The sequence below is a fragment of the Mesoplodon densirostris genome, chromosome 5, assembly GCF_025265405.1.
Source record: "Mesoplodon densirostris isolate mMesDen1 chromosome 5, mMesDen1 primary haplotype, whole genome shotgun sequence".
In the NCBI taxonomy this organism is placed as follows: domain Eukaryota; kingdom Metazoa; phylum Chordata; class Mammalia; order Artiodactyla; family Ziphiidae; genus Mesoplodon; species Mesoplodon densirostris.
The window spans coordinates 49,693,256-49,837,434 of record NC_082665.1 but is presented as its reverse complement, the minus strand read 5'-3'; the positions used below and the strand labels follow the sequence as shown (position 1 = coordinate 49,837,434).

General features: G+C 40.8%; 4 protein-coding genes and 1 long non-coding RNA gene across 9 annotated transcripts in view; 1 reads left to right on the top strand and 4 right to left on the bottom strand.

Moving 5' to 3' along the window:
* NFKBIZ (NFKB inhibitor zeta) overlaps positions 1–2,432 on the bottom strand; it is an 11,648-nt gene extending 9,216 nt beyond the window's left edge. The window contains exon 1 of the mRNA XM_060098736.1: positions 1,945–2,432. Within this exon, the coding sequence (XP_059954719.1) occupies positions 1,945–2,233 (289 nt within the window). The 5' untranslated portion in view covers positions 2,234–2,432. The remainder of the gene's footprint in view (positions 1–1,944) is intronic.
* A 24,215-nt stretch (positions 2,433–26,647) lies between these two features.
* On the bottom strand, positions 26,648–80,867 carry NXPE3 (neurexophilin and PC-esterase domain family member 3). Of its 3 annotated transcripts, XM_060098730.1 has the most exons (8): positions 80,761–80,867; positions 76,895–77,084; positions 75,906–76,017; positions 73,913–74,201; positions 51,612–52,366; positions 47,447–47,520; positions 31,248–31,454; positions 26,648–28,100 (listed from the first exon to the last, which is right to left on the bottom strand). In XM_060098730.1, exons 4-8 carry the CDS (start codon positions 74,003–74,005, stop codon positions 27,550–27,552), a joined length of 1,680 nt encoding a protein of 559 aa, XP_059954713.1. In that variant the 5' UTR covers positions 74,006–74,201; positions 75,906–76,017; positions 76,895–77,084; positions 80,761–80,867; the 3' UTR covers positions 26,648–27,549. The 3 variants fall into 3 exon arrangements, with proteins under 3 accessions (XP_059954713.1, XP_059954715.1, XP_059954714.1); XM_060098732.1 differs by lacking the exon at positions 31,248–31,454; XM_060098731.1 differs by lacking the exon at positions 75,906–76,017.
* RPL24 (ribosomal protein L24) lies at positions 43,072–143,569 on the top strand. 3 transcript variants are annotated; one of them, XM_060098734.1, is made up of 6 exons: positions 43,072–43,076; positions 138,866–138,941; positions 139,482–139,592; positions 141,944–142,080; positions 142,496–142,559; positions 143,450–143,569. In XM_060098734.1, exons 1-6 carry the CDS (start codon positions 43,072–43,074, stop codon positions 143,528–143,530), a joined length of 474 nt encoding a protein of 157 aa, XP_059954717.1. In that variant the 3' UTR covers positions 143,531–143,569. The 3 variants fall into 3 exon arrangements, with proteins under 3 accessions (XP_059954717.1, XP_059954718.1, XP_059954716.1); XM_060098735.1 differs by lacking the exon at positions 43,072–43,076 and adding an exon at positions 54,338–54,343; XM_060098733.1 differs by lacking the exon at positions 43,072–43,076 and adding an exon at positions 138,627–138,734.
* Positions 92,046–121,143, bottom strand: CEP97 (centrosomal protein 97). Its single transcript, XM_060098728.1, has 11 exons — positions 121,048–121,143; positions 118,439–118,581; positions 117,528–117,686; positions 116,522–116,623; positions 113,950–114,063; positions 113,232–113,398; positions 106,536–106,700; positions 102,898–103,031; positions 101,689–102,463; positions 97,893–97,968; positions 92,046–96,405 (listed from the first exon to the last, which is right to left on the bottom strand). The coding sequence occupies exons 1-11, from the start codon at positions 121,088–121,090 to the stop codon at positions 95,713–95,715; spliced, it is 2,571 nt and encodes an 856-aa protein (XP_059954711.1). The 5' UTR covers positions 121,091–121,143; the 3' UTR covers positions 92,046–95,712.
* Positions 132,472–138,534, bottom strand: LOC132490377 (uncharacterized). Its single transcript, XR_009532565.1, has 3 exons — positions 138,424–138,534; positions 134,347–134,450; positions 132,472–132,630 (listed from the first exon to the last, which is right to left on the bottom strand). It is a non-coding gene; the product is annotated as an uncharacterized LOC132490377 (long non-coding RNA).
* Positions 143,570–144,179: the final 610 nt, after the last annotated feature.

Here is a 144,179-nt window from a genome sequence, read left to right as displayed (position 1 = left end):
AAACTTCTTCCAAAGATCTCAATGTACCAAAGCCTAACATTTAACAATGTCTCAGTTTATTATTTCCCTCAGTTCAGCTACGCCAAGAAAGCTACATAAATTCACTGAGCTTAAACGCATTTCCACACATGCACACAGGATTTCCCCTCACCAACTGTTTTTGGATTGTTCACATAGGCCTTCTAAGTAAAAAGGAAATAATCTCATTTCATATTTAAGCTTTAAAATACACTTTAAAATGCAGTACATGAGGGCTTCCCTGGTGTCGCAGTGGTTGAGAGTCCGCCTGCCGATGCAGGGGACACGGGTTTGTGCCCCGGTCCGGGAGGATCCCACATGCCACGGAGCGGCTGGGCCCGTGAGCCATGGCCGCTGAGCCTGCGCGTCTGGAGTCTGTGCTCCGCAACGGGAAGAGGCCGCAACAGTGAGAGGCCCGCGTACCGCAAAAAAAAAAAAAAAAAAAAAAAAAAAAAATGCAGTACATGAGTACAGCATTCTCCTCTGACCACTACTATGTCACAACCTCTTGGGATGAGTTGAACACAAAGTAAACACACAAAGAGTCAGGAAATGAATAATTCAGCAACTCCACTGAGAGTGGAAAAAAATAAGATGGGACAAAAAACAAGGCATAATTTTAAATATATAGATATATACACACACACACATATATATATAATCAAATACATAAGAGAAACAACTCAACGATAGAGCAAACTAAACACTAGTTAGTTTTATGCTTAACTCTAAGAATATCTTGCCAGAATCTAACACGGCATTTCTCTGGAATGACAGTAGTTAATAACTCAGCGTCACAGGGAGAAAAATTCAGTTTCAGAAATCCCCTATGGTAAACCAAACAACTAACAAAATAGTTTCAGCCAGATGAAGGCCAAATGTGGAGAAAAAAACGGGTCTAAATACACACACAATTTTGGCATTTGCTACACACTTAACATACAGGGAGCATGTTATACAACCGAGTGGTTTAAATCACTTTTTTAAATAAAAATGACAAATCACATTTTAAACTAAAACACAAGCAAAACAGGAGTGGCCAGCCATGGGGAATACCTGAAAGAGAACACTCTTTAAAATCATGCTGATTCGATTTTCCAAAATTTGAGATTATCTAGACGTTCTTTGGTTCACCTACAGCGGCATCCTGTTTTCCTCCAAATTATGCAACTCCGTTCATTAAGAAAAGAAACTAACAATTCACAGCCGCAGAACGGAAACGTTACGCCTTTCTCTGCTACAGATGGCTCAACCATTCTAAAGCACACAAAACAAAGACCGAAGAAATTCTGGGCAGACTTCGGAAAATCACAGACTCAAGGTATAAACTGGTTTTCAGTCCAGCTTCACCTTACATCTTAATAATATCGGTTTCTTTTCTTTATAAAGTCCTTTTACTTAAAATTTCCACAAATACGTACTTAGGAAGAAATAAATCACAACCTTCAACCCAGTACCCAAACCCTTATCGCCGGCTACAGCCTTTCACTAAAACAGCCACAAGAAAAAGGTACACCTACATCAGATCCAAAACCTCGCCATAGCATGTGAATTATAGCTTAATAAAAGTGTTTTTTTAAAAAAAAAAAAAAGAGAGAGAGAGAGAAAACCCAACGTGGTCCATTCCCCCAACCCGAAGTCAGAGCTGTGTGTTTCAAGCTACCAGGCCAGCTAGACGGCGCCCAGATTTCACAGACGGTCAAAGGGCATGGAGTGATATTCAACGCCCAGCACGGGGCAAGGCATCCAGTAGTGGCCTAATAATGATGGCCACTGTGATTATATACCGCCGCTAAAGCAGGCGCCGAGGCCACCTAACACCTGGCCGAGGTACTTCGCTTCTGGGCGGCCCAGAGCCCCCCTCCCCGCGGGTGGGCCGCCCGCAAACGGGGGTCCTGGGGCCGCCCCGCCGGGGCCAGTGGGTACCTTGCAGCCGCTCGGCACGGGCGCCGCCTCTCGGCCGGGACTCTACCGCCCCGCAGGAGGACACGGACGAGGCGGAAGAGAAGTCGGAGGAGTCGGAGCCAGGCGAGCCGGGCGCCGAGGGCCCAGACGACGAGAAGCCGGCGTCGCAGGCGCCGGGGGCGGCGGCGGGCGGCGACGCGCCGTAGAAGTAGGCCAGGTTGAGCGGGCTGGTCATGAGGCCGCAGTCGCCGGCCGCGTCCAGCAGCCCCTCTCCGCCGCGGCTGTCGTCCAGCAACTTGTCCACGATCATGCTCCCGGGCTCGGCTCTCGGGGACCCCAGACACCTGCGCCACCGGTTCGCTGCGCGCGACTGCCTTCCGACTGCGGCTGTGGCTGTGATGGGTTCCGGGACCTATCGGCTGGAGGACGGCGCGGGCACGGGCGTGGTCCGGAGGTGCCCGACTATTTAACCGGCCTTCGAGGCCAGGGGCGGAGAGAAGAGGCCACCGCCTCGCCGGCCTCCCCCGCGCCCGGCCGGGCCATTGGCGGCGTCGGGGTAGCCTCCCGGCCACTCCTCCGGATGCGCCCCGTTTCCAGTAAAATGTACAGGATGAGGCAATGTGCCCTCCGCCCTCGCTCCGCCCTCGCTCCGCCCTCCCGGCCCCGCCCAGACCGACCGGTTGTTTTCCTGCCCTTCACCTAGAAACCCCGATGGAACGCGGCCTCCTGGCCCTGGGACCCCCGCCCTGGCCGCCCGACGACGGATGTCGGGGCCGGCGCTGCCTCGGCGCGCTCCCAACCTGGCCTAGGCACCCGGGAAGAGGGTGCGTGGCGTGGGCCTCGCCCGCATTGTGCGGCGAGGAGGCAGGAGGCGGCGGTGGGAACAGGTTGGCCTGGTTCCGTGGCGTAGGAAAGTGCTGGAAGGTGTGCGCCGCGCAGCCCTCCCGCCGCCCTGCGCCGAGCTTCTCGCCAACCCCAGCCAAGACGTCTCCCAGGCAAGGAGTCTCCGGGAGGTTCTTAAGGGCCCGTCTCCTCTCAGTTTAGTAAGCGTCTGCCAACGTACCTTTTGGCCAAATCCCAAACTGAAAGAGATGTTGAGGCCATTTTTTTCTGTCCTCAAATTATAATCCGGTCAACAATTTTTTTTTTTTGGGGGGTGCAACCCAGGAATAAAAAGCGGTGTCCTGTAAACTTCCATACTGAAACAAATACGTCTTAGCAAAATGACAAGTTTACATACATGTATGTGTCTGTATTTACATATATGTAATTTCTTTATGCTGCATAACTGTCCATTGTGTCGGATAAGCACAGGAATTTTGCTCTTTCCTATCTTAAATACTTTAATGGAGTTACACAATTTTTGTAGTGAAGTCCAATTACTTGCTAAAACCGTGGCTAGGAGATAGCAGGAACTGAAGATGAATGATTATGTCTGTGCTTTCAAGTACATTATAATCTTTTAAGAATGATAAGGTAAGTACACACATGCTATATTAAAAGAAACCGATTATGATTAAATATCATGAGGGATACAAAGTTCAGCGAGTGTCCTAAAAAGAACATCTAGTGAAGGGCAAGATGAGGTCATGAGGAAAATCTTTGCAAAGAAGGTGACATCTGAGATAGGCCCCAAAGAATGGGTGAGGTTTCAACCCACAGCATTTATAGGAAGAGGGAACAACATGAGCAAAGAATTAAAGAAAAGGTGTCAGATAAAAGCTTACAGTCCCTTCTAGGATAGTCAAGGGAAGACCATAACATTAAATGTAAAAGGTAACTTGGTGTTTTTGGGTGGAGCACCTCCAGTAACAGGCTGACACACTGGGTCTTTAATAAACATTGAGTGACCATGAAAGAATTTGGGGTGGGCAAAATTAATCCAGAAGCAACTCAAAGGAGGAGAGAAACCACTGTAATGGCCCAGGAGAGAACTGACCTGACCCTGGGGCAGAGGCAGTGGGAAAGAAGAAAGTAAACAGAAATAAAACAGGCCTGGGCAGCATTGCTAGCAGAATGCGCAGGTCGCACCGGGTTGGAGGTGGGCAGCAATGAAGGGGTCCCCAACCAGGCTATGGTTTGGGGCTGGATGACCATGTGAATAGGGATGCCAACTTCAGATCACAGGGAAATCAGGGAAAGTAGACTGTTAGGGTCCCAAGAGGAAAAATGAGGGAGGCAGGGGAGAAGAGAGACAAAGAGCTTGAATTGTTGTTCAGTATTGATAGGTGGTACAAGACCCTGGTGCGGGTGCTAAAGTAAATATTTCCTTGTTTCTCACAAATGTTGTATTGCCCCAGGAACTTCTTGCTGCCTTTCCCTCCTGCCAGTTTTTGAGTTTTGGTAAATTTTTTTAAAAATTAAAAGAAAACAGCTCCCTTGATGTATCTGCAGAAAACAAGGCTCCAGTAATTGCAGTTCCTCAGAAACCAAAATCACTTAAAACATGCTCCAAATGAGATATTAGGCTTTCTCAATAAAATCTATTTGGATTTTTTTTCCTTCCCACTAACATTTTATGTATAATAAAGGCCTTAAATGGCCATCCAAATAAATTCACGGCCAATATTTTTTTTTACAAAATTAATTCTCCTCCTAAAATTATTTCCGGTTTCACTTGGTATATAAAAATTCAAACTTCAAAATCATGGCTTCTGGAGAACTTAATATAGATAAATACGGTCAGTAGACTAATGTTTCAAAATAAAGTTTTCTACGAAATGTCAAAGCAATCATACTGTTTTAAAAGACCACAACCCCCAACACACAGTCAAGAATGGTTATTTGTTAATATCACTACAAAAATTAACTTTAAATGCTCATTTAAATGTTGAAATATAAACACAGTGTGGTCTATTAGGTTGAGTGATATGACACTGCCACAGTTCTAATCAAACATAGTGTACCATTCACTCTGGGGAGATAGCTAACCATGTTATGAGGACTCTCTGGAAAAGTCCACTGAGGCCAACAGCTAGCACTAACTTGCTAGCCATGTGAGTGAGCCATTCCAAAAGCAGGTCCTCCAGCTCCACATCTGGCCTTCAGATGGCTGCAGCACTGACCAGCATCTTGAAGGTAGTCGTATGAGTAACCTTGAGTTAGAAACCCATCTTTCAAAGCCACTCCCAGATTCCTGACCACAGAAACATTATTTGAAAAATGAGCCTTTGAGAATTTACACAGTTTACACTGCTCATCATAGGTGGAGAAGAGATTAAAATCCTTATCTGTCTGAGTCTGGAGCCCAATCTTTTGCTTTAGAAAGGGAGATCAGAAGACTCATTTCCTCAAGGCTCAGATGCGCGGCCTACATCTAAAGATATAGAAAAAGATGAAAATAACAGATCAGAGAGTTCCCTGACTCATGAAAGGAAGAAAACTGTTCCAAAGCAATTGGAAGGAACTGTAAGTATAAAATAAAAATATGACAATGCTATCTTTTCCTTGGTTTTATAGATGTTAATAATTTACCTTATTGTGTCTTACGCAATAGAACATTTCTGCATAGTAATATGATGCCAGTTAAGTTGTAACACCATTTTGAGACCAGTCATTCAGAGTTTTTAAAAAGGAACTGACATTTTAAATGAAGATGTAATGAACTTTTGAGAAGCCAAAAATTATTTAGTGCAGCTTTTCAAACCTGAGGAGAAAAACCCAGTGAAGTATCTTACAGCATAACTGGCTGAAGAAGTGAACATCATAGGTGAGAGAACAGTAAAGCCTGGCAGAGTTTATCTTGCTGAACGCCTTCTAGAGGAAAAGTCAGCAAAAGAAACCATGGCACTGCCACTTTTCAATGTTATAGTAACTCATCAAATTAAAGATTTGACTGCAAACTTTAAAAGTGATCTTTTCTGCAGAACTGCACTTTTGCCTTAGAAATGGATAGATCTGCTGACTGTCTGGACTTGCTATTTTGGGTGTATTCATCAGGTACCAGCACCAACTAATTATCAAAGATCTTTCATATGAATGCTTGACAACAAACATAGAGGTGCTGAATCGGGGCTTCCCTGGTGGCGCAGTGGTTAGGGATCCGCCTGCCGATGCAGGGGACACGGGTTCGTGCCCTGGTCCGGGAAGATCCCACATGCCGCGGAGCATCTAAGCCCGTGTGTCACAACTACTGAGCCTATGCTCTAGAGCCCGCAAGCCACAACTACTGAAGCCTGTGCACCTAGAGCCCGTGCTCCGCAATGAGAAGCCACTGCAATGAGAAGCCCAAGCACCACAACAAAGAGTAGACCCCCGCTCACTGCAACTAGAGAAAGCCCACGCGCAGCAATGAAGACCCAACGCAGCCAAAAATAAATAAAATAAAATAAAATTTTAAAAAGGTGCTGAATCATTTGAAGTATACAATAATTTTTTTTGAATTTCATCATTTATCCTGGAACAGTTGTGTTGACATTTGCTCTGATGGTACTAAAACAATGGTGGGTAAAATTGCTGGTGCCTTACAAGTGAAGGCAATGGCAACAAAATGAACTAGTCATCATTGTATTCTTTACCACTATCCATTTGCAGAAAAAAGGAAAAAAAAATAGAAGCCAGTTTCACTTAAGAAAGTCATAGATGAAACAGTAATAATTACTAACTTTATTAAGACTTGACCCTTGAAATATATATATCTTTAATATTTTATGACAATTGTCGGGAAAGGCATTTGGTCTACTAGGTTGAATGATATGATATGACATTGCCATTTGTTCTAATCAAATACTGTTTGAGTTGTGAGCTGAACTAGTCTCTATTTTTTATGGAACACCAATTTTACTTGACTGACAAACTGGTTATTCAGATTTGGGTATTTGTCAGTTTTGGGTTTTTTTTTTTTTTTTATGAACAAAGCAAGCCTGTCAAGAAACAACTGACAGTATTTATTCCCAATGATAAAATTCAGGCCTTCAAATGAAAATTAGAATTTGGGAAACTTCTGACACCCTAAGCTTGAGAGCTTCCCAATATTGGAAGACATTTTTGACGTGGTTAATTGTGATATGTTATCAACAAATATGATTTTTTCTGTATTATATAATGAAAGGAGGCAACATTACAAAATTTGCGTAACTCAGTAGAGTAATATTCTCCAAATGAACAATGCAAGACCTTAAAAAATCACATGTGAGTAAAAGATCCATTCAAGGTGCAAGAGAGACCAATGGATATTAATGTATCAGAGTACAAAAGGTTCACTGATATGGTTTCAGATTCCACAGTGCATTTGTCCCTTAAGGAATTACCACTTATTTTGGTATAATATTAAAAAAGAATATCCACAATTATCTGAAATGACTATTAAAACAGTTCTTCTTTTTCCAACTACATAGCTGTATGAGGACATATTTTCTTTATATACTTCAACCAAAACATATTGCAACAAATTAAATGCAGAAAAAGATACACTCTGTCTTCTATAAAGCCAGACCTTAAGAGATTTGCAAAAATGTAAAACAATACTGCTCTTCTCACTATTTTTTCTAGTTTAGAAATTACAGTTTTTTAAATAACTTAGTAAGTAAAGATTTTTTTATTTTATTGGTAGGATGTAGACAATATATCATTCAAACTAATAGTTCCATATTGGACCAACAATTGTTGAACACCTGACTCCAGAACCTTCCTCTCTTCTCCATTTCTATTTAAATTGTCCAAGACAGGACTTCATCTCTCACCTGAGCCAAATGATTGCCCATCTAGCGTTGTCCACCTCCAGACTGCCATCAGCATGCCATATATACACCCAAATCTAAAAACTCCTCAACTCTACTTAAAGATCCTTCAAATGGCTCCAATCATCTTTAGCATCGAGTTCAACCTTCGTAGGATGGCAGGTATCCAAGCCCTGCCTTCCTCACAAGCCTCATCTTCCTCATTACTTGCAGTATTACCAAACTGAATATAGTTGCTCACATATCGGGGACTTCGCTTCCACTGTTCCTTCTGCACAAAGTGCTGTACCCTTCCTCACCTGGCCAATTCACACTCATCTTTCCCAAGACTCAGATTAATATCCAACACCCCTGGAGCCTTCCCTGACCCTCCCTCCTCCCCACACTCACTCTCACCCCCAGACTGGCATAAGGGCCCCTATTCTGCATCCCCACACAGACTTCCATCATAGCTCTTAAGCTGTGCTGAAATTATCCATTTGGGTGAGTCTGTCTCTTCTGTTCCACTATAAATTCCCAGGACATGTATCCCTTGTAAGTAGCCAACAACCTTTATGTAGTACACATTTAATTGACTGGTAGAAACAAATGTAAATGCTTCCAAAATTACTTATGTGCAACACCACAGACATCAAAATAGACACTTTGGCCCCTGAATTAGAATCCCTTCATTCTCAGCACCTGGATACTATAAAACTATTTCCTATATCTTACAAATATAAAAAGCTCAGCTGTCTTTGCCCAGGATTCTTTGGTTCATATCAACTTTTTAAAGAATGTAAAATGCTTTCAGGAGCTTTCAAAACAGATATATTATGTAATATATTGATTTTTTGATGCTTTCTCTGAAAAATAATAATGTATTATCTCCATAGTAAAGTAAAACACTTTTGAACATCTCAGGAAACATTTAAACTTCTGGGTATTCAATAGATTTTTAATGCAGAGGAACAAATTAGACTATATATATATATATATATATTTTTTTTTTTTTTTTTTTTTTTTTTTTTTGCGGTACGCGGGCCTCTCACTGTTGTGGCCTCTCCCGTTGCGGAGCACAGGCTCCGGATGTGCAGGCTCAGCGGCCATGGCTCACGGACCCAGCCGCTCCGTGGTATCTGGGATCCTCCCAGACCAGGGCACAAACCCATGTCCCCTGCATCGGCAGGCAGACTCTCAACCATTGTGCCACCAGGGAAGCCCTAGACCATATATTTTTAAATTTCATTTATTCTTCAATATGATAGTGCCCTCTAAATGGCACTCTTCCTTTGTATAAAATATTGGCTCATGTGCATCTGCAAAGGCGTGAAGCTATGAATCTTCCCAGCATTATTCCACTTTCCCTTAGGTAATGACTTAAACCTTCTCTTTTCCCAGAAAAAAGGTTAAATTTGAAAGGTGGGTTAATTTGAGCTTAATGCCTTGTTAATCTAGAAATAGGATACCATGCTTCTAAATGCTCAGTACACAGTTGTTTAATAAACATGTTGATTGCACAGATTTATATGTTGACTTATCTTTTTCAAAATTTTCAGTCATAATCTTCTTTTCCTTTCCTTTTAAACACAGGTCAAATTAGATTAGGGCCTTATATGAAGAAAAATTTTATCAAGAAGAATTTTTCTTCTAGAACTTTTAATTCAGAATTTAAAACTTGAAGTTTGGGGGCTTTTATGGGGGGAGGAGTTGGGGGGGCTTGGTTTTTTCACATAAGTCTACAGGGATTTATTTTGAATTTCTATAAACAAGGACAGTAGTATGTACCAAATAGAAAGACTAATTATAAAAATGTTTAAGAGCTGAGAAAGAGACATTAACCTAGACCATGTACGGGAGAGACATCATTACCCCCCAAAATAAAAAATAGTTATAGGGCTTCCCTGGTGGCGCAGTGGTTGAGAGTCCGCCTGCCGATGCAGGGGACACGGGTTCGTGCCCCGATCCCGGAAGATCCCACATGCCGTGGAGTGGCTGGGCCCGTGAGCCATGGCCGCGGAGCCTGTGTGTCCGGAGCCTGTGCTCCGCAACGGGAGAGGCCACAGCAGTGAGAGGCCCGCGTACAGCAAAAAAAAAAAAAAAAAAAAAAAAAATAGTTATAGACCCACAACATAATAATACTTTCATTTACTTATAAGGTTAATAGTAACTACACCATGTACTGAATACTATGTTAGGTATTTATATATACTTTATCTCTTATGTAGTTAATGCCTGGGAGAATGGCCAAAGATTAAGGTGAAATACGCAGTTATGAAATTTTCCCAACCACCATCCACATTAGCAGACAAAATATAACAAACATGGATTGCTGTGAATTGAAAGGATAATTTAACATTGGAATTCATTAATGAGGAAATCTGAACCCTCAGTTACTAAAAGACTATGCAAATTCCATATAACATTAATGACAATTATTCATTCAAACAATCACCTCACCTCCCCCAAAATTGATTTTGCTTACTACTATGGCCTGCAGGCCAAATCTGGTCTATTGCACAGCCTGTCTCTTAAGAATGGTTTCTACATTTTTTAAAAGTTACATTTTAAATGGTTTTATAAGTGCTTACATAATATCCTCTATCTTGTCTCTTAGTCCACAAAACCTAAAATATTTACTATTTGGCTCATTACAGAAAAAGTTTACGAATGCTTGCTTTAAGCAAAAGTTCTCAGAAGCACTGCAATGTCATGGCTTTGAAGCCTGCAAACTCAGCTCTAGCACTGACCAGCTATGTGTTTTGGGGCAAGTCCTTCATCTCTGAGCCTCAGTTTACTCACATATAAAGTGGACTATTAGTATCTAAATCAAATTGCTAAGACCACATGAGGTAATGTACAACGTGTGTAAAGTATCTGACACATCCTAGACACTTCATGTTAGTTCCCTTCCAGTTCCCATAAATTATTATGACCATTGAGTGAATCTCCAACCTACTTGTATGTGTGTGGCTGAGAGAAGCAGGGAGAATAGATTACATATTGAACAAAAACTTTTCATACCTTTTGTCTGCATAGCATTTCCCCCCCAAGTACTTTCCCACTTGTGCAATCCAACTGTTAGGAAGAAACTCAATGTACTTTTTTTAAATCATAACTGTAGAAGTTGTAGATCAGGAAACTATTATAATGAACAAAGATGCATTAAATTAGACATGAGGTTCAGTAGACAGATTCTCCTGTTAACATCCTTCCATTTTTCTCTATTTCCAACAAGCATGCTCAAATTTCATCTCTTAACCTCATTCTGGATTACATGTTGCCCTGCAGAGTTTCCTCTTCCCATCAGCCTACATCATCCTATACAGTTTAAACGTTCCATAAATGCTAGCAAACAGGGTCTGGGGGACCAAAAGACCAACCTGTGATAAAGAGTAGAGGATAGATAGAAACAAAGTCATCTTTTAGTTTCATGTGCTCTGTTCTAAGTCTCAGAATCTTTGACCAGTGATTCTCAACCCCTTTCTTCCCCCAGCACATCTGACAGGTAGGATACACTCCCACCAGTAAGGTTTTCTCTGGCCACTACAGTCTTCAAAATGGGGTTGTATGGCCCTTGAAAACACCTCCCCAGTGATTGTGACAGACCATTAAGGAGGAATTCCAGATCTGTTGGACAATTATTGCTTTAAATTACTTTACCCAATAATTCTAGTGCCATAGAACACTCTATGACATAAATCACAGCAGGATCATTTTTGACCCACCTTCTAGAAAAATGGAAATAAAAACAAACAAATGGGACCTAATGAAACTTCAAAGCTTTTGCACAGCAAAGGAAACCATAAACAAGACGAAAAGACAACCCTCAGATTGGGAGAAAATATTTGCCAATGAATCAATGAACAGAGGATTAATCTCCAAAATTTACAAGCAGCTCGTGCAGCTCAATATCAATAAAATAAGCAACCCAATCCAAAAATGGGCAGAAGACCTAAATAGACATTTCTCCAAAGAAGATATACAGATTGCCAACAAACACATGAAAGAATGCTCAACAACATTAATCATTAGAGAAATGTAAAACAAAACTACAATGAGATGTCATCTCACACCGGTCAGAATGGCCATCATCAAAAAATCTACAAACAATAAATGCTGGAGAGGGTGTGGAGAAAAGGGAACCCTCTTGCACTGTTGGTGGAAATGTAAACTGATACAGCCACTATGAAGAACACTAGGGAAGTTCCTTAAAAAACTAAAAATACAACTACCATATGACCCAGCAATCCCACTACCGGGCATATACCCTGAGAAAACCATAATTCAAAAAGAGTCATGTACCGCAATGTTCATTGCAGCTCTATTTACAATAGCCAGGACATGGAAGCAACCTAAGCGTCCATCAACAGATGAATGGATAAAGAAGATGTGGCACATATATACAATGGAATATTACTCAGCTATAAAATGAAACAAAATTGAGTTATTTGTAGTGAGGTCGATGGACTTAGAGTCTGTGATACAGAGTGAAGTAAGTCAGAAAGAGAAAAACAAAAACCATCTGCTAACACATATATATGGAATCTAAAAAAAAAAAAATGTCATGAAGAACCTGGGGTAAGATGGGAATAAAGACGCAGACCTACTAGAGAATGGACTTGAGGATACGGGGAGGGGGAAGGGTAAGCTGGGACAAAGTGAGAGAGTGGCATGGACATATATACACTGCCAAATGTAAAACAGATAGCTAGTGGGAAGCAGCCACATAGCACAGGGAGATCAGCTTGGTGGTTTGTGACCACCTAGAGGGGTGGGATAAGGAGGGTGGGAGGGAGGGAGTCGCAAGAGGGAAGAGGTATGGGGATATATGTATATGTATAACTGATTCACTTTGTTATGAAGCAGAAACTAACACACCATTGTAAAGCAATTATACTCCAATAAAGATGTTAAAAAAAAATTCTAGTGCCATTTATACCACTCAGACTACCTGAAAAATAGGGAATAGATTTAACAAGAGTCTTCACCTGTATGAAATACAAGCAGATTCAGGTTTACCTTTGATTATGATTCCTTAGAAAACAGAAGGAGGGTGGATTTGGTTTCAATGCCTAGCCTACCTATAGTTGTATTTTATGAGACACCATACCATAACCAGCAGCCCTCCTGGAGAAAATTATAGAGAAAGGCGATAGGCTTATGTTTGAATGGACTGTTAGCACCCACATAGGTACAATGAGAGGTGAATTTTTAAATACAGGTGTGATGAGGAAAAGGAAGGGAGATCTGACAGAAACCAAGGACTCGACAAGTAACCTTAATGAAAATTACAACAAAAAGAGTAGATGCAAACAGATAATCTGATGAGAGTAACCAGATTGCTAAAACACGGGGATTTTTAAAGAAAGTCACACCTACTTTCTCATAATGAGATTCTACTGCAGAGAAGGGACTATGGGATCATGATTTGGGGAAAGCAGAATTTAAGGAAAAACAGAAACAAAACTAAGTTTTTAGCCTGTATATTTCAAGAGTCTCAAATACATGCGTCTGTGTGTTCATTTATCTAAAGATACTTGTTAAGGAAAAAAATTTTATTTAAAGAGAAGATAAAAATGCAATATCCAGCAATCTATCATCAGTTTAAATTCTATTGGACAGGGCTTCCCTGGTGGCACAGTGGTTAAGAATCTGCCTGCAAATGCAGGGGACACGGGTTTGAGCCCTGTTCCGAGAAGAACCCACATGCCACGGTGCAACTAAGCCCATGTGCCACAACTACTGAACAAAAACAGTCTATGCCATCATGGAGCTTACATTCTACTGGGAAAGACAGACAGTAATAAAATAGCTATACAAATATAAAGGGGAATTCCCTGGTGGTCCAGTGGTTAGGAACTAAGGCTCTTAGGGAACTAAGATCCCGCAAGCCACATGGCATGGCCAAAAACAAAAAAAAAAGAGAAAGAAAAAGAACATTTAAAATTTAAAAATATATATATAAAGCCAGGTTGTGATAATGTGCTGTGAAGAAAAACAAAGCAAGGCAAAGGGAGACAGCCAGAGATTCTATTTTAGCCAAAGAGGTCCTGGAAAACTTCTGTATTATCTTCCAAACCTATGTGATGGCAAAGCAGTTTGAGACCTGAGAGTTCTTGTCTCCTGTCTGTTTTGAACTCTGAACAAGCTTCCCCACTCCCACAGGTTCAACTCTGACCTGTATTAAAAACTTCAGATTCCTATCTCCAGCTCTGACCTTTTCTCTGAGTTCTAATTCCATGATGCCAAGAGTATAATCGGCAGAACTAAAACCAAACTAGCTTCCCCTTGGCTCCTTTACCCCCCACCAAAAGACTATTATCATTTTTCTAGAACTGTCTAGAGAACTTAATGTTTTGTCTCTTTCTGCTCCTTTATTCCACTGTAAAAAAAAAAAAAGTACTAAAAGTTCCTTCTCCAAAATGCTTCCCACATATCCTGTAGTCCTCATTGTCAAAAGCATCACATTTAAGAGCAGCTGGAAGTTTGTTTGGGAAAGCCCTGCTCGACCACAATTGGACCCTATGACCTCCCATATCAAAACTAAATCCCTATGCCTCTTTTTCATACCCTTCAAAATCCAGCTGCCTCAGATCTGTTATGGACTGAATTGTGTACCCCCAAAATTCATATGTTGAAGCTCTGGTCCCCAGTATCTCAGAGTGTGATTGTATTTGGAGATAAGGGCCTTTAAAGAAATAATTAAGTTAAAATGAGGCCATTAGGATGTGCCCTAATCCAATCTGACTTATGTCCTTATTAAAAGAGAGACACCACGGACCTATGTGCAGAGGAAAGGCCATATGTGCACACGTGAGAAGGCAGCCATCTGCCAGCTAAGGAGAGAGGCTTCAGGAGAAACCTGCTGGCCCTTTGATCTTGGACTTCCAGCCTCCAGAACTGTGAGAAAACAAATTTCTGTTATTTAAGCCGCCCAGTCTGTAATATTGTCATGGCAGCCCTAGCAGACTAATGCACTATCCCTTCATAGTTCTATCTACTAGTCAACATGCAGTCTTACAAATGATCCTGGAAAACACTACACTAATTCTTGTCCCAAACTTTTATCCAAGCTAGTATTCTTGCCTGTAATATTCTTCATCCCTTCTTAAAAGCACAGGGTTTTGAAGTCAAGCAAACCTAGATTCAAATCCCAGCTTCATTCACTTAACAGCCATGTAGCTTTAACTAACTTCTCTAAGACTCTGTTTTCTCAGCCATAAAATGGGTACATCACTAAATTCAGTCAGTATGTAGGTTAAATGAGGTAGTGTACATGACATGCCCAACACAGCACCTGGTACACAGCATACATTCAATGGTGATAGTTGTAGTTGATATTCATTTCTCAAAGCTCCATTTAATACCAGATTGTTAAGCATTCTGGCCTCTTTGGACCACCAGCCCAACCTGAAGAGAATATAGAAGAGGAGAATCATGGAGTCAAGCTTGGAGCCCTACCCTACAGGGCCTGATGCCACCTGAGAACATTGGAGTTAATGTGATAAGCCACGGGGAGCCAGTCAGGGTTTTTGAAACGAGGAAAAGCATGATCAAAGCCATGCTTTAGGAAGGATAAAGTGACAGCTGCGTGTAGATGATCAGGACAGACACCATGCAATACTAGAGGTGACAGGTCATAAAGAACTAAACTTGAGTGGTGCTTATAGGAACGGAAAGAGGGGAGAATTGTTTAGAGAAATATTTCAGACATGTAGTCTACAAGACTGAACACTGAAAGGGAAGACAGAGTCAGAGGTCACCCCAAGGAAGGCCTTGAGATTGCTAGAGTGCTAGCACCATGAACAGAAACATGGAGGCTGGGTGAAGATGCAGGAGCACAGGGGAGGCATCAAGCTTGATTTTAACCCTCACATTTCATTCCCTGTGCTGCTCCTGCCACTGCATCTCACCCCATATCTGCAATCTGATCAGGTGCCCTTCTCTTCCAGTAAAACTGCAAGAAGGGATTTCAAAATTAATTTACACAAAGATATAAACGGTAACCTTTCTTAAGGGCTAATCTTCATTTTAAGAAAGCCCCCGCTCCAAAGATGAACAACAAGAAACGTGGATAATTGACAAACATAAGTGAGGTATGGGATGGAGACAGCATGTCCTTTAGCAAATATTATCATTACACATTCCACCTCCTGCTGCTACGAACACTTTGGCTGCAATCTGGGGCCACCCCTAGATTTTGACATTAGTGTTGTGTTTAAGAACCACTTTCTTATCTTAATGCTGGATGCTGTTCAACACTGCAAAAAAAACAAAATTGTTTTCGTTGGCTGTTTAAAAGCTGAGAAACATCAGCACAGAACAGCAGGGCTGGGAAGGTCCATGATACATCAGCATCCGCCATCCTTCAGATAGTTCCAGTTCCTCTACCCTGACACTAGAGATGCCAAGGGTAAATTCGGCAGCCTTGCCCAGTGCTCGTTTTCCATCTCTCCAAACCTTGTCTTCCACTGCTAATTAAACCCACCTCCTTTACCCTGGACAGAGGTATAAAATAGAAAGTCCTTACAGTCTTCAGAATAGCTGTTCACAGATTAGAAAACAAACAATTCTTTCACTCTTTTTTCCACTCTGGGTTATTTATTCAACCAAAATTCATGGACATGACCATACACTGCAGAGGTGAGGGAAGGAGATGGAGGAAAGAAAAGGAGGGTGAAAATCCAAACTCCTGCAATTCCTACCCTCAACACGTTCTCGGTTCGGTTAATCTTCATTCACATCTGTGGATCACCTTTGTAGCTCTGACCCCTTTAAATCTCCCACAAGCCTTTCTAGGTTTCTTTTAAATGTGGGATTCCATGGTAAATAGTCCACATTTTCAAAAGGATCTGACCCATATTTTCTAAATTCCCAGCCATGCACCTGTTTGAAAAGTGCATACATTGTAATATGTGGGCACGCAAGGGTGAGTGTGTAGGGAGAGGTTGATTAAATAGTCATGGTGCTGAATCATTCAGCAGATTATTTACCCTGAACTTCATATCACTTTCTGTCATATATTCACTGCACTCGGCCAAACACTGCACAAAATGTATTAAAAAGAAATCAACCTGGTACTGCTGCTAGAGAAAATGGTAATATTAAACATCAAATTACCATATGATCTAACTCCACTTCTGGGTATACACCCAAAAGAAGTGAAAGCAGAGACTAAAAACAAATGATTTATACACCTATGTCCACTGCAGCATTATTCACAGTAGCCAAAAGGTGGAAGCAACCCAAGTGTCCATCGAGGGAAGAATGGATACACAAAACAGGGTATGTACATAAAATGGAACATCATTCAGCCTTAGAAGGAATTTCTGACACATGCTACAACTTGGATGAAACTTGAGGATATTATGCTAAGTGAAATTAGCAAACCACAAAAGGACAAATATTGTATGATTCCACTTATATAAAGTACCTAGAGCTGTCAACTTCATAGAGACAGAAAATAGAACAGTGGTTGCCAAGAGCCGGGGAAGGGATGAATGGGGAGTCATTGTTCGATGGATGTGAAGTTTCAGTTTAAGAAGATGAAAAATTTCTAAAGATGAATAGTAATGATGATTGCACAACAATGTGAATGTACTTAATGCCATTGAACTGTATACTTAAAAATGGTTAAGATGGTAAATTTTATGTAATATATACTTTATCACAATTTCTTAAAATATTAAAAACATTTAAGGATATAATAGAAGAAAATGTTCCTGAAATAAAGAAATATGAAAAAAAAGGAATCATCCCTCTTCTAGAAGCAGGTGCTTTAAAAATCCATGGCAATGATGCAGACACAAAGCAAAACACAAAGAGACAACAGGCCAGGGGAAAATCTCTTTGACCTCAATTGAATAAGTATGTGTAAGAGCATTTACAGCTGTGTGTTTCAACCTTTCTTTCATTATCATACCCACTAAGGAAGTTTGTAGATATTTTTTCCCTAATTGTCTCCTGATGAAAGTTTAAAACCACAGATAGGGACTTCCCTGGTGGCGCAGTCCTTAAGGATCCACCTGCCAATGCAGGGGACACGGGTTCGATCCCTGGTCCAGGAAGATCCCACATGCCACGGAGTAACTAAGCCCGTGCGCCACAACTACTGAGCCTGCACTCTAGAGCCTGTGAGCCACAGCTACTGAGCCTGCGTGCTCCAACTACTGAAGCCCATGCCCCTAGAGCCCGTGCTCCACAGCAAGAGAAGCCACTGCAATGAGAAGCCCGTGCACCACAACCAAGAGTAGCCCCCACTCACAGCAACTAGAGAAAGCCCACGCGCAGCAACGAAGACACAACACAGCCAACTAAATAAATAAATAAAACCACAGATACACTATATATCCGTTTATGTACAATGGTCCTTTAGAGGTCACAAACCATTGTGATATCTGAGATATTGCCCCCCCCAAGAACCAATTTTGCCCTCTTGTATGCAGTATCACCCTCTTTGAGAAGGCATGATTTGCAGTATTAGCGACTCCAAAAACTGGGTGCCATGACAAATAGCAAATCTGACTGAAATAATCAGAGGGCTGGGAATGCACATATACTAACCAACACTAAAATGTGTCCAAAAGTCTAGCGCCAATATTAAAAGTATCTGCACACTACTAAACACCTGAACAAAAAGTGAGAAATTCATTTTTAGTGTCTCCAAGTATCCAGAAATTGCCATTGTAGAGATGGTATAACATCTAATTGATTAACAGGTTTTTGAGAAGTTTAATTCAGATATTTGGTATCATGTATAGAGAATGTAGCATTACCATTGTAATGGTAACATAACCATGACATAGTTTATTTTTCTACCTGGTAAAATGACATATGCAGATCTTATAGAAAAACTCCATAATTTTTCTTATTACCTGGAATTTAAGGAGCCTTATAATTTTGCTACTCAGAGTGTGGACCTTGCAACATCAGCATCACATGGAAGTTTATTAAAAATGCAGAATTACAAGCTCCACCCCAGACTGACTGAAACAGAATCTGTAGTTCAGTGAGATCACCAGGTAATTCTTATGCACATTAAAGTTTGAGAAACACTGCCTTAAAAGACAAATACCATCCAAGTAGATTTATTTACTACTCCACTCATCCTATACTATGGAGCCTATAGGAAATGCAAACTGGAAAAGAATCATGCAAAATTTTTTTAAAAATCACCAGATACAAAACATGCAAATTTCTATCCTGGGGCCTACCCCCTCAAAGAAGTTAGTTCAGGAGTTAACTCACTCTGCAATAGCAGGAATGGTTGAGAGCAGGTGAACGGGTTTGCCAGATGCCCGCAGCTCCTCTCTTCAGAAGCAGCAGCAGAGGGCCCTTCACCAGAGGTGTGATTAGGAATGCTCTTCCAAGCCTTAGCTTTTCAGCATGGAAGAAAACATCCTGAGAGGAGCCATGTGAGCAAGCAGCAGGATTCCCCTTTCTTTATTTTTATTTTTTTACAACTTTATTGGAGTATAATTGCTTCACAATGGTGTATTTGTTTCTGCTTTATAACAAAGTGAATCAGTTATACATATACATCTGTTCCCATATCCCTTCCCTCTTGCGTCTCCCTCCCTCCCACCCTGCCTATCCCACCCCTCCAGGCGGTCACAAAGCACCGAGCTGATCTCCCTGTGCTATGCGGCTGCGGCCCCTTTCTTTATAATCCCAGCTGTTGTGTCCAAAAATGACTCAATAACTAAGAGGCTGCCTCTCCCCAAACATTAGCCCAACCACTCCCATTAATTCCACCATATAGCTTCACTCTTTGAGGTCTGAAAGATTTTCCCTGTGGTCTTCTTACAATATGAATGGTTATGGTGGTTATCAACTACCCTAACTACCTACCAGTTAAAACTGAACAGGGAGTAGATGGTAGCCAGGTGTGAGCTAGGGAAAAGGAAGGACCCTAGGGAAATCAGAGCCCTGGAAAGAGGCTGACCTCTCCCCATTGTACCTCCGCTAATATCCCAGTGGCCTGGTGGCAAGGGCACTGGCTATGGGGACACGGCCCCTCAGATGCAAATCCAAGCTCTGCCACTTACGATCTGGGGGATCTTGAACCAACTATCAATCCCTCTGAGCCTCAATTTCCTCACCTATAAAATAAGACTAATTATGCCTTCCTCAGATGCCCCTATGAGGGCTGAATGAGATCTTGCTGGTCAACTCCCAAAACGAGTGTTTAATAAATGTTAATTCCCTATCCACTAACTCCCCCAAAAAGCAGTAGCGTATTTTCATCCACTTAGTTTGGAAGGAAAGCGCTTTACCTCACAGACAGTCCCAAATTAAAGGAACAGGAAGTGCTTTAATCAGAAACCACGTATGCAAGCTTTAATGACGGGCTTCACCAAAACTGTAGGGGGCATGATGCACTCTGAGCCTGTTAGAGATTACATAACCCCGAAACTGCCAGTCAGCAGAGAGCTGAATTCCCCTCTTAGATGTATGCATGCGTCCTCTTCTCATGGAAAATAGTGGAAATTCAAAATGGTTAAAAAGATGCTAAACCATCAAAAAAATCTTAGTTCACAAGAAATCACAGTAAAATGCCTATAAAGTTCATAGTAACTTTGAGGCAACTTCAAAAATGGATTAAGAGATCCAAGAACCATAGAAGTTTTAGGAACATCCCACTGCCCACTTTGACTACATCAGTCAAGGCCCAGGTAACATCTGGAATTAGGAATATCCACCTTTCTCACCATCAGGAGTTCAGCGTCAGGCCAAGAAAGCCAAAAGGTGAAGTCAGCCTCCTGATCTTCCTATTAACCTGGGGGGAAAAATCAAGAGGCCACCAGATGAATGTCAGCTAAGAGCCAAAAGTAAATGGTTCTCTCAGGAGCAGTTCACTGTGCATCTCAGAATAATTAGAAAATCTTCCCTCTCAGTAGTGCTCTCCGCAGCTCTTTAACTTCTGAGAGGGTTTCCTTTGGTTCCAGACTTCTTTCAGGACAAAGTAGAATGAGAGAGGTTTGCCTCAACTTCCTCAATGAGGAAAAGTCTGTAGCTGGACAACTAAATTATACTGAGCGTGGTCATCACCTCCATGATGGGAAGGACAGTGCTAAACGTTTAACATGAGGTTTGTTGTGCGCCCACTTTTTTTTTTTTTTTTGGCCACGCCGCATGCCTTGCCGGATCTCAGTTCCCCGACCAGGGATTGAACCCAGACCCCAGCATTAAAAGCCTGGAATCCTGGGCTTCCCTGGTGGCGCAGTAGTTGAGAGTCCGCCAGCTGATGCCGGGAACGCGGGTTCGTGCCCCGGTCCGGGAAGATCCCACATGCCGCGGAGCTGCTGGGCCCGTGAGCCATGGCCGCTGAGCCTGCGCATCCAGAGCCTGTGCTCCGCAACGGGAGAGGCCACAACAGTGAGAGGCCCGCATACCGCAAAAAAAAAAAAAAAAAAAAAAAGCCTGGAATCCTAACCACTAGGCCACCAGGGGACTCCCATGCACCCAGCTCTTGTGCTAACTCTTCCCAGACTGTCTCTCCTATAGCCTCTGTACCCTACCCAACTGTGTCTTTAGCCAAAGCAAATTGACGTTATAATGAAGAGAGGTGGTAGATCATACATTGAAGCCAAATAAAAAGACTTTAGGGTTATCTGAATGTTTAGATGATCTGTGTGGTTGATCTCCTCCTCTATCAGGGATTGTTGAGGGGAATGAATAAGGCTTTGAAAATTTTCTCTTCTTTTATTGTCTAAACAACCTACTGACAGGAGAGGCAAAAAAAAAAAAATATATTCCACCTGATCAATAATGTATTTCTTTAGATGCCAGATTTAAAGTGAGGGAATATATATTACAAAGTGCTTAAAATTTACATAATAAATGTCATCCTCTGAGACACCGCCACCCCATATGGCCAGTTCACTAATCCTCCTGGAGACAATCTCAATCCATCCTACCTAGAAATGCACTTTTATTCACACAAAATCCCAGACTGTAATAGATCTGGGGGTTCAGCCAAGTCATCAAAGTTCAAGATTTCCTTTGTTCATACAATGGTCTTGTAATACATGTCTTTCATTTTACAAAGGTAATATAAGAACTACATGCTATACAACATTTTGATCTACTCAGATATATTTTTCCATAAAGATATAGTTCTATGCAGTTCAATGCCTACCCTTGGTGAGAAAGTATACCTCTAAGCCCACACCCAAACTTCCTGGGAGATTTCTACTTAGGAGTATCAAAGCCTACTTCACTGGCTAAATAAAAGTTTTTACATTAGATTTATGATACTTTCATCACCCATGCTACCAACCTCTTCCATCAGCATCTTAGTCTTTCCTGGACCTTCAAGGTGAACAGACACAATTCACAGTCATTACCAAACTATAAAAACATCCCAAATTTTCCTTCCCCAAAATACTGCCCCCTAATATTTTGCCCCAAAACAAGTATGATCACCCAAATATCAGAAAGTGACTCCAAAGAATCTGAATATGGGAAAAGAAAAAAAAAAAAGCATTTAAGATACTTTTTCATACTAAATATCAAATAATAAAAATATACCTTTGTGTTTGAAGAGTCAAGTCATACAGATACGTAAAGGCAAATCAACTGTTTCCAGCTGTAATCAGCGATAATAACCCAAGTACGTGAGAGCATGAGAAAGATGATCAGTTTCCTTTTGAGGTTACATGATAAGCAGCAGCGACAGTTAAGCAGCCTTTTTCTCTAAGAACTCGCCGGCGTCTGACCTCTTGGCAAGAGAAGGCCAGGCCCTCTCCCTGGCCCCCTTTATAGCGTTCGCTTGCTGCTCCCCGCTCTAGAAAGGGAGGGGGGCGGGGGACGCTAAGGACCTGTTTCCTAAAATACAGAATACGGTCCAACTCTCATTCGAAAGGGTATGCGTGGGCACAGAGGAGGGGCAGAGGAGGCGGGAAGGGAGCAGCAAGGACTTAGTTCGTGGACTTTTTTTTCTGCACCCTGGAAATTCCCAGGCCAGAAAGGTACCGACCCTAGTCCCGGACATTCCCCTCAAGGGTCGGCTCCAAGACCTGGACTGGAACCGCGCAGAGGAATCAGAAGCAAATCTGTAAACAAAACGGTTTTTTTTAGGGATGCCTTTTTTAAACATCTCAGTGAACTTACTGCCTGCATTGGCCTTGCCCCCTCCTTAGATTCACCTTCTCTGCTTCTTTCGCTTTTTCTGTACAGCCTTTAAGTGCGGAGGCTGAGGAGGGGGATGCTTTCTACAGCGCGGCTTTTCAAATATGGCAATCAGAAAGTAGTGTCCCCATCGTGTGCCCTCACTGACAAACTAAAGAACAAGGAATCTGCGATGTAAATAAAGCAGTGGTCCCGTAACATGAAGATTACATGATTTTCATGTGGGGTGAATTTCAACAGAGAATGAACCATTGCGCAACAGTGAAAGGATATCTTCTACGACATTAGGTTTCACTGTGGCTTCTTTTTCTTTTGGGACACTTTCGACTGTCATCTCTGTACTGCTTCCCCCGCCCCCTTCCCCCCAAGGCAGTCTTACAATCCAGCTTTAGAATTAGACAGGAAATGTCTGCTTCTCCAGTAGGAATGGGCATCTAGACCTAAACACCAGAAGATCCTTAAAACTTTAAGACAGCAGACCGTTCTTCTTAAAAGAAGCCTGACTTCCTCTCATTTCACGCAGAATATTGAAAAGCAAAATGTAACACACTTAAGTTCACACGCTTTCTAAAAAGTTAAGCTGTAAGTGCACTTCGGAGACAAAGTGAACCTGAAGTGCATTTTGTGCCCTTCTTCCTCCTGCGTCCTATAAACTGATGCCCTCAACAACCCTCTGATTTTCCACCCTCACCCCCGTCCTCCCCCAGGATTCCTAGGCGCCCCTAGCACTCTGGGACTGTGGCCTCACTTTCAAAGAGGAAAAGAGCACTTTCCAGACCTTATTTCTTTATTGCACACTGAGGAGTCAGGCAAATGCACTCCACTGTAGACATAAACCCTGGAGAGAATAATGTTTAACACAAGAGAATGAATACACTTGGATTTCTGGCATGAGCGACTAGCTAATCTTTAAAAGCTGAATTTACCCAGATCTACAAAGATAATGCTGAGCAGCTTTTTTTTTGGGGGGGGGGGGGCGGGAAGGGAGGGGGTGGGAACGGAGCGGGGAGGTCTTATTTCTTTTGTTTCCCTTGGAGGTTTATTTCCTAGTACTTTCTGGGTAACTGCTATTTCCTTTAATAGGGCCCAGAAGCAGACTCACCTCTGGCTTGCAACTCACGGATTTAAAGGCTTACCATACACATTCTTGGCAAGCGCCCAGACGAATCAATCTGAAACTTAATACCTGAAGCTGGGAAGTATCAGTCAGTTGGTATTTAACAAAATGATAGTTGTTCAGAAAGGTAAAATGGATCATATTGGAACAACAAACTTATATTTGCTAAAGAAAAGTTACTCTTAACTTTTATAAAATATAATTTTCATAGAAGAGCCTTATTATGGATTCTCCCTTTCACAAGTAGCATCAAATCAATCATTTGAGTTCTAGAATATGAGGAGATCCACTAAATGAAGTTAATGCTGTCATTCCAAAATAAAAATTGATATTTTAACCCAATGAAGTTATATATTAATCACCATTTTAATATTTTCTTATAAATCTAAATGGCCAACCTATGTAAATAATGATATCATTTAGCTAAACTGTTAGGCAGACTTTTATAATTAAGTCATAAAAACATAGAAAAATATTTGTATGTTAAATTAAAAAACACAGATAAAAATTACATGTTCTCTGTGATTACAGCTATGTGATTTAAAAAACCTAGAAGAAAATAAACCAAACTGCTAATGCTCATTGCAGATGATAGAATTATGGATTCTATCCATAGATTTTCTTTTTCTAGATTTTACAATATGTTTATTTAATATCCTTTACATTTACAGTGGAAAATATATTTAAAATAAACTATATTATTTGGCTGGCAAGCTAACAGTCACAACTCTGTGGTATTGGCTTAAAATAAACTTTTCAGAAGAAATTAAAATATTGTGTCTAGGGGCTTGCCTGGTGGTGCAGTGGTTGGGAGTCCGCCTGCCGATGCAGGGGACACGGGTTCGTGCCCCGGTCCGGGAAGATCCCACATGCCGCGGAGCGGCTGGGCCCGTGAGCCATGGCCGCTGAGCCTGCACGTCCGGAGCCTGTGCTCCGCAAAGGGAGAGGCCACAACAGTGAGAGGCCCATGTACCACAAAAAAATATATATATATATATATAGTATCTAATTGTTCTGAGAATGATTTAGGTAATATTCCAAACTCTACACTTAGGCATTTTTTTTTACTTCCACATGAGCATAGAAAGACACATTAGAAGGACAGAGTGAATGAGAATACTTTAAGAAACTGTGTCATCAGATCTTTAGGACATGTCACTAAATCAAAAATTAATGGGATGAGATCACAAGAAATCATTTGCACAAACAAGTAGTACCACTCCAAAGCTCTGGAGAGGCAGTGGAAATTGAAATTCTCCTGGGAAGACATGACTCAGCCTCCTCCAGTGATCCTTGAGTAAATGCTTAAAAGTTCTTTCATAAAAAATAAAACCTCGGGCTTCCCTGGTGGCACGGTGGTTGAGAGTCCGCCTGCCGATGCAGGGGACACGGGTTCGTGCCCCGGTCCGGGGGGATCCCACGTGCCGCGGAGCGGCTGGGCCCATGAGCCATGGCCGCTGAGCCTGCACGTCCGGAGCCTGTGCTCCACAGCGGGAGAGGCCACAACAGTGAGAGGCCCGCGTACCGCAAAAAAAAAAAAAAAAACCTCTTTACAAAGTCCAAAAAGTTCTAGTTGAAAAGGGCTATGGACTCTCACATACCTTAGTTCAAATCTACACTCAAGTTCCTCATCTATAAAATGGAGCTATTATCTGCACTATTAGACCATGATCAGAATTAAATGTTATGGGAAAAGCTCCTAAAATAATAGACAAAAAAATATTATTTCCTTAGTTCTATCTTCCCTCTGTGTTTCTCAAAATGTAGAATACCACCATTGCATCAGAACTCCTGGGCACTTGTCACTAAGGTTGATTCCACAATTCCCAGAGGCGTAGCCCCTAATTCTGCATTTTTATCAAATGTTCCACGTGAGGGACTTCCCTAGTGGCACAGTGGTTAAGAATCCGCCTGCCAGTGCAGGGGACACGGGTTCGAGCCCTGGTCCAGGAAGATCCCATGTGTCACAGAGCAACTAAGCCCATGCGCCACAACTACAGAGCCTGTGGTCTAGAGCCCACAAGCCACAACTACTGAGCCTATGTGCCACAACTAATGAATCCCACACGCCCAGAGCCTACGCTGAGCAACAAGAGAAGCCACCACAGTGAGAAGCCCACGCACCGCAACAAAGAGTAGCCACCGCTCACCGCAACAAGAGAAAACTCGCACGCAGCAATGAAGGCCCTATGCAGCCAAAAAAAATTAATTAATTTTATTTAAAAAAATTCCAAGTGATCCTTAGACACTCTAAAGTCCATTAAAATTAAGCCATCTTAATATATTTAACTACCTGTTCCACTTCAGACTCAGAAAATAATTTAAAATCATATTTATTTATTTTATAAACTTGAAGGTGGCCCTCAAGGCTAGGAAAGAAAGATCTTAAACTCTCTGTTTTAAGTTAAAAACCCAGATTCTTTGACCCATTCTTCTAAGGGTGTATTTTTTCATGATTTAGGCATCTGTCTTCATCTCTAAAGCCTCCCCAGTTTCTTCACATGTTCATTTAGGGATAAACAAAACTATATTGTAGCTCAAAAAGAAAAGAGCACCTACTAAAATGGCACAAATTAATTTAAACTTATTTAAAATTAAAAAGGTAAAGACAATCAAGTAAAATTGATAATTCAATTATTTTAAGAGAGCCAATAGGAACAGCACCTTTTACTTCCAAGCATGACAGAATGTGTGTACCTTATGCCCAAATCAACCCGTCACAGATTTCAATATCTAAATTTAATTTTTAATTAGATTTTAATTTCTAATTTGGGTATGCAATTCAAAATAACAACCAAAAAAGAAATACTCAAAATTGATGAAATAATTTCCACAACTTTATAACAAACAATAGCAATCTTTACATAAAAGTCAATTCTTAAAACCCTCAAACTTCAGAACACAAAAATAAATTTTCCTTTATAGATTTTCCCCTTCCAGATCCAAAAGTGGTTATTTTAGAATAAGTATTCATCCTGTAAAATTTAGCTGAATCAGATAAGTAGCAATTACCCAATGCAAATATCAATTCAATGCACAGATTTTATATATACTGCTTTCATATTTCCCTTTTGCTTCTTTTCTAGATAAAAGCCGGACACTGTAAATATTCTCATTAGAAAGTTCTGACCAAGGACACTGGCCTTTTCAAATAATCCAGAAAAAACTGGATCATCAAGATAAACTTCTAAGACACAGCAGTCTTCAGTATGTTACAGGAGCCACTGACTACAAGCCTTGGGGTTAATTCACTTCCCACTGAAGATGTACCAATTACGCTTTTCATGTAGATGTGCTCAATTTCCTTTACCAGACAAGATACAAACACTCCACTGCCAACCAAACTTGTCCCTTCCACTTAGGTCACAACATTTTTCACACTTTTTAGCACAGTATCCCCTCCCCTCCCAGGAGAAGCTAGTTCAAACACACTCATTAGTATCTTTGGTTACAAGGCCAATATAGTGTGTAAATGCTGTTAATAATCGTTCCCCCATGGATAAGTCAAGATGGGAAAAAATCCTATAGGTAGATATAAACGTAATCTGCATTTTCTAAGCTCCTTACAAGTCATTATATAAAGTCCAGCTCTTTTTCAAAATTTTAAATACATATCAATGGCAGCCATCTCTCCATAGGGCCACCCATAAACTTTCCGTAGTGCAGGTGATAGAGAAGGTCACTGAATGTGATTCCTCCAGTCCCCTGCAGGGCAGACTAGCTCTCCAAGGGGCACACAAAGGACAAGAACATGTCCAGTTGGTTCTTCACAATAACTTCATCTGGATGTAGCTTGTGGGGCAGATAATGGGCCAGGGTCATCTCCCAGGCATCAACAAGATATACCCCAACTCCTGAGAACATCTTCCGAAGGATGGTGTCCAGCTGAAAGTTATACCAGTCGCTGTTGAAAAGGCTCACTTCAGGTCCCAGTTCTTGGGCGTTGGCTGTCCGGATGACTACCACAGTCTTAGGGCTTCGATCCAAGAGCTGGACCACGGCTCGACGGATGTTCCTGAGCCGCCGGATATACACTTCCAAGGGGAACGTGCTGAAATGAGACCACACAGCTATGGCAACCACTGTGTTCTTCCCTCCCACGATGCCATTCAGCTCATTCGCCACATAACGGAGGTCATTGCTAAAGACGGTCGTGAAGCGGATCGGTGGACCGTGGCAGCGGTATTTGAGCAGGATGTTGTGTTTCTGGTCCACCGCGAGGAAGGGACCCACATTCTTGGGGCTACCCAAGTTAAACTCCACTAAGTCTGAAACAAGTAAAACTCAAATTCATAAGAATGTTTAAACCAAGCGATATATTTTGATTATTCTTTACTTAGTGGCTTCAAAGAACAATTTTTTAAAATAAAACAACAAAAAGGTACAAAACAAATGTAAAGGAAACACACCTATTTCACTTCACCTTGGCCCCCTTGGCTTCAATGGACCTTTATATTTTAACATATTTATTACTTAAATAACTCCATAAGCATGACATTACAAGTAATACCATCAGCAATTGATTCTAGACATGAGAAGCAAAATAACCTGTTTACCTCTAATTATTAGGCCAAGAAATCTTCCTGTTTGCACTGACTGTTGAATATCTAAACATTGATTTGGCATTTACACATTACTGTTCTAACAGACCAATATTATTTCTTCCAGGTCAAGAACTATATAACTTCTGCTTTTTTACAAACACATAATAGTAACCAAATAGCTCTTTTTGAAATAAGCAAAAGAAAGAAGCAACCATGCTTCTTTTGACTTTCAATTTCACCCTATGGATGGAAAATCCTGTTTATGTCTTAGAAAACTTCTCTCTCTCTGTCATAACAAACACAGCAGCACAAGTTAGAATTCCCTTCTCTCCCTCTACTTTATCTAAGTTGTGTTTCCAAGTCCTGCTCCTCTGAAGGTCCCAGGAATCAATGATTATTCTCCCTTATTACTCCTCAAAAAGGCTGTACAATTCATCACTGAACATTCACCCCATGAGGAAAGAGGGTCTGTCTCATATCCCTAAATATTCCTGTAAGTGCATTACACAGACCAGATTAAGTAACCCTTGGCAGCCAAACTGAATTCACATTTCCTAAGCACCTATTCCGTGCCAGCACTATTGTGCTATAAGCCAGCAATGCAGGACTTCGCTGGCAGTCCAGTGGTTAAGACTCCACACTTCCACTGCAGGGGGCATGGGTTCAATCCCTGGTCAGGGAATTAAGATCCCTCATGGCACGGCCAAAAAGAAAAAAAAAAAAAAAAATCAAATAAAAAAATAATAAAATAAATTAGAATAGTTTCCCAGCTTAAAAAAAAAAAAGCCAGCAATGCTCAGATGGGTAAGTCACAGTCCTTGCCCTCAAGGAGTTTACAGTCAATTCTGAAGAAGTACCATCAAACTATAATTGTCCCACATTATTTACTCTTAAGGGTTAAAGTCAAGGTTTCACTTTTTTCTCCATGAGTTCCCAGGCTCCTCTTCTAGATTCTCATACCTAATTCATTACTACTTAGCATGTGGCCCCACTTAAATTGAATAAAAGCTCAATTAACCATTCTTTCTTTTGATTAAGATCAAGCCCAACACAAGGCTTTATCGGGTAAAAATCTGTCTGCAAAGGGTGGGGTGGAAAATGCCCAAGACACGCAATGTGATCATTGCTATGAAAGGAAATACCAAGCTACGTCATTAGAACTTAAGAATCAAGCAACTGGGGCTTCCCTGGTGGCACAGTGGTTAGGAATCCGCCTACCAATGCAGGGGACACGGGTTCGAGCCCTGGTCTGGGAAGATCCCACATGCCGCAGAGCAACTAAGCCTGTGCACCACAACTACTGAGTCTGTGCTATAGAGCCCATGAGCACAACTACCGAAGCCCGTGTGCCACGACGACTGAAGCCCGTGTGCCTAGAGCCTGTGCTCTGCAACAAGAGAAGCCACCACAATGAGAAGCCCTCACACTTCAACAAAGAGTTGTCCCCACTCACCGCAACTAGAGGAAGCCCACGCGCAGGAACGGAAGACACAACGCACCCAAAAATAAATAAAATAAATCTATTCAAAAAAAAAGAAAAGAATCAAGCAACTACAGGCTCCTGGAGGGCCCTGGCTGGTCAACACTGAACTGTGCCTAGCATCATGCCATACAAATGATTTCCATTCTCCTGCTTTTTAACTTACGCTTCATCAACTAGAACTCTGCTGTGTCTGTTTCAATAAAAAAGCAAGCAAATCAAAAATGGAATTAACTTTCTATTTTGGGGGGTCATATCTACTTCCTCCTTTCCTTCCTTCTAAAAATTAAATTTGAAACTAAGTTGATATAGTAAATAAAAGAGAAAAAAGAAAAACATCACACACAACCACTCCCAACTGTGGGAATTTGCTTTATGAAAAGTCCTGTCCATAAACAGCCATCAAAAACAGTTCCCTCTGCTCAATGTGATGTGGCAGCCTGGATGGAAAGGGAGTTTGGGGGAGAATGGATACACGTATATGTATGGCAGGGTCACTTTGCGGTACACCTGAAACTATCACAACATTGTTCATCGGCTATATTCCAAACATAAAAAGTTTAAAAAAAAAATTAAAAGCACACAAACAAACAAAAAAAACCCAGTTCCCACAGAACTGTTCATCAGCTCTCTAAACTCTAAGCAGGGCCTTTAGTCCCGCTGCCCCGAATCCATCCCTCCTCGCTCCATCCACACCACTTCCAGGAAGAGGAAAAGGCCCACTGTGAATAAGGGATGGCCCTCCCATGAGTGGGGTTTTATTCCAAGTCTGGAGAGCTGCCCCAGAGCCCAGCAGGGAGACCAAGAAGCTAAGAAGACTGGGACTGACCAGAATCTCCCTTGCTGGGAGGCAGCTCCACCTCAGAGTCACACCAATGGACGGCCCAAGGGGTGAGCAGGGATGGCTCTGCCGCATGGATGCATTAAAATGCACGACAGTTTCGCTGCCTCCTTCCACTTAAAGCTGTGATAAACTTGGAGTTGGACCAAACAGAACTAGAAGAGAAACAACTGGAAATGTTCACTTCTATCTCACAGCCCAGAATGCTAGAAGTGAAAGACACTTGGGAGGTGACAGTGTCCTGATGCCGCAGCTCACACTTGGAGAAGTGAAGCCCTGAGAAGTAGATGACTCGTCCAGGGTCACACAGCTCATGAGTGGTATGAACTTCAACAAGCAGCCAGTGCTTTCATCGATGCGTCACAGCCCCACCATTGATCAGAAACTATCAGTCATCTCTCCAAGGTTAGGACACCTCTTCAGTCCTACAGAGAAATAACTGCTTCCTCACCTGATGCCTTTCTTCAGGCACCAGACTGGGTCTGCTTATTTCAAAGCTGAATGTTGTATGTGTGGGAAAGAGTTATGAAACAAAAAGCAAAGTACCAACCTGGAACAAATGAAGTGAGGTATTCAAACCATTGCCTGATTGTCGAGTCACCAAATAAATACACCACTTTTCTCTGTAAGCATTCTGTAATGTTGTCAGGGTCATTAAACTGGCGCATCTTAAACTTTCTGGGCCTCCACTGATTTTTGTAATAATAGCCAGAAGGAAAAGTTCCTAAGCCTTGAGATAGTTCTAGGTTGTTGGTTTCTGGAAAAAAAAAAAAAAAAAAAAAAAAGATATTCTGAAATTCTCCTCCAAAAAACCATACCTAAAAAATGTTCCAAGAAACACAATTATGCCCCTATGTTTGTTAGCTTGCTGGCTACGGATAACATTTCCTGCCATCACATCTCAAAGAAATCCCAGACTTTCCCCCTCCTACAAAAAGTTCTCCTTTGCACAAAAATAGGAAGATCTGAAGCGGGTGTGAGGGTGTTTGTGGACACCCTCAAAAGGGAAAGGGGACGTTGATCATTCCCTCTGATTATGCATGTTTTTCTCAAAGCCAAAAATAAAGGCAGGCCAAAACCAAGGAAATGTGTAGATCTAAGCATTGTCCAGCATTATCCCAGAACAGGAGAAGAACTTCTCATCCAAATGCCTGTGAGGCAAGTAAAAATTTAAATTCATATTTTACATATGCATAATAATATTAGTCCACACTGTTTCTCAGTCCATTAAAAAGAAAAGTTTCAATCCATGGGTCCTACAATCAAATATTAACTCGGAAAACCACCACTGAATACAGAAAACAAACCAATGACACACATTCTAAAGATTTACTGCCCACAACACAAAAGTTTCAGAAGTCTTTATGCACAATGAACAATATTAAAATTGCATCAGCAGTGTGTACTCATGGTTGTAGCCTAGCTACACGTGATAACACAAGTGCCGGGATACCTTTCACAGAGAAAGTCAACACCTTTCTGCCACTGCAAAAATGGCACGCTTTACATGCTTCAACGGGGATGCCTAATATTTCTTGCAGGTTTACTCTGCACCAGGCACTGTTCTGAGCAATTAAATTTATTATCTCATGGGATTCTCACAATAACCCTTTAAGGTAGGTCCTATTATCCCTACCTTTCAAAACATTTAAGCAACTTGATCCAGAGCTAGTATGTAGCAAAGCCAGGATCTAATCCAAGCCGGTGAGCCCCCAAGCCCATGCTCTTAACCACTGTGTTACATCGCCTCTCAAAAAGAGATGCTAATAGATATATTTCTTTTCGGCTTTTTCCCTGAAAGAGTACATTTATTCGTTTCTAACACTTATTATTCAAACCTGCAATCTTCAAAAAACCACCAATCATTTTATATCACTCCCTTACACAGCCCAAAGTTGAAATCTTGATCATAATCCAGTAATTTTATAGTCTCACCTGTTAAACCACAATTTAAAATCCAAATGCTCAGAAATTTAAATTTAAATTTAAATTTAAATGAGTCTCCTATTTGTGACTATTTTCAGCTTTGACTTCTTGATATTTTCTCTATACTAAAAATTATTTTGGAAGGAGACCTTCAAGATGGCGGAGGAGTAAGATGCGGAGATCACCTTCCTCCCCACAAATACATCAGAAATACATCTACACGTGGAACAACTCCTACAGAACACCTACTGAACGCTAGCAGAAGACCTCAGACCTCCCAAAAGGGAAGAAACTCCCCACGTACCTGGGTAAGGCAAAAGAAAAAAGAAAAAACAGAGGCAAAAGAACAGGGACGGGACCTGCACCAGTGGGAGGGAGCTGTGAAGGAGGAAAGGTTTCCACACACTAGGAAGCCCCTTCGCGGGCGGAAACTGCGGGTGGCGGAGGGGGGAAAGCTTCGGAGCCGCGGAGGAGAGCGCAGCAACAGGGGTGCGGAGGGCAAAGCGGAGAGATTCCTGCACAGAGGATCGGTGCCGACCAGCACTCACCAGCCCGAGAGGCTTCTCTGCTCACCCGCGGGGGCGGGCGGGGGCTGGGAGCTGAGGCTCGGGCTTCAGAGGTTGGATCCCAGGGAGAGGACTGGGCTTGGCTGCCTGAACACAGCCTGAAGCGGGCTAGTGCACCACGGCTAGCCAGAAGGGAGTCCAGGAAAAAGTCTAGAACTGCCTAAGAGGCAAGAGACCATTGTTTGGGGTGCACGAGGAGAGGGGATTCAGAGCACCACCTAAACAAGCTCCAGAGACGGTCGTGAGCCATGGCTATCACCGCGGACCCCAGAGATGGGCATGAAACACTAAGACTGCTGCCGCTGCCACCAAGAAGCCTATTTGCAAGCACAGGTCACTATCTACACCTCCCCTCCTGGGAGCCTGTGCAGCCCATCACTGCCAGGGTCCCGTGACCCAGGGACAACTTCCCCAGGAGAACACACGACACACCTCAGGCTGGTGCAATGTCACGCCAGCCTCTACCGCCTCAGGCTTGCCCCGCATTCTGTAACCCTCCCTCCCCCAGGCCTGAGTGAGCCAGAGCCCCCTAATCAGCTGCTCCTTTAACCTTGTCCTGTCTGAGCGAAGAACAGACGCCCTCAGGTGACCTACACGCACAGGTGGGGCCAAATCCAAAGCTGGACCCCAGGAGCTGTGTGAACAAAGAAGAGAAACGGAAATCTCTCCCAGCAGCCTCAGGGGCAGCGGATTAAATCTCCACAATCAACTTGATGAACCCTGCATCTCTGGAATACCTGAACAGACAACAAGTCATCCCAAAATTGAGGTGGTGGACTCCGGGAGCAACTGTAGACTTGGGGTTTGCTTTCTGCATCTAATTTGTTTCTGCCTTTATGTTTATCTTAGTTAAGTATTTAGAGATTATTATCACTGGTAGATTTGTTTATTGATTTGATTGCTCTCTTCCTCTTTCTTTTTTAATATATAGTTATATATTTTTTTCTTTTTTTCTCTTTTTGTGAGTGTGTATGTGTATGCTTCTTTGTGTGATTTTGCCTGTATAGCTTTGCTTTTACCATTTGTCCTGGAGTTCTGTCTGTCCTTTTTTTGTTTCTTTTTTTTTTTTGAGTATAATTTTTAGCGCTTATCATCATTGGTGGATTTATTTTTTTGGTTTGGTTGCTCTCTTCTTTCTCTCTTTCTTTTTCTTTTTTTATTACTTTTTAATTATTTTATTTTTAATAATTACTTTTTAATTTTTTATTTTAATTTTTTTTCTTTCTCTCTCTCTCCCTCTCTCTCTCCCTCTCTCTCTCCCTCCCTCCCTCCTTCTCTCTCTCTCTTTCCCTCTCCCTCTCCCTCTCTCTCTCTCTCTCTCTCTCTCTTTCTTTCTTTTTCTTTCTTTTTTTCTCCCTTTTCTCCTGAGCCATGTGGCTCACAGATTCTCAGTGCTCCAGCCAGGTGTCAGGCCTGAGCCTCTGAGGTGGGAGAGCCAAGTTCAGGACATTGGTCCACCAGAGACCTCCCAGCCCCACATAATATCAGTCACTGAGAGCTCTCCCAGAGATCTCCATCTCAACGCTAAGACCCAGCTCCACTCAACGACCAGCAAGCCACAGTGCTGGACACCCTATGCCAAACAACTAGCAAGACAGGAAAACAACCCCACCCATTAGCAGAGAGGCTGCCTAAAATCATAAGGTCACAGACACCCCAAAACACACCACCAGACATAGCCCTGCCCACGAGAAACATAAGATCCAGCTTCAACCACCAGAATACAGGCACTAGTCCCCTCCACCAGGAAGCCTACACAATGTACTGAACCAATCTTACCCACTGCGGGCAGACACCAAAAACAACGGGAACTATGAACTCGCAGCCTGCGAAAAGGAGACCCCAAACAGAGTAAGTTAGGCAAAATGAGAAGACAGACAAACACACAGCAGATGAAGGAGCAAGCTAAAAACCCACCAGACCAAACAAACGAAGAGGAAATAGTCAGTCTACCTGAAGAAGAATTGAGAGTAATGATAGTAAAGATGATCCAAAATCCTGGAAATAGAATGGAGAAATTTCAAGAAAGGTTTAACAAGGACCTAGAAGAACTAAAGAGCAAATAAACAATGATGAACAACACAATAAATGAAATTTAAAATTCTCTAGAAGGGATCAACAGAATAACTGAGACAGGAGAACAGATAAGGGACTTGGAAGATAAAATAGTGGAAATAACTACTGCAGAGCAGAATAAAGAAAAAAGAATGAAAAGAATTGAGGACAGTCTCAGAGACCTCTGGGACAACAGTAAACACACCAACATTCGAAATATAGGGGTCCCAGAAGAAGAAGAGAAAAAGAAAGGGTATGAGAAAATATCTGAAGAGATTATAGTTAAAAAATTCCCTAATATGGGAAAGGAAATAGTCGATCAAGTCCAGGAAGCACAGAGAGTCCCATACAGGATAAATCCAAGGAGAAACATGCCAAGATGCATATTAGTCAAACTATCAAAAATTATATACAAAGAAAAAATATTTAAAGCAGCAAGGGAAAAACAACAAATAACGTACAAGGGAATCCCCATAAGGTTAATAGCTGATCTTGCAGCAGAAACTCTGCAAGGCAGAAGGGAGTGGCAGGACATACTTAAAGTGATGTAAGGGAAAAACCTACAACCAAGATTACTCTACCCAGCAAGGATCTCATTCAGATTCGACAGAGAAATTAAAACCTTTACAAACAAGCAAAAGCTAAGAAAATTCAGCACCGCCAAACCAGCTTTACAACAAACGCTAAAGGAACTTCTCTAGGCAGGAAACAAAAGACAAGGAAAAGACCTACAATAACAAACCCAAGACAATTAAGACAATGGTAATAGAAATATATATATATTGATAATTACCTTAAATGTAAATGGATTAAATGCTCCAACCAAAACAAATAGAAGTGGCTCAATGGATACAGAAACAAGACCTGTATATATGCTGTCTAAAAGAGACCCACTTCAGACCTAGGGACACATACAGAATGAAAGTGAGGGGATGGAAAAAGATATTCCATGTAAACGGAAATAAAAAGAAAGTTGGAGTAGCAATTCTCCTGTCAGACAAAATAGACTTTAAAATAAAGACTATTACAAGAGACAAAGAAGGACACTACATAATAATCAAGGTGTCAAACCAAGAAGAAGATATAACAATTGTAAATATGTATGCACCCAACATAGGAGCACCTCAATACATAAGGCAAATGCTAACAGCCATAAAAGGGGAAAGCGACAGTAACACAATCATAGTAGGGGAGTTTAACACTCCACTTTCACCAATGGACAGATTATCCAAAATGAAAATAAATAAGGAAACACAAGCTTTAAATGATACATTAAACGAGATGGACTTAATTGATATATATAGGACATTCCATCCAAAAACAACAGAATACACTTTCTTCTCAAGTGCTAATAGAACATTCTCCAGGACATATCCTATCTTGGCTCACAAATCAAGCCTTGGTAAATTTAAGAAAATTGAAATCGTACCAAGTATCTTTTCTGACCACAACGCTATCAGACTACATATCAATTACAGAAAAAAATCTGTAAAAAATACAAACACATGGAGCCTAAACAGTACACAACTTAATAACCAAGAGATCACTGAAGAAATCAAAGAGGAAATCAAAAAATACCTAGAAACAAATGACAATGAAAACACGACGACCCAAAACCTATGGGATGTAGCAAAAGCAGTTCTAAGAGGGAAGTTTATAGCAATACAATCCTACCTCAAGAAATAAGAAACAACTCAAGTACACAACCTAACTTTACACATAAAGCAATTAGAGAAAGCAGGAAAAAAAAAAAAAACCAAGTTAGCAGAAGGAAAGAAACCATAAAGATCAGATCAGAAAAAAATGAAAAAGATATGAAGGAAAGAATAGCAAAGATCAGTAAAACTAAAACCTGGTTCTTTGAGAAGATAAACAAAATTGATAAACCATTAGCCAGACTCATCAAGAAAAAAAGGGAGAAGACTCAAATCAACAGAATTAGGACTGAAAAAGGAGAAGTAACAACTGACATTGCAGAAATACAAAGGATCATGAGAGATAACTACAAGCAACTCTATGCCAATAAAATGGACAACCTGGAAGAAATGGACAAATTCTTAAAAAAGCACAACCTTCTGAGACTGAACCAGGAAGAAATAGAAAATATAAACAGACCAATCACAAGCACTGAAATTGAGACTGTGATTAAAATCTTCCAACAAACAAAAGCCCAGGACGAGATGGCTACACAGGTGAATTCTATCAAACATTTAGAGAAGAGCTAATACCTATCCTTCTCAAACTCTTCCAAAATATAGCAGAGGGAGGAACACTCCCAAACTCATTCTATGCAAGGATTCTTCAATATACGCAAATCAGTCAATGTGATAGGGACTTCCCTGGTGGTGCAGTGGTTAAGAATCGGCCTGCCAATGCAGGGGACACAGGTTCGAGCCCTGGTCCAGGAAGATCCCATATGCCATGGAGCAACTAAGCCCGTGCATCACAACTACTGAGCCTGCACTCTAGAGCCTGCGAGCCACAACTATTGAGCCTGCGTGCCACAACTACTGAAGCCCACACACCTAGAGCCCATGCTCTGCAACAAGAGAAGTCACTGCAATGAGAAGCCCCCACACCACAATGAAGAGTAGCCCCCACTCATCACAAGAGAAAGCCCATGCCCAGCAATAAACACCCAATGCAGCCAAAATCAATCAATCAATCAATCAATCAATCAATGTGATAAACCATATTAACAAATTGAAGGAGAAAAACCATATGATCATCTCGACAGATGCAGAAAATGCTTTGGGCAAAATTCAACACCCATGGGCTTCCCTGGTGGCGCAGTGGTTGAGAATCTGCCTGCTAATGCAGGGGACACAGGTTCAAGCCCTGTTCGGGGAGGATCCCACATGCCACAGAGCAACTAGGCCCATGAGCCAAAACTACTGAGCCTGCGCATCTGGAGCCTGTGCTCTGCAGCAAGAGAGGCCGCAATAGTGAGAGGCCTATGCACCACGATGAAGGGTGGCCCCCACTTGCCCCAACTAGAGAACGCCCTCGCACAGAAACGAAGACCCAACACAGCAAAAAAATAAATGAATAAATTCCTAAACTCCTTCCCCCAACATCTTAAAAAAAAAAAATTCAACACCCATTTATGATAAAAACCCTCCAGAAAGTAGGCATAGAGGGAACTTACCTCAACATAATAAAGGTCATATATGACAAACCCACAGCTAACATCCTTCTCAATGGTGAAAAAAATGAAACCATTTCCACGAAGATCAGGAACAAGACAAGGTTGTCCACTCTCACCACTATTATTCAACATAGTTTTGGAATTTTTAGCCCCAGCAATCAGAGAAGAAAAAGGAATAAAAGGAATCCGAATCAGAAAAGAAGAAGTAAAGCTGTCCCTATTTGCAGATTACATGATACTATTCATAGAGAATCCTAAAAATGCTACCAAAAAATGACTAGAGCTAATCAATGAATTTGCTAAAGTAGCAGGATACAAAATTAATGCACAGAAATCCCTTTCATTCCTATATACTAAGGATGAAAAATCTGCAAGAGAAATTAAGGAAACATTCCCATTTACAACTGCAACAAAAAGAATAAAATATCTAGGAATAAACCTACCTAAGGAGACAAAAGACCTGTATGCAGAAAACTATAAGACACTGATGAAAGAAATGAAAGATGATACAAATAGATGGAGAGATATACCATGTTCTTGGATTGGAAGAATCAATATTGTGAAAATGACTACTACCAAAAGCAATCTACAGATTCAATGCAATCCCTATCAAACTACGACTGGCATTTTTCACAGAACTAGAACAAAAAATTTCACAATTTGTATGGAAACACAAAAGACTCTGAATAGCCAAAGCAATCCTGACAAAGAAAAATGGAGCTGGAGGAATCAGGCTCCCTGACTTCAGACTATACTACAAAGCTACAGTAATCTAGACAGTATGATACTGGCACAAAAACAGAAATATAGATCAGCGGAACAGGATATAAAGTCCAGAGATAAACCCATGCACATATGGTCACCTTATTTTTGATAAAGGAGGCAAAAATATACAAAGGAGAAAAGACAGCCTCTTCAATAAGTGGTGCTGGGAAAACTGGACAGCTATATGTAAAAGAATGAAATTAGAACACTCCCTAACACCATACACAAAAATAAACTCAAAATGGATTAAAGACCTAAATGTAAGGCCAGACACTATAAAACTCTTAGAGGAAAACATAGGCAGAACACTCTGTGACATAAATCACAGCAAGATCCTTTTTGACCCACATCCTAGAGAAATGGAAATAAAAACAAAAATAAACAAGTGGGACCTAATGAAACTTCAAAGCTTTTGCACAGCAAAGAAAACTATAAACAAGACGAAAAGACAGCCCTCTGAATGGGAGAAAATATTTGCAAATGAAACAACTGACAAAAGATTAATCTCTAAAATATATAAACAGCTCATGCAGCTCAATATTAAAAAAACAAAAAACCCAATCAAAAATTTGTCAGAAGGCCTAAATAGACATTTTTCCAAAGAAGGTATACAGATTGCCAACAAACACATGAAAGAATGCTCAACATCACTAATCATTAGAGAAATGCAAATCAAAACTGCAGGGAGGTATCACCTCACACCAGTGAGAATGGCCATCATCAAAAAATCTACAAACAATAAATGCTGGAGAGGGTGTGGAGAAAAGGGAACCCTCTTGCACTGTCGGTGGGAATGTAAATTGATACAGCCACTATGGAGAACAGTAGGGAGGTTCCTTAAAAAACTAAAAATTGAACTACCATGTGACCCAGCAATCCCACTACTGGGCATATACCCTGAGAGAACCATAATTCAAAAAGGGTCATGTACCAGAATGTTCATTGCAGCTCTATTTACAATCATCAGGACATGGAAGCAACCTAAGTGTCCATCGACAGATGAATGGATAAAGAAGACGTGGCACATATATACAATGGAATATTACTCAGCCATATAAAGAAACAAAATTGAGTTATTTGTAGTGAGGTAGATGGACCTAGAGTCTGTCATACGGAGTGAAGTAAGTCAGAAAGAGAAAAACAAATACTGTATCCTAACACATATATATGGATTCTAAAAATAAAAATAAAAATAATGGTTCTGAAGAACCTAGGGGCAGGACAGGAATAAAGATGCAGACGCAGAGAATGGACTTGTGGACACTGGGAGGGGGAAGAGTAAGCTGAGACAAAGTGAGAGAGTGGTATGGACATATATACACAACCAAATGTAAAACAGATAGCTAGTGGGAAACAGGGAGATAAGCTCCGTGCTTTGTGACCACCTAGAGGGGTGGGATAGGGAGGGTGGGAGGAGGATGCAAGAGGGAGGAGATATGGGGATATATGTATATGTATAGCTGATTCACTTTGTTATAAAGCAGAAACTAACACACTGTTGTAAAGCAATTATACTCCAATAAAGATGTTAAAAAAAGAAACAAAATTACTTTGGTTTTACTCCCTTCAAAGAAGATACCCTATTTAACAGTGCATACTTAATCTTTTTTCTTAGGTATCTGCTAATGCTTTGCAGGTTCAGGGTCTAAATTGAAAAGTAAACAGAATTGTAAATGCTCTTTTGGCCAATGTGATTATCAAAGAAAAATGAGGGTTAGGGTAAACACTTGCTTGGCTTATTCAAAAGCAATTTCTCAACATGCTACCAAGTGTGGCTTTACCATGTCACCACACCTTGCCCAAAGCTTCTCACTGTATCATCACATCAAGGCTGCACAGGCCAGAGAGCTCCTGAGCAGACACCTGGGGCCCAAAGAAAACATTTACTGGAATGGAAATTAAAAGTGATTTTGAAGTCACAATATTTACCACAGTTAAGTCTGGAGACTCAGCTACTGAGTCTACTGTCAAATAAGGGTCATAAAGAAATGGGTATATCACACAGGAAACAATTACCATTTCCATTCAAATGTTAATTATATTTACTATCAGAGTTAAGTCAAGCAAAGCAAATCAATTACTGAACCTGACATTAATTCTTTAAACATGCAGCGCTAGATAACAGAACATATTTTTAAAGTGAAATGTGTTTACCTACATTGCCCTCTTATGGTCAACTGGGACAAAAACATTTCCTGACTAATATAATTTCAAGCAGTCTGAAGTTGTTTAAAAAGTCAGTGTTGCTTGGAGCTCAGAATGCATTTTCACATAAGATATCCGAGATATGAAAGCCTCTTAAATCAATAATATAACTCTTAATGTACTGTACAAGTGGAATGAAAATAATTAAAAAACAAAAATGAGTTATTACTCAATTTTATGGTTGTCTTGAACACTGACGGTGAAGGAACTTTACAGGCAGGCGATTGTAAGAGCAGATATAAAGACCTTTATGCAAAATCAGGAGGGACAGTTTTGATTATTTGCAAGTAAGGTCCCTGCTTCTCTAAAATGTCCTGGCTTCTCTTTAAAAGCCCACAGCTTACATTTTCCTCCAAAGGGCATCATCCCATATCATTCATTAGCCACAATAAAGGCTATTTGGACCACAAATGGGACAAAATGAGAGAGAAAAAGGCAGAGATAAATTTTCCTAAATGATCTAGAAAGAGCTGGACGAGAGGGATACTGTGTGAATTAAGGGTGGGAGGTGTGCGCGCGTGTGTGAACACAGGTCCCTTAATTTTCTGGCATGGAGTTAGAAGTAAGAACAGTAAAAGGCTGGCAAAAGGGAGAACGTGGTTCATGAGGGGAAGGAAAGATAAGTCAGAGAAGAAATGGAGGCAAACAATTCCCTGACCAGGGAACATGAGCACAGGAGTGCCCGGGCACCACCTCGGGGAGGTAAGGAGTGAGGATAGCGTGCCAAGCTCTGGGCATGCCCTGCCCAGTGCTGGGAACGTGAGGAGGTCCTAGCTCCTCAGCCACCATACTGGCTTGAGTTTCGCCCCACAAAACCTTGAGAAATTGATTTTTTTCCGTTCTATTTTAGTCCCCTAAAAGCTATGCATTTTACAAAGGAAAGATAAAAATGCTATGTGAGGTAGAAATACCTGTAGATTCAGAGAATGTTGAAAGGGACCTCAGAGAACAGCTAGTCCAAATATCTTTTAGAGGTAAAGAAAGCAAGTCAGAGTGACTTGCCAAAGTTTCTCAGAGAGTTGAGGAGACAGGAGGTAGCAGAGATGGGACCATTTACAGAGACCTACATTTATTATTGAAATGGCTGTGGGCTGCCTTTCCCCAAATGATATCAGTTTTCTGGATGTTATGTGTAGGATGTGAGTCCTTTGATTTCCTAAGTTAACTGGACCTGGACCTTGGTTTCATTATCTGTAAAACGGACAAACTACTAGTTATTCTGAAGGGCTGTTGTGAAAATTCGATACTGTAATAGTGTGAAAGTGCAGTTGTCACAATAAGGGGCCATACTGGAACACTGGAAATATTCTATACACTGTAAACATTCTATATCTTGATCTGGGTGGTAGTTAATTAGTTTTCTATTGCTGTGTAACAAATCACCACAAACTTAACGGCTTAAAAGCAAGGGGCATTTATTTTCCCACAGTTCTGCACGTCAGGAATCTAGGGCCTGGTATGGCTAGGTTCTCTGCTCAGGCTCTCACAGGTGGAAATCAGGATGTTAGCAGGCCTGTGTTCCTTTCTGAAGGCTCTGGAGAAAAATCTGTTTCCAAGTTTGTTCAAGTTGTTAGCCAAATTCAATTCCTTGTGGTTATAAGATTGAGTTTCTCATTTCCTTGCTGGTCGTCAGCCAGGGAATGCCCTTCAGCTCCTAGAAGCTGCCTACATTCCCTGCCCCATGGCCTCCTTCATCTTTAAAGCCAGCAATGAAGTTATCTCCCTCACATGGAATCCTTCTCACACTTTCAATCTCTTTCTTCTGGAAGAACCTGGTCCCTGTTAAGGACTTATCTGGTTAGGTCAGATACATCCAGGAAAATCTCTCTCTTATTTATTTATTTATTTTTGCGGTACGCGGGCCTCTCACTGTTGTGGCCTCTCCCGTTGCGGAGCACAGGCTCCGGACACGCAGGCCCAGCGGCCATGGCTCATGGGCCCAGCCGCTCAGCGGCATGTGGGATCTTCCCGGACCGGGGTACGAACCTGTGTCCCCTGCATCGGCAGGCGGACTCTCAACCACTGCGCCACCAGGGAAGCCCCAATCTCTCTTTTTTTAAAGTCAACTTTGTCATATAATTGAAGGGAAGGGTTTATATAAGGGCATGGATCATTGGGAGTCATCTTAGAATTCACCCTACAAAGATAGGTACACATGTAAAACTCCATTGTACTGTATGCTTATGATCTGTGTGCTCTATTGCATATGAGATAAATTTCAATAAACAGAGAAAATAGTAAAAAGCCACAAAGATGTTGATATTTATTCTATTGCTATTAAATCTAGTCCTATCCTAAACTTTCAGTAAACTCTCCCAAAAATATGAGCTCTAGTTTAGTTGCTGATGAGGTTAGAAGCCATCAAGGTCCCACACCATTAGGCTATAATGGTCTGAGGACCACAATGCAGATGCTTATGAAAATTCAGTAGTAATTCTGACACTGGAAAAGCCTGTCAGAAGCCAGATGCTTGCCCTTGATAAGAGAGTCCAGTCTAATTGGAAGCTGTGTTTCTTTGCTTTTGACTGGAATTATGTGTGCATGGGGGTAGCCCTGGCAACCTCAAGCAATCCACCAGACTCTAAATATGCACCTGAGAAGAGTTTTACCTTGTACGAAAATCAATTAACTAATATATAAATTATGAAATGTCATAGGGAAAATAAAACCTTCAAAATATAGGATCCATAAGTGAAATAATATAAGTGTAAATATTATGAACACTTCCAAGGCCTGGGCAAAGAAAATATAAGATGAACCTGAAATATCCTGTGGTACCGTAAAGTAAGGAAGTGCTCAAAAAGAAATAAGTTAATTAATTAAAAGAATGAGAGCATGTCAAAAGGGCACAGAAGCCAAACTAGAAAAGTTCTCAACTACCAAAAGTGGAACAATTTGAACAACTGAATTGGATTATAAACCAAAGAATGAAATAGTCAGGAGTCTATACTGATTAAATTAATGGTGAAGAAGGAACAACTCTTCCTTACAGAAAAATTTCAATTAATACATGTCTTAAAAATGAGAGATAGAGCAAGTCACCATTAGAACACCACAGAAATAACTGCTGCAGGGAAGATCGAATGATGAATGCTAAAATTAGTAGATGAAAGTTTAAGCAGAAACAGAATGTTTACATAGTCTCTGTATTAGTTTCCTGTAGCTGCTGTAACAAATTACCACAAATGTAGTGGCTTAAAACAACACAACTTTATTCTCTTACAGTTCTGAGGCCAGGAGTCCAAAATCAGTATCACTGGGCCAACACCAAGGTGTTAGCAGAGTCACACTCTCTCTGGAGGATCTAGGGAAGAATTTGTTCCCTTGCCTTTTCTAGAGCTATATTCTTTAGCTCATGGCCCCTTTCTCCATTTCTAAAGCCAATGTCATGGCATCTTCAAACCTCTCTCTGCTTCCATCTTCACATGGCTTTCTGTCTTCTGTATGAAATCTCCCTCTGCCTCCCTCCTAAAAGAACACTTGTGATTGCATTTAGTGCCCACTCAGATAATCCAGATAATCTCCCCCCAGCTCAAAACTCTTAACTTAATCACATCTGTAAAGTTTCTTTTGTCATATAAGGTAACATTCACAAATTCAAGGGATTAGGATCTGGATATATTTGGGGGCCATTATTCAGCCTACCACAGTCTCAAAGTACCTCCCCAGAATACTGAGTAAATACAAAGATAAAAATAATTAGTTTAGGGAATTCCCTGGCAGTCTAGTGGTTAGGACTCCGTGCTATCACTGCCAAGGGCCTGGGTTCGATCCCTCATCAGGGAACTAAGATCCCACAAGCCGAGCAGCACAGCCAAAAAAAAAAAAAAAAAAAAAAAAGGAAAGAGAGAAAAATAATTAGTTTACAGTGGAAAACCGGGCTAGACACCACTTTAACCAAGTGATCAAGGTTAACATTGTTAGCAATACATATCAACATCATGTACCCTCTCAAAAGGATACAACATCATTTCTGTCCTATTCTTTCCAAAAATGCATAACCTCATTCCAATCAAAAGAAAACACTAGACAAACCCAAGTTTAGAGAGATTCTAAAAACTATCTGACCAATGCTTTTCAAAAGTGTCAAAGTCATGGAAGACAATAAGAGCCTGAGGATCTGTCACAGAGGGAAGACTAAGGAAACATGCAACTAAATGCAATGTGAGATCTGCACTGGATTCTGAAACAAAAAAGGACATTAGTGGAAAAACTGATGAAATCCAAATAAACTCTATAGTTTAGTTAATAACATTATATGGATGTTAAATTCTTGGTTTTGATAAGTGTTCTGTGATTTCTTAAGAAATTAGCATAAGGGGGGACTTCCCTGGTGGTCCAGTGGTTAAGACTCCACACTCCCAGTGCAGGGGGCCTGGGTTCGATCCTGGTCAGGAACTAAGATCCCACATACCGCAACTAGAGAGCCGGCATGTCACAATGAAGATCCGGCACAGCAATTAATCAGAAATTAGCATAAGGGAAACTTGGTGAAGGCTATACGGGAACTTTGTACTATTTCCACAACTCTTCCTTAAGTCTAAAATTATCTGAAAACAAAATATTTTTAAAAAAGAGTACAAAGGGAATGAAGGAATTAAGAGAGGAAGGCAGGGAGGGAGGGAAGAAGGAAGGAATTAAAGAAGGAAGAATGTGAGCCCTTCGTTTAGCGTCTTTGAGTGCCCCCTGCTGGTCACTAAGGTGAATTTAGGTGAAGTTCCCCCAAGCCGGACTTCATTGCTTTATAAAGTAATTGTCCTTCTCTTTTCTTTCCAATTATTTACCTGCTCCGAGACAGTTTTATCAAAGCCAGGCTACCCCGCTCCTACTGATTCATGGTTTCTTTCTTCCTCTAAAAATCCATCAAAAGCCCCACTAGTTACTGAATCTTTCTTCTCTCTAAACAGAATGTACATCACAAACCCACAACCACTTCCTGGCTGAATCCCAAGACCTGTCAGGTTCAAGTAAACCATCCAAAGCTCCTCCCACTGGATAGCCAGGGACATCACAAGGTGGGTGAGCCAGACAACCAGGGCTGTGGAAGAGGGAGATAGATCTGGTAGTGGGATGGGGCCTCCGGAGGTGTCAGATGTGAGCATATGAGGGGTTCAGCACTCCTGGGTGATCCCATGTTTACTGATATCTCGGCTGTGGGGTTGAGGGCCAGGCAGATAAAAGGTAAGCAATTTCTATTAACGATGCTTCGCATATGTACCCTCTAAAATTAGTAACTCACTGGGTTCAAGTAAATCAAATACAGCTCTTCACTAGGAAAAGACTGGGATTTCTTGTGGCACATGACAGTGAACACCAGAGATACAGACTGACAGTGTCCTGCCTGCATCTGGGCCTCAAATTTTATTTAGCCCACACAATAGTTTTAAAGTTTTTAACTGGATGCCAATGTTTTGAAATCTGGAGATATTAACATTCAAAAATTGATTTCTGGTTTTTCATGGAAAAAAAATCTATAGATCTGGCTGTGCTGGGTCTACATTTTTGCATAGCAACAACGTGTAGGAACTGAGGGGATGCCCCCTTTAGATGGTCCTTGCTCTGCAGTTCCTTAACCACCACTTACACAAGGCATGCATATGGTCAATACCCACACTGGTGGGTTCATATGTGTTATATACCTCATCCCTGGGGCGTTGGTGTTTGCACTATCTGCTCTGTAGGATACTACATACATGCTTTCAACAGCTAAAAGGACCTCGTCTGCCATCTGCACTTGATCTTAGCCAAAAGGCCAAGGAGTGATCACCTTCCATCTGCATAACCACCTTAATAGTGTTCATCCTTTCTTTCTACAAGGCACTAAAGCTCATTATACCTATTCTGCAAAAACAAAACACATACATTTACTCTTCTAAATTTCATTCTTTTACTCTTAATAATATCCTATACCAATGGATCAGAATCACCTGGAATGTTTGTTAAAACAGTTAAAACTGTGCCCAGCAGTAACCAGGGCATATTAAAAAGGAAAAAAAAGGGGGGCTTTGTAACATCAGTGTAACTACAGGGCCTCAACACACTTAGCAGGAAAAACAACAAATCATCAAGCTCATTCCTTTTTACCTTTTACACTGCTGGGAATCACAGTCACCCAATCAGGTCCACTGGAGTTGATTGGCATTTTGATATTGACACCACTTGGAAGAGGAATAAAAAGAGTACAAGCTTAGATTCAGGAACATTTATTTTCTAATATGTATCTTTATTTTCAAATTTTTAAATGGACAGGATTTCACAAAGCCTTACTAAGATGAAATATTCTTATATATGTTAATCAATAAAATTGATAATTAATAAACTAGGTATATTATAATAAGCAGGTTATATGGATACATAAACTGAATAAGAATTAAACAAGTTTTTAATTTTTCACTGCTTCACCCTTAGAGTGCAAACTCCAAAATGACAAATTCTGTTTGAATTACTTCCCTTGGACTCAGAGAATGTTTTTGGTCTAAGTGCAAGAGGCCTTACTTCCCTTGGACTCACTGATGAGAATGTCTATTTTGTCACTACTTAGTTTTCAGGCTGCAAGACTATGGAGCATTAAGTCATACGTCAGATTCCTTAGGCCTTGCCCAGAGCTGACTCCTACCTGGGGACATGTGTCCCCAGATACGTGCTCATGCATGTACTCTGTTCATCATTACTACGGCTCTGTAGTGTCTGTTCCCCTTAATAAAACATGTACTCCTCAAAGACATGGATTATATCCCATTCATCTTTCATCTTCAGTACTTAGCACAGGTCCTGGACTAGAGTCCATGCTCAGAAAATATCTGATAGAGGGCTGTGTGAAAAGGTGGGGGACAGTGGAGTCCAGGAGGAGTATACTGAAAACGTGGTGTAACTATTCCAAAAACTGGCTCATAATAATTAGGCCTCTTGCACTTAGACCAAAAACAAAAAAATAAAATAAAATGCTAACTTTCCAAACTCGATATGGGAACTTGCAGTTACGATATTTCATTTCATCAAAACTCAATTCAAAACAGATTTGTTCTTAAATAATCCTTAAGCTTCTACTATGTGCCAGGCACTATCCTAGCTACTAGGGATATAACAGTAAACAAAACACACAGCATCGGGAATTCCCTGGAGGTCCAGTGGTTAGGACTCTAGGCTTTCACTGCCGAGGGCCCAGGTTCGATCCCTGGTTGGGGAACTAAGATCCCATAAGCCAAGTGTCACAGCCAAACAAAAACAAAACAAAACAGCATCTCCTCCTTCATGGCACTGACATTCTAATGAATGAGGGAGACAGACAACAAGGAAGGAAGGAATTATAGGGGGCTATGTTAGAGAATAACAGCATTTCATGGATTGTAAAAGTGACAATTAATATACATGACTTTAAGAGAGCACATATAAACTACTTTCATGAGTTTAAAGCTTTAAGGTAAGGAAAAGAAGAAACCTTCACCACTGTAATTTGCTTGTAAAAATGTTTACTCTCAATCTAATCATGCAGAAACAATAAAGCAGCAAATCCAATTTAAGCAATATTCCACAAAAACAGCAACATCAAAATTGTCAATATCGTAAAAACCAAAATAAGTTAGAGAACTCTTCTGGACTAAAAGATTAAAGAGACAACTAAACAGATTGTGTGTGATCAGAGATTCAGTTAAAATAAAAGAGATAGCAATAAAGGATATTATTGGGACAACTGGATAAACTTGAATATAGACTGCATATTAAATAACAATGTTGTGTCAATGATAATAGGCCCAAGTGTGATCACTGTGTCATGGTTATACGTTGGAGAAAGTCCTAGGAGATGCATATGCCTGGGGTGCAGTGCCATGATGTCTGCACCTTACTCTCAAATGGTCTGAGGGGAAAGAATTATACACATATACACACATATAAACACATAGAAAGAGAGAAAGCAAATGTGGCAAAACATAACAATGGTGGGTCTAAGCTAAAGGTATGTGGGTGCTCACTGTTTCTACAGATTTGAACTTTTTTAATACAAAGTTAGAAAGGAAAAAAAAGTATAAATCATGCTAAAATAAAAGGGAAGCTTTTAATGTGATAAGCTCATTCTTTCAAAAGACATTCTCTTGTTATCAGAATTTTTTAAGCAAAGTACTATGGTTCTTTCTAAAAACCAACACTTTTTTTTTTCCTTGAGAGATTAGACCACCTTAATTGTCCAACTGTCATTTGGGAACCAAAGACCAAGGCTAAGCTTCTTAATCCTTTCTGAATTAAGCAACATTACGAGCCACCAAGGAAGAGAGGTAAAAATGAGCATAGCTTAACATATTCAGGCCATGAGCTCAAAATACTACACTCAAAGATCCCTCAAATGATCAATCTCAATCTTTCTCTTTTTCTTTTCAGTTAGCCTAATGCAAAATTTCAGATTTTTAACAGAGCAAACAATGCAAAAAAAAATCTGTATCAGGACTTTGTCAAATGTTTGGTTTCCAAAAACTTATGCCACCTCAAACGCTTTCCCGGAAAACTTCCAGGTAAGTAGAATCTTTTTTAATGATTCTACTACAAAGTACCCTCAGCCAGCCTCATCCAGGATATGCAAGTAAAGGCAGGGGCAGACATTGTTTTATCCTTCTGGATTCACAGGTGTTCTTTGGTTTTATTGGTAGGATTTAGTGTTAGGAACATTTTAAATTTTACACTAACTTAATTCTCTAACCTTTTTCCCACTTTTTTCCACGTGGAATTTCAGTAAATTACATGCTATGCTTCCTCCTCTTTGCTAAGCCAGTAAGTAGACTGACAACACAACTCTAAAAGGGACTAAGACTTTAAAAAATGGTCCACATAAAAAAAAAATCTTAAAAAAAAAGTTATTTAAAATAAAAGGGGGTAACTGAACAGTCTTCATACATAGGCAAAAAGTACACAGAAATAAAATCATCTGCTCATAGTCACTGATAAATAATGTGTCTAAGATCTGAACCCAAGAATAAAATTAAAGTCCTTTTGTACTGAGCCACAAAAAACTAGAACAGTACAAGAACAGTACAGTGAATACACTGGGAGTAGTGCTCCCTCTGCTGGCCTTCTGAAAGTATGGCATCAAATATGTACTTAAAACTGTTAACGACCAAAAGCTGACTCGGGAAGTTAAAAATCAGAGTTTTATTTTAGAAGCTCCTACAGACCACACATCTCATGGTAGGAACTTTTCCCCCACCAAGTAATGAGTGGACATAAAACATTAAAAGTTTTAGAGTGCCCAGATACACTCAACAAAGATTCCTCTCTACAAGGGAATTTTTTTATATAAATTTATTTATTTTTTATTTTTATTTTATTTTTGGCTGCATCAGGTCTTTGCTGCTGCGTGCGGGCTTTCTCTAGTTGCAGCGAGCGGGGGCTACTCTTCGTTGCAGTGCGCGGGCTTCTCTTTGCGGTGGCTTCTCTTGTTGTGGAGCATGGACTCTAGAGCGCAGGCTCAGTAGTTGTGGTGCACGGGCTTAGTTTCTCCGCGGCAGGCGGGATCTTCCCGGACTAGGGCTCGAACCTGTGTCCCCTGCATTGGCAGGTGGATTCTTAACCACTGCGCCACCAGGGAAGCCCAAGGGAATATTTTTAAAGTATAGATTTCATTTAAAAATAAAAAATGTTTTACATTCTCTCAAGTAATTGTACTTTCTATGTTATTTTTCTTTTTATTCCTTAAGAATGTTATTTTATTTCAGAACTATATGGAATGCAATAATTTCAACAACTATTAACCTTCAAAAATACAGTTTGCTGTGGTGTTTCTGGCTTCCCATGCTTATCATTAAATCAGTCCAGCAATGTTACCATATTCATAGTCTTTTTCCTATCAATAAATGTTTATATGATTTTAACAACTAATAATATGTCACTTAAAACTTTTTCAGTTTATTAGACATGAAGCTAAAACACTACCCTGACTATAAGACCTCTAGTAGCCCTGTTCTTGGATGACTTTTTTTATCTGTTCTGTGAATAAGTGATCTTGCTTATATAGATATGCTATGCAATTCTGAAGTTAAAGATATTAAGGTAAAAGAACAAAAATTTAAGGTCATTAATTTGAACTGAAATAAGCACACTAATCACAAAATATAAATATTTATTTTCTTACCACCTCTCCTGAATTGGGCCAAGTTCAGAAAGATATAAGAAGCACATAACCAAAATAAGAAAGTCTCCTAAGTAGGACAAAGACAATGGAAAGGGACCTCTTAAATTACCCCCTAGAGCAAGGAGCACATACCTCTGGAAGAAAGCATTCTCAGCAGCAGTTAGGAGGCCCTTCAGGTATCCACCCTTGAAATGGTTAATTCGGCTACTGCAAGGGAGCTTCTTTGGTTTGAAGCAGAACCAGGGTTCTCCGGTATAGAGATCTGTAAAGTTGCACAGGGGAAGACTCCCAGGAAGACACACGTTACACTCTGTAGTTTCAGAAATTCTTCCTGAACGGAAGAGGCTCTTGAAATAGACCCTGTCTGGTTTCTCTTCCTGTAGATTCTGAAGAACTCTGATCCCTTCACTGGGGTGGACCAGAGATATGGACACTTTAACTCTGCCTGGCCAGAGCAGAGTAAAAAAGACCTTGTAAAACCCATTCTGGTAGTCCACCACTCTACCCACAGCCCCTGCCTGCAGCTTAGGGGAGTGGATTCTGGCCTGCAGGTAGTCTCCACCATACTTCTTGGGCTTTCTTTGAAAATCCTGTACATGAACCAGCACCTCTAGCTGGCTTCCCACCTTGAAGAAGGCTGCAGAGTTCAAGATGACAAAGTAGCTGGAAGAAGGGTCAGTGCTCTTCAAAAAGGGGACTGGGCCCACATCAGGCACCTGCCACTGTAAGGCGGCCAACAAGGAGTCCTCCTCCAGGCGCTCCCGGCTGGACAGAGTCTGGTGCTCATAGCCACAGTAAGGATTCCGGCTAATTCCTGTCACCTGGGAGAAAACAAACTGTCCACCGCTGTCGATGAATGTGGCTGATGCAGCCTCATGGTCCAAGTACTGAAGAGAAAGACACAAACAACAGAAACCACAGCTACAACAAATCTCCTTATAGTCAACAAATAAATCCCTGCTTCAGCTTAAATTTTAATAAAACTTACTTGAGATGACATTGTTTCAAAAACCACGGCTCACCAGTTTTACAGGTTCCCACAGCAAATATCAGAGAAAAATCCCTTTGGTGCTTCCAGAAGGAGAAAGGGAAAAGGAATCATTTTGAAGGACAGTAGTCCCCCTTTATCCACAGGAGATACTTCCAAGACCCCCAGTGGATGCCTGAAACTGTGGGTCACATCAAACCCTATATTTGCTGCTTTTTCCCATACATATATACCTATGATAAAGTTTAATTTATAAATTAGGCACAGTAAGAAATTAACAATAATAATAAAATAGAACAATTATAATAATACACTAGAATAAAAGTTATGTGAATGAGGTCTCTCTCAAAATATCTTTTTTTTTTAATTTATTTGGCAGCGCTGGGTCTTAGTTGTGGCATGCGGGATCTTTGTTGCTGTGTGCGGGATCATCATTACCGTGTGCAGGATCTTTCAGTTGCACCATGCAAACTCTTAGTTACAGCATACGAAGTCTTCGTTGCAGCATGCATGTGGGATCTAGCTCCCCAGCCAGGGATTGAACCCGGGCCCCCTGTATTCGGAGCACGAGTCTTAGCCACTGGACCACCAGGGAAGTCCCTCTCTCAAAATATCTTATCGGTGTACTGTCCTTCTTCTTGTTGTGATGATGTAAAAGGATAAAAGGCCTACGTGATGAGATGAAGTGAGGTGAATGATGTAGGCATTGTGACGTAGCGTTAGGCTACTACTGACCTTCTGACAACACGTCAGAAGAAGGATCATCTGTGTCAGGTGATCGTGGATTGAGCTACAATGAGGTCAGTGGTTGGGGATCCTGGGTGGGAAACAGCAGGATGGCACAAGATTTCATCACGCTACTCAGAACAATGCACAATTTCAAACTGGTAAGTTGTTTATCTCTGGAATTTTCCATTTAATATTTTCAGATCATGGTTGACCATAGGTAAATGACACCACAGAAAGCAAAACAGTGGATGGAGGGACTACTGAATATCAGAGTATTCCATTCTTCTTAACAAGGCCTGCCCTCAAGCCAAACTATTTTACCAGAGCCTAACCTACTGAGGTTTTATCAGAGCCTAACCAAACTGAGGTAAGGGACATACCCAACTCCAGCCCACTCTAACCATTCTATCCAATTTAAGGGTTGGGGGTAAGACTAAGAAACAATTCTGAAGTTCACAGACTCACTAAAGAACTGAGGATCATAAGACTATAAAATGTTTCACCTCCCCTACACCTCACCCCCACACCACTAAAAGCCTATTTATTGGAGTTCATTTTACCCAGTACATCATGTCCAGCTTTCAACAAAAATTACAAGACATACTAAAAGGAAAAAAATACAGCAATTATCAAGGGACAGGAGGGAGGAATTAGGAATATTTTGTTAATAATGTACCTGCACTACCCATGAAGCAGTATGGTATTATTTGATAGTGGACTTGAGTTACTTGTAAATGCATACTGAAAACTCCAGGGCAACCACTTAAAGTAAAATGAGAAGTATAACTGATGCACTAAGAAAGGAGACAAAATGGAATCTATAAAATGTTCAAGTAGGGACTTCCCTGGTGGTCCAGTGGTTAAGATTCCGCCCTCCAATGCAGGGGACGCAGGTTCCATCCCTGGTCGGGGAACTAAGATCCCACATGCTGCGGGGCAGCTAAGCCCATGCGCCACAACTACTGAGCCCAAGCACCTCAACTACAGAGCCCAAGCGCTCTGGACCCTGCGCAGCACAACTAGAGAGAAGCCCGTGCGCCACAACTAGAGAGAAGCCCACACACACGCCACAACAAGAGAGTAGCCCGCATGCCACAACTAGAGAGTAGCCCTCGTGTTGCATGAAGAGCCTGCGTGCAGCAATGAAATATCCCTCATGCCACAACTAAGACCCCATGCAACCAAAAATAAAAATAAATAAATATTTTCTTTAAAAATGCTCAATTAAAACCACAAGAGTCAGGGCTTCCCTGGTGGTGCAGTGGTTGAGAATCTGCCTGCCAGTGCAGGGGACACGGGTTCGAGCCCTGGTCTGGGAGGATCCCACATGCCACGGAGCAACTGGGCCCATGAGCCACAATTACTGAGCCTGCGCATCTGGAGCCTGTGCTCCGCAACAAGAGAGGCCACGATAGTGAGAGGCCCGCGCACCGCGATGAAGAGTGGCCCCCGCTTGCCACAACTAGAGAGAGCCCTCGCACAGAAACAGAGACCCAACACAGCCATAAATTAATTAATTAATTTTAAAAAACCCACAAAAGTCAGAAAAAGAGCAGAAGACAAAAATAGGAACAAAGAACAAGGACAATGAATAGAAAACAGTAACAACTACGGTAGATATCAATCCAACTATATCAATAATCACCTTGAACACCAATGGACTAAAGACACCAGTTAGAAGACAGAGGTTGTCAGACTCAATTATATGTTGTCTCTAAGAAACTTACTTTAAATATAAAACTTATATAGATTAAAAGTAAGTGGATGGAGAAAGATATACCAGGCTAGCACTAATCAAAAGAAAGCAGGAATAGTTATATTAACTTCAGACAGAGTAGACTTCAGAGCAAGGAAAGTCATCAGAGATAAAGAAGGATATTATATAATAATAAAAGGGTCAATTCTCCAAGAAGACATAACAATCTTTAACATGTATGTGCCTAACAACAGAAAGTCAAATATGTGAGGCAAACACTGATAGAACTGCAAGAAAAAATAGATAAATTCACTATTGTATTTAAAGACTTCAATACCCCACTATCAGAAATGGATGGATCCAGCAAGCAGAAAGTCAGTGAGGACACAGTGGAACTCAACAGCACCACCAATCAACTAGATATCATGGGCATCTATAAACTACTTACCTAGCAACAGCAGAATACACATTCTTCTCAAGCTCACATGAAAGATGCACAAAAACAGATCATATTCTGGGCCATAAAACATACCATAAAAAATTGAAAAGAATAGAAATCATACAATGTCTGCTCTCAGACTACAATGGCATTAAACTAGAAATTAATAACAAAACGATAGCTAGGAAATCCCCAAATACTTGGAGATTAAACAACACACTTCTGGGAATTTCCTGGCGGTCCAGTGCTTAATACTCCACGCTCTCACTGCTCAGGGCCCAGGTTCAATCTCTGGTCGGGGAACTAAAAAAATCCCACAAGCCACGAGGGGTGCCCAATAAATAAATAAACAAATAAATAAATAATAAAATAAAATAAACAACACACTTCTAAATAAAACAAGGGTCAAAGAAAAAATATCAATAGAAAATTTAAATCTTTTTAGTTAAATGAAAACGAAAACACAACTTATCAAAATTTATGGGATGCCGTAAAAGTAGGTCTTAGAGGGAAATTTACAGCACTGAATGCACATTATTAGAAAAGAGGAAAGATCTAAGATCAATCATCTAAACTCCAACCTTAGGAAACTAGAAAAAGAAAAGCAAATCAACTCCAAAGTATGGAGAAGAAAAGAAATTAGAAATTAGAGCAGAAATCAATGAAACTGAAAAGAGGAAATCAAGAGGAAAGACAATGAGGCCAAAAGCTGGTTCTTTGAAAAGATCAATAAAATCAATAAGCCTGCAGCAAGGCTAACTAAGGAAAACAGACAGGACACAAATTACCATTATCAGAAATGAAAGAAGAGACATCACTACAGATCCCACAGACATTAAAAGGATAAGCAAGGGACTTCCCTGGAGGTGCAGTGGTTAAGAATCCGCTTGCCAATTCAGGGGACATGGGTTCAAGCCCTGGTCGGGGAAGATCCCACATGCTGCGGAGCAACTAAGCCCATGCGCCACAACTACTGAGCCTGTGCTCTAGAGCCCGCGAGCCACAACTACTGAAGCTTGCACGTCTAGAGCCCATGCTTCGCAACAAGAGAAGCCACCACAATGAGAAGCCCGCGCACCGCAACCAAGAGTAGTCTCCGCTCACCACAACTAGAGAAAGCCCGCGCGCAGCAACAAAGACCCAACACGGCCAAAAATAAATAGGTAAATAAATAAATAAATTTTTAAAAAAAGGATAATCAAGGAATACCACAAACAACTCTATACACACAAATTTGATAACTGAGATGAAATGCACCAATTCCTTGAAAGATACACTCTGCCAAAACTCATGCAAGAAGAAACAGATAATCTGAATAGGCCTATAATCTCTAGTAAAGAATCTGGATCAATAATTAATGACCTTTCAAAACGGACACCACCAGGTCCAGGTGGGATTCATTGATGAATTCTACCAAATATTTAAGGAAGAAATTGTATCAATTCTCTACACTCTCTGTCAGAACACAGAAGCAGAGGGAATACTTCCTAACTCTTTCTATAAAGCCAGCATTACCCTAATACCAAAACTAGACAACGACATTACAAGAAAACTACAAATTTCCCTCATAAACACAGATGTAAAATCATCAACAAAATATTAACAAATCAAATCCAACAATGTGTAAAAAGAATTATACACCATGATCAAGTGGGATTTATCCCAGGTATGCAAGAAAGTGCCGTAATAGAACTCCAGTGCTTCCCAAAGACCATGTTTTACACCCTCTTAAAACTGGTCCTTAATCTTCACTTTGGCCTTTCTGCTTAGAAGATGACCTTATAAGGACTTCAGTCTTTTCTAGTTTGGACATTAATTGTTATTTATATTGTGGCATTTTGCTCTATATACCGTACAACACAATGGCTTTCTAATATTTTGTATCTCAAATTTTATAGTGTCTCTAAATTTCAGATGTTTAAGCTCTTTTCTTATTAGTGAGCAGATCTGCCTGTTTGACAATAAAGTTTTCTACCAAAAAAAAAAAAAAAACCTCACCTTAGAGCCTTGTAAAGTTTCACAGGTAAAGAAAAGGTCCTAATAGCTTCCAGAAAGGAGAACAATGTTACCAATAAAAAAACAAGAATTAGATTGGCATTAGCCTTGTCTTTTGCTATACTGGACACTAGAAGACAGTAGAGCAAAGTTGTACGGCTCTGAGGGAAAAGGATTTTGAATACACCATTCTAAATCCAAATACAAATCATACATGAGGGCAAAATAAAGACAGTTTCAGACATGTAAGCTTTGTTCCCATGTGCCCTTTCAGAAAAACATTATTTGAAGATTTAACCCAGCAAAATGGAAAGAAAAATCCAAGGAAGTGAAAGACATGAGCAACAGTGAAACCAACCCAGGAATTCAATGAAAAGCAAACTCAGAATAACAGCTGGTCAACAGGTCAAGACAATAATCAGTGAACACTGAAACAGGAAGATAGAGGGCTCTGAGGAAAAAAAAACAAAATGCCTTGAAGGAGCAAGTGGAGGGACTTCCCTGGCAGTGCAGTGGTTAAGACTTCACCTCCCAACACAGGGGGTGAGGGTTCGATCCCTGGTGAGGGAACTGGGATCCCACATGCCTCACGGCCAAAAAACCAAAACATGAAACAGAAGCAATATTGTGGCAAATTCAATAAAGACTTTAAAAATGGTCCACATCAGGGGCTTCCCTGGTGGCGCAGTGGTTAAGAGTCCACCTGCCGATGCAGGGGACATGGGTTCGTGCCCCAGTCCGGGAAGATCCCACATGCCGCGGAGCAGCTAGGCCCGTGAGCCATGGCCACTGAGGCTGCACGTCCGGAGCCTGTGCTCCGCAACGGGAGAGGCCACAGCAGTGAGAGGCCCGCGTACCGCAAAAAAAAAAAAAAAGTCCACATCAAAAACACCTTTTAAAAAAAAAAAAGGAGAAGCAAGTGGATTCAATTTAACAAATCATATGAAGGAAAATTCTCATGACATGTTACAGAAGGTGGTATTTTCTCTCATCAGAAAAAAAAGGCAATTAGCACTCCAGAAAAAAAAAAAAAAAACAAGAAGAGGTATAAGAAAGTCATCATTAAAATATGAAGCAAATTAAAAGGCAGTATGATTAAGCAACTGAGGTAGTGTATAAAAAAGATCCATTTGACCTTGATGTTTGGGAAATTCTCCATCAAGAGATACAGATTTGGTTTCAAAGGATCATGTTCTATATTGACTAACATTTACATGATTATCATAATGTTATTTTTTTTAAGTATAAGAATCAATCCAGGGCTTCCCTGGTGGTACAGTGGTTGAGAATCTGCCTGCCAATGCAGGGGACACAGGTTCAATCCCTGGTCTGGGAAAATCCCACATGCCACGGAGCAACTAAGCCCGTGAGCCACAACTACTGAGCCTGTGCTCCAGAGCCTGTGAACCACAGCTACTGAGCCTGCGTGCCACAACTACTGAAGCCCGCACGCCTAGAGCCCATGCTCCACAATGAGAGAAGCCACCGCAATGAGAAGCCCACGCATCGCAACAAAGAGTAGCCCCCGCTAGCCGCAACTAGAGAAAGCCCGTGTGCAGCAACAAAGACCCAACGCAGCCAAAAATAAATAAATTAAATAAATAAATTTAAAAGAAAATAATCAATCCATAAAGATTGATATAATTAAGGCTACACGTTAGCCTTAATTATAGTTAGAGCAATAAAACTAAAGATTATAAAGCCTGATGATGCAAAAGTTATACGCTAGCTAACAGAAATCAAATGTAAAATAATGCAGAAGTGATTTTCTTCCTCACTTACAGGAGGGAGTTAAAATGTGCTATCTAACACTATTAGGGAAAGAAAAGGTCTAAATACATTATTTTAATGCACAGAAATAAAAATAATTTTATAAAGTTTAGAAAGAGAGTGACAGAAGGTGTTGAGTCAGCAGAAGACCTCATCTTTCATTATCTTAACAGGAACAGCAGTATCAACCAACATCTACTAAGCACCTATGTGCTGGACACTCTTCTGAAGACTTTACATGAATCTTTTAATACAATGTTTAAATTATCCCATGAGATAAGTCCTATTATTATGCCATATGATAGACAAGGAAACTGAGGCAATGAATGGCTTGATAATTTGCCCAAGGTCACATAGGTTATAAGCAGCAAACCTGGACTAGAACCCAAGCAGTCTGAGTTCGGTCTGTGTTTTAACTTAACCATCCATGCTGTACTGCCTGATGTGGAAAGGTCAGAAGGTACAGTGTAAAGCTGACAAAACAAGATATAACTGTGTAATGTGTAATTTGTGCTAACTAAGCAAATAATTAAAAACAAGCAGTTGCATCCAAGAAACAACACTGAGGGTGACGACTGGGGAGGGAATTCAATTAAGTACTTAATACCACTCTCTATTCTTTCAAGTGTTTTATACTTTTCATTAATTATTTTCTTAATAGACAGAAAGACAGATGAACACATGGATGGGAAAAATAGCTATGTACCTGCAATACTGTGATTTGTAAGAAATATACATTTGGTCTTCATCCACAGTTCCTGGCTCACAGCTCCCAAAATCCTTGGCAGTGATAAGAGCAATGGGAGCATCTTTTGCTGTAATATTTGGTTTCATGTCCTCCGTTCCTGAAAACACTTCAGAGTCATAAAGGGGAAATGGGTGCCTTGTTCTTCGTTACAAGCCCCTTTCCACCACAGCAGGGTGTATGTTACTATGGTGGCTTTTGCAAAGCACCTGAGGATGGGGGCTGGTTGGGTTGTCAGGAGAACCAACCATGATTAGAGGGTTGGAACCTTCAGTCCCACCCTAGACCTCCACCCCTGGAGGCTGAATCAATAACACCTATGGAATAAAGCCTCCATAAAAACCCAAAAGGATGGGGTTTGGAGAGCTTCCGGGTTGGTGAACACATGGAGATTCAAGGAGAATGGTGCACTCAGAGCATGGAAGCTCTATGTCCTTCCCATATACCTTGCCCTATGCATCTCCTCCTTCTGGCTGCTCCTGAGTTATAACTGGTTATAATAAACCAGTAATTTTGCAAGTAAAATGTTTCTCTGATTTCTGTGAGCTGCTCTAGCAAATTAATTGAAGCCAAGGCAGAAACCATTGGAACTTCTGATCTATAGTCAGTCAGAAGCAGCTGACAACCTGGACTTGTTACTGGCATCTGAAGTTGGGGTTGGGGGAGAGTCTTATAGGACTGAGCCCTTAACCTGTGGGATCTGATGCTATCTTCAGGTAAACAATGTTGTTACCAAACCAAACTTGGGTCCACTCGCCTGCGCACAGTAAAGCCAATCTACTGACACCAGGTTGTGGGGAAGTAAAGTGCAGCGTTTATCGTAAAGTGCCAAACTAGGAGTCCAGGGCAGCTAGTGCTCAGAAACACCCCAACTCCCGAATGGGTTTCAGGGAAGCATTTTTAAAGGGAAGGTAAGGGAGGGGAGTCACAGAGTATATGATCAGCTCATGCACAATTCTCTGGCTGGTTGATGGTGTGGAGCAAGGCGGTGTTACTGGGGTTAACATTATCAATCTTCAAGTTCCAGATGGTCTGGGGGCTATGTGCTCATGATCATCAAATAGTTAACTTCTTCCATTTGGTGGGGGTTTTAGCATCTGTAAAACAACTCAGGAATGTGTATCAGATACTGTTATCTATATATTTCAGGGAGGAACTATGGATACTGTGACTGCCATGTGGCTGATTTACTGTTTCAATTGTTACCAGTTCTCCTGGCCCAACTGCTACTTTTGTCACTATATTGTCCTTTCAATCATTAATTCTTGGGCCAGGCTTTTGTGACTCTCGGGAGGCCTGAGAAACTACAGCTTTTCTACAAAGGAGAGGCAGGCAGAGGACATGGGGGAGGGGGTCTGTCCAGGAAGGGCCCATAGGGTCCTGCTCAGTTACAGTGTCAGAATTGATTTGAACTGTAGGTCACCCTGCTGGTGTCCAAGAATTGCCTGGCGGTATAGAAAAATCCCCCCTACCCACATTGGAAATTGGGTGCAGGACCTTTTTCTTCGTACCTAACCCAGGGGACTGCATCTGACATTATGCAATAAGTTAAATTGCAAGGAAAAACAACAACAACAAGGCAAAACTGAAAATCACTCTCCTCAATAGCTAGTATTACCTGCTATAAACCACTTAAACAAGGCCTCAGGCTCCCCATCTACGCCAAATCACTTCAAAATCCTATACGAGGTAAACATAATGCCAAACAAAGTAAAAATAATCCCAAAATACAAAAGGATTTTTAATGATCTTCTTAGATTCTGTATTTTTTCCCTTTCATTTTACACTTGTATCCAGAAACTCTCAATTGGAAGAATTTCATTAGGCTCCTTCATTTTAAAGGAACACGTAGTATTATTTGTTCATTAAAAAGGGTAATAATGACTTCGAAAATTTTTCCCTAGCAGAGTTGACATCAGCGTCATGACACGGCGTAAGACATTCCTCCTTTTTTGTCCCCCTTTTTAACAACAAATTAGGCACCCATCCAAAAACAAAAGTGCCTCTGTGGGAATTGTGGGATCCAGTACCACACGCCAAGCGACCTAGGAGGAGTCTCGACCACATGTGTATCTGGTAATAGGCAGATAAACCTCAGTGAAGACAGCATAGCCAGTGAACTTGTCCCAATCCCTCTTGGCCATAGTCAGGGAAAACCTGGAGCATGCTGACCCAGGCAGATACCGACAGATGAGAAAGAATTTGTAGAAATCCAGTCTTCCCAAGGGGAAATCCCAGAAAGAAAAAACATACAAGTTTGGATGTGACTAAGAGGGTGCGAGAAACTTTGCCAGCACTGCCCCTCCCCACACATAACAAGCCCAGGGCTGAACAACCCAGGAGCGCCCTCTTCCAAGAGGGAAAAGGAGAGTGGCAAGTTAGTGCCCAGCTACCCCCATTGTGAGAGAAACCCACTTAATTCAGCAGCACCCCAAGTACTGAGGTGGGATCTCCATGACTGGAGGGAGGGAAGGGATCAGGAAAGAGGCAGATAAGAATACCAAAGGGCACTGAAGGGATGCAGTTCCTGCTAACTGTGCTCAGGACTTTAGCAGGGAGTCCACCCACGAGCCCATGGGAGACCCTCACCTGACAATCTTTCCACAGAGCCCATGAGTACTCCCAATGCCCTGAGTGCTAAACCCACACCTCCCCACACTCTGGAACCAGCAGCTCCTGTGCATGCTCCCAAATGAGGCAGTAAGTGAGACTCTGCTAAACAGGACACTATCAGTTTCCGTGGACAAGGGAGAAACACAAACTTAAGCCATAGTGCCTCCTTCTGGAAAACAAAAGCTTAACAGCAGCTAGCCTGGTGGATTGTAAGAAAAGGTTAAAAACTGTGCCACAAGAAGAAGCAAGACATGGGAAGCAAGTGTACCCGTACAAGGGCAGAAAAAACCACAGATAAAACAGGACTAATGAACATTTTATCCCATCTAAAGGCAACTAGTAAGACAGGAGGAGGTATCTGCTATTTCAAGTGTGAAAGCAGCAATGCAAATGTACAAGGAACATAAAGAATCAAGGAAACGTGTCATCACCAAAAGACAACAATAATCCTCCAGTAACCAAGCTCAAAGGCACAGAATTAACGACCTAGAAGACAAAGAATTCAAAATAGCTGTTTGAGGAAACTCAATGAGCTACAATAAAACATAGACAAACAAGTCAAAATATACATGAACAAAATCAGAAACTTACAAAGAGATAGAAATCATAAAGAAGAAGCAAATGGAAATTTTGGAGCTGAAAAATTCCATGAATAAAATGAAAAAAATGCAATAGAGAGCATCTATAGCAAAGGAGATCAAATGGAAGACTGAATAAGGGAGCTAGAGGACAGGAACTTTGAAATAAACCAATCAGAAGAGAACGCAGGAAAAAAAAGAATGAAAAAGAGCATAGAAAGCTTACATGATCTATGCGATGCCACCAAATGTACAAATATTAGAATAATCAGGGTTTGAGAGAGAGGAGAGAGGGAAAAGGGGGCAGAGTTTATTTAAAGAAATAATAGCTGTGAACTTCCCAAACCTAGGGATATATACTTGGACAACCAAGTTCAAGAAGCTAATAGATCACCCTTTTATCTCTATGCAAAAAGACCTTCTCCAAGACACATTATAATGAAACTGTCAAAAAACAAGCATAAAGAGAGAATCCTAAACGCAGCCAAAGGAAAAAATATTGTAATCTACAAAAGAATGCCCATTCAGCTCTCAGTAGATTTCTAAGCAGAAAACCTACAGGCCAGGAGAGAGTGGATGACATATCCAAAGTGTTGAAAGAAAAAAACTGCCAGCCAAGAATACCCAGAAAAGTTATCCTTCAGATGTGAAGGAAAAATAAAGACTTTCCTTGACAGACAAAAGCTGAGGGAGTTCATCACCACTAGACCTGCCCTGCAAGAAATGCTGAAAGCAGTTCTTCAAGCTGAAATGAAAAGATGCTAGTGATATGAAAACATACAAAAGTATACAACACACTGGTGAAGATAAATATACAGATTTAGAAAACTCTAATTCTGTAATAGGATGGTGTGTTAACCACTTAACTATAGTATAAAGGTTAAAGAAAATAACTACAGCTACTATAACTTGTTAACAAATACACAGTACAAAAAGAGGTAAACTGTGACATCAAAAATATAAAAGGGAGGGAATAAAAAGGTGGAGCTTTGGGCTTCCCTGGTGGCGCAGTGGTTGAGAGTCCGCCTGCCAATGCAGGGGACACGGGTTTGTGCCCCAGTCCGGGAAGATCCCACATGCCGCGGAGCGGCTAGGCCCGTGAGCCATGGCCGCTGAGCCTGCGCGTCTGGAGCCTGTGCTCCGCAGCGGGAGAGGCCACAGCAGTGAGAGGCCCGCGTACCGCAAAAAAAAAAAAAAAAAAGGTGGAGCTTTGTGTGCAATTGAAGTTATGCTGTTATCAGCCTAAAATGGTCTGCTTTATCTATGAAATGTTTTATGTAACCACGAAACAAAAACATAAAGAAAATTCACAAAAGCAAAAGAAATGAAAACAGAGCATATCACCATGGAAAATCACTAATTTACAAAAAAAGGAAGGCATAAACAGAGGGGAAAAGAAACAATGAAAATGCAAAACAAATAGAAAGCAATTAATAAGATAGCATTAATAAGTCCTTATGTATCAATAAACACTCTAAATGTAAGTGGATTGAATTCACCAAAAGGCACAGAGTGGCTGAATGAATAAAAAAATAAGACCCAACTACATGCAGCCTACAATAGGTTCACTTCAGATTTCATGACACAAAAAGACTCAACATGAAGGGATGGAAAAAGACATTAAATGCAAACAGAAACCAAAAGAAAGGGGGTTATCTATACTTATATGAGACAAAATAGGCTTTAAACCAAAACCAGTAACAAGAGATAAAGAAGATCATTATATGATGATAAATGGGTCAATACATCAAGAAAATATAACAATCATAAATCTATACCTACCCAATGTCAAAACACCTAAATCTATTACACAAATACCAACATAACTGAAGGGAAAAATACACATCAATATAGTAATAGTAGGGGGTTTCAATACCCCAGTTTCAGCAATGGATGGATTCCCCCAGACAGATAATCAATAAAGAAGCATTGGACTGGAACCATATATTAGATCAAATGAACCTGAGACGTTTATAGAACATTCAATCACAGCAGAATACACATTCTTCTCAAGTGCACATGGAACATGCCCCACTTTAGATCACATGATAGGCCACAAAGCAAGTCTTAGCAAATTTAAGAAGAATGAAATCATACCAACTATCCTTTTTGACCACAGTGGTATGAAACTAGACATCAACAACAAGCAGAAAGCTGGAAAATCTACAAATATGTAGAAATTAAACAACGTACTCCTGAACAACCAATAGATCAAAGAATGAGTTGAAAAAGAATATTTTTAAATATCTCAAAACAAATTAAGCTGGAAATAACATACTAAAACCTATGGAAAACCTACCACAAAAGCAGTTCTGAGAGGGATTTTCATAGCAATAAATGTATATATTAAGAAAACAGATCTCATGCAACCTAACTTTACACCTCAGGGAAGTAGAAAAAGAAGAACAAACTAAGACCAAAGTTAGCAGAAGGAAAGAAATAAAGATCACAGTGGAAATAAATGAATTAGAGACCAGAAAAGCAACAGAAAAGATCAACAAAACTAAAAGCTGGTGTTAAAAATTAACACCAAAACTTCTCAAACTCTTCCAAAAAATTGAAAAGGAGAGGACACTCCCAAATTCACTTTATGAGACCAGCATTACCCTGATACCAAAGCCAGATAAGGACACTACAAGAGAACTAAACTATAGGGCAACATCCCTGATGAATACAGATGCAAAAACTCTCAACAAAATATTAATTCAACAATATATTAAAAGGATACATACCACGGCCAAGTGGGATTTATCCCTGGGATGCAAGTATGATTCAGCATACACAAAACAATAAATGTGATATACCATATTAATAGAATGAAAATGTATTTGATAAAACACAACATCCTTTCATGATAAAAACCTCTCAACAAACTGGGTATAGAAGGTAAATTTAATAAAGGCTATTTACAACAAACCCACAGCTAATATCACACTCAATGGTGAAAGATTAAAAGCTTTTATTCTAAAATCAAGAACAAAACAAGAATGTCCACAGTCACCACTCTGATTCAACATAGTACTATAAGTGTCAGCTAGAGTAATTAGGCAAGACAAAGAAATAAAAGGCATCCAAATCAGAAATGAAGAAGTAAAACTGTCATTATTTGAAGATGATATCATCTCATACAGTTGACCCTTGAACAATGCAGAGGTTAGGGGCACTTACCCTCCACACAGTCAAAAATCTGCATATAACTTATAGTCAGCCCTCCATATACATGGTTTCTCCATATCTGCAGTTCCACATCCATAGATTCAACCAACTGTGGATTATGTAGTACTGTAGTATTTACTACTGAAAAAAAATCCATGTATAAGTGAACCCATACAGTTCAAACTCATCTTGTTCAAGGGTCACCTGTATTTAGAAAATCCTAAAGACTCAATCAAAAACCTATTGGAACTAATCAACAAATTCAGTAAAGCTGCAGGATATAAAATCAACATACAGAAATAAATTGCATTTCTATACACTAACAACAAAACATCTGGAAAAAAATAAAGAAAACTATCCCATTCACAGTAGCATCAAAAACAATAAAATAATTAGGAATAAATTTAACCAAGGAAGTGAAAGATCTACACAATGAAAACTTTGATGAAAGAAACTAAAGTCAAAAAAAAAAAAGAGAAGAAACTGAAGTAGACATAAACAAATGGAAAGAGAGCCCATGTTCATAGATTGGAAGAATTAATATTGTTAAAACCCCTATACTAACAGAGTCATCTATAGATCCAGTGAAAACCCTATCAAAATTCCAAAGGCATTTTCCACAGTAATAGAAAAAACAATCCTAAAATTTATGTGGAACAACAAAGATCCCAAATAGCCAAAGCAATCCTGAGAAAAAAGAATAAATCTAAAGGTATCACACGTCCTGATTTCAAACTGCGCTACAAAGCTATGGTAATCAAAACAGTATGGTACTGGCATAAATACAGACATATAGACCAATGGAATACAATCAAGAGTTCAGAAATAAACCTCCACATAAACAGTCAACTAATACCTGATAAGGGAGCAAACAAATACTCAATGAGGAAAGCATAGTCTCTTCAAAAATGGTGCTGGGAAGACTGGTTAACCACAAACAAACCAATGAAATTGAACCCCTATCTTACACCACTCACAAAAATGAACTCAAAATGGATTAAAAACAAACATAAGATCTGATATTGTAAAATACTAGAAGAAGAAGTGCCTTGGCATCGGTCTTGGCAATGATTTTTTTAGATATGACACCAAAAGCACAAGCAACAAAAGCAAAAATCAACAACTCAATAAGAATAACAACAAAATCCAATTTTAAAAATGGGCAGAGGGGGACTTCCCTGGTGGCGCAGTGGTTAAGAATCCACCTGCCAATGCAGGGGACACAGATTCAAGCCCTGGTCTGGGAAGATTCCACATGCCGTGGAGCAACTAAGCCCATGCACCACAACTACTGAGCCTGCGCTCTAGAGCCCACAAGCCACAACTACTGAGCCCACGTGCCTAGAGCCCGTGCTCCGCAACGAGAAGCCACCACAATGAGGAGCCCATGCACTGCAACAAAGAGTAGCCCCCACTTGCCACAACTAAAGAAAGCCCGTGCACAGCAACAAAAACCCAGCACAACCAAAAATACATAAATAAATAAATAAATAAATGGCCAGAGGAACTAAATAGACATTTTTTCCAAAGAAGACATCCAAATGGTGAACAGGTACATGAAAAGATGATCAACATCACTAATCATCAGGGAAATGCAAATCAATACCATGATAAGATATCACATCACACCTATTAGAATGGCTATCATAAGGAAGATAAAGAGGATAGGGAGAGAAGGGAACCCTTATACACTGTTGTTGGGAATGTAAATTAGTTCAGCTGCTACAGAAAACAGCATGAAGGTTCCTCAAAAAATTAAAAATTGAACTATCATATGATCCAGCTATCCCATTTCTGGGTATATATCCTAAGGAAATGAAAAAAGGTATAAAAAAAGATATCTGCACACCCATGTTTACTGTAGCATTACTCACAATAGCCAAGGTATGGAAAGAACCTAAGTCCACTGATGGGTGAATAAAGAAAATGCAGTGGTGTATACACACACACACACACACACACACACACACACACACACACACTGGAATATTATGCTAAGTGAGATGAGTCAGACAGAGAAAGACAAATACCCCATATCACTTATATGTGAAATCTAAACAAACTGAACTCCAAAATTCCCTGGCAGTCCCGTGGTTAGGACTCCATGCTTTCAATCCCTGGTTGGGGAACTAAGATCCCACAAGCCACATGGTGAGGCCAAAAAAAAAAAAAGGAATAAAGTGTTAAAAAAAAAAAAAGCTGAACTCGTGAAAACAAAGAATAAAATGATTACCAGGGGCTAGGGGATTGGGGAATTAGGGAGATATTGTTTAAGGGTACAAACTTGCAACTAGTAGATAAATAAGTCCCAGAGATCAAACACATAGCATAGTGACTGTAGTCAACAATAGTGTATTATTGTATTAATACAAATATAATAAGTTTATGTAACAAACTTCAAAGTTGCTAACAAACAAGATCTTAATTGTTCTCACCATAAAAAGAAATGATAATTATGTGACATGATAGAAGTGCTAGCTAACACTATAGTGGTAATCATATTACAATATATAAATGTATCAAATCAACACATCATACACCTTAAACTTATACAACGTTATATGTAAATTATATCTCAATTTTTTAAAAACAGAAAAATTTCCCTTACCTACTGATCACATTTTAGGAAATATTCCAGCCTCCCTCTCCTTTCTAGTTGTTGTGAGGCTATGACAAACTACTAAGGACCAAACCATGCACTGTGTGCTCACAGCATGCCTCCTTCTCCTTTCTTTTTCCTCTCTTCCTCTCCCATGGTCACTCTTGTTCCTTGGGTAGCCACCAGCTACCAACTCAAGGCCAGCAAACTGACCCATACAGCCCAATCCAAGAATCACCAGATGCTTGGTGCTAAGTCACCTGAATTTTACTTAAAAATGAAAAAGAGGGCTTCCCTGGTGGCGCAGTGGTTGAGAGTCTGCCTGCCGATGCAGGGGACACGGGTTCGTGCCCCAGTCCGGGAAGATCCCACATGCTGCGGAGCGGCTGGGCCCGTGAGCCATGGCCGCTGAGCCTGCGCGTCCGGAGCCTGTGCTCCGCAACGGGAGAGGCCACAACAGTGAGAGGCCCGCATACCGCAAAAAAAAAAAAAAAAAGAAAAGAAAAAGAAAAAGAATGCAAAAATGCCAATTTACTTAGTTTTCCCAAATGATAACCCTATTCTAGGCCAGTAACAAGGGCAGCTTCAAGGTCTGCCATCTTTTTAGATTCAGAGCCAAGAGGAAACACTAATGGTCACTCCTGGAGCCACTGTAAGGTGTGGACTGGAATGAACACTATGCTTGCCCGTCCCACAGGCCTGTTTCACTCCTGTCTACTGAAACACAACACTGCTGTTTACTGACCGGTCAGCTCAGGGGCGGGCCTGACTGATCAAAGAATAATCCCAAGTGACTGATTCAGGAATGGGCCTGTGACCCAATTCTGTTCTATGAAAAGCTGCTGCATGTTTCTGATGGATTCATGCACCTGAATCCAGACACCACCAGTACTCTGGGAACAGCTCTCTGAATTTTACTTGCCAATGAAAAAAATGCAAGTAACTCCTGAGAATATTTTGAGGGAAAAAATTGTATCTCAAGCTGGACATGTACAAGAAAGCAACCACCTGTTGCTGTGGCAGTAACCTAAAATCCAACCATGAAAGAGGATGCCATAGACAAAGCTAATGCACAAAGGGCACAGCTGAGAGACTTACGGAGAAATGGAGCCTGAACTATGCTCAACATAGCAAAATGAATTATGCACAACTATACCTCCTGACTTCTATTCTAAATGAATATTATTCCTTAATATTAAAGCCAGATTGAATCAGCTTTATTTGCAGCCAAAAGCCCTAATACACTGGTATTGTTTTCATAATTGGAAAACATATATATTTAAAATATCAATGAATAAGGAAAAATCAAATAAATACAGGCAATGCTCAATGAGAGGTTATCAGAGAACTAACAGAGAATTCTCCCTACAAACTTTTGTTAGATATTGATATAGATCTCCTTCTCATATGTGATATTTTTTCTCCCATGGTTTCTACCTGCATCATTCTAATGTCTACTTCCATCATCATATCACCTCCACCTTCCTGCCACTCTCTTATAAAGACCCATGTGATTATATTGGGCACACCCAAATAATCCTGAATAATATCCTTAACTCAAGATTCTTAACTTAAGCTTGTCTGCAAAGTCCCTTTTATCAGATAACATATTCACAGGTTCTGAGAATTCAAACACTGACATCTTTGGGGGCTTTATTCAGCCTACCGTATATACCAACTTGATAATAAGTCCTTTACATTCAGAGATGTCTAGAAATCCAGAAATCTGTGAATTCACTATAGTAGTTGCTCTACTCACAATCACCCAACTAGAGAGGTTTTGCTAGTTTGCGGATCTTATTGGTTCCTCTATTTGTTTAACTGAATTTGGCCAAATCTTAGGAAATGTGGGGATTTTGGTGTGATACATCTGAGATGGAGCAAACGGGATGTCCTAGGATTTGTATTTTTTAAACCCCCATGAATTATTTCGAATTTATTCAACTTTCATTCAGTAAATCTTTATTAATGTTTCAGAAGCTGAAGAATTTAAAGTATCTAACCACATTTTATGTTGGAAAACTAAGTAAAAATGTAATAGTCGTGACAAAGGAAATATTGCTTTCTTAAATTTCAAAAAACTCCACACATACAATATAAGGGAGACTAACTTGAGCATGAGATGAGGAAACAAAAACATGAAGGAGACCTGTTACCAATGGAAAGAATATTTGCTTCATTTAGTGTTGTTTGTTTGTTTTGTTTGTTTATCTTAACCAACTCTGAATTTGGCATATTTGAAAATGCTTTTTCTCCCCTTACCACCTGTGATGGTTAATTTCTTATGTGATATTTTTAATTAAAATTGAATCTGTGCTTTTCAGAAAATACTCAGAGGGCTTCCCTGGTGGCGCAGTGGTTGAGAGTCAGCCTGCCGATGCAGGGGACACGGGTTCGTGCCCCGGTCCGGAGGATCCCACATGCCGCGGAGCGGCTGGGCCCGTGAGCCATGGCCGCTGGGCCTGCGCGTCCGGAGCCTGTGCTCCGCAACGGGAGAGGCCACAACAGTGAGAGGCCCGCATACCGCAAAAAAAAAAAGAAAAAAAAAGAAAATACTCAGATACTCTAATAGCAAGGAGAGTACAATCAGGATCAGAAGCCTAGGACAGACCAGGGATTAAGGGACGGAAGACGGCCAAGGTTCAGAGCCTTTCCCACTCCCCACTCCCCACCCCAAGCTTCTTAAACAATTATCATCATAGTAATAAACTGAACAGTTTAAAAGTCATAACAATACTCTCAGCCTGGACAAGATAACCTCTTTAGACGAGGGGAAGTGTCTCACCACACTCCACTAAAAGATCTATTTATATTTTCAATATTAAAATTGTCCTACATCATTTATATTACTGGCACCTCCCTTCTCCATTATTGTTCGGTTTGTGTTTGTGCAGATAGCTAGAGCTGTTAGCGGACATTCTCCAGAAGTTTCCAAGAACTGCAGCAGAACTATTAGGGGAATTCCTAACAATAATTCCTAACATTCCTTCCTGATTATAATGACATTAACGATGTGGGACTATGGCCTAACCTCTCAAGTCTCCCTTTCTCCTCCCTCCTCGGCCATCCTAGACCTACACAACTATCCTCTCTTTTCTTACACCCAGGCTGTTGAACGTGGTAAAACCAAACACACTCACAAAATCAATGCGAGTAAGCGCCATGCACACATATGATCTTGAAAGTTATTGGCCTCTATCATCCTGCAGGGTCAGCTCCATCTTCCACCCCCATTCTTTCAAGCCCCTATGTACCAACCTCCTGGGCTCCACCCTCCTTCCACCTTCTGCCTCCTCTCTAGGCAAGAACTCCCTCAATGTCTTACCTTCCAGCAGCAAATGTATCTACGTTGCCAACCATTATGACATTTTTCCCTCTTAGGTCAGAGGAAGGAGCATGGCTCCTCCTACATAATTAATAATAAAACGACAACAAGAACACTCACAGTGTACCATGTCCCTCATTCGACATAGTTACTGCTCCATCTGTACTCTAGGTCCCATCTTCTCCTCCTCCCCCTGGTCCATTAATCCTTCTCTCCAGCTCCTCCATGAATTCTTCCCCCTCAAACGCAAGTCCCTCAGACTTCCACTTGCAGCCAAGATACAGAAACAGTGAGAGCTACTCCTCCACCTGAAACAGTGGTTTTTCCAGACAGTGCGCATCAGACAACAAAAGACATGATGCCTGAAAGATGGGAAATAAAGGAAGTGATCCCTATGACTGATTGCCCTTTGCTTACAGCCTTGAGAGCATCTCCAGGCTGCAGCAGCAAGAGGGGAACCCAGGTGGAGCCTGGAGAACCCCCTAAATTGAGGAGATGAGCTGAGAGTCTTAAAAGATCAAGCTGGCTAGAATCCACAGGACAGTAACAGTAGGAGACAGCTGCACACAGAACTCAGGAGACCTACAGAGTCCTAATTAAGTATTCAGCAGAGTACTGAGGAGCACACGTGTGTAAGGAAACTCCTGGAGGCTGGGGAAAGAACCACATGAAACCATGAGAGAAAACAGTAACCTAAGTTCCCACAGGGCGGGGATGTTTGAGAGACACAAACATTCAGCCTACAGCAAAATCCAAAAACCAAAAAAATACCGTAATTAAGTTCGACCTATAACCTGAGAAGTACCACAAGCCAACAAAATTAAAAGGACAGCATCCGTTTAGATTAAAAAATACTCCATAAATTTTGGTGATATGTGAGTTCATGAAGGGAATGGAAGAGAGGGGGAGAGGTGACTACTACTAAGTAACTTCTCAGTTCCAGGCACTTGTGAGGGTTCAAGAAGACATGGTCCCTGTCCTAAGCACCACACCCAGTCTTCAAAACAGACTCATCGGACTTCCCGGCTGGCGTAGTGGTTAAGAATTCGCCTGCCAGTGCAGGGGACACAGGTTCGAGCCCTGGTCTGGGAAGATCCCACATGCCGCAGGGCAACTAAGCCCATGCGCCACAACTATTCAGCCTGCACTCTAGAGCCTGTGAGCCACAGCTACTGAACCCGCGTGCCACAACTACTGAAGCCTGCACGCCTAGAGCCTGTGCTCCGCAACAAGAGGAGCCATTGCAATGAGAAGCCCGCATACCGCAAGGAAGAGTAGCCCCTGCTTGCCGTAACTAGAGAAAGGCTGCATGCAGCAACAAAGACCCAAAGCAGCCAAAAATAAATTAATTAATTAAAAACAAACAAACAAACAGACATCATCACCTCCCTCCCCTGAAATACTCCTTCAGCTTTCTGCCAGGAGTCAGCTAAAAGGTCTCCTCCTTGAAAAGACTTTCCTTCATAACTCTAAAGCTACTCTAGAGAACCCACTTTCTTTTCTCTACAGTACTTCTCACAATTTCTAATTATCATTTATTATTATATTCTATGATTACTTATTACTCTTATTTTCTCCCATGCACATTTAGAATACGAGCTCCATAGTGAAGAAACCACTGCACCTTTGGTGACTAGCACAGTATATAACCATTGAAAGCACTCAAACACTTATTGAATGAATGAAAACAGGAACTGTGACTGAGATAAGTTCCCGGATGATCAACATTTTCCAGGCTAGTTAGCCCCAAATCCCTCGACTTGGTTCCCTTAGTTATGAAGCAGCATGCTGAGTACTCACCTCTACCTGAGTGACATTGATGACCAGCACTACCACCATCAATACTGCAAGCAGACAGCAGAAAAAACGTAGTTTGAAGAAACTGATCCACATTGTCTGGCTGTGTCTTGATCACCCATGGCCGACACCATGCTCCCTTCACTCCTTAAAACTCCATGTCTTTGTTTTTCTGAGCTGCAGATGAGCTTTCAGTTTGACTTGCTTCTTTTCTGCTAGTTTCCTTACGAGTTCTTTGTATAAAAGAGCAACTGGGGTTGATTTAAGAAGCACATTTTTCGCCAAAGGACTCCTTCGAAGAGGGGAGATGAGAAAACAGATTACCAATTACAACAGCTTAGAGTGGAGTAAAAGGTAAGACACCATATTTCCTCTTTCTTAACCTTACTGAAGACCCAAAGTCATAAGAGAAAGCAAAGAAACAGAGCACAGTAACATCTATTCCATATCTGGACAATTTACTTAAACCCAGCTCCAGGCTTCTGTGTAAATACAGAGATATCTGTCCTACTACCTATTTAGGTTTTAACTTTTAAGAGAGCAAAGAAGAATATCTTCAAACCCTTAGAAATTACAAAATTCAATTGTTAATTTTCTAAAGAGGTCTAAGTAAATAAAACCACTTCCCTTCCCTTACAGTTTAAGTTTTATTACATTACTAGAGTAATTATATTTAAAGAGCAGTAAGAAGAAAACCTGTGATTTTATGAGAAGATCTGGGATTAGGTGCAAACCATTCTGATAACCTCTGGAAAACAGGGATGCCATCCCTCTGTATGGCAGAAGACAGGAAACACCCTTTGGGTTTCTGGCTCCCTCACCACGCATGTGGTTCTGATGCCCCCTCAGCTGAGTAACAAGGCACAGGAGGAAAGACACCTGCCCTGAAGATGTAGGAGAGGAAAGCTAAGCTTCAGGAGTAACAGCTCACCCAAATCCTTCATCACACCTGCTAGAGGCAGAGGACTTGAGAGTATGTGGCTCCTAACTGTTCTTCCATGTAATTATTTTAAAATGCTCTCCCCAGCTGCTTTTATGATATAGGTACGCAGTGAAAATGTTAGTGTTTAGTTCCCAGTGAGGCTTTCCATGGAAGGCAGGATAGAGAGGTAAAGGTGAAAAGGGTGCATAACCACAGTGAAGAGGACCTCAGACTCCCTTAGCTGCACCAATATGCCTACAGTTTTGTGTTGGACCTGGCAAGCCCCCTCTTCCCTCACTCCTCCACTCTTCTGGTCTAATATGTTCCCATACCACAAGGACATACGACAACACTTCCTCACCCCAGCTTCATAAAGGAGACAAGGCTAAGCTATTCCAGTATGCTTTCCATCCTCAGAATTCCCACAGCACTTACGTTTTTCACTTCTCAGCTGATCTCTGTATTTCTATGTATTTCTCATCTCCCCAACTACTCTATACCAATTAAGACTATATTTTTTTTAAAAAAAACAGAAACTATATATCAGAGAAAAGCAACTTAAGGATAACAATGTATCATACTTTTTGATTCCTTCCCAGTACTTAGCTCCTTACATGATATATGTTGATTCAACAAACCACACAATAAATAATTATGGAGGCCTACTCTGTACCGCACGCTGTACTAAGTGCCAGAAATTCCCCTGGCAAAGCTTACACTCATGTTAGGCAAGAGGTATTTCTCTCCTAAATTAAAGAGGAATAAATCCCCCACTCCTGGCCACCTCCACAGGGATGCCAAGTACTGTGAAAGACTGAACTTAACCATTTCATAGCCCCCCAATATCACCCCTCTCCAACACCCAGCTACCTACCCACCCTGAAGGACCTGGAAATTCTAGGAAGGAAATGGCTGTGAAATAAAGGAAATAACTCTGTCCCCAGGGCCCCTCTGCTCCTCTGCAGAAAGCCTTCTCAAGGAGCTGGCCACAAGAATCATAGTTTTCCCTGATGGCCAGAGAGGGAAGACCAAAGATAATACTCCACTGCACCACGGTAGCCGTGGTCTACGTACTGTGGAAAGGCCAGCAGCTCAGAGGACGTCAGTGTGGTTCAGAGCTGCTCAGCAGCAGCACAGCAATGGTCAGTGGCGCAGAAGGACAGCACAAGGGCAGCAGACTTCAGAGCTAAAGGAACGAAAGGCCTTATAGGCAGCAACGCAAACATGCAAGAAGCCCCTCACAGCCAGGGACTTCTTATAAAAATCATTATGGGGGGCCTCCCTGGTGGCGCAAGTGGTTGAGAGTCCGCCTGCCGATGCAGGGGATACGGGTTCGTGCCCCGGTCTGGGAGGATCCCATATGCCGCGGAGCGGCTGGGCCCGTGAGCCATGGCCGCTGAGCCTGCGCGTCCGGAGCCTGCGCGTCCGGAGCCTGTGCTCCGCAACGGGGGAGGCCACAACAGTGAGAGGCCCGCATACCGCAAAAAAAAAAAAAAAAAAAAAAAAAAATCATTATGGAAGGTCATGCTAGGAGAAGATCTGACTTCCTGCTCCAAGTAGGTGGAACACTGAGATTGAGAGATCCATCTGTACACCTAAGTAGATACAGCCTGAGGTGTACTAGACAGACCTCTCTTTGAAAAGACACATACTAAAATGTTGATAGTTGTCACCTGTGGGTGGTTTTTGTTTTTCTCCTTCATCTTCACCAGGAAATAAAACTCACAAATATAAAGAAAAAAGCTGGTTTCTAAAAGTAATAATTAAAGATGAGCTTATAAGGAGAAACAAGGCATTAAATCAGATATGAGAAAACAAATTTAAAATGAAAGATTCCAAAGTGAAAAAAGAAATCTGTAACAGATTTCTCGGTTTTTCCTACAAATATAAAACCTAGGCATTATAGCAAGAAATCTATTTGCAAAGAGAGCAGGAAAATATCATTTGGTATCTCAAATTGCCTTAGAATTGAGTAAGAACAATAGTGCTAGATAGGAATGACTCTTAAAAAAAGTTTCCTAGATCAACCAAAACATAAAAATATATAATTGAATTTAATTTACCTTTTTTTTTTTTTTTGGAAATTTCCAGTTCCCAAGAAGAGATACTTATTAGAACTAAGAAATTAGGGTTTACATCTAACTTTCCTTCCAGTGTAAAATCTGAATTCAAGCAATTGTGAGAGCCCTTATTCTTTTCTTGTCACATTCGAAGCACATGTTGATGTTTTTCATTTTTATACCATTCTTCCTGCTGCAACAGAGATAAGCACATGAAATACAGGTTAAAGATACTGAAAATGAAGCAAAGGAAAATATATTTGAAATCAAGAATACAATTTTATAGCAAAGAGATGTACATAGATTTCAGTACAAAGTAGTGGGCGGAATAAGGATAGGAACATTTCCTTTCCTAGTAATAAAAAAAAAAAAAACCAACAATAAGTGGTTATTTATATTCATGAACTTACATAGGGCAAATCATTCTCAGATCTGAGCTAAAGGTGACCTTATAAATAGCAACATAACCAGAAAAAATATAAACCACAGATAAAAGCCCCATGTGTTCTTTTTCTTTTTTTTTTAATTTTTATTGGAGTATAGCTGATTTACAATGCTGTGCTGATTTCAGGGGTACAGCAAAGTGAATCAATTATACATATACATATATCCACTCCTTTTTAGATTCTTTTCCCATATAGGCCATTACAGAGTATTGAGTAGAGTTCCCTGTGCTATACAGTAGGTCCTTATTTTCTTAAAAACTAGAATAATCATGTAGTTCAATGATCCATCCTACCACTAGAGAAAACAAGAAGTATCTGGACACATCTAAAAGCTGTGATCACTCCATGAGGAATCTCAACTTGAGCAGTCTTGTTTTCATATCTTTCTGAAATGTTAGTGCACCACTTACTCATGCTTCATATTTATGTTCAAATGACAAGCAAAAAGTAAAATCCATGGTCTGCTGGGTCTGTTTTGCTGAATTTTGATTAAGACTATTTACCAGCCAATCTAAATTTTTCACGGCCTGTGGCAACAACTCTATACTGCCATTAGGTACCTGACCTCCTACCCCCATCTCACAAGAGAATTACAAAGTGATTGCTTATATCACTTGGAATTACAATTGTCAGTAACACAAATGAAATACTTGAGTTCAGTACTAAAAAGAAAATTAGGGCTTCCCTGGTGGCACAGTGGTTAAGAATCCGCCTGCCGAGCGGCATGGACATATATACACTACCAAACGTAAGGTAGATAGCTAGTGGGAAGCAGCCGCATAGCACAGGGAGATCAGCTCGGTGCTTTGTGACCGCCTGGAGGGGTGGGATAGGCAGGGTGGGAGGGAGACACAAAAGGGAGGGGATATGGGAACATATGTATATGTATAACTGATTAAATTTGTAAAATAAAATTTAAAAAAATCTAAAAAAAAAAAAAAAAAAAGAATCCGCCTGCCAATGCAGGGAACATGGGTTCCAGCCCTGGTCCGGGAAGATCCCACATGCCGCGGAGCAATTAAGCCCGTGTGCCACAATTACTGAGCCTGCGCTCTAGAGCCCGCGTGCTAAACTACTGAAGCCCGCTCTCTGCAACTAGAGAAGGCCCGGGCGCAGCAACACAGACCCAATGCAGCCAATAAATAAATAAATAAATAAATAGATTTTTTTAACTTAGGCAGCAACCCCACCCTCTGGGGGGGCTAACTTTCTTAGACAACCACTACACAAAAACAATACATTATTGAACAATCACACACCCAGTTTCTGGAACAGTCCCCATCCTAAATACTCTGACCTGCCAGCCACATAGATGTACTTGTCAGAGCAAGTATCTGGAATTTTAATTCGGAATACAAGGACCCCACACATAAACGACAAAAGCACAGATTTACATGGACTATATCCCGAATTAAATGTTCGTATCTCGAACTTTCCAAAGATCAGCTGTATTTCATAGAGTGCTGAGTAAAACCTTGAAACTTAACAGGGGAATGTCTAGAGAAAGAACTGGAGACTCATCCAAGACCACGATGATGATGGGTCAACCAAATAAGATCAATCCTTGGATAAAAATGAAGCAGGGACAGAAGTCTACAGGACTTGTTTCCCCATATTCCATTCCATTTCTCTTTCATGTACCCCCATCTCACATGCCCAAAACGCTGACTCACCTAGGCCTTCTTTCAAAGCAGCACCCCAATGCTTTCATAATACCCGGGGGGCGGGGTGGAGGCGGGGGCAGTAGGGTAGAGAAATAAACAAATCAGTTAAATAAGTCACAAAGCAATAAGTGCTATAAGAAAAAAATAGAGGGGGCTTCCCTGGTGGAGCAGTGGTTGAAAGTCCGCCTGCCGATGCAGGGGACACGGGTTCGTACCCGGTCCGGGAAGATCCCACATGCCGCGGAGCGGCTGGGCCCGTGAGCCATGGCCGCTGAGCCTGCGCGTCCGGAGCCTGTGCTCCGCAACAGGAGAGACCACAACAGTGAGAGGCCCGCGTACCGCAAAAAAAAAAAAGAAAAAGATAAAAATAGGGCATGTTGATAGGCAGTGTTCTTTAACCTTGCATGCCCATTAATATCATCCCAGAAGCTTATACAAATACCAATGCCTGCATTCCACTCAACCAACTGGATCAGAATCCATAGGAGTAGGGCCCGATAAACAGTTTTTATTTAAGGTCTGCAGATAATTATAATACACACCCAGGTAGGAGAACCAATGGTATAGAGTGGCCAGAGGGTCTTATTTGTACAAATTGCTCAGGGACGGCCTTTCAGAAATAATGCTTGAATTGTAACTTACATTGTCCCTCCAGGACAATCCGAGTCTGTGTCAATGGGGATAGCCAACCCTACTTCAGGGATCTATCCCTTCGTTTCCTTTCTCAGTAACAAATAACTGCATCGTATCAGGCCCAGAGAGATTGTGAGGATGAAAGACACAGAAGATATTAAACACAGTCAAAGGAAAGCGGAGCCCAAACACTATGGAGGAACAGTGTGCTGTTCTACTGCGTGGACTGAGACAGTTATCAGGGTCTGGGAGTGCTGCCAGCTTCAAGAGCACGCTGATGTTCCAAATGATAATTAACCACAGTGAGAAGGGGAGAGATCCATCAGAGCAGCGTGATCCTTTATCCTTTAGAAAATGTGGCAACAATCCTCCTTTAGAATAAATAATGAAAGCAAGGAAAATTTTACAATTACAAATTTTGTATAAATCCTGTGAATCCCTCTTACCACCACACTAGTGGTCTTTGATCAAGTGGAGATGAGCGACAGGCCCGGCAGAGTCTCCACATCACACCTTGTAGAGGTCACACTTTACCCAAGCGACCTCAATCTGATGTCCCAAAACGACAGCTCAGTAAAACCAGAATAGTCCAACGCATGAGAGGACCGCCAGCCAAGAGACAGCTGGGTCTCGGAGCAGCGATGAGACTGGAGATGCGGGCAGAGGAGGGAGGCGTCTCCAAGTGCCCCGCACTCGCTTAGAAAAGGTGTTAGGGGAAGGGGTCTTTAGCGGCCCGGAAGTCTGGGCTCCGCCGCGCTGCGGCTGCTCCTGCGGGTGTTGCAGCAAGTCGAGAAAGCTGAGGATGGAGATGCTCACGCCCAGCCCCGCCCAGGGGCCGGCTACAGCTCGGGCTACTCCGGACCAAGGCTGCGGCAGCCGGGGGCTTTAACTCTGCCCCGCCTTGGGCCGGAGCCTCCCGTTCCAGGTTCAGATGCCCCAGCCATGACCCCGGGGCTGCAGCTCCTCTGCACCGGGCCCGGAGCTCGGGAGCCAAAGCGCGGAGGAACGGGCTTAGCAGCCGAGAGGCGCCCGGGAGGAGCCAGGTAATGGTTCGCTCGGGCGGCAGAGGCCGGGCACGGCACGGCACGGCACGGCCCTGGAGCACAAGCCGCAAGCTGGCACTCACCTCCGCTCTGGCCTCCCGACTTGCGCTCTCCGGCGGCCGGGTACCCAGACGCCCGTCGCAGCTGCACCAGGCCGCCTGGCCCCGGCTTCCTGGACCAGCTGTGTCGCCTCACCCCCGACCCCCGGCTGCGATTGGTTGAGCTCTGGGAGGGGCGGACCGAGGGCGCTGACTGACAGCCGCGGGCTTGGAGAGCAAGCGTACCCTGGAGCAAGGACGCAGAGTTGGTGCCTGTCGAGCTACGCACCACCAGGTTCACGCGCGAGGGTGTCCTGCTGCTGTCGCCCTGTGGTCTGAGCTCTGGCCCCTATCAGGACCCTGGCTCCTGTCGCCTTCAGACATCAGGGTTTCCCCAGGGAGCATCCATTTAGAAGCTTTTGTCTTCTCCGCCTAAGTGACCAAACCCCAGATGCCCCTACTTGGGCCATCTTTCCGCTCAGTGGCGCAATGTTTTGTTCCTTGCACTAGAGAAATAAGATTTGCCAAGCTGTGGCTTCCCTGGTGGCGCAGTGGTTAAGAATCCACCTGCCAATGCAGGGGACAAGGGTTCCAGCCCTGGTCCGGGAAGATCCCACATGCCGCAGAGCAACTAAGCCCGTGCACCACAACTATTGAGCCTGCGCTCTAGAGCCTGTGAGCCACAACTACTGAGCCCGCGTGCTGCAACTACTGAAGCCTGCGTGCCTAGAGCCCATGCTCCACAACAAAGAGAAGCCACTGCAATAAGAAGCCTGCACACCGCAACGAAAACCCCAGGCAGCCAAAATTAATTAATTAATTAATTAATTTAATGAAAAGATTTGCCAAGCTCCAGCTGAGAGCCATTGGGTCCTTGAATCTTTCCTTGCTTGAAATTAGTGGACATATTCTGTTAGCCCTTAAAACAACCCTTTTGCTTTTACTCGCCCTGTATGTGACATGGGTCTTCCAGCAAAAAGGCCTGAATACTCCCCACACACACACCCGAATTCTAGGTAATCCTATTTTGGACTTTCTTCTAAGCAGTAAAACGTCTGTAGCAACTATGTGAAATTCAGGAACTGAGAGGAGTCCTTCGAAGACAGAAGCACGTGCTCAGGAAACCGGAAGAGATGGCAGGGGTGCTCCGTGTTCCTCAGGGCTGGGAACACAGTGGGGTTAACCCCAGTTTATCCCAGCAAAATGCAGCTTCTAAAAGTAGACTGCCCCACCCATGCGCTCTAGGGCCCTCCCTTGCCAACTGCTGAGCAGGTGTGCTGCAACTACTGAAGCCCTGGCCCTAGCGCCCATGGTCCACAACAAGAGAAGGCACCACAGCCAGAAAACCGACACCGCAACGAAGAGTAGCCCCACCCCCCACCCCGGCTCGCAGCAACTAGAGAAAGCCTGTGCACCGCAATGGAGACTCAACACAGCCAAAAAGACAAACAAACAACAAAAAAAAACAAAAGTAGATTGCCCAAGACTATTGTTCCAAGGTCAAAATATTTGACATCTACTGACCACAGTGGACTCTATGTGCTCATTCAGAAGTTTTCATGGCAGACCTGCATGCATGGGTGACCCGTATGACTGGAATAAAAGGAGGTTCTACATGGGGCAGTCTCTTCTGGAGTAATCATTTCATTCTTCTTTCTCAAGGATCAGCCTTTTGTACTCATAAAAGGTGGTTTTCATTGCCTCTGTGCCTAATGATCAACAGTCCCATATAATAGACTTCTGCTCTAAGTCCCATCTTCCAGTAGGTGGACTCCCTGCCACCTGTCCTTCACAGTTTGGCTGTCTGACAAGTGGCTAATACTTAAATAGGACATGCTGACTCCTAGTCATGATTTTGGACCATTGGTGAGCCTTATTAACCCCCATTCACACAGGCACTCAGAACCCTAAGGCATTTTAGTGATCTTATATTTTACAGTTATTACAGACACAAACAAGAGTGGAGGGGGGCTTCCCTGATGGCGCAGTGGTTGAGAGTCTGCCTGCCGATGCAGGGGACACGGGTTCGTACCCCAGTCCGGGAAGATCCCACATGCCGCGGAGTGGCTGGGCCCGTGAGCCATGGCCGCTGAGCCTGCACGTCCGGAGCCTGTGCTGCGCAATGGGAGAGGCCACAACAGTGAGAGGCCCGCGTACCACAAAAAAAAAAAAAAAAAGAGTGGCAGGGACCAGAGATTCCTGTCCATCACTACTAGATTCTAAAAAGATCTCTGACTGCAAAGTCACCACACTCCCAGTGGAGAGTACTACTGTACAAAAAACAATGCACTTTGGATCCTAGCCTGACTCAGTCTAATTCACAGCTTTGTCTCTTATTAGCAGTGCCATCCCAAACAAAGTACTTAACTTCTCTGAGTTCATTTCCTCAACTGTAAATTAGGGGCAACACCACCTGCACTTAGGAATAAGTGAGAAGACAAATGAAAAGTACCTAGAAGAGTGTCCCAAATCTCTTCCTCTTGAATTCCCTATCTCAGGTTATGACATGGCATAAGGAATTTCTAAATGTTGCATCTATGATAACCTAACTTTGAGCTGGGGACAAAAAAATTAGAACATAGGTTTCTATATTTTGATATGAAACCAAAGGAACTGATCATTTCTGACCTGTCTGCAGGAATGGTTTACATGCTAATGTTTCTAAACTTTATTTCTCTAAGTAAAACAAAGAACGGATCCTAAGTTTAGGTAAACAAAAGCAAATTAAGCTTGTTTATGATGCAGCTAACTTGAGGGGTATTCACCAGCAAGTCTGGCTCCATCTCTGATGGCAGAAGCTTGCTGCATAAGCACTCCTGAGTCCATGTCAGCTCTTGATTCAGTTCCTTTGCTTCCTCCTTTTGAACAAGTGACTGAAATTTGGGCCAGAAGAACCATCAAACCATTGTTCAAAATAAGTGACTGCTGTCACATTGGATACCGACCACCCTATTCCAAAACACCACGGACAGTGAGAGGATGCTGCCAAGGGTAGAGACTAGAAGAGGTATTTGGTGCCTGTATTAGTCTGCTCAGGGTGCCATAATAAAATACCATGGGCTGAGTGGCTTAAACAACAGAAATTTATTTTCTCACAGTCCTGGAGGCCAGAAGCCCCAGTTCAAGATGCCAGCTGATTAAGTTCCTGGTGAGAGTTCCCTTCCTGGTTTGTAGATAAACACCTTCTCAATATGTCCTTACATGGCAGAGAGAATGAGAACTCTCTGGTGTCTCTGCCTCCTCTTATAAAGACACCATTCTCATCAGGTTAGGGCCACAGCCTTATGACCTACATTTAACCTTAATTGCCTCTTGTTGGGAAAGGCAGTCTTTCAGGCATGAGGCTTTGGCTTGGAACACTTCCTGACCAAGAGATAAAAGCTCGTGGCTTGTGCTGAGCTTGTTGCCTCATTTGGAATATTTTTCCCTGTTTCAGACGTAATGCATATTCCTTTGCTCCACTCTCCCCAAAGGGTTCCTTCACCCCTTCCACCATATGATGACACAGTGAGAAAATGGCCATCTATGAAACAGGAAGCTGGCCCTCACCAGATACTGAATGCCTTGTTCTTGGATTTCCAGCCTTCAGAACTGTGAAAAATAAATTTCTGTCGTTTATAAGCCACCCAGTCTATGGTGTTCTGTTATAGCAGCCCAAACGGACTAAGACACTTACAGTATACAGTCAAAACAATCTTCCGAAGTTACTTAGGTCATCTCCCTTTTTCCTATTCCCTTCAGTGAGTTTATGTCATACATCTGTAAAACAAATTCATTTGTCATAGTCCTCATTCCATCTTGAGATCCCCTGATATCCTAGTTAAGATTTGGGGGGTAAAATTTGCATATAGTAAAACTTCAGTCTTTGTGTACTGTTGCATAGGTTTTGATAAATATCTAGAATCATGTATCCACAGCCACAGTACTGTATAGAATAGTTTCATCACCTAAAAATTCCCACGAGCAGCCTCACCTGCCCTCAACTCTCGGCTACCACTAATCCTGTTTTCTCTCCCTATAGTGTTGCCTTTTTCCAGAATGTCATATAAACGGAATCATGCAATATGTACTCCCAATATTTTGATTAGCAAAAAGTTTGGAAACTACTACTCCTACTGATTCAGGTATATCTAAAACAATTATCAATATCCACCTAATCACCAAATTGGGAATCAGCTTCAATTTACAGCATTTTAAAAGGACTCTTCTCTCAGCTCTGTATGTTAAATTATCTAAATTTGGAAGAATCTTTTTTTTTTTTTTGGCCGCACCATGTGGCATGCAGGATCTTGGTTCCCCAACCAGAGATCGAACCTGTGCCCCCTGCAGTGGAAGTGTGGAGTCTTAACCGCTGGACCACCAGGGAAGCCCCTGGAAGAATCTTTTTTTTTTTTTTTTTTTTTTTTTTTTTTCTTTTTGTGGTATGCGGGCCTCTCACTGTTGTGGCCTCTCCCGTTGCGGAGCACAAGCTCTGGATGCGCAGGCTCCGGATGCGCAGGCCCAGCGGCCATGGCTCACGGGCCCAGCCGCTCCGCGGCATATGGGATCCTCCCAGACCGGGGCACGAACCCGTATCCCCTGCATCGGCAGGCGGACTCTCAACCACTGCGCCACCAGGGAGGCCCTGGAAGAATCTTTTTTGAGGCACAAAAAGATTTTCTTTTCCTTCAAAGACAAAAGAGAAAGTACACAGAAAGCCGTGTTATTCTGCTGACTTGCTTTCAATCCCCTCTGTTTTCTTTTTTTTCTTTGGCTGTGTTGGTTCTTCGTTGTTGCATGTGGGTTTTCTCTAGTTGTGGTGAGCGGGGGCTACTCTTTGTTGCAGCGCATGGGCTTCTCATTGTGGTGGCTTCTCTTGTTGTGGAGCACAGGCTCTAGACACGCGGGCTTCAGCAGTTGCAGCATGTGGGCTCAGTAGTTGCAGCGCACGGGCTGTAGGGTTCATGGGCTTCAGTAGTTGTGGCGCACGGGCTTGGTTGCTCCATGACATGTGGGATCTGTGTAGGCTGTGGTCATCTGATCCCCGAGGCCCTCCTGGTTTACTCACTCCTAGGCTCCTAACTTTTACCATGGGCCCTTGTTATCTGGACCTGTTCCCCCTGGTCACCAGTCTCCCCTCAGATATCCACAGGATATCATGCAGCTGCATCCATAGATAAGAGACCTTGCACCCTGCCTGTTGGGTAGCCCAAGGGATGCACAGAGGTCGGCCTGAGGCTGCACAATCCCCTCCCCAAGGCAGTAGGATTCATTACTTCCACTTCAGCCAGATTAGGCTGCTCAGTCTTCTCTGATAAGCTGTGAATTTTCCCCACTGCGTCATCCAGTGGCTGTTGTGTCATCCTTCCCTGTGCTGCCAGAGCACACGGCCTGAGCCTCTCTTTGGTCATCACAGGCTGCCCTGTGTTATTGTCCATGTTCCGACCTAGCCTAGGCCTCTGCTAGGCTGTGAACTCCTTGAGGGCCAAGTTTGTCTGACTCCTTTCTGCATCCTTTTTACCTTGAATCACAACAACTTATTTATAAATATATTTTTCTATTATATTCTGAATTCCCTGCAAGTAAGGGCTGTGTCTGATTCCTTTGTCCACTGCACCCGGCACAGGGCCTGGCACAGAGTAGACAGCAGTAAAGTTATGCTGAATGAACAAAGGAGTCAAAGGCCCTTGGCCTTCTGGAGCTAATTGAGAGGCCAGGGCAAGTTTCCCCATGGGAGAAGCAAGTTGTGTCCCTCTGTGGCTTGCACTCTCAGCCTGCTGAATACTCCTAAATGAGTCTTCTCTGTGGGGGCCTGTATCCAGGCCAGTCACAGTACTTCCTGTGAATGAACTGCTCTCTAGCTCGAGCTTGGTCCTGCCTGGATATCCCAGGATCACAGCCCAAGTCTAGAGCCAAGCCATGACCTGGGGTTCTTATTTCACTGGCATTTCCCCTCTGTCCCTGTTTGGATTTTCTGTAACTGTCTGCCTCCAGGGAGATGCTGGGGCTCAGCGTGTTTGAGCATGCCTTGGCTCTGTGCTACCACGTGCCAGAAATGCTCTCTGTACTGTAAGAACTACCATGACTCTTTGAAACAAGGAAGATGAATAAAGAGCTTTATTCTGATGGCAATAAACAAATAAATAACCTGGTTTCAAGACTTAGTGTAAAGCTATAGTAATCAATATAGTGTAGTACTGATATAAACAAATAAATAATGGAACAGAATAGAATCTAGTTATATTTTAAAAACAAAAAAAACAAACTCATGGAAAAGGAGATCAGATTTGCAGTTACCAGAGGCGGGAGGTCAGGGGAAGGGGGTGTTGGATAAAGATGGTCTAGTTATAAAATAAATAAGTACCAGGGATGTAATGTGAACACTGCTGTATGTTATGTATGAAAGTGGTTAAAGGAGTAAATCTTGAGTTCTCATCACAGGCAAAAATTTTTTTCTTTAAGTTTGTATCTATATGGATGAATGTTCACCAAACTTATTGTGACAATCATTTCACGATAAATGTAAGTCAAATTCTTATGCTGTATACCTTAAACTTATACAGTGTTATATGTCAATTATATTTCAATAAAACTGGGGAAAAAAATTTTCCAGACAAAAGGTGTGTGAGTTCATCCCCATGAGACCTGCCTTACCAGAAATAGTAAAGGGTGTTCTTCAAGCAGAAACAAAAGGATGCTGACATCATAAAAACGTGAATGTGTAAAACTCACCAGTAACGCTATAGTCAAAATAAGATTCTCTAATATTTCGATGTTGTTGTGTAATTTACTTACAACTGTAGTTTAAAAGTTAAAAAGGAGGGAACTCCCTGGTGGTCCAGTGGTTAGGACTCAGCACATTCACTGCCATGGCCTGGGTTCAATCCCTGGTCAGTGAAATAAGATCCCACAAGTTGAGTGGTGCAGCCAAAAAAAAAAAAAAAAAAAAAGTTAAAAAGGAAATGTACTAAAAATGACCATAATGACAAAACAAAAAGACAATCCACTGAATGGGAGAAAATATTTGCAAATGATATGACCAATAAGGGATTAATATCCAACTCAACATCATAAAACAAACAAACAAACCAATTAAAACATGGGCAGAAGAACTGAATAGACATTTTTCCAAAGAGGAGATGCAGATGGCCAACAGGCATATAAAAAGATGCTCAAGGTCACTAATCATCAGAGAAATAAAACCACAATGTGATTATCACCTCTCACCTGTCAGAATGGCTGTCATCAAAAGGAACACAAACAACAAATGTTGGTGAGGATATGGAGAAAAGGGAACCCTCCTACACTGTTGGTGAGAATGAAAATTGGTGCAGCCACTGTGGAAAACAGTATGGAGGTTTCTCAAAAAACTAAAAATAGAACAACCATATGACCCAGCAATTCGACTTCTGGGTATATAGCTGAAAAAACCAAAAACACTAATTCGAAAAGATACATGCACCCCAATGTTCATAGCAGCATTATTTACAGTTGCAAAGATATGGAAGCAACCTACGTGTCCATCAACAGATAAATGGATAAAGAAGAAGTTTATATATACATACACACACACACATATACATACACTGGAATACTTAGCCATAAAAAACGCAATTTTGCCATTTACAGCAACATGGATGGACTTCGAGGGCATTATGTTAAGTGAAATAAGTCAGACAAAGAAAGATATATACTATATGATATCGCTTATATATGGAATCTAAAAAATACAACAAACTAGTGAATATAACAAAAAAGAAGCATATTCACAGAGAACAAACTAGTGGCTCCCAGTGGGGAAAGGGAAGGTGGGAGGGGCAATATAGGGGTAGGGGATTAAGAGGTACAAACTATTAGGTATAAAATAAGCCACAGGATACTGTACAACATGGGGGAATATAGCAAATATTTTATAATAACTATAAATGAAGTATAACCTTTAAAAATTGTGAATCACTATATTGTACACCTGCAACTTATCTAATATTGTACATCAACTATACGTCAATAAAAAATTAAGTAAATTTTAAAAATAAATAAATGAAAAAGAATGCATTACTAAAAATGATAATGGTAAATTTTAGAAATGAAACTAGAAATCAAGCACAGGAGTAAAGCCAGGAAATTCACAAATATATAGAAATTAAACAACACACTCCTGAAAAGGTACATTAAAAAATATCTTGAGGGCTTCCCTGGTGGCGCAGTGGTTGAGAGTCCGCCTGCCGATGCAGGGGACACGGGTTCGTGCCCCGATCCCGGAAGATCCCACATGCCGCGGAGCGGCTGGGCCCGCGAGCCATGGCCGCGGAGCCTGTGTGTCCGGAGCCTGTGCTCCGCAACGGGAGAGGCCACGGCAGTGAGAGGCCCGCTTACAGCAAAAAAAAAAAAAAAAAAAAAAAAAAAAGAATCTGCCTGCCAATGCAGGGGACACAGGTTCAAGCCCTGGTCTGGGAAGATCCCACATGCCATGGAGCAACTAAGCCTGTGTGCCACAACTACTGAGCCTGCACTCTAGAGCCTGAGCCACAACTACTAAGCCCACATGCCACAATTATTGAAGCCTGAGTGCCTAGAACCTGTGCTCCACAACAAGAGAAGCCACCGTAATGAGAAGGCTAAGCACCGCAACGAAGAGTAGCTTCCACTCGCCACAACTAGAGAAAGCCCATGCGCAGCAACAAAGACCCAATGCAGCCAAAGATAAACAAATTAAAAAATTTTAAAAAAAACTGTAAGACGTTGATGAAAGAACTTGAGGAAGACACAAATAAATGGAAAGACATCCTGTGTTCATAGATTAGAAGATTAATATTGTTAAACATCTAAATTACCCAGAGCCATCTATAGATTGCAATCCCTAACGAGATTCCAATGGCATCATTTTACAGAAGTAGAAAAAACAATCCTAAGAGTCATATGGAATGATAAAAGAACCCAAAAAGCCAAAACTGAGAAAAAAGAACAAAGTAGAAGGCATCACACTTCCTGATTACAAAGCGATAGTAATCAAAACAGTATGGCACTGGCATAAAAATAGACACATAGACCAATGGAACAGAATTGAGAGCCCAGAAATAAACCTTTGCATATACAGTCAACTAATATTTGACATGGGCCAAGAATACTCAATAAGGAAAGGATAGTCTCTTCAATAAATGATGTTGGGAAAACTGTATATCCATATGCCAAAGAATGAAACCAGACCCCTATCTTACACCACTCACAAAAATTAACTCAAAATGAGATTTAAACATAAGACATGATACCATAAAACTCTTTGATAATTGCTAAGAGAATAGATCTTAGAAGTTCCCAACACATACACACACACAAAAAATTGTAACTGTGAGGTAATGGATATGTTAGCTAACCTTATTGTGATAAACATTGTACACCTTAAACTTACACAATGTTTTATGTCAATTATTTCTCAATAAAACTGTAAGAAAAATTTTAATAAAGTTGGAAAAAAACTCAAAAACATATCATAGCAAACACATACAATGGAATACGACTCAACAATAAAAAAGAATGAACTATCAGGTGAATCTCTAAATAATTATGCTGAGTAAAAGAAACCAAAGCAGAAGGAAGGGTTATGAAATGATTTATTTTTCAGGGGTGATAAATATGTTCATTTTCTTGACTGCTGTGATGGTGTTATGGGCATGTGTCAAATGTATCAAAGTGTCCACTTTAAATATATGCAGTTCATTTTATGTCAATTATATTTCAATAATTTTTTAATCTTAAGGTATATATATCATCTTTTATTTCCTGCTCTAAACAATTTTTAATTAACCAACTGTATTATTGTGCTTAGGATGCCATAATAAAATTCCACTGGTTGAGTGACTTAAACAATATAAATTTGTTTTCTCGTATTTCTGGAGGCTGGAGTCCAAGATCAAGGTGCCAGCAGGTTTGGTGTCTGATGAGACCTCTCTTCCTGGCTTGCAGATGGCTGCCTTCTTGCTGTGTCCTCCAATGCCCTTTCTTCTGGGCATGATGCCCAGACAATCTCTTGTGTCTCTTCCTCTTCTTACAGGGATACCAGTCCTATTGGATTACAGCCCCATCCTTATGACCTCATTTAACCTTAATTACCTCTTTAAAGTCCTTACCTCCAAATACAATCACTTTGGGGGTTAGGGCTTCAACATATGAATTTGGGGCGGGGGGGATACAATTCAGTCCATAACACCAACTACAGTCCTAACTGTGTCAAATGAGAAGGCTTCTGCTATATTTACTCACTCCCTCCCTAACACTTTCAGCACCCACTGTTTCAACAGCAACTGGCAGTGTCACCTATGCTCTTTGAGGGATATCTGCTCTTCTCTACCCAGAGAATTCCAGTAAGTATCCTGGAAATAATGAAATTTATACCAAACTAAATTAGCATTCCTTTCATAAGGCTAGGATTGTTTTATGGTAAATTCACTTATATAACAATACTCTGGACCTTCCTTAGAATTTGTATCTGCCGGAATTCCCTAGCGGTCCAGTGGTTAGGACTCCACACTTCCAATGCAAGGGGCATGGGTTCAATCCCTGGTCAGGGAACTAAGATCCCTAAGATCCCACATGCCACACAGTACAGCCAAAAAAATAAAAAAAGAATTTCTATCTGCAATATGTTCTGAATCTTATTTAATTACCCAATAACTACAAGCACAATGAATAACAACCATTACTACTAATCACTATAATAAACAGATGAATCACTCAAACAAATGTACAAACTTTTTATTTAGAATTAGAGACTCAAACACAAATTAAATAAGTATAATATAAATTAAGCCTTCATAAAACAATCCACAACTACTTTAAATCATCTACTATTTCTATAATAAAATTAAAGAGAAATGTAAAAATAGTGAAAAATCTAATTATTTTTAAAGTCATATGTCAACATTAAAATTATTACAAAACATTCAAAGAAATTTAATTAGAAAATGAACAAAGCCACTACAGAGTGATTCCTGCTATCCACTAAAATGAACTAAGGAATTAAATTATAGTATGATTTCTACTCATACACAAATAAAAAGCACCTTATTTTTAAAAGACAGTTAATTATCTGTTTCTCTCCAAGGCTGTGAGGACTACTCTGTTTACTTGACTTTTAAATTTAATATGGCACAATAGGTTTGATCAATGAAAACAGTATCACTAAAAATGTTTAGAATGTTCCTTACAGACCTTTTCTACTTTATTTCATAAATGAGGGGGTCATATATCTAAAAGTTAAAATATTATAATATTATAATAAACATTCCTCAATAAGGTATGTGGCAAAATAAAAATATATATTAAACAATTACTTTTCATTTACAAGTGGGAAATTGATCAGACTTATTTTATATTTTCCCTTTTTATGTCTTAATTGTCCAGAAAAAAAAATTTTTATATTTTATGTTATTGTTATAAATCCAACTCTAAGAATTGATGCCCAAAAAACGACCAAGGGAGATAGTATGATATCTTCAGTCCATATTGTTTCTGAAAATACTTATTAAAAGTGGAACTAGACCTGTCTTAAGTAGATAACAGAAAAATACACTATTACGCTGTTTGTATATTTAAAATAATCCAAAACAAAATAAAAGAAAAATCCACACTCAAGAATGGCACCCACATTATTCACGAATAAAGTATTCTGCATATATACTAACAACTGTGTGGCTAAATATTTTCCTAAAAACATGCATATTATAAGGCCTTTTATAATTGAATTTATAAAAACCAAACTGTATTGTTTATATATCAACTGTCATGATTGAAGCTTTCTGTACATCAGGAGAGTTAAAACTTTAACATCTGTTATTCTGTAAAACTGAAGATGAAATATAATCAAACTAGCTTCTCACTAGAAAATTTTATATATCTCAGCAATCTGTTATACTTCTTGTCATCAAAAAATAGACTCCAAGATGCAGTTATTCTTTCAAAATGTTAGTTTCTACTGCGTTACTCTTTAAGAACCATTTTAATCAAATCACATTTCTTGGAGAAAATTCACTTAGGGTTCTGAAAGAATCAGTTGTTTTCTACAAGCAACTCTGCCTTGAGTGGTAGAGTTCTAGCTCTCTTAGAAGTATTTTTTCTCTTTCAAAGGGAATGAAAAATATGTAGAGACTTTCTTACTGACTTACTAAATGTAAAGAATAATGGAAAGTATATAATAAAATTTTGGAATACAATAACGTTTAAGTTTCCACAGTTTTTTTTCTATAAACTAGCTATAACCTCAGAAAAGTCGTCTAAGTTCTCTGTGCTTTAGTTTCATCTTTAAAACAAAGAGATTAGAATAGACAATCTCTAAGGTTCCTTATAATTCTCACATGATATGATTCTGTGCTTCTGAAGGAATATTTAATTGATATATTGAATGTCCATAAATCAAGAGAACCGAACTAAAATAGCACAGCTGATCTAAACCTCTCCTATTAGAAAAACACAAAGACTGTTAAAGCTCAACTTCTCAAACCTTACTAGGCCCGTTCCCTCTTCAGCCAGACCAATAAATAGCCCAGAGTTAAAACCAAATATCTTAGTTAAATAAATTATTTTAAGTACACTGTGCCAGCCAGGTCTAGCCTGGGGGTGTAGTTTACATTATTTTCATCCTATTTACATTCAAGATAATCTGTACAGTTAAGGTTGGGGGCTACTTAATATTCTTGCACTTCAAAACCAGTGAAGTTAAATACAGCAGAGTATTAGTCATTATCATATTCTGTCAATTTCAAAATAAAAGTATGTTGAATACCATTTATGGGCTAGAAAAACAACACAAAGGGGGGCCTCCCTGGTGGCGCAAGTGGTTGAGAGTCCGCCTGCCGATGCAGGGGATACGGGTTCGTGCCCCGGTCTGGGAGGATCCCATATGCCGCGGAGCGGCTGGGCCCGTGAGCCATGGCCGCTGAGCCTGCGCGTCCGGAGCCTGCGCGTCCGGAGCCTGTGCTCCGCGACGGGGGAGGCCACAACAGTGAGAGGCCCGCATACCGCAAAAAGGAAAAAAACAAAAACAAAAAAAAAAAACAACACAAAGGTAAAAAAGAAAATCTTGCTGACAAATGCTGATGTTCAAATGAATTCAGTTGTGTTTTGCCATTTCTCAAAAAAAGAGGGAGGAGATGTCAGGAGAAACCTACTTAGGTAATACTGAACCACAACATTTCAGGAGCTTTTATGAGAAATTAATGTACCATGAAGCAGCACTTTGGTACTAGTGCAGTGCAAGTTGGTTTTCCTTTGTCTAACTATGGGCAGCAAATGAGGCACTTAACTGTAAAATAGAAAAATAGGGTAGATTTAAGAAGAAAATTCAAAATCATTCATAAAAGATAATTAGCATTATTCAAAAAGTTAAAAATTCTACTTTTATTTAACATGCATTCAATGTTATACATGCTTTGCTAGGGAAAATCCTTTGAATGTAAGACTGCTATTTTGTTTATGAGACAGAAAATATTTCCTTTGCAAGAGATTCTGGATTTCTGAGAATGAAATCCAAGTCTTCTCAACCTGAGTGCTACATGTTTATAAACCAAGAAAAATGCATCTAACCCATACTGCAGAAATGTTTCTAACCATCAACAAAGTATAACATGTGATCCCTGACTTTATTCTCGGAAGGACCAGCTTTTATTTTATATAACTTCAAAGAAGGGGACCTAGTGACTGTAACTGAATCATGAATACATATTTAGCACCTAAATTTAGAGAACAGTTAAGTATTGCCATAGTTTTAAATCACTGTATGTCCATAGATTGGGGGGAAGTCAGATATATGTTGTTCAATGATATCAGAACATTCTCAAAGATTAAAATATCAAGATTCCAAAAATTACCCTTGATTTGCGAATGCATCTGTCTATAACATTCAAACACGATATTATCATTTCTTCCTGGAGTTACAGACGTATATTCTTTTAATAAGTAAAGAAATAAATGAGGTTTATTTTTTCTTTACCACCATTAAACTGTCTTCTGAATGTGGCACTTTTTCAGAGATTTAGATAGAAAATAGTCCTTAAAAAATGTCATTCATATTCTACCACTGGTGTTATTTTAAATGTTCTTTTCTATAAGGCAGAGATCAAGAGTGAAGTAAATGATCATGGGCCTCTGCTGAAAATCATAAGCAAATATAAAGCAGGAACAAAGAAAATGAACATTAATTTCTGGCAATATATTGGCACATAAGTGCTTATCTATGGGGTAAAAAAATCACTAAATGAAAAGATAATAAATGTTTGCTGTGACATTATTCCAAGTGAATGGAGCTTACACCTAAGAGAAATAGTCTTGTGTTGCCTCTTTAAATAAGCTTGACTTTAATTCTGGATGGAACACTTTGCTTCCTATGTTAAAACTGATACATGGCATTAACTAAAGTTTTCCATGAGACAATCTAATCATTCCCACTGAAAAATCATATAATCTTACCTCTTCTCCCTATTTGCTTACAAGAAGGCTTCCCTTGACTCATAAGGGAGGAAAAAGGCTTAAAAACACATGTTCTTACTCCAAGGAGGATGGCAAATTTCAGTAGTTCACAATCCTTACATTTGTCATTTATGTTCACTATAACAAACTGCATTCCTCACTACATAATTAATTTCCTCACATACAGAAGAATTAAAATTCTCTTATTTATATCTTTAAGGTAAAATGTTCTCTCTTCTTTAAGGTATTCTAGTCTATTTTTGAAAGGAAATGAATACATAAAAACACAGGAACACTGTTGATTCAATTTAGTTGTTAATAAGGTGCATGTGGCTTTCAATATGAATATTGTTTGATACATTACAGCTTAAGTAAAAAGCTAACTAAGTCAAAATGAAGATTCAGCTTAGTACCTAAGATGTGGAAAATGTGAGACAAGAATATAAATTCTATATAAATAGTAACAAAATGGGGAGAAATATTCTTCTTTCCCAAAAAAAGCCAACTGAAAATATTCTTAAATTAAGTGGACTTCTGCTTCCCAAACAACCAGACGTGCTACACAATAATACCAACCTGCAATACCTGAAATGTAGAATTACATTCTGACTGTGGCCCTTGAACTTCTGCATTTAATTCACAATTCTCTGGTGTCTGACTGATTTCATCTTGCAAAGTAGGAGACACGCAATGAGTGTCATCTACAGAAGCACTGTCAGACAAGACATCTAACTTTTCAGGGGAATGAGCTATGTGAAGCTTACTATCTCCCGTCCCTTCATCAAAATGTGTCCTCTCATCAGCATCATCTAGCTGTTGAACTGAAGTTAGATACTGTTCAAGCAGACTATTATCCTGCTCATTGTTTGAGCCTTCCTTACTCCATTCACCATGTTCTTCACTAACATCCCCTATATCTGACTCTCTGCCATGTTTGACTGTGTCAATGGAATTCCCCATTATGGAACTTTCACTACCTTCTGTGGAACTTTTTTCAAAATCCAAAGAATCCTGTAAACAGTGAATTTGTTCTGTTAAGGAGGAATGAAAACCAGAGTCTGGAAGTTCTGGTAAGGATTTCTCTTGAGGAGCTTCATCAGGAGCAATGAACCAATCAGAGTTTTGATCAGAAGAGGGCTCCTGACTTTGGGTGAATAATGGAGGGTTAGATGGCACCAGAGTACTTGATATAGGACGGCAGGAACTTAGATGCTGGTCCACCGTCTGCTGCCAAGCTTGTAGAGACCTTACCTATAAACCAAAGGATATAGTTTTACTACAAAATATAAATCATGCCTATTTTACAACTGTCCTTTGAGCTTTCTTCCCCAACACTCATGAAGTTGGTAAATGGCAGATGGCTTAACTGGAGTTAGAAATGACCTGACTCCCCTTATCCTTTCCATAGCACCCCCAGCCTAGACCTGGCTGGCACAAGTGGTTCACATCCTTGGTAATAAAAGGTCCTCACCAGCAGAGCAGGGATGGGCCAAAGCAATTCTCTTCCTACTACTGGAAAAGTAATCAGAAACACAATAGCACATGTATAGCTGACTAAGTGGTAAATCAGGTACTCGATAAGATACACTATCTAATAAGACACATTAGATCTGTCTAATAAGACAGATTAGAGCCTATTAATATGAGTAGATTCGCTAAAATAAAAGTCTCATTTTAGATACCCATTTGGGATAAGAGGTTTTAAAAACTAACAATATAGTATATACAACTCTAAAATACCTAAAAATACCCCAAGTTCTTGATAATATGCTTTTACATTTTTAAAGTATAATTAAAATCTCAGAATTTTACGGTAAAATCTGCAACAAGAAAGCAATATATAGAATTTTTTAGTTTCCCTTTGACCATCCTCCAAGGTCATCACTGATAGCAGGTGAATATGTAGCCTTCCAGACCTTTTACTATGTATTTTCAAATATAATATAGGTAAAATCCTATTATAACAAACTTGTTTATAAAAATACTTCCAAAGGGGCTTCCCTGATGGTACAGTGGTTGAGAGTCCGCCTGCCAATGCAGGGGACACGGGTTCGTGCCCCGGTCCGGGAGGATCCCACATGCCGCGGAGCGGCTGGGCCCGTGAGCCATGGCCGCTGAGCCTGCGCGTCCGGAGCCTGTGCTCCGCAACGGGAGAGGCCACAACAGTGAGAGGCCCGCGTACCGCAAAAAAAAAAAAAAAAAAAAAAAAATACTTCCAAGGGATTATTATCAAGACGTATTTGTTGGGATACAATAATAGTAAAACCAATGGTTTAGGGAACTGTCCCTAAAGTGTGCTACTACAGGATTCAAACTCTCTCCCTGGAAGTCATGTGTACCTTTTAGGACATGCTTATTATAGCCATCACACACTATTTCAATCACCTTTCATTCAAATAGTCTCAAAAGATAAAACAAGATAGCTACATGAAACTTCAAATTGGGCTTTTTATTTCTACTGGAAAATTATAACAATATCCCTCAATTTAGTACTTTCCTTCAGTGTTAGAGTTCTTTATCTCTCTGGTCAAAACTATGAAAATATTTTTCTTCAGACTAAATAAAATGTAACAAAATTCACTGTCCTAGTTCAGAGTTAATGGCAAGGAACACAAACCACATCCTTAACCTTGAGAAAGCGTGCTTACTTTTTACCTGTAACTACTCTATGATTATCTCAGGAAATCTAGAATTTTTCTTTGTTCACACAGTAGGTAATTCAGCAGGAGGGAGCTTACCTGGTTCCAAAGGAATCTGACAGCCTCTTCTTGTACAAATTTTTTAATACGTTCTTCATCTCTTTCTTTTCGTAATCTACAATAATTCAAAATCCATTACTGATACAAGAAAGGGTGCTTTGAATTGTACTTCTTGTTATGACGAATAAACATATACATTGTAAAGAGATTAATATTCTAATAACAGTCCTTTCCACTTTTAGAATATCTAAGTGAAACTTTAGTTTTAAGCTATGACTCGACATAGAAGCCATATAAGATGTGACTGAAATTCAGATTATACTGGTTCTACAAAGGATTGCCAGTAGTGAAAAATAAAATATTAAATGCCTCTTTATCTGGCCTCAATTTCCCAGCCAAACATACCAAAGGGGCAGGAGCTGCAGAAAGGATCAGGACCACAGTTTGAAACACCCTATTCTAAGAGACCAGTAGGACTAATCACATCAAATTTCACATACCTGTTTGCCTCCTGACATACTCTTTACTATCAACAGAACTTCCCCTCATTCATTAAAGTTTTCACTCTGCGCTCACTGCCCCCCTCTCTGTACTTAAACTAATCAGAAACCTAAGGTTCTCTTAGCTATCCATTATCTCTTAAACTGTCACCCCATTTTGTTCTGAACCTCTGATCTACTTTCTCTAGCCCCCCAAAGCCCTCCTACTGTGCCATGTGGGACTCCCGAATTATAGTCAGCAAACTCCCATATACACTCAACCTCTGTAGCTCTCTCAAGTGGCAGCTACTTTTTTCACTCATACATCAGGGTCAGAACGTTGCTTCTCACTGCTGTTTACAAATGAGTCTTAACCTTCCTCCTTCAAGAACTCCAGCCATCCTGCTAAATTTCCCAAAACTCTTTTTCAAGTACTGACCTCCCATTATCGGCCCCCATTTACTGAAGGCTCAGCACTAGTCTTTTTCTCTGCCCTGCTCCCCTCGTCATTTCTGGAGCTCTTGACATTCACATGGATGCTCTATCTAACAATAATCCACCCCTCATCACTCATCCTCAGTCCCACTCTAGACCCAAGTTGTTTTTTTATTAACACCTTTATTGGAGTATAACTGCTTTACAATGGTGTTAGTTTCTGCTTTATAAACAAAGTGAATCAGCTATATGTACATATATGTCCCCATATCCCCTCCCTCTTGCGTCTCCCTCCCACCCTCCCTCTCCCACCCCTCTGGGTGGTCACAAAGCACCGAGCTGATCTCCCTGTGCTATGCGGCTGCTTCCCACTAGCTATCTATTCTACATTTGGCAGTGTATTAGACCCAAGCATTTTGACTACACCATTTTCGAAAATTATTTCAAGCACCAAACACAAACCACTATGTCCAATCCTCCCAGTTCACTTGTTCTTGCCATAATCTGCAACAACCTGGACGACCAATCTTCATCTATGACCACCAAACAAATGACCCCTTTCTCTTGCCTTTCCTTCTACCTCCTTTAAATTCTGAGATCCATCATTATGATCATTCCCCTCCCAAATGTCATCAGCTCCCTTGCCCCTCCCTCTCTCCCCTACCATGTTCACCTGGAAAAAAACCCATTCCTGGCTGAACCATGTCCAAAATCAGAATGGAACAGCTGAGAGTTGTTGATGAAAATCATACAGTCTGACCTATCGTTTTGCACTTTAAGTTTTTCCTCACCCTGTCCAGTTATCCTCCTCCATTCCCCTTATAAGTTCACTTTTAAGATGAATACCCCACACCTCATACCTCTCTTAAACCTCCCACATCCTCACCCCTCTCCTCAATTCCAAGTGCTGACCGCATCTTGTATATTATTGGAAAAGGAGAAACAACCATCAGACAGGACTTCCCTATCCCACCATCAAACCTACCACCTTACCTGCTCCTACTTCAGGCTACTCCCTCTACTTGTGCACTGGACCTCTTCTTCTCTCACCTTCTCAAGAACTTCCATCCTGCACTTCTTTCTTTGCTCTGCACCATCAGTTCTTCCTTCCTTATAGAATCATTTCCATCAACACATAAACCTGCTCTATATCTCCCATCTTTAAAAAAGAATCTTCTTAAGTCCAGATTCTCCTCTGGCAACCACCTACTCTCTTCTCTTCCTCACAGCAACACTTCCCAAAAGTTGGCTACCCTCACTCTTCACCTCTCATTCACTACTCAATCCTTTCCAAACTGCCTTCATCCCTCTACACACTGAAGCTGCTCTTAAGAAGCTCATTGGGCAGGAAAAGGTTAACTCAACAGGACTGGGGTGTTTGAACCCTGCACATTCTAAAGACAGGACTAGCCTTGACCAGCTCCTGAGAGCTAACCTCCAAGCCCTTGGAATATCCTGCCTGATAAGAGTATCTTTGTACATCTGGGACCTTGGTTTATGCTAACAGTGTACTTTCTGGTGAATACCTGTTTTGTTCACCTGAGACCCTGGGCCACAGTGCATCAGTTTGACCTTGGCTGGGGGCTGAGGTCTGAGTAGTTAAGGTCAGTAACATGGGCACTCAATGCCTAGGTGACTGACCCCCAATAAAAACCCTGGATGTCAAGACTCGAGTGGGCCTCCCTTGAGGTTCACATACTTCATATGTGTTGTCACACGTCGTTGCCAGGAGAATCGAGCCCCATGTGTACAACTGCACTGGAAGAAGACAACTAGAAGCTTGTACTTGGTCTCTCCTGAACTCTGCCCTGTGTGTCTTTTTCCTTTGTTGATTGTAATCTATATCCTTTCACTCTAATAAACCATAATCATGAACATAAAGAATAGCTTTCTTGGGCTCCCTGGTGGCACAGTGGTTGAGAGTCCGTCTGCCGATGCGGGGGACATGGGTTCGTGCCCCGGTCCGGGAAGATCCCACATGCTGTGGAGCGGCTGGGCCCGTGAGCCATGGCCGCTGAGCCTGTACGTCTGGAGCCTGTGCTCCGCAACGGGAGAGGGCACAATAGTGAGAGGCCTGCGTACCGCAAAAAAAAAAAAAAAAAAAAAAAAGAATAGCTTTTTTGAGTCCTGTGAGTCCTTTTTGCAAATCATCAAACCTGAGGATAGTCTGGGGGACCCTCAACACAGTCACCAGTAACCTCCAGCTGCTAAATCTAACACACAGTTCTCTGTCCTCTTACAGCACCTCTCTTCTCTCCTGAAACGCTTCCCTGTTGGAGCTGGGACTCACACTCTCCCAGTTCTCCTACCACTCTAGCTGTCCCTCCTCAGTCTCTTTTATTGCTTCCTCCTCTCCCACCTGATAATATTAATAAATACTGCTGGTTTCAATACTAATACTCAGAATAAATCTATGAAATCCTAATTTTCCTGAGTTGACGGCCATGAAAACGTGTGAGCCATGGAATGAACAAATAATTTCCACCATAGCCCCCAAATTTTAGCCCCTTTTAAGTCCCTGCTATTTTCTTTAATTCTTATGTCACCTACTGGGTTCTATGTAGACTTTCTCATCTTCTCATTTTTATACTTAAAATTCAGTTTTTCTATATTTTCTGTACCTCCCGTGTTTAGGTATATAGATGTCCATGAGGCATGCATTCATTCAAAATTTACTGCTATGCTGCATCTATGTTCCAATTGCTGTACTACAGATGAAGATGCATATGGCAGTCCCTGTACTCAAGATGCTTTCAGTATATTGTAGGAGACAAACCAAGAGTGGCAACATGGTATGGAAAGTGTCCCAGCCCCAAAAGCAGTGATTCAGTGTTCTGAATCAATGCTAAGAATCTGACACCCCCAAACCAACCAAACAGCATCCAAACTGTAAAAGTACTAAACAGGGACTTTTCACCCACCTCCTTATTTCATCAGTTAGGCAGACAATGTGCTCCTGCATCCGGCGCAGCCGGATTTCATAGCGTACATCTTTAGCTTGTGGGTTGTAGTTTCTGGCATAAAAGCCCCGCCAATAGGCCTGAAGCTTGGTGGCTGCTTCATTCAGTTTCTGAAGGGCAACTTTATTTTGTCCCGGAGTAAGAGATCTGTGGGTTAAAACCCTGCAAGGAAGTTTCTCTGAAGCTGTTTGAGACATGGTTTCTTCACTGTCTGGCTGCATATGGAAGACATTGTGTCCAACTGACTCAGGAAAAGATGTAAGACTGTGGGTGTCCTCCTTTATGAAGGCATTGGTTACTGTTGGCTCAGGACAAGGTAATAGCCCATCTTTCTCATTTACCTCTGTACTAATAGCACTTTTTGTCATCTCAACAGAATTCTCATTTGCAGCCCAAAAAGCCTTTTCCCCTTCCTTATCAAAGCTGTTGTTTTCCGGACATTTCACAGATTCATCTGCAGCACCATCATCTTCTAGGCCCAAGTTAATGTCTTGCAGCCTCAGCTCAACTGTAGGTGACACTGGAGAGAGCCCTGACGCAACTGGCATAAAAGTAGACTCTGAAGAGAGAAGACTACAGTTTAACTTGTCTTCATCTGTCTGGATGTCTTCCAGGTGCAGGTCATTTCGAGAATATCTTGTAGTGTGTACAGAGGCTGGAAAGTTATTCTTAACAGCATATAAATGGTCATCATTACTGCTTATCCCAACCCAAGAATTGACCTGGATGACGGGTTCTAAAAGAATCAACAGAACATCATTTAAAACATTAAATGTTTAAAGAGGTATTTTTTCAGTTGGATCCTTTTAATGAACTCTAATCCCTGAAATATAGTAAAGTGCCATGAAATGATTTCAGTAATTTCCTCCAATATGCCTAAAACACCAAACCAAATATTTTTAAGAAAATGAATTCTTGCAATGGTCATAAGAATAATCAAAATACCAGGTCACTTCAAAAGGTAGCAGTCCTCTGAACGTTTTCAAAAATTAGACATATAGTAGTTATATATGTCTATCTGTGTATATACATATATATAAAATATAAGATCCAAATGTTCACTTAAGCTAACAAGTAAAAAAATCATGAAAACATGTACTTTTTGTTTTATGATACCAAACAGATCAAACAACTTGGAGAAAAAGGATCAGAGATCAGTTTATTTCTTACCACTTTCCTGGACTACCTGGCAATCTTGAATGGGGCTGGAATGCTCCGGTACAAAGGATGCCCTTGTTTCAACAGAAGCAAGAGAAGACGACTCTTCATTTTGGCTCTGGTTCATCAACTGCCTCTGGTGAAACCTAAAAATCAGTAACATCTGATGTGATTTAACACAAACCAAAAAAGAAAGCTTTTTCTGCTTCCTTTGAAGTGTAACACTGTCAAAAAGGTAGAAGTTTACAAGCTTTCAAAGTATATACCTTTCAAAGGCAAGAATATAAAATGGGAAAAAGACAGTCTCTTCAGCAAGTGGTGCTGGGAAAGTTGGACAGCTGCATGTAAATCAATGAAGTTAGAACACACCCTCACAGGGGAATTCCCTGGTGGTCCAGTGGTCCCTCCACACTCTCACTGCCAAACACCCAGGTTCGATCCCTGGTCGGGAAACTAAAATCCCACAAGCCACTCAGCGCAGCCAAAAAACAAAAAACAAAAAAAAAAAGAACACACCCTCACACCACGCACAAAAATTAACTCAAAATAGCTTAAAGACTTAAACATAAGACAAGACACCATAAAACTCCTAGAAGAAAGCATAGGCAAAACATTCTCCGACATAAATCATACCAATATTTTCTTAGGTCAGTCTCCCAAGGCAATAGAAATAAAAACAAAAATTAAAAAATGGGGGGCTTCTCTGGTGGCACAGTGGTTAAGAATCTGCCTGCCAATGCAAGGGACATGGGTTCGAGCCCTGGCCCAGGAAGATCCCACATGCCACGGAGCAACTAAGCCCATGCACCACAACTACTGAGCCTGAGCTCTAGAGCCCGCAAGCCACAACTACCGAGTCCATGTGCCACATCTACTGAAGACTGCGCACCTAGAGCCCATGCTCCACAACAACAAGAGAAGCCACGACAATGAGAAGCCCGTGTACGGCAACGAAGAGTAGCCCCCACTCACCACAACTAGAAAAAGCCTGCTCACAGCAACAAAGACCCAACACAGCCAAAAATTTTTTAATTAATTAATTAATTAATTTTTAAAGCCATAAGGGAAAAAAAAAAGGGACCTAATCAAACCTACAAGCTTTTGCACAGCAAAGGAAACCATAAAAACAAACAAACAAACAAAAAACAGCAACAACAAAAGAAAAGACAACCTACAGACTGGGAGAAAATATTTGCAAATGATGCGGCTGACAAGTGCTTAATCTCCAAAATATACAAACAGTTCATACAACGCAACAACAAAAAACCCAACCCAACTGAAAAATGGGCAGAAGACCTTAACAGACATTTCTCCAAAGAAGACATACAGAGACAGTAGGCATATGAAAAGATGCTCAATATCACTAATTACTGGAGAAATGCAAATCAAACCTACATTGAAGTACCACCTCATGTGGGTCAGAATGGCCATCATCAAAAGTCTACAAATAACAGGGACTTCCCTGGTGGTCCATTGGTTAAGAATCCACCTTCCAATGCAGGGGATAGGGGTTCAATCCTTGGTCGGGGAACTAAGATCCCACATGCCACGGGGCAACTAAGCCCATGCAGCACAGCTACTGGGCCCTCGCGCTCTAGAGCTTGCGTGCCACAACTAGAGAGAAGCCCAAGCACTGCAACTAGAGAAGCCCACACACCACAACAAAGATCCTGCGTGCTGCAACTAAGACCCGATGCAGCCAAATGATGAAATTTTAAATAATAATAAAGCTAAATTTAAAAATTTTTTAATTTTTTTAAAAGTCTACAAATGACAAATGCTGGAGAGGGTATGGAGAAAAGGGAACCCTCCTACACTGTTGGTGGGAATGTAAATTGGTGCAGCCACTATGGAAAACAGTATGGAAGTTCCTCAGAAAACTAAAAATAGAATTACCATATGATCCAGCAATCCCACTCCTGAGCATATACCCAGACAAAACTATAATTCAAAAAGACACATGTACCCCTTGTTTATAGCAGCACTATTTACAATAGCCAAAACACGGAAACAACCTGAATGTCCATCGACAGATGAATGGATAAAGAAGATGGGGTACATATGCACAATGGAATACTACTCACCCATAAAAAAGAATGAAATAATGCCATTTGCAGCAACATGGATGCAACTAGAGATTATCATACTGAAGTATGTCAGAAAGATAAAGACAAATACATATGATATCACTTGTATGTGGAATCTAAAATAAGGCACAAAAGAACCTATCTACAAAACAGAAACAGACTCACAGACATAGAGAACAGACTTGTGGTTGCCAAGGGGGAGGAGGGGAGGGAGAGGGATGGACTGGGAGTTCTGGGTTGGTAGATGCAAACTATTACATTTAGAATGGATAAACAACAAGGTCCTACTGTACAGCACAGGGAACTACATCCAATCTCCTGGGATAAACCATAATGGAAAAGAATATAAAAAAAGAATGTCTATATGTGTATAACTGAGTCACTGTGCTGTACAGCAGAGATTGACACAACACTGTAAATCAACTCTACTTCAATAAAATAATTTTTTTAAAAAAGCAGAAAGTATATACCTTTAATAACTCCCAAATTACAAAGTCTCATTTAAAAGCACTGGAGAGGGCTTCCCTGGTGGTGCAGTGGTTGAGAGTCCGCCTGCCGACACAGGGGACACAGGTTCGTGCCCCGGTCGGGGAGGATCCCACATGACGCCGAGCGGCTGGGCCTGTGAGCCATGGCCGCTGAGCCTGCGTGTCCGGAGCCTGTGCTCCGCAACAGGAGAGGCCACAACAGTGAGAGGCCCGCGTATGGCAAAAAAAAAAAAAAAAAAAAAGCACTGGACAGAAAAGGTTAAGAAACTTTTTTTAAAATCACATATGCATATACACGCACAAGCCTTCAAAGGCAGGATCTCTGATAAAAGTGACTACTAAATGCTTCTAGCTATACTTTTTTTTTTGGCTGCTCTGCATGGCTTGTGGGATCTTAGCTCCCCAACCAGGGACTGAACCTGGGCCCTCCCCAGTGAAAGTGTGGAGTCTTAAACACTGGACCGCCAGGCAATTCCCAAACTATACGTCTTTTCTTTTTTTTTTTTTTTAATTTTTATTTATGTTTGGCTGAGTGTGGTCTTCGTTGCCGTGTGCGGGCTTTCTCTAGTTGCAGCGAGCGGGGGCTACTCTTCGTTGCAGTGCGCAGGCTTCTCATTGTAGTGGCTTCTCTTGCTGCAGCGCACGGGCTTATTTGCTCTGCGGCATGTGGGATCTTCTTGGACCAGGAATCGAACCCACATCCCCTGCATTGGCAGGCGGATTCTTAACCGCTGCGCCACCAGGGAAGACTCCAAGCTATACTTCTTAATGTTAGCATTTTAAAACCCATATGAAACACCCACATTAAGGGACAAATGCAGTTTTTTAAAATCCCACTCTCCCATGCTGCTTGGCTCTCCCCACTGAAGAAATGATTAGCAATGCAGTTGTTGGGGAGCAAACTGGACTGCACTGCAAGGTTCGGTTCCTCTACAGAACTGCTGCAGTGACCAGTGGCCCAAGTGCCCAGAAATGTGGGCCGCAGCACTCGCCTCTGTCCTACTAACCCTGCAGGAAAGAGTCAGAGGTATTTTCACCTGTGAATTCATCAGCCGCTACAGATAAATGGGCTCACCTCTGCTTGCTCAGAATCTTCTCTAGTTTGGCATCCTCTGCAGTTTGAAGACCCAGCGTAGAAGTGAGAGGACAGACTGTAGCCAGATACTGGACAAGCTGGATGTGCTGGCCAGGCCGATACGCTCTCCCCTTGCCTTGACTATACAGCCATTCAGCTTTTAAACTGGAATTGAGGGACATAAAGAAGAAGGGATGGCACTAGGGTAGACAAGATACATTTTTAAGCAATAATGATTCTTCCTTCTTAATTTACCCTTATAGCATCATTGGATATTTTTCATAAATCAAATTCACTCAAGTTAAAAAGAAAATCTATCCTTCTGATTCATTCTCCTTACTATTACAATGTTTTAAACCTTTTTTCTTGCTTAGGAGTACTTCCAAAGATTTTTACTAATATTTTTAATCTATTTAAAATAAATATTTTGCAAATATTTTAAAATTATTTTCAAAGAAGCAATGAATAGCCCCTCCATTCACTATCAAACTGAAGTACCTAAATACAAAAATTGTGTTTAAATCCATTAGTTCATAATGATAGTTTTTTTTTAAGCTAATTGGTCACAGCTGAAGGATGCTAGTGAACTACCAACTCATTATTTTTAAAAACTGGTAAATAAAGGAGACAAATTAAATATTATTAATTCTACCTTTCCTATACAAACTATACCAATGACCAAATAGTTACTTCATAGAAGCATTATAGCTAATAAAAAAATTAATGATAGAATTAAAATTTCACCATTTTGCAACTCTCAATGAATTAATGGATTTAGGCACTGATCATTAATAGCTACTCCTAACACAAGAGACAACCAGACACCATGTGGCTCTCAATAGAACCCACAAAGTAGTCCCTCCCCCAACAAAAATCTGATCAAACCTCCACATCCAACTACCAATTTACAGGAAATACAGAAGGAGAGGAGTATGTCAAAGGATACAGAGACATAGCAATTGGCAAAATAAGCACAGTGGGAAACTCTACAGGACAAATAATCTGATTTCTTCAACAACCAAAAAAAGAAAAAAGAAAGCAAAGAAAATAAGAAGAGGAGGAACCCATGGAGAGATTTGAAAGCATCATCGTGGACCTCCAGCCAAGTCGAGCCTTCAAATGACTCCTGCCTCGTGTGATCTCACCACAAGATCCCAAGTGAAAACTACCCAATCAGCACAGCCAACCCATGGAGCATGCAATGATAATACATTTTTAAAACACTGAAAAAGAGAGCAAGAGAGAAATTTTTTTAATATATCAACCAATTACAATGTATGGCCTTATTTCAATCCTGTTTCCAAAAATCCATTACAAAACTGCATTTATGAGGACTACTGGAAATGTAAGCCCTTAACTAATACCTGGTGTTATTATGGAATTATTGTTAAATTTTTTGGTAAGTGATAACAGTATTGTAGCTATTTCTTTAAGAGTCCTTATCTTTTAGAGATGTAATTATATATAATCTGAGACTTGTTTCAAAATAATACAGGAAAAGGGGGCGTGGGTGAAGGTATAGATGAACAAAGTTGGCCATGAATTGAAAACTGCTGAAGTTGGGTGACAGATTCAGGGGAGGTCACTACACTACTGTTTACTTTTGCAATATGTTTGAATTTCTTTTTAATTAACATGATTTTGCCTCAATTTTATCATTCTTAAATCTGCCCATCAACTTGAAGTTAAAGTTGCATCATTTTGGCCTACTTTATTTCTCTGTACACCATTTAACCCAGCATTGCAAATAGTTTGAAAATCACTTCCAATCCACAACCATTTTCTTCAACCTTCACATTAAGGTATCCACATTATGCAAAAAACTGTATAGTCCAAAACTGTGAAGCCACCCAAGATGTATTATAGACTGAAAAGAAACTGGTCCTTTTGACAGCTGGTTAAATAGTGCAGAAGAGTCTTGGTGCAGTAAAATGAATTTAGTTTTCTATGATGTGCTGGTGTCACAAGAAAGGAGAAACGGTTTTCTAACAATGAGATATAAAGTATGCCAAGCTGATTAACTGAAGTCATGTAACAATAAAAATTTTAATACACTTAATAGAAATAATTAGAAGTATTTCTTCCATAGACACATTCCTGTGGATTAAATAAAGCTCATTCAGGATCTTCATGAACTCTACTCTAAGTTTCCATAAGTTCTCCTGCCAAGCAAATGGCTTGTTGAAAGGCTGTCCCTAAAAAAGGTCCATAATAGAGGACAATCCCCAACTTTAATAATAGCTAGCAAGCGACACTTCCAGGTTACAGATGATTTGTAGTTTGGGAGGAAAGGAAAAAGAAAGTAAAAGGATACAGAAGGCTCAGGTATTCCACAGTTTAAGTGTGTGAGATGAACCACGAACTGTGGAGTATCAACTACCGTAAGATCTGTTTTTCTGCCTTTGCGTCACATTCATCAATAAACACACAATTACACAAGTTTATTAATCCATACAATATTTTCTTAGGTAAAAAAAATCTCTCTGCCCATTCAAAGACAAAATAAAAATTAATTCAGCTCTAACATATTAATTTCAAATCACTGGAATATGACTTTTCTCTTGAAATTAAAGGAAAAGTCTACATTATATAACAGGGATAGCAACTACTGAGAGAATTTAAAACTGTTCTTTCACCTAATTAAAAAAAAAGGAATAATGGATGAAATGATATCTGGTATTTGCTTTTAAAATATCCTAGCCAAAAAAAAAGTACGGGAGAGATTAAACAAGACTGGCAAAATGCTGTTAACTGTTGAAGCCACATGGTGGGTATTTAGGTGTTCATTATGTTACTCTACTTCTGTATATATTTTAAACATCCTTTCAAAAAAAGAAACATCTCTAAAATTCTGCTCCCTAAGTTCTGATCTGTAAACAACAGAGGTGTAGCTTGGTACTAGGTCCTATAAACAGTAAAACAGAGATTGAAAACAAATTCAGAAAGAACTCCAAATACTGAGGTGTTACACAAAGGTCCTTCCCCAGGTGTGCTTCTCTCTATGAAAGCCCTCAGCCAAAGCACCACAGCGGTGGGTGACTGCTCAGGTTACTTTTTTGGGTGACACACACACTCAAGATCTGGCTACCCAAGGTCATCAGGGAACTTGGGACACTTTTCATCATGGAGAAAAAATTTAACTTGGTTGTTCTTAGCAAATAACAGGCTGGGTAGATACAAAAACTAGAAATTCCTTCCTGCCTATCCTTCAGGGCAATTCCAAGGTTGACCAGGAAAATGTTGGAACACTGCTCAGGCTACCCATTGATTTTTCAGTCAATAGCTCTCCCTTAGAATAATTCCTCCCTTCAAGACAAAATACTTCCAGAGTTGTTTTAAAACATGGGAGCACTGTTTACAGACTACACAGTTATCTCAGACATCAACTGCAGCAGCACTTTCCGCAACAACCTAGGTTCTTTGGTTTGAATAGAACTCTATTTACCCACTCTTCTATGCACTGACATTTGGGTTGTTTCCCAAATGTCCCCACATAGCTCCCAAATGTTTGGAGCTATTATGAATAAGGCTGCTACGAACATGCTTATATACATGTTTTTTGGTAGACATAAGCACCTATTTCTCTACGGTATATAGCAGAAACCAAACTGCTGGGTCATAGTGTATTTATAAGTCCAACTTCAGTAAATACTGCCAGTTTTTCAAAATGACTGCACCATTTACACTCCTAGAACAGTGTATGAGAGTTCCAATTGTTCTACATACTCATCAATACTTAGCATTGTCCGTCCTTTTTTTTTTTTATAAATTTATTTAATTTTTGGCTGCATTGGGTCTTCGCTGCTGCACGCGGGCTTTCTCTAGTTGCAGTGAGCGGGGGCTACTCTTTGTTGCGGTGCGCAGGCTTCTCATTGTGGTGGCTTCTCTTGTTGCAGAGCACAGGCTCTAGGCGCGTGGGCTTCAGTAGTTGTGGCACGTGGGCTTCAGTAGTTGTGGCTCGTGGGCTCTAGAGCGCAGGCTCAGTAGTTGTGGCATACGGGCTTAGTTGCTCCACGGCATGTGGGATCTTCCCGGACCAGGGCTCGAACCCGTGTCCCCTGCATTGGCAGGCAGATTCTTAACCACTGCACCACCAGGGAAGCCCCGTCCTTTTAATTTTAGCTACTCTGGTGGGAGCTGGTTGATTTGAAGCCTCCATAATAAATGAGGAAAAATATAATCTTTCTGAATTATCAAAAAAATCAACATAGTGCTTATCTCTAGTGGGGTGGGGAGTTATGATGAGAGTGGGGCAAAGGAGATCTCTGGAGTGCTGGTTTTGTTCTAGTCTTATTTTCAGTGATGATTATATGGGTATTTTTAAATAGTACGTTTGAACTACTTCTGAATTATATGATACTGTGCAATTTTTTTTAATGTGGGGGGGAAAAGAATCTGTCTGAGAAAGTGTTGCTATTATGCTACACTCCCACCTCTTCCTTCCTCCCATACTTTAGTGTAGAATAACCCCACAGAGAGAGAGAGGCTACCCAAGTAAAAGTCCACTCTTCCCTACCTCCTGAAGAATCTGAAATTAAACAACTACAAAACATTATAGGGCTTCCCTGGTGGCGCAGTGGTTGAGAGTCCGCCTGCCGATGCAGGGGACACGGGTTCGTGCCCCGATCCCGGAAGATCCCACATGCCGCGGAGCGGCTGGGCCCGCGAGCCATGGCCGCGGAGCCTGTGCGTCCGGAGCCTGTGCTCCGCAACGGGAGAGGCCACAGCATTGAGAGGCCCGCGTACAGCAAAAAAAAAAAACATTATAGAGAAAGTTCCAAAAAAATACAAATTCACCTTAAAGTCACTTGGATTAAAAGCATTTCTACAGTATAGAAACATAGCCTTTGCATTATTATTCATCTATTCAACAGATATTTTCTGCTTTTTAACACTAGCTTTAGTTTCTACAAAACTCTTCAATCCCCAGTCCCTATCCTTAAGTAATAATGACAATTATCACTTATTAAGCATCTACTGTCCGACCAGTATTAGGCTATATCCTTTATCTTTATTTCTCATAGCATCCTTGAAAGCTAGGTAGTTTTTTTTTTTTTTTTTTTTTTTTTTTTGCGGTATGCGGGCCTCTCACTGTTGTGGCCTCCCCCGTTGCGGAGCACAGGCTCCGGACGCGCAGGCTCCGGACGCGCAGGCTCAGCGGCCATGGCTCACGGGCCCAGCCGCTCCGCGGCATATGGGATCCTCCCAGACCGGGGCACGAACCCGTATCCCCTGCATCGGCAGGCGGACTCTCAACCACTTGCGCCACCAGGGAGGCCCAAAAGCTAGGTAGTTTTAGCCACATTTTACAGATGAGAAAACTAAGGCTCAGAGAAGTTATGGAACTTGTCCAGGCCACATTGCTAATGGGCGGCAGGGAAAGATGCAAAGCTTTCTCTTGTCTCTCCTGACCAGGTCTCATTCTCTTCCCAGGTCTCTCTTTATACCAAACCCTTACCTCCGCCCATCTCACCATGCTGCTGCCATATATGAAAATGTTGCCAGTCCTACTCCCACAGAGAAATCTGATAACATCTTTCTTTCTATTAAAGGAAGATCCAGAGAAGATAATCTAAGTAAACCCATATTCCAGCTTTAGAATTACCCAAAATTTGAAATAAAATAAGGTGTCTGAATACACAGCAACACTCACTGCAGGAAAAAGGAAAAGCCACACTTTTTTGCAGGCAAACCAGAGCTGACATACGTCCCACACCCTACACCAGCACCACCACTATGTAGCTCCTGGTTGCCATTCCTCACTGCCCCACACCCTGTACAGCAACTAGATGAAAGAGAGGGAGAAAGAAAAGGAAAACCCTGTCAGTAATCTACCATTCCTTCTCCCATCGGGAAACCCCTCAAGTCACTATCAACCTGTAGAACAGAAGGACAAAAACAGCAAGGAAGAATGTATGTGTTGAGTCCATGAATGCCGGTGTGTATGCAGTGAAAGGAAGAAGAGAAATGAGGCAGAGAGAAGAGAATTAATTCATCTTGATTCTCACTATCCTCTCTAAATCCACCCCTTCTTGTCCACAATCTAGTTCCTTACCTCCCCTAAAGCTCTGATTCTACTGATCATGTGCCAGCGTCCAGAAGACCCCATCATACAGGGGTCCCAGCTCCAAGCTGCAGAAACCATCAAAGATCTAGAGAAGGGGGAGTTCCCACTTCTGCTGTTTCACAGGTAGAAGGTGAGGACCAATCAGCATGTTTGCTACCAGTTCCAAATTGGAACTCTGCACGCATTTTCCCAAGGTCACTGTTATAAAGAGTAGTTGGGTACTAAGGTATTATTAATACTGCCTTTACAATATGCTGGATAGAAGCTTTTGTGAAATTGACCTGAAATCCTACACAGCATCGATAACACGGTTTCTATGTAGAAATGCTCCAAGCCCCAAACAATCGATTAACAAAAGGATTTTTAGAAATCAATTTGTTGTATGTTGGGCAAGAAGTTAAACTCACTAGCCCCAACCTCTAAGGTTGACATTTATTTCTTATCCTTTTTTAGAAAGGATAAAAAATCCTAAATGAACAGCACAGAGTCTGCTATATGATGGTACAAATGATCTTAATTTCTAAATGCACCTTTCAAGAAATATTCAGTTTATTAATCTGTAGTAAGCTAGAAATGGGCTTTTCAGTTAACTTCCATGATAAATGTGATGTTAAAGAGGCCACGTTCACCTTTCCTTCTGCGAAATCACATATCCATCTAGGACTCTGAGGTTTAAGCACCAGCTGACGATGTATGGCCGATAGTCGAACCCTGGAATGGAAGGTGTTGCCATCACACAAGGATTGTTCATGATCGACAACTGTTCCAATTCGGTTAAGGATGCCAGAAAAGAGATCTGGAACAAAGGACATCTTTGTTGAATGAAATGGACCACTCAGTGTCAAGCGCAGGGCTTCCACTGATTACACATCTTTGGCAGTTTGAGAATGTAACAATTTCCCTCTTGTTTTGAAAAGTGACAAGTAACACTCATATTATCCACTGACTTCCAAAATTCCAACAATATGGCCATCTGTACTTGCTGCACAAAGTCCCCTAGAAAGCACTGCTTCCTAGCAAAGAGAACCCTATTTTGAAAATATAACAGCAGCCAGAAAAAGGTACAGAGTGTGCCTTATTAACCCTGTTAATGTACATGTTCCTCTACCAACAATTACTTCCCAATGGAGTGATAAGTACAGCATGACAAATGAGATTAAGCCTTAATAACCCACTGACATTAAGTAAAAGTAGAAAGAAAAATAATGGTCTTCTAGAGCCAAGTGTTTCATCCTGATAGCAGTTTCTTCCAAGATGCTCACAGTCTAAAGTGAGCTCACAACCCTTTCCTGTATCTCTCCTGACTTTCCAGCTTCCCAGATCCCATAAGATATCCTCAAATTTTACCTCATTTAAGTCCCGGATTTCATTTTCTGCCAAAGAAAGTATAGCAAGACATCTGGGTAGATAAGCAGGTGCCATTCTAAGAGAGGTGATGATATTTCCATGTAAAAGTAGGGTCTTGAAAGTAAAAAGAAAATGCATTACAAATGAAAAGATTACAAATAAATTGGTCTATTTTGATAAAACCAAAATGGTGTGTACAAACATAAAGTGATCTGTTTTATTATACTTCTCATCACACACAAATCAAAGACTGTTAATGCTGGAAGGGTCCTACGTGGTCTTCTGGTCCAACCCTCCTTTTTCACATCCACATTCTAAGCTCAAGAAAGTTTAAAGACTTGTCCAAGAACATATGCTTAGTGTAGGCATGTTGTGAGATTTAAGTTATTAAAACTTACCTGTTCATTTCCTTTTAAAACATCAAAAAAGAGCGTGAGAAAAGTGAAAGAAAACATTCATTAAAACAATCAGGTATAAAGCAAATTTTCCAAGAGAGAGAGATAACCCACAAACCATAATTTGCAATTATATTCTCTTGGTAACTTAAAGCTTGAGGAAGGTTGAATGTGCTTAGAGATGGTGCTGACTCAAATTAAGTCAGCAACAATGAAGAATAAAGCGAATACTCCCAACACCCAGGATTTTTTTTTTTTTTTTTTTTTGGCTGCGTTGGGTCTTCATTGCTGCATGTGGGCTTTCTCTAGTTGCAGCGAGCAGGGGCTACTTTTTGTTGTGGTGCACAGGCTTCTAATGGTGGTGGCTTCTCTTGTTGCAGAGCACGGGTTCCAGGCATGCGGGCTCCAGTAGTTGTGGCTCTTGGGCTCTAGAGCGCAGGCTCAGTAGTTGTGGCACAGGGTTTAGCTGCTCCGAGGCATGTGGGATCTTTCTGGACCAGGGATCAAACCCATGTCCCCTACATTGGCAGGTAGATTCTTAACCACTGTGCCACCAGGGAAGTCCCAACACCCAGGATTCTGATAAGGTAATCATGCCTCCATTCCAGAAAAAAAAAAGTTCAATCATTTTTAGTTCATTTGAATTCTCTTAGTATCTGGCTACATCAAATTGCTTAGAATAATTGTTGCTAAAAATGATTTCTGCTAACAATATAGTGAAATCTGAGCTAATAATACTGTTTCTAAGGTTAATGAATTCATCTGATGCTAATAATATCCAATGGAGCAAAAATATGGAAAAAAAGCCTACACATGTTGAAGCTGTGGTGCCAACTGTTACTTATTTCAGCGGTCCCCAATCTTTCGGCACCGGGGACCGGTTTTGTGGAAGACAATATTTCTACAGACTGGGGCGGGGGTGGGGTGGGGGGGTGGGGGGATGGTTTTAGGATGATTCAAGCACATTACATTTATTACACACTTTATTTCTGTTATTATTATGTTGTACTATATAATGAAATAATTATACAACTCACCATAATGCAGAATCAGTGGGAGCCCTGAGCTTGTTTTCACTTGCCACTCACTAATAGGGTTTTGATATGAGTCTGCAAGCAATTGATTTATTATGGTCTCTGTGCAGTCAAACCTCTCTGCTAATGATAATCTGTATTTGCAGCCGCTCCCCAGAGCTAGCATCACTGCCTCAGCTCCACCTCAGATCATCAGGCATTAGATTCTCACAGGGAGCGTGCAACCTAGACCCCTCACCTGAGCAGTTCACAGTAGGGTTCGTGCTCTTATGAGAATCTCATGTCACCGCTGATCTGTCAGGAGGCGGAGCTCAGGTGGTAATGCAAACGATGGGGGGCAGCTGTAAATACAGATGAAGCTTTGCTTGCTGGCCTGCCGCTCACCTCCTGCTGTGCAGCCCGTTCCTAATGGCCCAGGGTTTGGGGACCCCTGACTTATTTGATTGCATTCCCCTCGATAAAAAGTGCTACAGGCCACAGATTTTTTAAATTAAAGTGAGGGGGGCTTCCCTGGTGGCGCAGTGGTTGAGAGTCCGCCTGCCGATGCAGGGGACACGGGTTCGTGCCCCGGTCCAGGAGGATCCCACATGCCGCGGAGCGGCTGGGCCCGTGAGCCGTGGCTGCTGGGCCTGCGCGTCCGGAGCCTGTGCTCCGCAACGGGAGAGGCCACAACAGTGAGAGGCCTGTGTACCGAAAAAAAAAAAAAAAAAAAAAAAAAATTAAAGTGAGGTTAATTTTGATAATTTAGTAATATCTATTACTAAAAAAACAGCAATCTTGAGTGTCAAAAAGCAAAGTCAAGCTCAGGAATGTTTACTCTCAAGCCCACCAACATGTTATGTACTATATAACTGAAGCTGCTAATGTTGGCTGATTGGGCATGAAAGGAATTTCATCATGTTTGTTGGATGGTAAATAAGAATTAACCTTGACTACAACAACCAGTTTTAGTTAAAGTAAATCAATTATAGAAATTAACAACAAAAAGTTCCATACTTAATTTCTGGTACGCTAATAGAATTTTTATCATAATCAACACTATCTGTTCTTTATAACAGCAGGCTGGCTGATTTTAGATCAATTAGGTTACTTTCTCTTGGTATTTTAGTATAAAATTTCAGAAATGACATAGAAAACACTTACCTTCAGTGATGCCAATTTAGATAGATCACCTATCTGGGGTATGTTATTATCTGATAAATCAAGGTGTTGAAGAGCTGTGCAGCTATTGATTTGTTCCATGGCCTATTACAAGAAAAGGATCACATTATTTCACGCACATGAAATAGAAAAATGAAATTCTTCCCTATTTCCTGTGGCTGAGCCTCTTGCCTCCTCTGTCCATTATCAGAAGCAGAGGAGGAGGGCTTAGCAAGAGAAAACAGAGGCAGTGCCAACAGAATCTGGCATATTGCTATATAGCTAGTTTCTACCTTCATTATCTCTCTAAGAGTAGAGTCAGATATTTACAGCTTATAGAAACTTTTAGTGATGACATGTGACAGTTGGTATAACATAGACTTTACAAGTTAACAATGGAGCCAAACTGCCTGGATTCAAATCCTGGCTCTGCAACTTCCTGACTGTGTGACCTTAGGCAAGTTACTCAACTTCTCTGTACTTCAGTTTCCTCATCTATATAATAAGCATAAAGCCTGTACCTACCTTATTGGCTGTCATGAGATTGAATAAGTTAAAACAGTTAAGGTGGTTAGAATAATACTTAGCATACATTACATACTCAATAGAAGTCAGTTATCATCATTTAATCCAGTTCCCTTACCTAGCATATCAAAAAATAAGACACAGAAATATTTATTAACTTACCCCAAATTATAGAGCTACAAAGTGGTGGAAGCAGGACCAGAAGCCAGATCTCCTGACTTTTAAAACAGTATATTCTCCACTGTACCATTAAACATGTACATAAAACTTAATTCAGCATGAGTTTTCAAAATGAGATTTTTTTTTCAGTTTATGTTAACTGAAATTATCTCTGGGGAATGAGAATGGATACTTTCACTTTTTATTCTATTTATTTCTATACTGCTTAAATTTCTTTTTTCACAGCAAATACTTCTGTGAAGTAAAAAAAAAAAAAAAAAAAAACCTAATTACTTAAAAAAAAAGAAAGAAAGAAACAATTCACCTTGAGATTATTTCCTGCCAAATTCAGCCATTCCAAATGTACTAGCTCCTTTAGGCCTTCCACATAGCCAATGCTATTATGAGGCAAATTTAACACCCGAAGTTGGGTTAGTTTGGCCACACCCATCATCCGTACCAGCCGATTGTTAGCCACTGACAACTGTGGAAAGAAAACATACCATTATTCTTAGGAGTAAAATATAAATATTACTTTCACATTAGGGTGGTTAAAAAGATTTATTTATATGGCCCAACATTCCCAAATATACAAACCCAATTTGCACTTTTCACATATATTGTCTAAAAATTCTACAGTGCAACTATTAGTTTGTTGTTGTTGTCGTTCCTAAGCAGTGGAAAATACAGATAAAGCTGAGCAATCAGACCTCCTCCAACTACTAAAAGAAAACATCTTTAACACAGCAACTACTTGAGAATGTAAACTCCACAATAACAGAGTCCTTTCACTATCTCCATCAAAATCTAGAACAGTACCAGACACATAAGGGCCCAATAAACATTTGTTGAAGGAATGAATTAATCAACTCTTTACCCCCACCATGAAATAAAAGGTTATCTTAACAACACAATATTTTGCCAACATAAAATGTTTTCTTTTTTAACAAATGCTCTTTTTTCTAGTCTACTCTAAAGGCAGCAAAAATGTGTTCATCTTCAGTAGAAATTTAAAAAGCATCACTCAATAATCATCATGTAAAAATTAATTTTTTCTTAAATTAATTTATCCATTTATTAAATAAATTTATTTTAGTTATTAAAAGTTTTAAAAATTTAAGGCAACATTTACTGCTTTCTAGGCTTGCAGAGTTACTTTTTGTTATCTTACTCTTTTATTTTGTATAATAATAAACTGGTCTTATATAACTATTTCCCCCACGTAGCAATACCTACCTGTATTAAACGTTTGCATTTCTCAAGATTTTCCAATTTAATAATCTGATTTTTATCCAGAATCAAAGTATGAATATCAACTTCATAGGGTAAGTTTGGACTTAATTTCTGTAGCCCCTGTCCTGACCAATTGACCACTGATCCTTGAAAAGAGAAGGGAAACTGTTAGAAAACACAACTACAACAGCTGAGCATAGGGATAAAATTATACTCATAAAATCTTATACATTTAGTTAGAAAACACTAGAGCATAATAAACATCAAGCTTTAAAAACTAAAGCAATCAATTTCTAAGTGACTACAGATTGAAATTATTCATTTTCCTTTAGAAATATCAAATTATACCTAGATGTGTGATATTCTACTCTAGTTTCTTTTCTTTTCTTTCTTTTTTAAAATTTATTTATTTATTTATTTATTTATTTATTTTTGGCTGTGTTGGCCTTCGTTGCTGCACGTGGGCTTTCTCTAGTTGCGGTGCGCGGGCTTCTCATTGCGGTGGCTTCTCTTGTTGCAGAGCACAGGCTCTAGGGCGCCCAGGCTTCAGTAGTTGTGGTTCGCGGGCTCTGTAGTTGTAGCTCGCAGGCTCTAGAGTGCAGGCTCAGTAGTTGTGGCGCATAGGGCTTAGTTGCTCCATGGTATGTGTTATCTCCCTGGCCCAGGGCTCAAACCCGTGTCCCCTGCATTGGTAGGCAGGTTCTTAACCATTGCGCCACCATGGAAGTCCACCTACTCAAGTTTCTTTGATATAATACTTTGGAATTCTTCACATTTAAATGTAAACTATTACTTCAATATTTCGTGCCTAAGTAATGACAGTATTTTTTAAATGTAACTAATCTTTTGATAGAGACCAACGTGCTTATAACCTATCAGTATACCCTAAAGTGCCCAAACTATTTTGAAAATCAAAGTACAGTTAATTTACCTACAAAATGGAAATAATATACCTAATTCATTAAATTGATGTGGGGATGAAAAGAGAAACCATATGAACAGCACTTAGTCCCATTCCTGGCACACAGAATTCAATAAAGTAATTTGGTATGTTTAACAGACGTTCAAATCCTGGCTCCACTAAGCTAACCACTGTGGTATCTTGGGCAGCAAGTTACTGATCTCTTTTGGGCTCACTTTTCTACTCTGTAAGATGGGAATGATAATAATACCTGCCTTATAATGTTGTTCTACAAAGAAAATGAGATAATTAAAAAAATAAAAGGCACTCAGAACAGTCTTGCTCATATAAAAAGTGCTGTATAAATGTTAACTGCTATTATTATCAGTACATTGCCATGGTGGGCTGGGGAGGTGGCGTTTAAGAGCTACAGATAGATTTGTGATATCTGTCACAAATAGATTGTGCAGGGAGAGGGCCAGAGAAACTGCCAATTTCAAATTTCTACCCAGATTAAGATTACTGCGGGAAATAATTACGCGAGAGTGCTCTCCTGAAGGGTTTCAACCAACGTTTTTCCATTGTCTAATGGCTTCTAGCATTTGGGGCGGGGGGGGGGGGTCATTCGATTCTGAGAATTTGGTGAAAGCTATATACCGTCCCAGGAAAATGCATAGCCTTTTCACACAATTCAAAGGGATCGAGAGACCTCTTAGACTCTCCCTCCTAGATAATGAGCCCCAGACCTAAGCGGTGGAGACGGGCCTTCACCTTCAGCCCTGACCCTGACCCAGAGCCTCCGAACTGTAACCAAAACAAAGGAGCTCCGCTCACACAGCACCTACAAAAGCACCCACGCCCGCGTTCCGCTGGGCAGAGACCAAGCTATACCCCAGGACCCGGTCTGCAGAAAAAGGGATAGAGAACTGTGGGCTCTGGATAACCCCCAGATTTTATCACGGCCACCGGACACTTCCAAGAAAGGGTCCAACGTCAGTCTATCTATCTATATATCTATATCTATCTATCTATCTATCTATCTATCTATCTATCTATCTATATATATATATATATATATATTTTGTGTGTGTGTGTGCGGTACGTGGGCCTCTCACTGTTGTGGCCTCTCCCGTTCCGGAGCACAGGCTCCGGACACGCAGGCTCGGCGGCCATGGCTCACGGGCCTAACCGCTCCGCGGCATGTGGGATCTTCCCGGACCGGGACACGAACCCGTGTCCCCTGCATCGGCAGGCGGACTCTCAACCACTGCGCCACCAGGGAAGCCCCCAACGTCAATCTAGAGAGCTGTGTTCGAGACAGGGTTTTCTTGAACGTTCTAGGAATCCACGGGAAAGGGGGAGATCCTGCAGTTTTCACTTGGGCACCCAGAACTCAAAGTAAACATCCAAGAAAGGTTACCGCGGCCAGAAACCCACCGCCCAGGCATCCTCAGGAGCGCGGGAGCAGCGCGAAGGTCTCTTGGGGCTTGTAGTCCCCCGCTTGGCCCTCGCTGCGACGCCGGAGAGCCAGGCAGCGCCCAGGGGACTACAACTCCCAGAGGGCAGCGCGCCTCCGCGATGCCCACAACCCCACATCAGAAGAACTGGTCCAGAACTGCACCCCTAAACCCAGTCTTCTTCTCTCCACCAGGCAACAATAATTCAGTTCTATGGAGTAAACCTGGGGACCCAGGGGTGGGGATCGCCTTACCTTCTCCAAGAGGCAAAGCCGCGTCGACGCGCGCCACCGCCATACTTCCCGCTTGCTAATAATACCAAGCAACCGTCCTCCGACTGCTAGGTGGAAGTCGTAGTCGGGAGGAAGAAGCCAGAGACTACAGCTCCCAGGATGCACGGCACCCAAAAGGCCCAATTGGCTGCCTACAACTAACGAAGCGAAACCCGGGTTAGAATCTGAGCCAAAGTGAGTTTGGGAACCGGGTCAACTCCCTTGTTTGGCAGGGAAGCAGGCTATTGTTAAATGATCATTTCACTCTCTTTTCTAGGTGTTTTCGAAATTTGACACTTTTACCATCGGGATGATTATAAGGTCACTACTCAATACAGACCGAATTTGAGGACTCATTGCTAGAGACTTGGGGGCTGTCTCTTCTTTTGACAATTCTGAATAAGTGAAAGTGTTCAACTCAGCTATAGGCGATTTTGTGAGATAGTCAAAATAGATACATTTTATTTGAAAATTTAGCTTAAGCATGTTGAGATAGAAGCTTTTATACAGTATTTTTAAGTGGTTGTTCTTGAATAGTTAACAGAACTTTAGACCTGGGAGTATATTTAATAGGTATAAACCCAGAATTTTTCCAGAGAGTATACAAAAGAAGTTTACAGTACAGTGTCCAAACTCAAAAATTACACTGCCTTGCTGGAGAGGAGTTCATAGCTATATCAAAAAGCTTACACTTTTGACACAACTATTACATTCTAACTAGTGTGATTGTAGCATGAACTCAGTAAGTTTTCAGGGAATGGAGAAATAGAAACCATAATCTTCAGAGGAGACTTGAAGGAGGAAGTGAAACAGAGCTAAGGCTTAAAAGGTGGGTAGACTCTAAACAGTTCAGGAGTATAAAGAAGACGAAAAGACAGTACAGGCTGCAGGTGGAGGCAGGTAGTAATGCAACTAACCTGATAGCACCACACAATGTAGAAAGGGAGCTTCCAATTTCTACTGCCCACTCCTTCATTCCCTCTTATTCTGAATTCCCCTCTTTCTGAAACAGCAGTGTCCAAAATCTCTGATAATTTCTGTTTGAACAAAATCCCCATAACTCACACTTCTAGGTTTCAAGGCAATTGATTCTGTGAGCATTCCCTCCTTCCTGAGTCCTCCTCCTATCTCTCTGACTACACCTGCTTTAATTCTTTTTTTAAAAAAACTCTGTTTCCCACTGTTTTAGTCTGAAGACAAATTTCTTAACTCTGAAGAGGGAATTAAGACTAGGAATTTTTTTCTTCTAACCAAGAGACCCCTTACCTAGAAAGTACAGTCTTACTATATAGGTGTAAGAACAAAGCAAGCCTGAATTCTGTCTCCTACTAACCTTTGTTCCCTAGAACAGCTGGTGAGGACTGAGGCGAGTCTCCAGCTCAGGGAGAGAGAAAGGGTTTACAGTTCTCTCCAATTTTGCAGGGTAATGACTTGGGAGGGGGGGTCCTGGATGCCCAGAAGGTACCTGAGGAGCACAGCTACCCGCAAGTTTACATCAATAGCAGAACCAGAGTTTTGTCTGGTTTGTCTGACCTGGGATCCTGAGGAAAGGGCCAAAGGGTTCTCTTCAGGGGTTAACTGAGTATAGTCATAGCTCTTAAAGAGAGTGGGCACAGATCCTGGGCACAGTCCCACATGCCCAAGTGACCCAGCAACCCTTTAAAATCATACCATGGAAACTGGTGCTTCAGATACAGCTTTTGCATCTAAAATCAAATTGCTACACTTTAACTAAATTGCTTCATTTTGTGTATATGTTAAACCCTGCACTGCACACTCTGATCAGTTTCCAATCAGTCTACTAACCAACACCATGAACTTCTCAACAAGGTAGCATTTTTTGGCAGGCTCAGGCCCCACAAGAAAGACTTTCCCTCCTATCAGCACAGTGTACTTGATCTCTGCAACAGCTGATCCCCCTGACTCACCTTTCCCATCTCTAATTCATCTGCTCACTGCTACTGGCATTATCTAAGTAAAACAACACCTTTTGTCATATTAATCCCCTCCTCAGAAACTTCCCTCTTAAAATTCAACTTTCCAGGGCAACCATAATCTGGCCTCACCCTACTTCCCACCATTCATTCCACTAGTTTTCACTTGGTGCTTTTGATTGAGGGAATGACAAAATGATACTTGTGTTTTAGAAAGGTTAAACTGCTCATGAAACAAGGATGAATTGAAAAGCAGAATAGTGGCAGGAAGGAGACTGTTGTAATAGTGGATGGTAACCTTTAACAAACCGTGCAGTTTCAGGAGAGTATTATGTACAAGTTTAGATAACATGAAGTTAAGAGACTAGGTAGACAGAAAACTGGAACAAAATTTTGGATAGTGCAATTTATCTTGACAAAATAAAGGAGATTTTCTAATTAGGATGAAATCTTATGTATGAAAGAAGTAAATATAATAATAACTTTGAAGTTTTAAAGTTTTAAAACTAAGAAGTTATTAATCTAAAGAATTTGACACTAAAGATTTTGAAAATGTGCCTTTCTTTTTACAATAAAAGTATTTTACATGATTTATGTGATTTTTTTGGTGATTTATATGAAGGTTTAGGTATACAAAATCAAAAGTTTTCTTCTCTGGTTAGTATTCATTGGTAGACTCTTATGGTCCTGCTCTCTTATCTATGACCTGTGACATAGAAGGAGAGACTACCAACTGTGAAAAAACAGTTGACGGGTGTCAATGAAAACATTAATCAACAGTCGATCTCAGAAAGAAGTGGAAATTTTTATTCCAGTCAACCTTGATGATTGTAATTCAAAAAGCCCTGAGGACTATTCTGTCCATTAGAGAGAGGTCAAAGCATGGTTATGTTGCAGGAAGGGGGACATCTTCCAGGGCCTGAGAGAGGGCTCTTGTCTAACACTTGGAAATGAATTGTCCGAGGAGACACACATGCTGACAAAGCAGGAGGCTTTACTGGGAAGGGGCACCTGGGTGAAGAGCAGGAGGGTAAGGGAACCCAGGAGAACTACACTGCCATGTGGCTCGCAATCTCGGGTTTTATGGTGATAGAATTAGTTTCCAGGTTGTCTCTGACCAATCATTCTGACTCAGAATCCTTCAGGGTCCGACTCAGGGTCCTTCCTGGTGGCGCACACATCACTCAGCCAAGATGGATTCCAGCGAGGAGGATTCTGGGAGGACACGTGGACTTGTGTCTCCTTTTGACCTTTCCCCGAATTCTTCCAGTTGGTAGTGGCTTGTTAGTTCCATGTTCCTTACCAGGTCATCCTGTTTAAGATAACTCGCAAATGGTTACTGTGGTGCCTGGCCAGGGTGGGCGGTGTCAGCCAGTGTTTCCCCTAAAGTTATATAAGTTTTTGAGACAAATTAGGTATTATTGACAGTTTACACAATCCAGATCTACAGTACAAAGCGAGTACTTTGTACTCACAGGGGGCCATTACAAGATTAAGAGGGAAGGTTATCTTCTAAGGATTTGTGACCTTGTGTGAGATTAAGAAGGAAGGTTATCTCCTAAGGAGGTCTGGTTAATGCAGATGCACAATACACACTAAAGGAGGCCCAAACAGGCAGTGAAAATTTTATGTTTAAAATTTCTTGTCGTGCCATAAAATATGAAATTTATTTCATCACGGGTTATCTAGAAGCCCTAAATGCGCATTAACTTTCCTCATTGTTATTTATCATTATTTAATAGGTGTTACACACACAATAATAAAAACCAAACAGTGCACAAGGTTATACACATAGTTTCAAGTGTTTTGTCTGTGCACTTATCTAGAAGAGGAGATGCAGCTCTTTCAAATTATAGAAGTGGTCTGTAAATCAAAAAGAAGTTTAGAACCACAGTGAAAGAATTTCAGTAATAAAATTCTACAATAATATTTGGATGGAGGGGCTAACTACGCTGCCTTATTATTTTTTTTATTTTATTTTTATTTCTGGCTGCATTGGGTCTTTGTTGCTGCACGCGGGCTTTCTCTAGTTGCAACGAGAGGGGGCTACTCTTCATTGAGGTGCACAGGCTTCTCATTGCGGTGGCTTCTCTCTTTGCGGAGCATGGGCTCTAGGCGCGCCGGCTTCAGTAGTTGTGGTTTGTGGGCTCTAGAGCACAGGCTCAGTAGTTGTGGCACAGGGGCTTAGTTGCTCCGCGGCATGTGGGATCTTCCCGGACCAGGGCTCAAACCCCTGTCCCCTGCACTGGCAGGCAGATTCTTAACCGCTGCACCACCAGGGAAGCCCCTGCCTTATTATTATAAGGAGGTTCTAGCTGGGCTTCTGTCTAGAGATTAGTGCTGAACAAATAGGAAGCTACCTCTGGGAGAGGAAAATAAAATAGTTTGGGGGAACCAGTGAATGACTGTCTCCACCACCCCTCTGGATGTAAACTGCCAGCCCACCATTCTCCAAAGTAGTGAGATTTCAGGAAGGCGAACAGAACAGTCTTAAAGAATTGATCCCAAATAGCATGAGATGTCAGGGCCAAAATAATTTGGAAGAGTTAGCCATCTCAAGATGAGATACTAATATTTTATTTTATTTTCCCCCATATAACATATCAGCTAATATCTAAGAAAAAGAAGAGGTGAAAGTAAAAATAAATTTCAAGAATAAAGTTACTGTCACATATATACAATGGAATATTACTCAGCCATAAAAAGAAACAAAATTGAGTTATTTGTAGTGAGGTGGATGGACCTAGAGTCTGTCATACAGAGTGAAGTAAGTCAGAAAGAGAAAAACAAATACCGTATGCTAACACATATATATGGAATCTAAAAAAAAAATGGTCACGAAGAACCTAGGACAGGAATAAAGACGTAGAACTACTAGAGAATGGACTTGAGGACACGGGGAGGGGGAAGGGTAAGCTGGGACAAAATGAGAGAGTGGCATGGACATATATACACTACCAAATGTAAAACTGATAGCTAGTGGGAAGCAGCCACATAGCACAGGGAGATCAGCTCGGTGCTTTGTGACCATGTAGAGGGGTGGAATAGAGAGGGTGGGAGGGAGGGAGATGCAAGAGAGAAGAAATATGGGGACATATGAATATGTATAGCTGATTCACTTTGTTATAAAGCAAAAACTAACATACCATTGTAAAGAAATTATACTCCAATAAAGATGTTTTAAAAAAAAGAAGAAGAAAGCCACTGTGAAATACTTTTCCGGTGACTTTGCCTAACTAACTGGGAAGAAGATGACTTTTGTTTAAAAGAATAATAAAGAAGGGACTTCCCTGGTGGCGTAGTGGAGAGCGCAGGGGGCTGGTGTTCGATCCCTGGTCAGGGAACTAGATCTCACATGCATGCCACAACTAAGAGTTCGCACATCACAACTAAGGAGCCCACGTGCTGCAACTAAGGAGCCCTGGAGCCACAATTAAGACCTGGTGCAACCAAATAAATAAATAAATATATTTTTTAAAAAAGAATAATAAAGGAACCCTTGACAGCTTTATTTCATGATCTCTTTTGAAGTGCTTCTAAAAGGCAGTGAAACCTATATAAGTGATTCATCATATTTCCAATTGAAAATTAAGTGAATGTTTAAATAAAAAATTGTAATTTTAATTTATATTTGGAAGACTGAGTGCTTACAAGCTCAAAAAGTTCATTTTTATAAGAGTAGTAGTTTTACTCTCTACCCCACCCCCCAACATGATTCATTTTTTTAAAATAAGTGGTGTAGGGACTTCCCTGGTGGTCCAGTGGTAAAGAATCTGCCTTCCAATGCAGGGGACTTGGGTTTGATCCCTGGTCGGGGAACTAAGATTCCACATGCCGCAGGGCAACTATGCCCGCACGCCACAACTATGAGCTCATGCGCCTCAACAAGAGAGCCCGCGTGCTGCAAACTACAGAGCCCACATGCCCTGGAGCCTGCACACAACTAGAGAGAAAACCCACACGCCACAACTACAGAGAAGCCTGTGCACCACAACTAGAGAAGCCCGCGCACCGAAATGAAAGATCCCACACGCCTCAGTGAAGATTCCTCGTGCTGCAAGTAAGACCCAATGCAGCCAAAAAAAAAAGAAGAAAAAAGTGGTATAATGGTTAATTTCATGTGTCAACTTGGCTGGGCCACAGTGCCCAGATATATCATCAGACATTATTTTGAATGCCTTCTGTGAGGGTGTTTCGGATAAGATTTACATTTAAATTGGTAGACTTTGAGTAAAGCAGATTGCCCTCCATAATGTGGGTCAGCCTCATCCAATCAGCTGAGGATCTAAATATAACAATAGACTGAGCTCCCCGGAACAGCGTGGAATTCTCAGGCAGTCTTTGGACTTGAACCGCAACACTGGCTCCTTGCTGAGTTTCCAACCTACCAGCCCACCCTGCAGATTTTGGAAACCCCAGCCTTCACAATCATGTCAGCCAGTTCCTTAAAATAAATCTCTTCATCTCTCTATATATATACTATTGGTTCTGTTTCTCTGGAGAACCCTGGCTAATACAGGAGGAAGAGAGGTAACCAACTTCCAAGTAGCTTTTAAATACTAAAGCCTTCATTTTGTAATTAGATGTGATGATCCACCTCATTTGGGGCTCCACTGACATCAGATAGAGGTATGAAAAATTTAGTCAGTTCTGAAAAAAATTTCTCCGAAGAGAAAGAAAATTCAGAGTTTCAGTGAATTATGTGTCTCTCATATATGGCATACACCAGTGTAGCTGATATAAGTGATCTAACTACAGTAATTATCAGAATAGCTTTCCTACACAGTTGCTTGTGCACAGAATGTTACACAAGTTTTCAAACCTAATTTAATTTGCAAAAAATAATCTCCAGGGACTGCCCTGGTGGTGCAGTGGTTAAGAATCCACCTGCCAATGCAGGGGACATGGGTTCGATCTCTGGTCCGGGAAGATCCCACATGCTTCAGAGCAACTAAGCCCATGAGCCACAACTACTGAAGCCCACATGCTCTAGGTCCCATGTGCCGCAACTATTGAGCCCACGTGCTGCAACTACTGAAGCCCAAACACCTAGAGCCCATGCTCCGCAACAAGAAAAGCCACCGCAATAAGCCCTCGCACGGCAACAGAGTAGCCCCTGCTCTCCTCAGCTAGAGAAAGCCTGAACGCAGCAACAAAGACCCAACTCAGCCAAAAATAAAATAAAATTTTAAAAAATAATAATAATCTCCAAAGGAGTCTAAGTATATCTTTAGATGTTCTCTTTGTCCTTCAGGATATATTTTCTATTTTAAAGTAATGTAGCATGCGCCAACTTTAAAAAAATGTTACTGTAAAAATCTTAGAAAATACAGACAAGCAAAAAAGTAAAAATAACAATCTTCCATAATTCCCCTATGCAGAGATAGTCACTGTTAACATGTGTGTTTCCTTTTAATCTATTTTTATCTATAGGACTATATCTAGATTCCCTGCCTCCCCTATTTTTTTAACAAAAATGGATATATACTGCACATAGATTTGAGACTGCTATTTTCAGATAATATGTTTGTAAATTTCCCTGTGACCTATTTTTGGTTATCTCATGCACTTTTAAGAAATTTACCTTTTCTTTCTTTCCAGTTAAGAGAGGATATTATCGAACAGAAATATATTAAGTATATTACTACACTGAGGAATACAAGTATACGTGTTAACTTTTTCTCTTCTGAAATTGTACTTTCAAAACTTTGAAATCACTAAGATTTTCACATTTAACTACAACACAAAGTCTATAACACAGAAGGAATATTAATAATCTCTTAAAGCTAAAATACAAATTCCCTTGGGATTGACATATACACACTACTGTTCTTGCCTCAGCACAAAAGAATTTGGAGATGAAGTGATAGGTAAGAAATGGATTTATTTAGAAAGAAACACACTTCACAAAGTGTGGACCATCTGAGAAGGCGAATGAGCCTCGAAATATGCTGTGGTTAGTTTTTATGGGCTGGGTAATTTCATAGGCTAATGAGTGGGAGGATTATTCCAATTATTTCGGGGAAGGGGTGGGAATTTCCAGGAATTGGGCCACCGCCCACTTTTTGACCCTTTATGGTTGGCCTCAGAACTGTCATGGCGCCAGTGGGTGTGTCATTTAGCATGCTAATGTATTACAATGAGCAGATAATGAGGCTCAAGGTCTACTGGAAGTCAAATCTTCTGCCATCTTGGACCCAGTTGGTTCTAACCAGTCTTTGTCATGTCCTATGGCTATATCATTGTTTTAAAGGTTGTGGCCTACCCCCTTCCCTCCTGTTTCACTACTATATATAAAATAGATAACCAATAATGACCTACTGTATAGCACAGGGAACTCTATTCTGTAATGACCTATATGGGAAAAGAATCTAAAAAAGAATGGATATATGCATATGTACAAGTGATTCACTTTGTTGTACACCTGAAACTAATACAACCTTATAAATCAACTATACTCCAATAAAATTTTTTAAAAATAAAATAAAATATAGGGTTTCCCTGGTGCCGCAGTGGTTGAGAGTCCACCTGCCAATGTAGGGGACACGGGTTTGTGCCCCGGTCCGGGAGGATCCCACATACCGCGGAGTGGCTGGGCCCGTGAGCCATGGCCGCTGGGCCTGCGCGTCCAGAGCCTGTGCTCCGCAACGGGAGAGGCCACAACAGTGAGAGGCCCGCATACCACAATAAATAAATAAATAAATAAATAAATAAAATATAAATTTCCTTCCATGAAATAATAAACTCAAATGAAATAATAAACTCAAACGTCTACTTTACATAGATATTCTCTCGCAAATGTTGGTAAACTACAGACTATGGGCTGAATCCAGCCTGCTGCCTAATTTTGTACAGTCCACAGCTAATATGGTTTTTACATTTTAAGTGACTGGGGAAAAAAATAATAGTAATATTTTATGACCCATAAAATTATATGAAATTCAAATTTCAGTGTCCATAAATAAAATTTCATTGGAATACGGTCATATTTATTTACCTATTGTCTACAGCTGCTTTTACACTACAATAACAGAGTCCTCATGACTGAGACCATATGTAGCATTCTTAGCTCTTATTAGTGCTGCTACACACTACAAATCACAGTAACACATTTTTACTTGACAGCATTTCATGTGCCATGTGTATCGCCATACTGTGACATTTTATTATTAGTTTTATGACCAGCATATACCTATCATGTCAAAACAAAAAAAAGAAAATGGTCAGCTTAAAATATTCCATCTTTAAGATACTGTGAACTGCAGATTATTTTGTTAACAAATTAGATGGCAAAGCATTATGTTTATTATGCAATGAACCTATATGCTAAAAGAATACAATATATGTCGACATTACCAGACTAAGCAGTCATCACAATATTCAAATCACAGAAAACAGAAAAGTTAGAAAAATTAAATAGAATATCTCATCATAGTAAAATTTCTTCACCAAAGAAAAAAAAGAGAGAAAGAAAATTAGGCTGCAACCAAAGTAATTTCCAAGTGGCTCATTTGTTAGGCAAGCAAGGAAAGTCATTTACTTATGGTATGTTAATTAAATGATGTTTGACTGCAGCAGCTGAAGAAATGTATCCAGAAAAAATAAACTTAAGATCATTAGCCTTTAGGTAAGAACAGCTGCTTAAAGTGTTGAGAACACTGGGAACATCAATAGTCAATTTAAATTATTTAGTGAAGTCTAATTATTTTGAATCGTTTTCCTTGGCTCTTAATGACTTGACAGGTGTTATTGAAACTGCTCCTTTGTTCTGTTTATTCAAGGAGTCAATTTTTCAAGTGACTTTAGAATTAGCCTTTATGAATAGGCTGCATTGAACAGGTGAGAATATTTTTAAAGAAGTTGAGAAAACACTAATTCAATACACCTAAGTGGAATCTGTTTAAAAAAGTAGAAAAAGCCTTAGTTTGACAGATTTACAACACTTGTGAAAATGTAAGGTGTAAAGCCTATGGTTATAACAGCATTGTATTATTAATTAGCAGATTTTTTGTGGAAAACATTTGAATCCACCACGTGTTGAGCCAGTGGTGTCAACAATAAGCTTCATTTGTTCTTATGGGTTTACCATCATCAGCCCATGAATTTTTGTCAGAAATAGCAGCTGAATACCCTGACTTGCCCTACCACACAGTGTTTGATGACTTACCAGTGGTATCGTTTTATTATTATTATTAATGTTTTTTAGCTCAGGGTCAAGATGGAAATTTTTTCAAATGAAAAGAACCTCCCTTAACCACTATTATGGAACACTTATTGAATGGCTTTAGGATTCGTTTTTTTGCTAATTTTGATCATGTGATGATGCTTCTTAACAAACTCAAGCTAAGAACAATGCAGCACTTACATGCAAAACTTATTCTGTGGTAAAGTCATTTCAATAATCACTAACGTTATTTGATTCAGAAGTTAAAACAAAAAGGAAGCTGTCCATTCTCAAACAAATTTGCAGTGGTTATATTTTTCGAGCTCAAATTACAGTTTTAGCAGTGTTGTTGAGACCTCAATGCAAATGCAAAGAAAATTTCCATGTTTCAAGACCCATCTAACTGTGCATTTTGGAGCTTTCACTTAACTTTCAGTTGGAAATAATTAATCTGACATGCTAAAAGGAAAATATCAAGAGAATAGTCTAATTCTATAATTGCCTTCCAAGAGATTAATATGTTCAATTTAAATTATATGTCCTTGGATTGATGGCAGTATTTGTCAGGGTGAAAAGACATTTTTCAAAGACAAAAGTTGTAAAATCTCATTATAGATCAGGATTAACAGATTAATATTTGCAATTGATTTTGATGATAGGGAAATGTTAAGAGAAATGTTATCCTCCCCCTCCCCAAAAATAATTTCATTCTTTTCTTTAGTAGATCTGTTTTACAAAAACGTACTCAATATTATTATATTTTAAATTTTGTCAATTAATATATTGTGTAAATTGGTTTTCTCTCTTGTTATATAAATACTTATATAAATATTCTCAATTGTGCCTCTTAGCCCATGAAGTCTAAAACACTTAATATTTCCAAACCTCTGTTCTGGAGGAAATAAAATCTGAGTAGGAAATTAGCCAGTGAAAGGGAGGAACAATTCCAGCCAAAGAAGACAGCTTGGGCACATGCGTGAGAACCAATAGAGTATGTGAACAGTACTAAGCAGTTATTGCATTCTGAATCATATAAATACCATGCTTCGTTCCTCTTGTGTTTTTGAGCCAATCGGTAATACCAGTTTCTTCCAGAAGATGGCTCCCTTCATTTAGCCAAAATTTTATTATGAAACATTTCCAACATACAGAAAATTTGAAAGAACTTTACAGGGAACACTCGCAAACCCACCACTTTGATTCTCTTATCAACATTTTATTATACTTATTTTAACACATATATATCCATCTATCCCTCCCCTCCATCCATCTCGTTTTTTGATGTATCTCCCTATATACTTCAACAAGTATTTCATTAACTAGTGTTCAATATTTATTTAGTTCCCTGTTTTTTAAAATAATATTTACAGTAATTCCCTGGCGGTCCAAGATTAGGATTCCGAGCTTCCATTTCAGCGGGCAAAGATTCAGTCCCTGGTCGGGAACTAAGATGGTGCATGCTGTGTGCTACAGCCAAAAAAAAAAAAAAAAAAAAAAAAAAGATATAAAGTAAAATTTACATGCAATTAAGTACTCAAATCTTAAATGAACATTCACTGAGCTTTGACCAACTGTGTTTAATTAACCCAAAATCCATAAAGACATAGAACATTACCATTAAAACAGAAAGTTCTCTCATACGCTTTCCCATTCAATCCTTCCTCTCTCACCCAGAAGCAACCACTGTTCTGATTTTTTTTTCACCATAGGTTAGATTTATATGGTGTAGAACTTGATACACACAGAATCATACAATATGTACTTTTTTTTTTGGTGAGGCTTCTTTAATTTAGCATAAGGTTTTGGGGACTCATGTTGATATGTAAGTCAGTAGTTTATTCCATTTTATTTCTGAGTAGTAGTTCATTATATGAATATATATTATAGTTTGTCTATATATTCACATTTGATGTGGCACCGAGAGTGTTTCTTGTATGTATTAAGAATAAAGATGATATAAACATTCTTGTATAAAGTGGGTTTTTTGTTTGTTTTAAAATTACAAAATAATACAGGTGGTACTTATTCCTCCTATTTTCAGGATTGAATTGCAGGACTTAAATCTTTCAATCCCCAAACACTTTATAATTGTTTGAAACTTTTTATCATGGAAAAGTAATTAAAAGAGTACATAACAGAACTTCCCTGGTGGCACACTGATTAAGAATCCACCTGGCAATGCAGCGGGCACGGGTTCAATCCCTGATCTGGGAGGATCCCACATGCTGCGGAGCAACTAAGCCCGTGCACCACAACTACTGAGACTGCACTCTAGAACCTGTGAGCCACAACAACTGAGCCTGTGTGCTGCAACTACCGAAGCCCACGCGCCTAGAGCCCATGCTCCACAAAGAGAAGCCACCGTGATGAGAAGCCCAGGCACCGCAATGAAGACCCAATGCAGCCAAAAATAAAGAATAATTTTTTTAATTTTAAAAAAAAGAGTGTTTAACTATATAGAGACTATTGTGATGAACTCTCCTACACAACACCCAGCTTCAACTATTATCCACTTCTGGCCAATCATTTTTTCACCCATGCCCTTACCCACTAGTCCCTCCCTCAGATTATTTTAAGGCAAATCCCAGCCATCCTGCTATTTCATCTGTAAATATTTAGTATGAATCTCTAAATATCAATATAAGAACTCTTTTTTTATTAAACACACAGTACAATAGCTAAAGAATTGACAGTACATCTTAATATCAAAAATCCAGTCAGTATTCAAATTAGCCCTATGGTCTATCCAGCTTGGTTGTTCAAATCAGGCCTTAGCTAAAATCCATATGTTGCAATTAGTTGAGGAGGCTCTTAAATTTTTTTTAATCTATAGGCAGAGCCAGCTTCAAGTTGTGCAACCTATGCAGTCACACAGGGTCCGTTGCTCAGGGGCATCCCATGCTTGGAGTTTAATGCTCTGCAGTCGCTGTCTTGAAAGTCTTAATAATCGTACCCTTGCATTTGTGTTTTTTAAGTGAAGTATAATGGGACGATAGAGCATGTGCCTGGGGCTTGGCACCTCAGCTCCCTTGTGGGCCCACTCCTTGCAGCCTCCTCTCTTTCTAGGGATGGGTTCCAGAGGGCCGCCTGGTTCTACAGTCCCTTGACTCACTCCTTCCCCTCCCCCTCAGCTCTCTCCAAAGCAGGCAGCACCATCATGCATTATGCCAGTTTGACACCTACCCAGGAGGATGGTGGAAGGAGATGGCTGGCTGAACTTCCCAGCAGCACTGAGGCAGTTTGTTGGTCCGGTGCCTCTAAGGAGGGGGACCTGAGAGCAGGTGGGCCTGGAATGTTCAAGCACAATGTCAAGTCACAGGGCAGGACCCTGGGCACCTATGAGGGGCTGCACTGGCCCAGCGAATGTCCTTGCCTGAGAGAGCATGAAGCTAAATAGCAATTGAAAAAAATATCATGAAAGGTCGACAGATAGATTGCAGAAGAAAGGAAATAGCTTATTTTAGTACTTTAAGGACATCTTTTTCCTGCTTTTTGACAAAGGGACCCCATACTTTCATTTTACACTGGACCCTGCAAATTATTTATATAGCTGGTTCTGTTCATTCGTTCTCTCTCTCTCTCTCTCAATTTTACATGATGTTGAAGAAATTAAGTCATCCTGTAGATGCCAATTGCAACCATGTGGAGTCATTTCACATGTGCCTCTGTCCCCTATAATTTATATAATGGGTAGTTAGATATGAAAACTTGATTAGCTTTAGATTTTTAAGAGAATTCTTTAAATTTTTAAATTTTAATAATGCTTCATAATTTTAAAGAAAGATTCATAATTGTTCACTGAGTAATTTTTAAACCTAGCTATTTTCTAATCTAGTTACTAGGCATTCCTTTCAAAGCCCTCCCTGAGGCCAATGCCTGAGAGTCTTGGAATCGACCAGCCTACTGGGAACTCAAATGATAGATTCTAAAAAGGCAGGATCCCTCCCACAACTGAGAAGAGAATGCTATTGGAAGAAAACACTAAGATTGGTGCCTAAGTCATTCCGAAAGCATTCGTGTTTACACATTCCTGTTGTTGTCTTATTTTAACTTTTTCTGGCTCTTAACACTGTCAAAATTCTTCCATAGGCTTCTGTGAGATGACTGTCATGGATATCTATTTCCTTTGACCTCATCTGCTCAGCCTCCTTCAGTAGATTCTTTCTCCATTTCTCCTATCCCGTAAATATTAGTATTTCCTGATTCCTTTGGCTGACTCACTCTAGTCACTCTTTCTAGGGGTGGCAGACCCAGAGATGCACTATCCAGATCCCTTTTCAAGCAAGGGCTTGAAGACATCATAGTTAGCAATGTCCTCCAGCTGTCAACAGAGTCTGGCTCAGCTGCTGAGCACCACCTCACTTAGGTCATGAACTCCCTGGGTCAACCCACATCTGCTGACTAAGCAAGGTGGGGGTATAAAGAGAATTGATCATTTGACTCAAAAAGGGATACTCTGACAGGCAATAATTGTTCCAGAGCTCCTGGCAGGGTTGAGTGAGGTTTAGTTGGGCCACTAATGCATTTGCCTTCTTCTGCCTAACATTGCTTCCTCCTTCCTTTCACAGGACCTGGTCCCTAATAAATACCTTTTACTCTAAACATAGTCTCAGTAAGTGCTTCCAGAGAAGACAGCCTGTGACAGTAGGTGATGCTATCCCACATATTCTACTATCACCTATAGATCCATTGACTCCTAAAATACATCCTATTCCAAACACTCCTCTAAACTTGTGTATCTTCCCACTACACAGCTCCACCTTAACATCCTACGGGCATCGTGAACTTGGTCTTTCCCAAACTGACACTTTCCTCACAAACACGCTCCTTCATCTGTCTTCTTTTGACAAATGATACCGCTATTCACTAAGTCTCCATCTTCAAATTTTCCTTACATCCTGCATTACCTATTGCTATGTTAACAAATTATTCCTAAAACAAAGTAGTTTAAAACAACAAACATTTATGATCTCACCGTTTTTATGGGTTAGGAATTCAAGAGGGTTTATCTGGGCGGAAACTGGAAGAGCAAGAAACATGTTCTACCCCAGAGCCTCCGGAGGGAGCACAGGTCACTTGACTTCAGCCTAGTGATACTGACTTCAGACTTCCAGCCTCCAGAACCATAAAAGAATACATTTGTCATGTTTTAAGCCAACAAGTTTGTGTTTATTTGTTACAGCAACCACAGGAAATACAGCAGGAGACTATGTATAAAAGGTGAAGAAACAGTGAAGAGAATGCTCTGTTCTCAGGAAGTATATAGAGGCCCAGAAAAGCACCAATTTTGGAGTGAAGCTGTGTCTTTTGCCTCTGAAAGAGAAAGGATAAAGTCTGCAAAAATTTATGGATGGTGTTGGAAACTGTGCTTTATGAGACTATATAAAATGCTTTTAGGGGTTTCTGTGTAATTTCTTCTTATTATAAGAGTGTTTGAACACAATGTAAGGTGTGATACATACAGAGTGTTATAAAGAACCCTGAAATGCCAGCTCCAGGAAAGAGTAAAAGAGCTAAAATCCATAAGACCGAGTTTCCTTCTTTTCCTCCATGGAGCTAGTCAGACCAAAAATAATTTCGAGGACCGACAGAACAAAATCTTCCTAAAATGCTTGGGAAGGGACTATAAATTCTAGGGTTCTGTGAAGTAAACAGATCCAAATTCCTGCAGGTAGATTTTGGCTCCACCCTCTGCTCACAACCAGCTGTGCCTTGTGGAGCTTGTAGAAGCCAGGACTATTCCAGATTTGTTTTTTAAGTGATCAAACTATTTTATCACCAGTAATTTAAAACAAAGAAAGTGAGATGGATGTCAGAGTCAAGTTCAAAAACCATGGAAGCTGAGGTATCCATCTGCCTGTAGTCTATTTAGACAAAGTCTTCTAAGTAGACCAGACACTCTCAACAGCTGGTCAGAGTTGGTCAGGCTGTCAAATTCCTTCCCTTTGCTTCTTTGGTTTTTCAATTCCATTCAGATCTCTGTTCATTCATTCTTGAGACTGTTTCCAACATACGTGCAGCTTTCTTAATATCAGTCAGCCACCTTGTTGGACTTTTCAAATCTCTTCAACCACCTACTTGCAGAACTTTTTAGGGTGAGTTGCTTATATAGAGAGTGTCCAGAAGAGGGAAGTTTCCTACTCTACCCATTTTGAGTTCTTGTGGCTGGACTAATAATAAAATCAACACACAACAGATGAACAGTAGAAAAAGAAAATTAAACTAATTTAATTCATGTGCACAGAGGTCTCATAGAAATAAGTCCTAAGTAAGAAGTTGCAAAAGCAGACAGCTTTTATATTTTTTAGACAAAGGAACAATAATTAGTAAGGAATTTAAGCAAAGTTTGGGCTTTGGGTAGTAAATTAGTAAGGAAGTATCAAAGTTTGTTTATACAAGCTTCTGTGCCCTGAATTCCCTATCTCTGGCAATAATTATGTCTTCCTATCTTCTGGTACAGTACAGCGAGAGAGTATGAGAGATTTATTTCCTGCTTTCAAGGGGACACAGAGGAGGGTCAAAGTATCCCTCTTGCACCTACCGGTTCTTAAGTAACCTGAATGCAAAATATCCACTATGCCATTGAGGCATACTTTGGAGCAGCCTGCCAGTGGGCTCCAACAACAGCATAAATCGATCATTAGATTTGTTTCCTAGTCAAGTACTCCAGCCTCGCACACAATTCAAAGATTCTCTTTGGCCACTCCCCATCATTTCCTGAAGTACCGAGCATTACAGAAGGGGTCAAGCGATCCAAGCATCGGCCCTCCCGGTGGGCCCGGGCAGGGCTGCCTTTTCCAGAGAAGGGCTTTACCGTTTCCTGAGCAACCACCGGCCGCTACCCCGACACCCCCGCCACTAGGTAGCAGCCAGCAGCCTGGCAATCGAGCTCCTCCGTCACCGGCAGTCATTTTGCAATGCTTCGGCGCTTGCTTAATAGAGATTTTGTAAACTGAATGAATTAATGTATGCAAATGCTTTAGCACGAGTCCTGGCACACAGAAAGAGAGCACTCAACAAACGTTAATTATAGTTAATGCAAAACGCCATCAAGCACAATTCCATTTGCACTGCCTCAGAGACAGTTCAGATGTCCTTATTTTTTTGCAAATGTGGAATCTATTACAATTTAATTTTGTTAGTTAAGGAAATGGGCCAGCACAGAAGGCAAAATATGATTTTAGGTTTTACCTAAGGGGTATTCATCTATACATCACTAAACTATAAGAGGGAGGGGAGAGAGGAGCCTCTTCTCTTTACCTCACGTTCCCTGCAGTAGGACGTAGCTCTAGGAGAGACGACAGAATGACTCAGAAAACAACTGCCTGCCTGTCCCTCCCTCCCCGCCTGTAGAGCCTTAACGGCCTCTAGTGCAGTTACTCCAGAAGGAGCCGGCCGCCGGGGAACTCTAGACGCGTCGCCCCGGCGAGGTAACGTCATCACCGAACGCCCGGGTTAGGGAAGAGAATTGTGGGAGGAGATTGCTTTCCCACGACCTTATAAGGGCTCGTCCCATAATCCTTTCCTTCTTTCCGCCATCTTTTCTTCTCTCCGGCGCTAGCAGCAATGAAGTAAGCCAGAACCCTACATCCCAATCCTCTTGCATCTTCGGGCAAAGGGCCTCTCCGGCATCCCAGACATGGCTTCTCCTTTCCGAAGATATCCCCCACCCCACCTAATGGGCTTTCGCTTTTCGTTACAGGGTCGAGCTATGCAGTTTCAGCGGGTACAAGATCTACCCAGGACACGGGAGGCGCTACGCCAGGACCGACGGGAAGGTGAAAGGCTGCGTGGGCTAAACGCATCTTGTGCTTCTTAGGAAAGACCGGTCTCATTCAGTCTAGGCGGGATCATTCACCACATCACTCTTGGTCCCTGAAAAGCTTGTTCCGGGGACCCTGTGTGCAATGGTTGTTAGGATCAGAAGCCTCTAAGTGAATCAGTCTTGAGCTTTGATCGAATGTAAATCAGGTCGGAAGTTAGGAGCTTGTGTAACATTAATGTTCCAGTGTAAGGGCACTGGGCCACCGGGGTATTTGGCTATTTTATGGGCACCAGGTCCTCTTGGAATCTCGGGAGGGACAGGAGTTAGATGCCTTCCAGAATTTGACACCCAGCTCTCCTCTGCGTTATGAAGTTAGGTTTGTCTACTCGAGAAAAGACAGGGCGAAACGCAGAGACAGTTTCCTGCCAGTTCTGTGATACAAGCCTTTTGGTCTGTATGGGCCTCAGTTTTGTAAAATGAGAGGATAGAATTAGAATATTAATTTACTAATAATTTCAAGCTCAAGACTCCTACTTTGAACTTGTCACGACAGGTTTTCCAATTTCTTAATGCAAAATGTGAGTCGGCATTCCTTTCCAAGAGGAATCCTCGTCAGATCAACTGGACTGTCCTCTACAGAAGAAAGCACAAAAAGGGACAGTCGGTAAGTGAAATGCACTTTCATGTTGTTGAAACTGAGCATCATTTACCGTTTTTTAAAATTAAAATTAAATGAGACAGTATGTGAAAGTACTCCTAACTGTAAAGCATCAAACAGTGAAGTGAAAATGAATGATATAAAGAGTGCCTCCTTATACATCTTAGGCTCACAGTAAAAATATCGAGTTGAAATTTGAAAGCATCCCCCTTCCAGAGTTAGATAAATTACATTAAGCCTACTTGGGTTATAGCGCACCATGAAAGTGTTTAAGATGTTCAAGTGGGTGGCAACTAAATAGCTCTGTGGAACCGTGGTATTGGTTATAATGCTTATAGAATTATTCCCAATGTAGGTATCATATTGTGGAGTCTTCCAGCATATTAGTTCTTAAAACTGGTTGTGTTTTTTGAAGTGGTCTTTTAGGTTGTTGAAAGAGATTTTTGAGAAAAGGTTTGAGTGCCATGGCAAGAGAATTAGTATTCAGGAGGCTTGTGAATATTTAGTGAGTGAGCACCTCCTGGGTGAAAGACATGGCTAGGTATTATGGGAGTTCAGAGGAAGGAAAAATTCTAAATAGGGGGATGTGACATACCCAGTAGGGTGGCCATTATCCAAACGGGGGTGGGGGTGGGAGGAATTACAAATGTTGGTGGGGATGTGGAGAAATTGGAACCCTGTGCATTGCTGAATGAAGATGGTGCAGGCACTGTGGAAAGTGGTTTGGCAGTTTCTCAAAAAGTTAAAGAGAATTACCATCATATGATCTAACAATTCCATTTATAAGTCTATATACGCAAAAGAATTGTAAGCGGGGACTTAAACAGATTACTTGTACACTGATGTTCATAGTGCTGTTATTCACAATAGCCAAAAGGTGGAAACAACCAAATGTCCTATGAGTGGATGAATGGATAACAAAATGTGATAAAACATACAGTGAAATATTATTCAGCCTTAAAAAGCTGACAAGCTTGACATTATGCTAAGCGAAGTAAGCCAGACACAAGAAGACAAATATTGTATGATTCCACTTTTATGAGGTACCTAGTTGTGGACAAATTCATAAAGACAAAGTAGAGGTTACCAGGCAGGACTAGGGGGGAAGGTGGAATAGGGAGCTATTTAATGGGTGCAGAGTTCGTTTTGAATTATGGAAAAAGTTCTGGAGATGGAAGTTGGTGTTTGCACAATATTGCAAACATGCTTAATGCCACTGAATTACACACTTAAAAATGCTTTAAAATGGTTAACTTAATGTTATATATATTTTACCACAATAAGAAAAATATTTTTTAAATGGATTTGAGGTAAGAAAAATATAAACAGGTAATACTGGCATTTTCTACAATAAAATTTCACCTCTGTACAAAGTTTAAAGTATTGGTAAAACGAGCATTTTGGTTAACCACAAATGTGCCCTCTTTTTTCCATATGTCCTGTTTAAAAATTTTAAGATATTTTGCATATCCCTGCTTTAATAAATAGTTCATTTTATTTTTTCTTGGACTTAGAGATGCACACAAGATCTTTTTTCTCACAAGCACTGTAGCATAGGTTCCAGTATAGAATCTGCAGCAGATGTTTGAATTGTAGTGTCTTGATTCCCAGACATTCCCTAACATTTGGTGGCTTTCCTGTCTTAAATCATCTTCTAACTTGACTATTTCTCCCAGTGTCAGTACTTGGAGTAAAAACAAAATAGAGTTGAGGTTTGATAATTTTTTTCCGAAAGCACATTCTTTATCATAAAGTCTTGTTAAGATCACTTTTAAAGTACTATTCAGTTAACTTCCTTAGAGTTTAACTTTCTGTCTTTCTAAATAAAGTAGTAAATAATGGCCAGGATTTGTAATAGATGGTTTAACCAATCCATAATTGGAAAACTTATCTGTGTATTGCAGCATTTTATATATAGATCCTTTAAAAATATATATTTATATGTATATTTCATTTCAAATAATTGCATGGATTATTTTTGGTTGATTTTTTTTTTGCTGCACTGTTCAGCATGTGGAATCTCAGTTCCCCAACCAGGGATTGAACCTGGCAGTGAAAGCCCAGAGTCATAACGACTAGGCCACCAGGGAACTCCTTGGTTGAATATTTCTGTGGTCTGAATTGTGTTCCCCCCAAAATTCATATGTTGAAACTGAGCCTCCAAGGTGATGGTTAGGAGGTGGGACCTTTGGGAGGTGATACAGCCATGAGGGCAGAGCCCTCATGAATGGGATTAGTGCCCTTATAAAAAAAGGCCTGAGAGAGCTCATTTGCCCTCTTCTGACATGTGATATATTTCTTCGCGACATTCATGAAGCAAGGTTGCTAAGTGTGGTCCCCATCTTTTTGTTCTGTAGGAAGAAATTCAAAAGAAAAGAACCCGCCGTGCAGTCAAATTCCAGAGGGCCATAACTGGTGCATCTCTTGCTGATATAATGGCCAAGAGGAATCAGAAACCTGAAGTTAGGAAGGCTCAACGAGAACAAGCTATCAGGTGAGGAAGCTTTCATTATGAGCATTTCAGCTATTGGAATGGATTTTAGGTTATGTTTGGGTTTATAGGCACAGAAGTCTTAATCTCATGTTATTTTGTGTTGTGTTACTTGCATCTGTATAGGAATTGTCAAATTGTAAATACTCATGTTTAATAATACAGAAGTTTATACTATAGTCTAAATGATTTGTTGAAATTCTATATGCAATTATAAAGATACTGTACAACTTCTAAGAAATGTTAAGCTGACTTGGTTAATGACATTTGTTAATAAATCCTTCGGATTTATCATACAAATAATTGCAGGTGGGGAAGGAATATGTTAATTCTACTTTTCCCAAACACTAGCCTCTTGTTAATAAGCTATACCCTTAAGGAGTAAAGTGCTTTGCTTAAGTTATTTTTAACCCCACAGGGCTGCCAAGGAAGCAAAAAAGGCTAAGCAAGCATCTAAAAAGACAGCAATGGCTGCTGCAAAGGTAATTGTGGGATTGTCTTGGATTTCTCATTTAAAGCAACAGAAAGATTTATTTTTATTTCAAATTGTGGTAAATGAAAGTTTCAGTTTTTTAAGGAATTTAGTGCAAGGCTCTAATGGAAATGATGTCCATAACTGATTTCTGAGTGAGTGATTCTGGTCTCCAGAGAGGTCCCTTTGCTAAAGCCAAATGCATATGTTGGTGCTATATAGAAATGGGAAGGGGGAAAATAAAGGTGTTTTAAGTTTATTTTGAAATAATTCTAGATTTTCAGTAAAATTTTCTATAATTGTACAGAATTTACCCAGCTTTTATCAATGTTAATCTCAATAACCATAGTAAAAATTTCAAAACCAAAATATTAGCATTGGTCCTTTTTCTGTTCTTAGGATACAGTTCAGGATCCCACACTGCATCTAGTTGTGTCTCTTAACTCCTTCAATCTGATATCTTTTTTTTTTTTTTTTTTTTTTTTTTTTTTTTTTTTTTTTTTTTTTTTTTTTTTTGCGGTATGCGGGCCTCTCACTGTTGTGGCCTCCCCCGTTGCGGAGCACAGGCTCCGGACGCGCAGGCTCCGCGGCCATGGCTCACGGGCCCAGCCGCTCCGCGGCATATGGGATCCTCCCAGACCGGGGCACGAACCCGTATCCCCTGCATCGGCAGGCGGACTCTCAACCACTTGCGCCACCAGGGAGGCCCCAATCTGATATCTTTGTCTTTCATTTATATTTCATATAAAGGTGGACTTTATAATATTAGGAACACAGATAATTAGGAAGGCAATCTAGGATACAAACAGAATCTGGGCATAAGAGAGCAGTGATTGGGGGAAAAAAACAAAACAAAACCCTACATGGAATAATGCCACATAACATGTTGTCTTTTTACAGGCTCCCACAAAGGCAGCACCTAAGCAAAAGATTGTGAAGCCTGTGAAAGTTTCTGCTCCCCGTGTTGGTGGAAAACGCTAAGTTGGCAGCTTGGATTTTTAAATAAAGATCTGACTATAACTAGATTGTGGTGGAATTTTTACTCCTAAATTGGGCATGTTCAGCCTACACAGTAATAGCTAAACGACACAGTTAGGAATTTAAGAGCAAGGTGGGTTTTTTTGTTTTAATAGATTATTTATTTATTTATGGCTGCATTGAGTCTTCGTTGCTGTGTGTGGGCTTTCTCTAGTTGCAGTGAGCAGGGGCTACTCTAAGTTGTAGGGCATGGGCTCTAGGCACGCGGGCTTCAGTAGTTGTGGTGTGTGGGCTCAGTAGTTGTGGCTCACGGGCTTAGTTGCTCCGTGGCATGTGAGATCTTCCTGGACCAGGGATCAAACCTGTGTCCCCTGCATTGGCAGGCGGATTCTTAACCACTGCGCCACCAGGGAAGTCCAAGAGCTAGGTATTTTTTAAAGAGTTCATTTCTTGGGAATAGTGCCTCCTAATGTAAGCCTCTTGGAGAGATGTTAAGCAAGATCATGTAAATAAAATAAGATCTATACAGTTAAATGCAAGCTTTGCTCAGCTGAGGCTATAAGGGCACGGTACAGCCTGCATTGTCTAAAATTTTTGTTACATAGCTACAAGTACTAGGATGTTGCATAGATTTTAGCCAGGTTGATTGCTA

Coding starts and splice junctions, on each gene's coding strand:
- RPL24 (XM_060098734.1), top strand. Junction 142,081..142,495: donor CAACGAGAACAAGCTATCAG/GTGAGGAAGCTT, acceptor TTAACCCCACAG/GGCTGCCAAGGAAGCAAAAA. Junction 142,560..143,449: donor CAGCAATGGCTGCTGCAAAG/GTAATTGTGGGA, acceptor GTCTTTTTACAG/GCTCCCACAAAGGCAGCACC.
- NXPE3 (XM_060098730.1), bottom strand. CDS start 74,005: ATGTGGATCAGTTTCTTCAAACTACGTTTTTTCTGCTGTCTGCTTGCA. Junction 47,521..51,611: donor GAGAATGCTTTCTTCCAGAG/GTATGTGCTCCT, acceptor TCCTCTTCCAAG/TGGTGTCAATATCAAAATGC. Junction 28,101..31,247: donor CCTCACTTCATTTGTTCCAG/GTTGGTACTTTG, acceptor TACTTGTTTCAG/ACTTAGTGGAGTTTAACTTG.
- CEP97 (XM_060098728.1), bottom strand. CDS start 121,090: ATGGCGGTGGCGCGCGTCGACGCGGCTTTGCCTCTTGGAGAAG. Junction 116,624..117,527: donor TGGCAGGAAATAATCTCAAG/GTGAATTGTTTC, acceptor TTCTTGTAATAG/GCCATGGAACAAATCAATAG. Junction 106,701..113,231: donor GTGATTTCGCAGAAGGAAAG/GTGAACGTGGCC, acceptor CCTCAATTCCAG/TTTAAAAGCTGAATGGCTGT.